Raw genomic sequence first — 132,653 nt, 5'->3', positions numbered from 1 at the left:
GAACTACAACTTCAATTGCTACTATAATGTAAGCTGTTTTGAACTCCAGAAACAAACTTTTTTGGCCAGATTTTGTCTGAAATTATGTCATTTCTTTCTTTGATTTCACTTGAAGTATATCAGGGCCTTAACAAACAAGAAGGGAATTGTGGCTTTATCTTGTTTTTTATCTCTCTGTGTATTTGCTAGTGTGTGTGTTTGTGCATTTTGCAGGAAGATTGATCTGAAAAATAAACCAGTAACTAATTAACCATGGAGCCCCGGTAGAGCAATCAGTCCCACACACACACACACACACTCAGTGTACACATTCATACACACTCACAAATATGAAGCCAGTAACACCCCCAGACAGGTGAGTGTGTACTATCTCCGTGTGTAGCTGTTTAAGGGCCAATCCCCCAAACATTCAAGCAGGGCCCCTGGCCTTTACACAGGGTTACGTAAAGAGACAGAGGCCATTGAACCCCAATGAACTTGATCTAATCTTCCATCAGCACAAACATTCTTGAGAAACAAGTCACAGTTGTCCGAATGTTCCCTGCTGTTCGACTGTAGGTTATTGAGTTTTTAGGGCTGTAATCTGCGACAAGGATTTCTACTGGTTGCAAGACCTACAAGGGTTACTATAGGGTAACAGTTGTCAAGGAAACAATGTGTTGCTAAGCACGTCAAGGCTTTCCATTTTGATGGATATGTCCATGTATCTCATTATGAAGTGAAGCGTCTGCAGAGTAAGAGGCTTTTGGGGGATTTTGTCATTGAGCAGATATTCATTCTCTTCTGCTGTTAGTCTCAAAGGATCTCTGATCTGAGGTTAGACAAAGCTTTTACCTATTGACTGCTCACAGCAATCACAACAACAGCGCATTTACTCACAATACATTTGTCTGCTTTGGCCATAGACCTATTATGACATACAAATAGCTAAAAATCATTAAATATACGGCCAGGATCACTTAGGAGCCTTTTAAGGTTTCCTGGTTGAAACGTATTCTGTTTGTTACCAGAGTGTGATGCAGAGCTTTAATGAAAATTGTGCATGTTCATTTCCTCTTTTTCTTTCTTTTGCATGTAGACTACCGTTCAAAAGTTAGGGGTCAAACATTTCTTAGCCATTTAGCCATTACATGATGCTCCAGAATCATTCTGTTGTGCTGATTAATATTTGTGTGTAAACAGGTACTTTTTTCAAGATTAATGATTTAAGTAGTGTAAATAACCTTTGCATCATCTATCTCTCACTTAAAGGGAATCTTTTAATTTAATAGCATAATGTAATCTTTAGAAAATGACATATTATACTTTATGATGCTTAAATGAATTTGTAGCCGTTAAAACAATTGTTTATTTATTTATTTTTAATTTTTTTATGTGTTTAGTCTAACAAATGAAGAATATTTGGGGGGCAAACACTTTTTCACACAGGGCCATGTGGGTTTGGATTTTGTTTTCCCTTCATAAAAAAACCCTTCATTTAAAAACAGCATGTTGTGTTTACTTGTGCTATCTTTGATTAATATTTAAATTAGTTTGATGCTCTGAAACATTAAATTGTGACAAACATGCAAAAAAAAAATCAGGACACACCACACCACTGTATATGTATATGTATGTGTGTGTGTGTATATGTATTCCTCCTTTGTATGTATCCCTCCTATTCATATGTATGTATTATTCCTAGTTGCATTTAATTAGTTATTGTTAGCACATAGCACATCAGGCACATACATGGTTAAAAACAATCACAACAAGGATATTACATATTACACACCTACAAATATAAACAGTGAGAAGTACGTTGTCCTTTGAATACAGGAAATACACATATACATATATATATATATATATAACACTGATTATAAATCAGCATATTAGAATGATTTCTGAAGGATCATGTGACACTGAAGACTAGAGTAATGGTGCTGACAATTCTGAAAATGAATAGAAAATGAATATCTTGGTTGGTTGTTTGGAACTGAGATACTGAGATATAGAGATAAACACTACTAAGATAATTAATGCACGGGTTTAAGTATAATACAGTCCATTTGCCTTAAATGTTGTTTATGGCATCTCAGTACTAGTTTTTATTAGAAGGAACCATTTCCTCCTGTCCTTCAGGCTAAATTGTTTCCTTGTGAAAACACAAATCTGTGTGTGTCTTTGAATAAGGTGTTTTTGAGGAAGGTACATGCTCACTGGAGAGTGTTGGCATGGTGGCACAGTCCCTTTCATTCATCTGATACGGATGCTTTGATCCCATCTCCTGCCGTCCTCATCGCTGTGTTTTACTGTCCTGGAAAGCCCATTTTAAAGTGTGTATGTGTGTGTGCTGAACACATAGGGTGGGGGTCATAGGAATCCATGTGAGCTTGTGTGAGTTTTGTGTGTGTGTGTGTGTGTGTGTGTGAGCGAGCAGACACGTGGGTGATAAACAGCTTGAGTAATGGCCGCTCCTGACAGCTCTGATGACTCTTGGTGAGAGAGAGCAGAGATGGGGGAGGAGAGAGGATGGCTGAGGTCTTCAATCATGATTGTACACATTGATCTTAAACAATCTACTACAGCATAATACAATTTTAAGAGTGTGATTCAAGTTTTATGTGCTTAATATGGTGGTTAAATATTAGCATACATATAAGAAATTTTTGATTTTGGGTGTAATTATATAATCAGAAATTATCATGATTTTCTTATATGCCATAATGGGTTGTTTGAAATATTCTGTTGTTTAGGAATATTCTGGAAATTATTTGCACTTTAATGAAAGGAAATGTATATTGCAAATATTGTTGGCTCTTTGACAAATCACTTTTGTAAGTCACTTTGGATGAGTGTCTGCTAAATGAAAAAATCAAAATAAGGACTGAAAATTACAGCAAAAAAGCACAATAAACATATGATTAAAGTGGTCCATATAACTTGCTGACTATATTCTAAATCTTCTGAAGTTATATGATAGCTCCACATGAGAAACAGACCAAATTTTAAGTTAACAAAAAAAATGTGACATTTGCTGTAGTTATCAGTTATAAGTTATAAGAGATGTAAGAGACGTAGTGATGACTGATCTGTTAACAAATGTTTTTTTTTTTTTTAATCAGATCTTTTAATGAATCAGTCTAAAGGTGTGGCCGGTCACATTAGCAATATTGCAGCAAAATGTTGCATGCCTAAAAAGATTCATTGTCTCTTCTCAATAGTGTAGAGATGTAAAAAGCACCACTCAGAGAGAAGACACTTATAAAAGCAAGCAAATTTTTGTTTCTCAGCCCAGCAAATTAATGTTAAACTTGAAATTGAGTGAATCTTGTGTGGGGAAGATTTCACCCTCATGCAAACTTCACAAATGTGCAGATGACTGTTGGAATGGCTGGATTTTGCACACATAATTTAGCAGAGTAACGATAAACGTAACCTCCCCTTCAATGATTTATTCAAATCAGTTTTAATGATTCATTCACAAATTGATCTGAAGGTTAAATAAGTCTGAATGATTTACAAATAAGCCTGATCCAATTTTCACTGACTCAGTGATCCATCTGCAGCATTTAACAGTTCACTGAAGTGGAAGATTATTAAAGTTTAGTCTGTTCCTCTCACAAAGCTTCTGTATAACTTCACAAGACTTGAAATGTAGTCCACAATTAATTTGGACTTTTATGATACTTTAATGGTCATTTTGGAGCTTGACAGCCCCAGTCCTAGATCTCTTTAATTATATTTATAAGACTAGTCAGGATATTCTTCAAAAATGCACCTTTTCTGCTTTAACTGATGGAAGAAAATCACACAGGAACTAATTTGGAACAAAATACAAATGACTATATAGAGTATATAAATGACTAGCCCTACAACTTGCAAGGAGTATGTGCTGCATACTGTATGTTTATTCAGTTCTACACATTTTTACAGACTTGAGGAAAAAAAAAACACATGTGTCAACCATAAACCCTGTCACCTCTGATTGAGACTCAGACAGATGGTTAGAATACAACAGGTGAGTTTTATTGCAATCGGTGGAGTCAGTGGTTTGCTGAGTAACAAGTTCAATGAACAGGTATTGTAGAACGATGAGGGTGATAATGGAATATCCTTTGCTTTCACAGGAACTCGTGGATAGGGGAGACGGAGCAGACACCTCACAATCCTGGGCAGGGGAGACACAGACAATGGAGTAGAGCTGTGAAGAACAAGCCGGAGATGAGACAGTGTGTAAGTAAGAGATCAAGGCAAGTACACAGGTTAGTAGCTGTAGTAGCATCAGTCCACTTCAAAAGGAAACAAGATCGGACAATGAGCTAGTGTGAGGTGTGTGCTTTTATGTGCAGGCTGATGAGGGAGCTGATGAAGTGCAGGTGTGTGCAATTAATACTCAGATGAAGAAGTGCGTTGTGATTGGGAGGTGAATGAGCCTGGCTGATCTGTGACAGATTGTGCGTGTGAGGATGTGTGTGCTGTCACTCATTAATGAGAGACACTCATTAATCTACTCTGCCATTATTAGGGTTGAATAGGGTCTCACTATGATTGATACCGAGAGAGCTTTTTCTAGGGGAAAGGTCCCTTTCACTGTGTTAATCACCACTGACCTCTACCCCCATGTGTGTGTGTCGGTGTGTGTCTCTGCTTGTGTGTGTCTGTGTGTTTTGCCGCTGGCCTCTAACCCCTCTGAGGAAACACAGGAGAATAGCCATCTTATGCACACTAGACTGGCCAGCAATCATTAAAGGGAAAGAGATAGAATGAATGAAAGAGAAAAACACAGAGGAGTGTGTGTGCGTGCATTTGCTGAGACACATTATGCAGGAAGAGCAGATGAGGACAGAGATGAGAAGAGTCGCTTCATATTTCTCTGTCCTTTATTCACACACTGATGTCTCTTGGGGTTGGAAAACCTTTACTGGAGAAGAACTTCACAGTCTTATAAATGTCTCTCAGAGCTCACTGCAGTTATCCATCGCCACACAGGAAATGGGATAAACAAGTGTAAAAAATAGCGTAAATGTAAATTGAATAATAAAAATAAGAATTAAAATATGTAAACTAAATAAATTACAATTCACTGAATTGACCCTTCGCCAGGTGTTTGATTGACAGGCGATCTGACCAACCATAAGGCAAAATCCTTTATACAGTTTTACTTTTTTACATATATACTGTATAAGACTGGAGTCACGATGCTGAAAATTCAGCTTTGCCATCATGGGAACATTTGACATTTTAAAATATAATTAAATAGAAAACAGTTATTTAAATTGTAAATTTCACAATATTGCTGTTTTTACTGTATTTGTGAACCAACAAATGCAGTTTTGGTGAGCATAAGTGCACAAGTTTATATCATGAAGATGGAATATAGGCAAAAGGTAAACAGGTGTGGCCTCCATACTGACTGCAATGGCATGAAAATGCCTACGGCAAAGTATTTAGTTGGGCGGATGAGGGAACCTGCCAAGATTTATGGTGGTGAATTATTCAATAGACATTCATCAAAGACAAACATGTCTTTCTCCATTTCCTTCTCTCTCTCTCTCCCTCGTCCCTCGTCCCTTGTGAGATCGAGATGACTCAGTGTATATGTAGAGGACAAAAGTGTATTCTATCAGCCTGAGACTGTACAATACTTGGCTCTGCCGTGAGCGCAGGAATGCCTGCGATCGCATTACAGCCTTCTAACAGTGACCTATCAGTTCTTTCTCTTCTACACTCTCCATTACTGATTTTCCTTCACAAAAAAGCACTGTGGCGGCCCTGAAACTTTTTATCATGTGTCAGAGATTACAGCACATGCACTCATTAGGTTTCACACTCTGAGAAAACTTGGCTCTGGATACACGTGTCCTCCCCCACACATATGTGCACGTACACTCACACACTCATCCATATTTATGGATCACTCACACTGTCACACATTATCGCATAGGTCTATGAGCTAATTGAGCCTCTCTTGATCTCGGTTTCTCTCTCTTTCTTTCCTTTCTCTGTTTTTTTTTGCTCTTGAGGCTCAATGAAGGCAACTTTATCTTGGTATTTCAGCACTTTTCGTAGCAGCTTTGCTCATGCCGCCTTTAACGGCGAGTCTGTCAAGGGGGAGGGGATGATTTTTGCTGAGACACACCAGCCGCTCTATCGGCTGTATCATCTATCACCACAGATACCAGCATGCAGAAAGCACTGACAGAAAGAAAAATATTCAGTTAACAGCAGATAACCTTGAGACTCTATATCTGGAATAGAGTGGATGCCTTCACTCCTTGTAAAATAAGCACTAATGAAAGACATATTATCATAATTGCTCTGTTCCGAAACCTTGAGCTGCCCACCTAGGCAATTGACATGCTCTCGATTTGAAGGCTGACTCAAAAAATTGTTACTTTCTAAGATACTTGGCTAAATTTTTGCAAAATGATGCAAAATTAGCTTGCTACTAGAACAGTGCTCTTAAAATGCACCCTAAAGTCTAAAGAATACTTTGGATTTTTCTGCTTGTGTATGCATACAGTGTATGTGATTTAAATGTAGTCATTAGTATATTATATAGGATGAAACTTTCTAGTGTGCACTCAATAAAATGGAGTATACTTTAAAAGGCCATACATTAAGCTGTGTCCATTAAGGCTGTGTCAGAACTTGCATACTCTCTTGAGTCGGTTCCTATTTTGAATAAGGAATTCTTTTATGGCTGCTAAAAAAGTATGTTATCCTTTACCATGTTGTCATTGTCACGTCAATAGAATGTCTTGTGAGTGGTCCTAAAAGGTTAATGCTCTATTGCATTTGAAAATAATGTGCCACCTACACTAAACTCTACCTTAAACCTAACCGATAGTGTTAACAAATGCAAACGTGAGATTTAAAAAAAAAAAAAACATTTGCTGAAGCAACCATGCCATTCTAGCTTGCTTTTACAAGTCTTCAAGCTCTTTAATCATGACTTGTGTTTCACAGGACTCATACTCAAGTGCAATGCTGTACCAGGTGCGCTACCTAGCAAGTTTACTATATCAGAAAAGCCAAACATTTGGAGCTTGCTATGTGATACAAACATATTTATGAGCCTTTATTGGAACAGGACAGTGGAGAGCTGACAGGAAAGCATTGGGGGTGGGTGGGGGTGGAGGTCAGCAAAGGACCTTGAGACGGGAATCGAACTGTATGTCAGCGCACTAACCAAGAGGCAATTGGCGCCAACACAAACATCAAAATGTATTAGTTTACAAATAATGCACTATGGTAAAAGTGATTTAAGGTTATAACGACATATTGTGCAAGGAACCACATGAAAATAAATCTATATTAATCAAAAGTCAGCCCCTGTAATCAATCCCAATTTATGTGAATAACCACTTAATATTCATGAGCTAAGATGATAAGGTTTATAATCAGTCCCTCCACTTTTCAGATTGTTCACCCCTGGTACCAATCTAATAACAATCTAATAATCTAATAACATATGTACCATGGCACTGTAGGGGTGGTCATGTCAAATGCTTGTGGCATAGACGGGGTGTCCCGGTGCTCATGGGGGGATTAAATGTCACTGGCGCTGTTTTAGAGGTTGTTCGAGGTATATCTGTCTAGCAACAGCAGAGCGTATAAACAGCTTGAGCCTGCTCTCTTTTCTCTTCCTGTCCTTTGTCCTGTACAGGGGTAATGCGTGGGTCCGCTGCACTGACTCATACAACACTCACATTAACAGAAAAACAGCCCACCCTCAGAGAAAGAAGGATGACGCTTCCTGGAGAAGAAGAAGAAAGGCATAAAAATGAACAGTAAACCATCCAAAAGATATCTCTTCATTTTTCCGCTCTCTTTCTCTCTCCGTCCCACTCTTCTCTCCAGACCTCCCACGCACGAGTCCCCACCGTTCGCTTCTTTTACACATGGAGATCCTTTGAAAGCAGTTTGAGGTGTTCTATTTTTCTCCTCTTCCCACCCCCTACCTTTTTCATCCCTCTGCCAGCTCACAGCTCTTTGTATAACCTGAACGCCACTTCATACACTTCATTCTCTGCTGTATAATTACCCACAACGTGAGCCAAGTCAAATGGAGCTGGCTTCAACCAACGCTGACCATTATTGGAAATGCTGAAGACTAATTTAGGTAAAGAGGTTGTCAAGTACCTAAGTAAGAGGCCAAGGAAAACAATTAGCAGAACTTCTCAAAATTTGGTCGTCTGTGATAATCACTTTATAGGTGACTGAAGAAAACATCTCAGAGGGATGTTAATGTATGATCTAGTATTCTTTCTTTGATCTTTCCACTAATGTTTGCTTTGCAGAGGGGTCTGCACGTTTGCTTTCAGGAAAGTGACAAAGGGCACAGCTCTCTGGAAAATATTTTGCTTTCAATTGTGCTGTGAAATATATATATATATATATATAGAGAGAGAGAGAGAGAGAGAGAGAGAGAGAGAGAGTGTCTCTTTTCTGCCTATCAAACAGGGTTGGCACAATTCAGAATATAAGAATTCCATTATAATTCATTGACTATAATTGTAATTAAAATACACAGAATTTACAACAGAACAATTATCGTGTGATTAATTGGAATATATTAGTCACAAGCAATACAACACAAATAATGACCATACATTCTGACAAATTATACATATTTATTCACTGGTATAATCAAAATAATTATCATCAAAACAATTAACACTGCTATCACCATTTTTTCCACCACTAAATAAATATTGATGAATGCATTTTAATCTGTTGATTTGATATTGATGTTGTTTTTGAAACTACAGACTTCTCTCAAATGATATACACAGGACTTCTCCAATCATATGGTGTCTCCTTATGAAGGCTGCACCCTCTGGAATCCGCATTTGTTGCAAATTACTTTTCTGAAATGAAGCATACTTGATGACGCATGCAGCTGGCAAATGTGACCTCCGGAAGCGTAGCCTTCAAAATGAAACACAGGGTGGGTCTGAAATTGCATACTCTCGACACAACGTTAATTCAAAATAAGTGCTTATTTTGAATTAATTGTAGTAATTACTTGGCAACCATTAAAAAGTATGTTCAGTATAGTGTAAATGTGTATAGTATGAAAGTAATCTGGACGTACTACATTCACCATGTTGTCATTGTCATGTGACCTACTAGCATCAGTTGCTTTAGGTGTGTCTTCATGCAGCGCCATAAAAACCGATCGGCGTCTGACATAAAGCAGTGCATGCCGGTTAGAAAATTTGTCTGACTTAAACCGACGCCACGTCACTGTCACGTGTGGCATCAAAGTACCGCTTCAGAATCAATCCAGGCACCCTTTTGTGAGTGAATTAGGACATACTTCGTCATTTAGTCTGCTTAAATTCCGCCCTTTCTTACAGTTGACTGCAAATCCCCGCCCTGCAATTTTCATCCTTTTCTTTTTGGATAATCCACTTTACTCGGCTATACGTTAAAATAAGGAAGGCAACATCTGTTGTTACTTCCATTTCATTGCAACTTTAATTGCACTTAAATTTGTATTTGAATTGCGAATCTACATTTTATTTGCTTCCACAATTTAAACTCAGGAATTAAATTTGAAATTTAAAGGCTTCATCTAAATTATTTCTAAATGGGTCTCAACCTTTTTATCAGATTATCACATCATTTGTTAGTGCTCATGCCTAACTCCATTGGAATCAGTTGTGCGTGTTGAGCCATGGTGCTCATGTGAGTGATGCAGGTTCAAGTCTGACACATTCTGATTCCATTTTAACTTTCTCCCGTTACTTACCTCTGTCAACAGCATACGCTATACCAAATCCCCAAAATGTCAACCCAGTATTAAGCAGAGAAACACTGTAATGGTTTAATAAAAGTGTATGGAGAGGAACAACTGGTGTGAACTGATTCTCCTGTTTCTTCCCTCTATAAGCTTGGTAATTATAACTGATGTGAGTCTTTGTCGAGCAGCCCGTGGGCCTGTTATTAATATCTCCTGACAACACAATCTTGCACACAGCGCAGAGAAGCAGAGCCGATAAAGATGTAACAACTGAAACAGAAGCTCTATATCACAATGTGATGTTAAGACATTCGTCTTTGCTGTGGATATGTGTGTTTGAGAAAACAAGAGAGAAGCAGAAAGAGTCTAACAAATGGATGAAACACAAGCCCACAGGAGCGCTGCTCTGGGCTGTGATGAATAATGTCGCTGCTGAGATGTGTAGATTTGGAGCTCTCTCTCTCTCTCTCTCTCTCTCACACACACACACACACACCTACCTACACACATCCATTCCAAAGAGCTCCAAATGTGCCAATATTATACACCAATCCAGTGTGTGCCGTCACTTTAGAGAAATCCTCCTGGGTTTCTGCAGTGCAACTGAGATTTTAGACTGGTACGTATTAGACAGAGAAGATGAAATACCTTGCCATGAACAGGAGACACAGGAAGCAGTTAACCCTCAATGTTCTGGCCTGGGAAAACTCTTAACAGGTACTCAGAAATAATGCGTAGAGTCAAAGTGTCTAGCCAAAAACTGACTAACCGAAGAAAAGTAAAAACGCTTCCACATTTAATTGCACACCAGATGTTAAACAGAAACCTGCTAACCGAAATCATTAAACATTCACCCGCAACTAATCGTTTGATATTTCAGTAAAGTAGTTTATAGACTTGATGACTGATTGTTCACACACAGTCAGGTTTGTGATGGTTATAATATAATTAAAACAATATGCTTTAGGTCAGAAACTCTTCTTTAAATATAAAGTATGTCAAATTCACATGTATATTTGATTTTTTGCAAAATATGAGTATAGAATTACACTGTGATGATCGGTGAAATATGTATATCTTGTACTTCTCAACCTTTTTTACTTATAGTCCCATATAGTCCAATATATAAGCCCCATATAGTCCAAGATATCATATTGCAAGATATCATAATTCCTTTTGTGATTCCAGCAGTTTCAAGAACTGTTCTTCAGCTGATTATTTAGATAATTTTTTATAAAAAACAATCATTTATTCATTTAAATACTTTAAAGTCATTCTGCCGTATCCTTGGAAGTTTGCTGAGGCCTCCTAGGGGCCTCCAAATAGATCCTTTTCACAAACTGCATTGATGCAATTCCGTCTTAATTAACATTGTAAATCTAGCAAATTAATCTAATCTATTTTAACGTAAATTTAATTTAATTTCTTTAATCTTTCTTTTTTCTGACTGCTGTAATTCATCTCTCTGTACTTTTTCCTCTTTTGGAAACGCAAAGTTTTTATTATTATTATAATTTTTTTTGCTGTTGCTATAGCAAATAATATTTAATAAAATTTACATTTACTATCATCTGGCATGTGCCTCGTAAATGTTTACTCTCCTATATCGTTTACTTGAATGTTCCAATGCGTGAAATGTGAAAAGGTTATTTTTTTAAGAGGTAAAAAAGTATCATTCCTACCTTAGAAATGTAATTTGAGTAAAAGTGCAGGCATTAAGTTTCAATGGTGCTCAAGTAAAGTACAAATTGCCCAAAATAAAACGTAATTATAGTAATGAAGCACAGTTACTGAAGTAATTTACACCCCTGGCCCTCTTCTCATGGTTGTGGGTGCTAGATATCTGCGAGCAACATGATATTAGTACCCTGGAATAGGATGTTTTTGTCTGGGGTGGGGGTGGGTGATAGGAAGAGAGGAGGAAAGAGGGAGAGAGACCGAGAGAGAGAGAGCTGGATAGATGGGTCTGCTGTGTGCTGGGACACAATCAGAATAAATCAGGCTAAAGGCATGGGCCTCAGCCATCTAAAGCACGGTCATTTCATAAGCCTTATTTATGGCCTTCCAGCCCCCCAGATGACCCTCTCTCTCCTTCCACCCCATCATCCCTCTCTCTCCTGCTCTCTCTTTCATCCTCCCACAGAATGCTGGCAAGCTCTCCTATCTTTTCTCCTCCATCCTTGAACTTGCATCTTTATCTTTTCCCATTGTGGATCTCCACCTTATTCATGGCGAGTAAACTGACAGTGGTGTAAAAAAGAAAAGAAAAAAGAATTGCACGGGAGTTATTTTATTCAGCTCGGGGAGAATGTGCAGGGTTTATGTATGAGATTCGTGAATGATGCCCTCTTGTTTTGATGCAGCGAGATAATATGTCTGTAACCACATAAATATTTATGATACGTTCAGTGGATCGTAGCTTGATAATCTCAGAAGATTTACTTCCCTGCCTGCTGCATTTTTAAGTGCCGCAGATCATCCGTTTCCCAAATGTTAACGCGGTGTCCTTATTTTTCCCTTCTGTACACCCTGATATCTCCTGATCCCTGTAGAGTTATAGGGTGCAGGAGAGCATTTTAATAGGCTCTCTTTGATGAATATGGGATTTTCCAATCTAAAAGCTGTCTGTCTTCTCTCCTTCGTGTTTTGTGCCAAGTTCCTGCTTGGAAGACAAACTGACTCAAACCTCTTTTCTCCTTGACTGTGAACTCAAAAATAGCCTGTGGAAATATCAAACAACTGTATTCTCATGTGGCACAAGGGTTGGAAATGAAAAGAAAAAGTCCATGGTGTTTGATGCCTGGGTGTTGCTAGGTGGCTGGTGAGGTGTTGTGGGCGGTTGCTTTAGTGAAGCTAAATCACTCCCAGGTCTTTGTGATATTCTAATGCCTAGATATGGATGTTATTTTGGAAAATTTGATTGCTTATAAAAGCACACTTCTCATCAAGCCACATGAATTTAGGTATCATTCATGTACAACGTTAAATATGTTTCCATACAAACTGCGAATTGAATTTATACGATAAATTACATACAAAGCCATTCAATCAGAAGTTGTAAATGTAAGTTATTGCCATTTTATACAAAGTGCATAGATAGACGATTAGGCTAGCAATATTTGGTCTTGTTCACTTGCATGAATTAATTGAATTTTACACACACAAGAGAACAAAACACACTTAAATTGGTTGTTAACACTTCAAAGTTAAAGGGGACCTATTATGCTCCTTTTTACAAGATGTAAAATAAGTCTCTGATGTCCCCAATGTGTATGTGAAGTTTTAACTCAAAATACCTGACAGATAATTTTTTATAGCTTGTTAAAATCGCCACTTTTAGGGTGTGAGCCAAAACGCTCTGTATTTGAGTATGTTGCTTTAATGCAAATGAGCTGGGGCTCCCGGAGAAGAAGGCGGAGCTTCCAGAGCTCACGCTCCAGCATTAGCAGTGCTAGCCTTTGCAAATAAACATTCCACGATTAGTACAAGCCTGTTATCTTTACAGAAAACGTACTCCGTTTTCAAAGTCAGTCATCTGATTGTACTGTGCATAATACATTTGTGTTTATGAATTACACAAACAGGGAGCACAGCGCGATAAGAATAACAACATAGCTGGTCTCATGGTGCATGGCATGCTAGCACAAACTTTATAAAATCCAAAAATCAGCATGATTACAAATGTGATATTGATTTTATGCAACAGTTCAATAAACAAGAAGTTAATATTAAGAGACTTACGTTTTAGACACCATATTTCCTGCTTTTGCTCTATTTCTACAACAAAAATAATTCCAAACACAGCCCCAGCACTGTTTTGTGTCTCTGAGCAACATGACGGTGATTCGTTCCTGAATGAATCAAACATTTATGCATTTGTAACTGCAGGTTAATTTTCTGTGTCTCTGAGCTGCATTAAACAGTGTGTAAATACATCTAAATGTTACTTCAGATGCATTGCAAAGATACATTTTGTTGATACTGATTTCATTTGCTTGGTAACAGCCCAAATGCAAGAATTTGACTCAAAAGATGATGCACACTTTTAGAAAAATATGGCTTAAAGGTAAAAATGCTCATAAAACTTGTTGGAAAAGACTAATTTCTGTCACTGCTGTGAACTGACCACACAGAATATGAAGAATATCAAAAAAATCAGGAGTCAGCTGTCCACAGTAATCTTTAAGATACCAGCACAATAACACACTCAGCAAAATATCGTCTAATTATCGTTAACGATAAAATCCCTGAAAATATCAAGATATAATTTTTTGCCAATTTCGCACACCCCTAATTCATGTTATTTAATTTATATAATAATTTATTGATAATAATTGTTAAAATCTATATTATTACTTATCCATTTTCTTAAAAATGGTTTAAAGGCTGAAATGTAAAGTTTATCATTTTATAAAACTTTTTGTTTTTGTGAAAACTTGCATCTGAATTGTAAATTATGCTTTTTACAGTAATTTTACAGGTTAATATGGTACTATAGACATTGCCCTACCCCGCTCATATGGTATTCATTTTATTTGTGCAGGTCTTAAAAAGTCTTAAATTTAAGCTTAAAAATCCTGCAGAAGCCCTGTTTATAAGTCCCACTCGTGATTATGAGCTCAACAAACTCAAATGCCCGACTCTCATTGCTTTCATATGCAACTTTTAACTACCACATTCCTATTCACGATCATTCATGAAGACAGCACCAGTGTAAACAGACAGATATGATGGTAGCTTTAGCATCATTAGTCTTACAGAGTGCCAAGAAGCTCCTTCAGAAGGGCAATTTGAAAACAAACGCGTGAAACTTACTTTGTGACGTTCGCTCACAAAGTGTTGGTATTGATCCCTACACATATTGGGGACTTTACCGATTTTTTTCAGGGGCATTTCCTTAGACCAGGGATCTCCAACCCTGCTCCTGGAGAGCTACCGTCCTGCAGACTTCAGCTCCAACCCTGCTGCAACACACCTGTCTATAATTATCAAGTAGCATTGAATACCTTGATTAGCTGGTTCAGGTGTGTTTGATTGGGGTTGGAACTGAAATCTTCAGGATGGTAGCTCTCCAGGAGCAGGGTTGGAGACCCCTGCCTTAGACAATGAAACTTAACCACAGTGTCCTCAGCGGCTCAGATGAGGGGAGATTATTGCAACTCCTATGTTTGTTAGTGCATCCCAAAGCACAACACTTGAAAAGCCTCTTTGGTGCTGACATTGTATATCTCCAGCAGCTACAGTAATCGGTAACATTAATGGCGGAAGCGGTCGCAGCTTCTCACTCAGGGCTGTGTTTATATGCTTATAGGGCAGCGTCACTAATGGGCGGGACTTTCTCTGCTCGGTGACGTGAACAGAGGGAGAATCTGAAACGGCTTGTTCTGAGAGACTGTTTATGATTTTATTAGTTTATAAATAAATGAGTGGGTGGATTTTTAACATTATAGGCTGGATGTTTTCGCACACTGCAGCCACACAACTGTGTTCAAACACCTTATAAAAGTGATTTTTGCATAATAGGTCCCCTTTAATAAATTTGGTGTTTTCTAAATGAGTGGCTGCATGCTTAAGGGTAATAATTAACATAAAAAACACCCAAACCATTACCATATAAAGGTTTCTGTAGCCTTTTTGATGCTCTCTAAAGACAGTCTCTAAAGACAGTCTCACTAGAACGTGCAGCAAGATCCTCAAACAATGCGTCAAAAGTGTGTCATCCTCAAAGCAAATGCAATGTGTGGTTTCAATTATTCCTACATTTTTTTTTTTGTAAATTTAGAATTAATTTTAGCATGAAACCTATTAATAAATCATGATCTGTTTGAACGCAGATTAGTGATTAATAAATGAGACCCATTGTCTTGTCTGAGGGAATTATTCAATCACTTGACTTTTTTTTCTATGCATGTTGATTGTCCAAGACAAATTTCCCAAAAAATGGGACAATAATACATTGTCTATTCTATTATTCTTAAACTGCGTTTCTATTATCATTTATGTCTTTTTAGCCAAAAAGAAAAAAAAATGTAATGACTAGTATTATACACCTAAAGCAAGCATACATGTTGGATGCATGTTGCATTTTGGACGTTTTCATTTGCATCCTAGTGTTACTAACATTTTAAATTAGTGTCCCAAAATTTGCATAAAATAAGTGTATGGCAGTGGCACTTAGGCTTATAGGTTTGTTCAAATCCCTAACCCAACACTAATAATCCATCACTGGTTTTCCTCATTTCTTGATTAATGCTAATAGAATGCAGATTACAGTTCTTCAGGACAAAAATAACAACTGCCTTAATGGATGCTTGCCATGATGGGCACTCTCGGGATCTATAGTACAAACATATATAAACCTGTTTCTACAGTCTTACTTACCAGCTGACATATGGTCTGTAATGGAAAGACAGGACCGGTGACTTTGCCAAATTCTGTTACAGTCCTTCAGCTATGCACGGGACAGGAAAATGTGGGTGGTTTCTATTTCTGTCTGTGTGTGTGTAACAGACGGCTGTACAGAGAGTGCTGTGATTGCAGTCTACCAGGCTGTTCTTAGTACCAAAAGACACTTTTCTGAGAATGCTGAACATAACAACTTGAGACAGAGAAAAAGGAATGGGGAAAAGAGCGCTGGCTGCAGGCCCGAGGAAGGCAGACACTGGAATGTCAAGTATGTGAGCGGTCAATAGGGCCATCTGTGTATGCCTGCTAAAGAACCAAAGAAAAAGAGAGAAAAAAGAAAGAAGGGTGATTACACTAAAGGCCCTGGACACCAGTGTGTCACTGGGTACATGTATGTATTTATTGATTTTATCTATACATTTTCACAGCTCATATCCCTAAATGTGAGCTAAATCAGAAAAATTACCTTTTATTGAATAAATCAGTTTTTTTTTCAAAGAATGTAGAAAGTTTCATTTTAGGCTTTAGGTTAGGGTCAGTCTAATAATTAGCTTTATATAAAAACAATATATGTGTATGCTATGTCTTAAGTCAGAAAACTAAACATGAGTATGTGAGTGAACTGTCCAAATGATTCAAACTGAACTGCAAATAATTTCAGACCTCATCAACTCGATTAGATCAATCAGCTTAAGTCTGACGTCACTCGTCTTGTGGTTTTCAGCAAATGCTCTATCAGATCCCAAAAGCAGGAGACTGTGGTTTACACTGCAAGTTCTTAAAGGCTTAGCATAAATGTGTGACATGAATAAACAATGCTCATAAACAGCTGCTGAGTATTATCAACTGAAATGAGTATACTATAAAAGGTCCAGTCACAATCACAGTGCTGACCAAAAGAAGGCTGCTTGGTTTGAAAGTTACTTCTGTGTGTTTTGTGCTTTATATATCACTATACCACTGACTATACAATGGACAGTTGGACAATTCATCAGCTGGACAAAATCGTTCTGAAAGTAAATCCAACAATTTCGTTGCTCTGCCATTATTGTTATATAGTTGTGGTGTTATACTTTAGAGTTACAGCTATTCTCCTTGCTGTGAATGGGCCTTTACTGTTCGTGTTTCTGCATTCCAAACAGATTTTGACCAAAATGAAAGCCACTCAATATGAACTTGTTTATTGAACCGTTGCATGAAAACAATATCACACACAATAGCAGCACCCTTTCTCATGTAATATTGCTAAATAACATATTTGTTTTTATGAATGTAACTGGTCAAAATAATTTCTCTCATTTCTACTTGATTTCATGAGATTTCAACTTTTTATTAATAATTAAATTCAAAGTGCTTATCATTGCAGGTTGTAACATTCATTTCACTTTAAGGCTGCAGTTGAACCACTCCTCTGTTTTAGTGGGTTAAAATGTTTACAGTGTATGTCTATAAGACATTCTCAGTAATATAGATTCTGAGGTCTGTGTATGTAAACCGTATTGACACTGTAAACCCTAAAGCCAAGCTCTTCTTCCTCTAGACAGAGCAAGAAACATTGAAGAGCTGATGATTTATCTCTACCATTACTCAACACACCCTACAGCCATTCTGCCAGAAATCTTCTGTGTGTGTGTGTGAGTGTGAGTGTGAGTGTGTGTGTGTGTGTGTGTGTGTGAGTGTGGTGTGCTGGAGGATATGAGATTAATTTAAAGGCCACCCTACATCCTCCCTTTTATTGATGTTGTATTTCATACAGACATATTTTCTGTTCCTTCTCTAGCCTTTTTTGAGCAAATGTCACCTGCTCTTCATATTCTCTATTGTTTTATTCTCCCTCTCTTTCTCTCTCGGCTGGGAAGGAATAATTCTCCGGAATGTTCCCCCTGTTCTCTGTTTGCTGTAATGAATACCAGCTTTGGTGCGTTAAATTTGGTCTAGACCTGAAGAGTGTACACCTCTCTCTGTCCTTCTTCTGCTGATTGATAATTTGTGATATAATTATAATGGTGCTATATATAACCCACACGCCGTTCCAAATATGCCTCCTCATTTTTATTATCTGCGCTCAAATCTTTTCCTATTACTTCTTCCTTGTAGACTAATTATGTAATGCCTAAAATGGGTTCATTTTTCACAATTTTGACAGGTGGCTTCATTTCCTCAGATGAGAAGTAACAGAAAGCGTAATGGAGAGAGCAAGTGTGTGTGTGTGTGCTTTGAGTAATCTGTGTGGTGAGAGTCTGGAATGTAGATGATCTGTTCGAGGAATCCAGCATGTGGAATTGTTATCACAGATGTGGCTGTGTGAAGTAACCATCCGTCTGAGAGTATATAAATAAAAGCGGCGTTTTCTTTTTCTATTTCTTGTCAGCCAAATTCATTTGTCACTTTTGTGCCATGGTAAGGTCTTCAGCTGTATCAACAGGGAGAGCTACTTTGAGTGCCTTCCATCATTTCCAACCCCCCTCTCTCTGCCCACTGCCTCTGTTGATGTTGCTCATCATTAATTTGAGCTAGGCTAATGGCTCTCTGCTAGATAACCACCAATTTAGAGGCTTTGAAATCAATAGCTTGTAGCTAAAGCTCTGCTTGCAGAAGAACCAGCAGGGATAAGACTTTGATGCCGGCTTAGATATGAAAGTGTGTGCGTAGCTGAGCAGATTTTTTCCCCCAAAGCCTGACAGAACAAAAGACCAGAAGAGGAAGGCATTGTGGTGAGAAGGGACTTCCACTGCTTGGCTTCCACAGAATCTTTCAACCAAAATTTTGTTTGAGTTTAATATACAGAGACAACTGAGAATGTGTTAAAGACAACATGGAATAAAAAAACGGACTGTATTTAATTTCTTAAACGAATAGTTCACCCAAAAATGAAAATTTTTTAAATTTACTTACCCTCAGGCCATCCAAGATCAGTTTGTTTTCATCAAAACAGATTTGGAGAAATTTAGCATCACTTGCTCACCAATGGATCCTCTGCAGTGAATGGGTGCTGTCAGAATGAAAGTCCAAACAGCTGATAGCACCATCACAATAATTCACATGACTCCAGTCCATCAATTATTGCATGTCTGTAAGAAACAAATCCATCACTGTCAACGGTCTACATAAGGCATCCACAGGTCTACAGTCAATTTTAAACTGTCGTTTTTGTCCATAATCTATAATACGCTTCCTCCAGTGATAAAGTCCATCCCCTGTTGTTCGCGCACATCAAAATCCACCAACATATTTGTTTAGAGCTATTTTGAACTGTTTTTACTTGTAAACGCAACTTGATCTGTGCATATTTCTCTACTGATTCAGATGAGAAGAATTTTTCACTATAGAAAGCAATATTATGGATAGAGGACTCATATTTTAAGCTAGAAGCAATGGTATAAAAGTCAAAACATTTGAATAATTAAAAATAAGATGAAAGATAAGCAAAATTAAAGACCTGTAAATATCTGGTTTAAAACTCATGTATCAAATTCTTAAAAAATGGAAATTAATCTTTTCTAAATGCATGTTGAGCTTATGTTATTGTGAATGTTTCATCCATGCATGTTGTATTTTAAAAAAAATTTTGAACTTTTATTTTTAAATCAAATAAAAACAGCCTACCAATAAATTGTTCCCTGTCCTTTTTCCCAATAATTCATTACACACTGTAAAAAAAAAAAAAAAAGTTGAGCCAACTTAAAATTTTAAGGCAACCAGCTTGAGCAGATTTTGGAGTTTTCTCAACTTGTTGTTTTAAGTTTATACAACAAAAAGTTGAGAATCTCCTACAAAAATAAGTTGAGAGAACTCAAAAATCTGCTGAAGATGAATTCGACCAATTCTAGTACAGAAAAACAGAAAGTTCTAGTTCTTCATTCATGCCATTTGGTGTCAGTGATTTAAGTTTATGAATCCAAAATGCTTCCCGTTTCAATAGTTCTTTATATTACCTCCTCGATGTGACCCAAAAACCTCTTCTATTCCTATATATTCCAATTGCTTGATGTCGTGTCCCATTTCATTAAAATGTCTCGCTACTGAAGAGGTTATATCTTGTCGTCGTATTCTCGATTTATGTTCGTTAATCCGTAATTTCAATTGACGCGATGATTTTCCTATATATATATATATATATATATATATATATATATATATATATATATATATATATCTTTTGGCAGGCACATTTTAACATATAGATCACATTACGAGTTGAACAGGTAATACAAGATGTAATTTTAAACATGAGTCCAGTAACACGGAAATGTTTTAAAATTACATCTTGTATTACCTGTTCAATTTGTAATGTGATCTATATGTCCCTGTCAAAAGGTGTATATATATATATCGAGTATACGATGATAAGATATAACCTCTTCAGTAGCGAGACATTTTAATGAAATGGGACACGACATAAAGCAACTGGAATATATAGGAATAGAAGAGGTTTTTGGGTCACGTCGAGGAGGTAATATAAAGAACTATTGAAACGGGAAGCATTTTGGATTCATAAACTTAAATCACTGACACCAAATGGCATGAATGAAGAACTAGAACTTTCTGTTTTTCTGTACTAGAATTGGTCGAATTCATCTTTAAGATGTTATATAATAAATCTGGAGTATTTACAGTGTGAAAACCATAATTTCTTATGACGATGTATTTCTGATGTTTCTAATTATTGAATTTTTCACTGTTATACTATTTAAAGTTAATTGGTGGAGTATATATTGTTGATGGTTTATTTAATCTGTAGGCTTGTATAATAGTGATAAATTAATAATCCTAGGTAATTCTTATAGTCACGGATGTGTAGTGTGTTGTACTAGTGAATATGATGTTTTATGTTGTGAGAATTGTTTAGAAGTTAAAAGGAAAATGTTTTAATGATTGTGGTGATTAAACATAGATTAATGACTCATGACGTCGACACAATTGGTGATTTGAAAAGTGGGTGGAGGGATGTAATTGCTTTACACACTGAGGAAGGCTTGGTAGTCAAAACGTTTGTGCCTTTCCCTATTGGTGATGATTGTTGAATTAAACGGAAAAAGAAGACTGTTCTTGTGAGTGCAGATAATAATTACTTGCACAAAATATTTGATATACCCCACTGGGTTTGCTTGTCTGTTAACACACACACACACACACACACATGGGCAACTGTAACTGCTTTAACTTTATCGCAGTGCTGAGTAATTGGCCATTGTAGAGATGGAGGGTGAGATAACACTGTGACACTACAGGCCCTGGGGAACTCTGATAAAATAAACAACCCTTTTTCCCCTTCAGTGGCGGGTGACCCAGGAGAGAGAGAGAACGACAGAGGAAGGGAGGGATGGTGGTGCGGCGGTATGGATGGGCGGAAAACTGGATGGGTAAAGAGAATGAAAAGACTGCGGAGCAGAAAGAAAAACAGAGCTAAAGAAAAACAAACCCTGACATCATGGAGCAACTTGGAAACTGAATGTAGGTCAAACCTGGTCTTAATGTTAGACATAAGACACTTTTCCAGGCAGATAATCAGATAAGATGGCTAAAGCATATATATATTTAACAGAAATCTGATCAAAACACCAAACAATGTGCTTTCAACACTATTCTTATTATAAAGGGATAGTCCACCCACAATCTGTCACCATTTACAAAGAGCTCAAGTTGTGCCAAACCTGTAGAGTTTCTTTCTTCTCCTGAGCACAAAAGAAGATATTTTGAAGAATACTGGTAACAAAGCAATTTCTGGTCCCCATTGACTTTCATAGTTATTTTCTAAGAAAGAAACACATACAGGTTTGGAACAATTTGAAGGTAAGAAAATGATGACAGAATTTTAATTTTTGACTGAACTATCCCTTTAATTTCTGTAGTTTGTTTGGCCTCTCCATCAAGACGAAAGGGCACTGAAACATCCAGCATTTGAGGCATGTGAAAAGCGACTGACTCACGCTTATGAATGTCAATTCAGAGATATTTTTTTTTTCGCTGGCTCTCTGAAGGTTACCCTGACACACATCCATTGTAAATGTCAACATGCAAATCCGCAGACTCACACACATGAGATTAACACCACGAGGCAACAATATGAGGTGGCTGTATGTCAGAGAATCATCCTGTGATATCACCTCCATATTGTTTTACTTTAGAAAAGCAGGAACACATGTAATGATGCTTACAGTATAAACCGCTGATTACACAAGGGCTTGAATAAAGGAGCTGCCCACACAAACAATGTGCCCCTAGCGGGTCAACATCATTTACACAGAGGTATGGAAATGAAACTCTGTTGACATATAAGACTCTTCGGGAAGATTGTGTGTGAAAGGTTGATTAATTCTGGAGCGTCACGGCTGCGTGGCTGTCGGTGCCTGATGGCTGTGGGTGGCTGAGCTGCAGAGAAAAGGATTCAGATCATTTGCAAAACCACAGGTCATTTACTGAGCCCACAGTGTGATCTCTATGACACTATTCTTCAATGTTAAAACACTGTATCCACAGCTTGTGTCTCCACGGGCATCAAATAGCCCAGATGTGGAGGGCCTGGAGAGGTGCAGCTCAGGGGGTACAACGCATTAGTGTCTGCAAGAGCCATTTGCCAAAGAGTGCATGTGTTTTCTGGAAATGCAGTGATATTTCATTTGGATGACAGAACCTTTGATATTTAGTTTGGCCATTTTAAACTATTTTAGATCATTATGTAGACAACGTTTGTGGTTTTAAATAAGTTAAGTCACACATTCATGCATCTGGTAATGCCAAACAGTTTTGGTTCCCATTGACTTCCATTGTAGTTTTTTCATAGAAAAAACAGTTAACTAAAGAAAATCAATAGGAACTGAAACAGTTTGGTTACCAACAGGCATATTCCACAGAATAAAGGAAGTTATATAGGTTTGTATCGACATAAGTGTGAGTCAGGGCTGTGCTTAGCTGACATGGGGCCTGGGAGTGAGTACTTAGTGACAGAATTTTAATTTTTGAGTGAACTATCCACCTTCTCATGTTATTTTGTATTCTTTAGATTTTAGATATTAAATGATTGACATTGTTTCCTACCAAAAAGTAAAAAAAAGGAAACAAACAAACAACAACAATAAAAAAATAAAATAAATATTACAATTAAAATGATGTATCATCCCATATGGATATTTGAGCATTTGAATCTTTTGCATTGTTTATTTTAGTGTTTTATTTAGAATTTGAGTATTGAATTATAGTTTTAATTATGACACAGTCATACTGGATTAATAATGACAATGAAATGTCAAGAAGAAATTATATTTAATTTTTGTTACAGTTTAAGTGTTTGTTTGATTTAAAATTTGAGCAGCTGTTTTGACCATTTATCATTTTTATCTATCTATCTATCTATCTATCTATCTATCTATCTATCTATCTATCTATCTATCTATCTATCTATCTATCTATCTATCTGTCTGTCTGTCTGTCTGTCTGTCTGTCTGTCTGTCTGTCTGTCTGTCTGTCTGTCAGATGGTAAAAATGAACAATGCTTGTTTAAACTCACAATCGCTGCTTGCTACTTGTAACTCCCACACATTTTGTTTTTTAAATAACATTTTATTTATTTAAAATTTCCTCTGCATGATTTCCCTAGGAAATTACTTATTTAGTAAATCTTTAGTATATTTGCATTAGTCTATGTTCATATTCTATTCATATATCTTCTGACGAGTGGTGTGATTTGTAGTGATTTACATAGCAGTGGGACCTATTTTCAAAAGCAGCGCACTGGCCCTTTAAGAGCTGAGAAACTGCACTTGACGTCCAGCGGACTCTTGCTTTGCCAGCAGCAGCAGCAGTCAGTCAGTCAGTCACACACACGGATTCAAGTCATCTCTGAAACCGCAGAGATTCTCCTTCAGTCGCTTCGTGTATTTACTGCCACTGCTGTGAAAAAAAACGATTAAACACAATGGGCACGAACTGCTCTTATCGAATCACAGCCGTTTGGAGATAAGAGGGCGGAAACGCGAGTTAAACAGACGGTGGAGAAAGAAAAACAGACGAGGAGCGCGAGAAGGCCGAACCCATCGGGGGAGCGCGAGAGCAGCCTAGTTTCTCACGCGACAGGCGCGCGGCGCTCAAGTGGATTTGCGGCTCAAACCGACGAGGACGAAAACACGCCCGTAGCAAACCGTACATGTGGATTATTCTCGGAAATTTCTTAATTTCATTCTCCTCAGAAACTAAATAAACGTCCGGTGGCGATAGACCTTCACCTTCCGCGGAGAGGTAAGTTACTACAAGACGTTTTGATCACGAGTCTGTCAGCCGTTTATCGGTTTTAGGGGTGTCGAGACTTCTCAGGGCCGTTGTCGGAGTCACGGGGTTTGTCTGTGGCTAACGGCCATTATTCCCTCACTGAACTTCTGCTACATTGAATGAGCGTCTCCGAGCAAGGCGGAAATCAACCGCTCAGTGAGACTGGCCGGCTAGTTAGCATAGCTAGCGGTGTTTATGATTTAATGTTAGACGGAATGCAGTTAAATTATGCCCGACACGTTACGTTATGTATTCGAGTAGCTTTCTAGCATTATAAAAAATGTTTTTGAAAGCACACTGTCTTCCGTTGAGCAATTTTTGTGGGATCGGCTGTTGAGCTAGCTGAGTTAGCTCGGTTTATGTGTTATATTGTAGTGAGTGCTTCGCTAGTTCTGTAGTAATGCTGCCGGGTGCAAGCAAAGGATGAGACGTATAGTTTCAGTCTGTTTTGGATGTGGTTCTTGGGTGTTAATCAGATAAGACCCGTGCTATTTGGAATTTCCTAGTAGACATCTCATTATTAAACGTTTCCAGATGAGGGAATCTTTATTCATGCTGCAACATGGTCTTGGTTTAGAAAGAATAGAGCTGCATAATGAGGCGCTCAAGGAGCTTTGATCAAAATTGTTTTGCCAGTTGGCTGTTTTTGTTGTACTAGTAAAGTAAAATAATTGCAGGTAGACTGACACAGAACTTTTAGTAAAATAAATAATAATAATAAATAAACCAATAATAATTGTGTGTATATATATATATATATATATATATATATATATATATATATATATATATACATGATTATTATTTATTAATACACAAAGTGCTGTCAAACGATTATTAAACGTGTGTATTAAACGTAAATGTGTGTACTGTGTATATTTATGTATATATTAACACACATGCATGTATATATTTATGAAAAATTTTGTTTATATATTAAATACATTTATATAATTATATATTAAATATACATTTAATATTAAAAATTATACATGTAAATACGTTCAAAATATATACTGTATATGTGTGTATTTATACATATACACAGTACACACATTATGAAAAGCTTATTTTGGAAGCGACAGCACTAATATATATATATATATATATATATTAATTACACACGCACATACATATACACCATTTGCCTCTCGGGAAACCTTTAGAGTGGGTGTCAGAGTTTAAATATTTTTCTCAGAAATTGGGACCACTCACTCACTCACTGTCCCTCCCCCAGCCTCTCAAATGAGTATGCCCCCAGTATATAGATAACATTTAAGGGTTAAAGACCAGTAGTGCATGGCAATAGCTTTCACAGACTTCAACAGTGGTTTGTGAGCCCATATTTAGTGCTAGAGCTCATGCAGTGATGTACTGAAACACAATTGTTCATGAAACACAAATCCCTACACTGCCTCACTGTTCCATTGTTTTTATGTGAATCAGAGACTCTGGTTTCCTTCATTGTACTGTAAATATCACTAGGAAAGCATTGAAATCTTGCTTAAACACAATGGGTAACGTCGTTTGTGGGCCTCCCGCCCCCTTCACAAAACTCTCTAACACCTTCAGAGCTTGCTGACGACGAGGCTGGAACTACACTCCATCTCGGATGTTGTTATTAAGGGTCAATAAATCATAGTGGATACCAAATGCTTGTCAACAGCTGTTGATTTGCACATGAAAGGCAGTGGAATGTGAAAAATTGAGGCCACACAGCTTAAGTGTATTAGTGTAATTGGACATGGGCCAGCAGAGGGGCTTTTTTTCTCTTGAGCAGCATTCTTTCCCACTGTACATTAGAAGAGAACAAAGCACAGTGTCATAAGTGTACCAGCGAGATGCCTGAACCCAAAACAGAACTGGCCTCAGACAACCTCTTTGCTCTGCATGGCTGCCAGGACTCATGGCCAGAAAACAACAGATTTGTTTTGGACTCGCATCAACTCCAGTTCCACCCCTCTGTGTTGTGTATTGAGTAATGATATTCTTTCTCGCTCTCCTCACTGCTCCATGCAGATTGTTGATAAGCACTGAGAAGAAACGAGTTGCCTTTTATGCATTGTCTGCTGAAATGTGGAGCTAGTTTACCACTTTATCTCTGTCTGTTTTCAAAATGCTTTGCACAGAGTCTAATACATGGTGCACAGCAGTTTTGCAGCTGCAAGCTTTATTGCAGCCGGCCTTTTCGTTAATTCATGTCAGATGCCTTGTTTCTGCTTATACGAACTGCGGAACATGCTCGAGTACTATTCAGGGACAAGATAAGGAGTTGATAGCTTACAAAGTGTTTGTCCTTGACCGTTCTTCATTTTGATAAATGAGCAGCTATAGTGGAACAGCGAAGGAAATTAACTGTATGCAAAATACTTTCTGTGTAAGCAGACTTCTTGGTCATCATGCTGTCAGTCTTTGAATCGACTGTGGTGGACTGCTTTGCTGAGTTGGCTGTGTTGCATTGGTTGGGTTTTGCCCCTGCTGCAGTGCTGCCTCTATAAGGCTCCAGAAGAACTGCTCCTCCTGCAATCACAGTGTATTGAAAAATGTTGTTCTTTCATAATTGGAAGTGCAATTTGTTTTGTGCTATTATAGGTGTTAATTGCTATCAGCGTTGTTCATATAGATAGTATTTATATATTTTTCATGTTTATATATTAAACCCTATTCAAAAATGTACGTACTGCTTAAAAGTTGTACTGCTTAATATTTGTGTGAAAACCATGGTACTTTTCCTGCAGTCTTTGAGGAATTGAAAGTTCAAAAGAACAGCATTTGTATGAAATCGAAATTGTTTGTTATAACGTTATAAGTGACTTTACTGTCACTTTTGATCAATTTAATGCGTCTTTGCTGGACAAAAGTTTTAATTAAAAGAATATTAATTTCTCACAGGACTGTTTTGAAAACCACTGGCTTAGACTTACAAATCACACGTAACACATTATAGATAATTAGCATCAGTTTGCAAAGAGCACTTTACTATTACCATATTTTAATTTTTCTTTTTTTTTTTAAAAACGAATTTCATGGAGTATTTTTACAGGCCTTTTGGATCGGAGAATATCCCTGTTAGAAAGTTGGCAGTTGTGCCATATCAGACGCACTTAGATAAGGCCAAATTGCTGGAGTTTCCCCAGTGGTGGAGTGATATCAGCAGGACGTAAACACTACCATCATATGTGTAATGTTGACACTGGTGTGTTTGTTAGCTCAGTGAGGCAATAATACCCCATATCTGCCGTTGATGGCACCATTGTTCAATTTAGAATTTTGACAGATTAAGAGAGAGAAATGTGTTGTTATGCTATGTAGATATAGAAGTAAAAAATCAGCTTATGGTTTAAGTGAATGAGTGTTAGAGGCTAAAATGGACAAGCTATGTGACAATGCTATGTGTAATGGACTACACAGTAACAATAACAGAACTGTGTCAAGTTTCTTTTATTCAAAATGCACTATTGCAAAATGTTACGTTAAATAATCCTGATCAGAATTGAGCCTGACTGATCCCATTAGTTAAGGCAGAGTTTTAGATTAACTCCCATGGCATCTGTCCTGCACTAGTGGTGGTCAGTGTGTGTGTTGTAAACATGTGCCCATGGCCAAGTGTTTGATTGCTAAAAAAGGCCAGAGTAAATAGGCTGCAAATACCAGTTAGACTATTAGACTAACGGCCACATACTGAAGGTCAGGGAGCCTTTGTTTTTACTTCAAGAGATATATATGTTAATGTCCATGTTAGTAGGTAGTGTTTTGAACCATTTGAATGCATTATAAGAAGGTAATTTTAACTGTCTGGTGGACTGTGGAGTGCAGAGCACAGTGCCCTTCTGGGTGCTTTAGAAAAAGTCCTTGATCTGACATCAATTTTGTATATGGTCAGAATTGAGTACCAGTGCTGAGTGCCCTGTTAATGTTTACTATGCACTGTCTGGAGGTTCTGACTGTCGACCCCTCCCTGTAGCCCTTTACAGGGATTGGGCAAACAGCCACTACTCACCTCTCCTCTACTCTCAGACGCCTCCCGTTTTATCTTTTCAATCAGTTCCTCTTTCGTTGTTACACAATAGTGACTTACACAGAACCACAGCTTAAAATAACACTGAAGTATTTTAGAGTTTTTTTTTTTTACTGCTTATAAAACAGGTAAACATCTGCAACAGCAAATGTATGCATACTTATTCTGTCGATTTGAGAATTTTGTTCAAGCCCTGTCAGCAGGCTTACCCTGTTTGATTTGATTATAGAAGGTGGTTATCGCATGAATCCATCATATTCACATCAGCAGCATTTTGCGAGTATTTCCTGCTAAGCAAAATAGAACTATTACAACTTCCTTTTTGCCTACTGCTTTATTTGCTTATGATATGATTATGTATAGTGCACACTCTTAGTATACACATCCTTTCCTTCTTAGTATACATTCTTAATCAAAGCAGATTCCCTAAGGAAGTAGGGCTGTCAAATTTGCTGAAAAAATAAATTTGAATTTTGTGCTAAAATATTATCAATATTCAAATTTAAAAGGCATAATTTCTGTTAGGGGCAAAAAAGCTTTTGGCTTCTCTCCTGAAGGCACAAGAGGGTGCATTGAGCAAAATATTACTAATACACGTTTCTTCAAAGCAATAAAATAACACGACTATCTTTGAAAAAAGTGCATAATGTTTAAATTAATGTTTCTAAAACATATGTAGTTAATTACACTGCTTGAACAATTAGAAACAAAACAGCATCATGTATGTATAGTTTAATACTAAGGACCGAAAATTAAGAGCACTTTTTTTCATTTAAAAACATGAGATGTAGTGGGAAGCAGAAAAACCGCCATAAAGACGAGACATGTTAAAAGTTGAACTTACATTAATTTTACATGGCTTTCGAAACATGCAGCTCTCTCGTGCGAGATGCGAGTACAACGGTGATAAAAGTCACTTGAGAACTGTGGTTCTCAAGCTTTTTACAGCGGCGTACCCCCTGGGGCATTTAAGATTCTTCTGCATACATCCTCTCTTCCACTTAGACCGCAGTTACACCTTTTCTATTAAAGGACAATATTTGCCCACATAAATTTTTACCGGGGCATTTTTTACCTTTTAAAGAGGCAAAGATTTTCTATCCTTATTAATTGTATGTCATAAAATAAAAATTAATAAATTAAATTAATTTAAATTAATAAAACTCAGAATTTTGTTTGCGTACCCCCTCTGTCACCTCACGTACCCCCAGGGTACCCTCCATCATTTACTATACAGTGCCGTAGTTCTCTGACAAGCTATGCAAAAAAATCATACGATTATGAAATCGTTCACGATAATGACAGCTGTTTGCGTAGCTTCTCAGTAAACTACAGCTCTGTGTAGTAAATGCTGCTCCATCTGAAAGCACGTGAAAATACTACATTTAATAACATGTTTTTACTCCAAACTCACTTCATAACGTCAGCCGAGTGTTTGAAATAAATCTTTCTGTAAGATGATGTGGCTTCTTACACAGAATAAGACACGCAACATATTTCATAGCCTTTATCACTACTTAGAATGTCAATTAGCATTGCATTATAGATATACTTTATTATAAAGAAAATTATAATGAGAATATATTAAAGGGAGAAGTGGTGTGTGGCCAAGTATGGTGACCCATACTCGGAATTTGTGCTCTGCATTTAACCCATCCAAGTGTACACATACACCCGGAGCAGTGGGCAGCCAATGCAGCGGCGCCCGGGGAGCAGTTGGGGATTTGGTGCCTTGCTCAAGGGTCTCACCTCAGTCGTGGTATTGAGGGTGGAGAGAGTGTTGGTTATTATAAGGCGGCCTGACGTAAACCTAAAATTCGAATGCAACATTTTTGCATTTGAATGTGGATTTTTATTTTAAATTCGACGAATATTCGAATTTTATTTTTTTTTATTGACAGCCCTATAAGGAAGTGAGCATACATAGTGCAGCTGTAATGTATCGATGCATTAAACTAACTGCATGCACTCCTGTTTGGGTGCGCACTCAGCATTTGTGCTCTTTGTAAGAGTTCTGTAATTGTCAGCAGTGGTGTCAAGTGGTCTTGCAGTAGTGGCGGTCTGTTGAGAAAGTCAATGTCTGCAAAAGTCAATGCACCGCCACATCAATAGCAGCTGCTACCTCTCTGACATTTTTAGTAATCTGGAGAGCAGCCAGCGAGAGGGACTAAAAATGTAGGTGTGCGTGTCTGTATGCGTTCATGTGACACTGGGTGTCAAGTACAGCATGTATTCAGATGGTGATTGTGGTGTGGAGTGCTGAGGGACAGACTATATTGAGTGATAGAATTTATTTGTGTGTTCTGCTGAGCCCCGTGAGCCCTGTGTGTTCCTGGCATTGAGTAAGTCTATTGCAGGCACTTATGAATGCAGGCTCTGCCTTTTGAGGAAAAACTGAACTGTTAGTTTAACTGATTAGTAAAATTGAAGGTTTTGCTGAAAATATCTGGCTTGTGATATCACATTCTTGTAGAGATCAGTCCTGTACTAAAGGCCGTTATCAGTTACCTAACGTTAGTAGTCCCACAAGATATTTTTATTCATTTTTGGATTGTTGGAAAAACTGGGCTTGCTCAAATAAAGCCCTTGAATATATATAAAGTATAATCCAAACAGGTTTGTAGAGGAAAAGTTGTTTTAGTTTGAGATGTTTACTAATTTAATTGAGATGTATATTAATTTAATTCTGATAATAAACATACAATAATTCAGTACAAATATTTTGTAACAAAGTTGTCAAGACTGTTGTTTGATGTTGAACCTGAAGCAAATGGAGTTCGATAATGCCAGTAATCTCAAAATGACCAATTTTTTTTTATTAATCACTAATTATTTACCATTTTGAAAAAAGGAAATCATTAAATGCCCTAATGTATGAAGTTCTGACTGAAGACGGAAAGATTCGATCATTGAAATCCATTAGGGCCGGGATGATAAATCAATGGAGTATCGATTCATGGATCGATTCGGAGATTTTCCGAGTGCATCGCGATTCCTCTGGAATCGATTCTGAGCTTAGATTTTAACAGCAGATGGCCCTCTACTCTAGTTTTTATCCGTGTATTCAAATGCTCGTGAAGAAGAGCAGTGAAGAGTGCTTGTGTGTTCGGCCGAGTGATGTAATTTCACCTCAGCTCAGAATGCTTTTATGATGTGAGATTAATGTAAACACATCCCACTGTGAACATCTTTGTAATTTGCTTCAACCTTTTCGAATTTTATGAATGATTATTTTAGGTTCAAGTGTGTGTAAGGATTTGGAAACAAGCAGAGTACGGCTGTTTCTAAAACATGCAGTGCAATCTGCTGTTAAAATCTAAGCTCAGAATCGATTCCAGAGGATTCGCGACACATTCGGAAAATCTCAGAATGATCCATGAATAGAGTCTGCATCGATTTATCATCCCAGCCCTAAAATCTATTGAATGCTTTCTGAAGTTTACAAGCAAGGTTTTGTTTGATAAATCGTACACCAATTACAAGTAGGCCATCTTTTTGTGTCTAATTGTATTATTTTGTTGTTTATTACCTCAGGTTTCAAACTATACCTTTTCCAAGTTCTATATTTTGAGCAACTTGGTTATTTTATAGCTTGCCCTAGATTTACTTCTCCTTGTATTGACTATTTCAGACAGTGTTAGAATTCTGTTTTATCACCCATTCTGTTTGAGTGGAGTTTGCTTTTGTTGCCAGTCTCTGTATCTAATATGTGTGTTTTGAGTTTAACTCAGCTGTTCTCTGGATTCTCAGTGCTCATGGCAGCCCTTTGCACTGCGACCTGAATATCAGGGTAGAGTTAAGGCTGTGTGTGGGCTGACTGTCATTCATCTGATGTGTTTTGTTCATTATCCTCCCCTGTTTTCTCTGCTGCAGCAGTTGTGAGGGTGTAGTGTATTGTTTGTAACACTCTCTGCCTCAGGGTTTTGTACTCGCTGGCCCATTATGAAACAAGCAACTGCTTATGAAACAATATGAGGGGTGGACAATTTTGCATAGCAGAGCCTATAGCAGCTGTGTGTATAAGAGCTGGTGAAATTGACAGATGCGTGTGAAGATGGAATAGAAACAGGCTTCACCTTCCTGCTATTAGCCACTTACTGTAGATCTCACTGGATTTTTCTCCACTTAAGTCACTCTGAATGTGAATGCCAGCTTAAAGGATTAGTTCACTTTTAAAAAAACTTTTGCTGATAATTTACTCACCCCCATGTCATCCAAGATGTCCATGTCTTTCTTTCTTCAGTCGAAAAGAAATTAAGGTTTTTGATGAAAACATTTCTCCATAAAATGGACTTCATTGGGACCCAAACGATTCAAGGTCCAAATGACAGTTTCAGTGCAGCTTCAAAGGGCTTTAAACGATACCAGACGATGAATAAGGGTCTTATCTAGTGAAACGATCGGTAATTTCAAAAATAAATAAAAAAGTTTGTTTTATAAGCACAAATGCTCGCCTTGCTCTGTACTGTGATGCGCGTTCGCGACGTCACATAATACGCAATAACGTTGAAAAGGTCACGGTTGACTTAGGCGGAAGTACCGAGTCAGTAGGCTTTTTAATATTAAAACACCCAGGATACGCACAAATGGGCATTTTAAACGATAAACTGACGCAAAGACATTTGAATATGTGTATATGGTCCTCCTTCCGCACATTTGTAAACACTGACTCGGTACTTCCGCCTAAGTCAACCGTGACCTTTTCAACGTCATTGCGTATTACGTGACGTCATGAACGCGCATCACAGAACAGAGCAAGGCGAGCATTTGTGCTTATAAAACTTAAACTTTTTTATTTATTTTTGAAATGACCGATCGTTTCACTAGATAAGACCCTTATTCATCGTCTGGTATCGTTTAAAGCCCTTTGAAGCTGCACTGAAACTGTCATTTGGACCTTGAACCGTTTGGGTCCCAATGAAGTCCATTTTATGGAGAAATGTTTTCATCAAAAACCTTAATTTCTTTTCGACTGAAGAAAGAAAGACATGGACATCTTGGATGACATGGGGGTGAGTAAATGATCAGCAAAATTTTTTTTTAAAAGTGAACTAATCCTTTAAGGATTTCTTTGCATAACATGATCTAGGAAATATTGAGTGTGTTGAATGAGGCCAGTGATGTTACATCCTATCCATGAAAAAGCTTGTTTTCCTGATGTAAACCAAAACTACTGTTTCCTTATAAAAACAAAAGTAGTTTATACAAAAGTAGTAAAAAATCATACGGGTCAGTTAAATATTAAAAGAGGGAGGAATAGTAATCAAGTCGAGATGGAGAACTAAGTAAGGCCAGGAAAAATCCCTCTGGCACTTCCTATGTCCCTTTATTTTGTTTACAAGCCTGTAGGATGTCCAGAGTGGCCCATTTAGAGAGATAATCTGGCTGCAGCTCTCCATTTGGGATTTAAATATGTCTTTACCATCATCCTTTTAAATCTCCTAGTGCTTGTTCCTAAACTGTAATAAATTCTTCATTCCCCATGTCATTTTGTATGAATACTACACAGGTTTCTGTTCTTTGCCTGATGTTATGTAAGAGGTCTGTAGCATGTGGATTTTTATATGGTAGTTGGTAGTTGGTCCCAGGATGAGTTTGCTTTGTGTGTGTGTGAGAGTTTCTGGTGGCATAATAAAGTATTGACTCATGTGGAAGAGTGCCCAAGACTTTACTGGAAGAGGAGCTGTGCTTTCTATCAGTGTCTGTTGATCTCATATCAGCAGCAGTCTACAGTAAGCAGAGGTTTACTGATTTATCTATGGTAATCAGTAGGGATGAGCGAGTACAGCATTATCTGTATCTGTATCTGTATCTGTTAACCATATGAATTATCTGTATCTGTACTTGGACTGGGCGGGGCCTAACTCGGAAGTGGGTGGGATTTAACCTTGAAGTGGGTCGGGTTGTCTTGGAATGGGCGGGGCTTTAACCGGTATGTAAAAAAAAAAAAAAAAAATCTCCGACAGAGACGCGAGTCGCATTCTACCAAGCACCACGTCTGAACAAACCCCACGTTTACCAAAACTCTACTGGTTAATAAGTAAGTACTACAAACCAAAGTAAAAAACAAACCTGAAGCTGAAGAAACCCTAAACTTTAACGGAAAAAACCCGCGAACCTGAGTGACTGAGGGAGAGAGCGCGCGTGCTGTTCTCTTCTCAAGTGTTCTGTGTGTGAGTGAGCAGAGCGGGACACAGCAACACAATAAATCTGTATGTGTGTAGGGGAGGGGCGCTGTGACTAGCCTATCACAGAACGCAGACACAGTCAGCTACCCAATGATAATTTTTATTCAATCCGAACACAGATATTGACTCGTATTACTCGTATGATACTCGTACTCGGCAAAAGTGCTTTATCCGTACCGGATACTCGTTTCAGCCGAGTATCCGGCTCAACTCTAATGACTCGTATTACTCGTATGATACTCGTACTCGGCAAAAGTGCTTTATCCGTACCGGATACTCGTTTCAGCCGAGTATCCGGCTCAAATCTAGTAATCAGCACCAATAACAGCATTCAGATATCTGCAAATATGAACACCGATAATAAACATTATTTCTAGTGATCGACCGATATTGATTTTTTTTATTACCGATACCAATTATATGCATGTTTATGTGCCCGATAACCGATATGCAGAACCAATATTTATTTACTGTTATAAAGTAAATAAATGACTGCGTGAAGCAAGTCCATACTTCACTTTGGTTTTTCCTCCTTTCAGTCATCTTAACAAAATTTTTTTTGAGAATTAGCAGTCATTCATGCAGGGCTCTAGACTCATTCTTCCCACTGATCTCACTTTTGCGACTAACTTTCTCAGTTGGTCGCACGAGCACATAATTTGGTTGCAATTTGTTTTTTGTTGGTTTGTTTTTGTAGCCTCCATGTTTTTTGGTTGTTTTTTGTAGCCTCCATAGCATAACATGAGGTAAACAGCAAAGATAACAAGCTTCTCAAAACGAAAGCAAAAAGAAAAGTAAAACTAAACTGGCTGTCGCTGACAGGACTTGCATGTTTTTTCTACAAGAATACCACCATGTTCACCTTCTCTGCTTTAAGAAGCGGTCTTTTACTTTAGTTTGAAAACAAAATCCTCCATTGCGCTCCTTCCGCGACGCGCACCTTCGTGCTCGTGCTGACGCGCCGAGTATAAACCAGGCTCTACCCAAGAAGCGTTCGCGCTGAAAGCACCTCTCTTCACGTGATCAGTGAAATCTGACTCCTGATATAATGTGCAGCAGCTCTGCAGCGCGCGCTGTATGAAGGATGATTCTCAAAACGTCCACAAGATGGCAGTGTTTATCGGAGAATGCGATATTACAAAACCGATATCCGATTATGGAAAAATGCTTAAATAGTGGGAAAAATATCGGTAAATCTATATATCGGTCGATCTCTAATTATTTCCCCACAATATAACACATTTGTGACCCTGGACCACAAAACCAGTCATAAGTAGCATGGGTATATTTGTAGCGATAGCCAACAATACATTGTATCAAAATTATCGATTTTTCCTTTATGCCAAAAATCATTAGTAAATATATTAAGTAAAGATCATGTTCCATGAAGATATTTTGTAAATTTCCTACTTTAAATATATCAAAACTTTGATTAGTAATGTGCTTTGCTAAGAACTTCATTTGGATTTTCTGAATATTTAGATTTTTTTATTTGACACTCTCACATTCCAGATTTTCAAATAGTTGTCCTATCCTAACAAACAATACATCAATGGAAAGCTTATTTATTTCAGATGGTGTATAAATCTCAATTTAAAAAAAATTTACCCTTATGACTGGTTTTGTGGTCCAGGGTCACATTTGAGTGCATTCTGCACAGAGTTATTTGCTAACAAAATAATGTTGTTAACAATGATCAACACAGAGAATCTAAGGTGTGTGTATATATTACATGTTATTATTATTATTATCACTGGACAATGGACAATGTGTGACATAATTGTAATACTTGCATGATGACCAAATGGGACCTTAGGGATTTGCGTTTTTTTGCACATTGTAGATAAGTTAATTTACTATAGACAAAGAGAGAATGAGAAATTGGGTCAGTGAGTTCACACACACTCCACAAGCGTCAAGCAGAGGTGGAGTAAGAGATTTAGGGGGAGTGGAGTGGAGACTGTGAGCTGTTGAGAGTTACCCTCAGCAACCATGACCCTTGGTTTCATTTATGCACAAAAGAAGACAGCCTTGGAGACAAAAGAAGTTTGAGAATTGAAACTTTCCTAATTCCAAAGGCCCCTCTTCCCAGTCTCTCTGTAACATCCATTCATAGCGTTACTGTAAAGTCGTCATCTGTGATGTCTTTCTCTAGACTGTGGAGGATGTGAGCGCTTGGCTCAGGAGGAAATTCCAGACTGCTAAGAAGAGGCTTGCAGGTTATTGATGGTGGAATCTCATTTTCTGCTCGGCCGCTGCTGAAAAATGGCTGTCTGAAGCAGCTTTGGCAGACAAAGGGTAGCTTTACCGACAGCCAGCGGGAGTGTGTTTGGGGTTTGAAAAGCTAGGAGAGAGACTACTGGTGTTCCCCTGCTAACTGTGTGTGTGTTTTGTTTTGGTGAGAGGAAATGGGTGGAGATGTTTATCAGCTGCACACACACACCTGATGCAACTCTCATTCTTCCTGTGGGAGGAATCGAGATGTATGCATGGCTGTATTTGTTTGTTGACTAACTGGCTTTTAATCTGCATCTAGACTATTGATGTATATGTTATATTTCTCAGTGTATGTGTGTGTGTGTATATAAAAGTAAACAAATATTGATTTCTCAATTTTAATTGATTCTCATTTTTATGAAACGATAATGATTCTTAAATCCCAAGAATCGATTAGTCTAGCCCAGTGTTTCTCAAACTTTTTCAGCCCAAGGACCACTTTATCTTCCAATTTTTTCTGAGGACCACCTAACAGAATCCCACTCTAACACGCCCCCAAAAAAACAACAAAATAGGAAGGATCAGCTAAATTGGTTTAATATGCAACTGTTAAGTCAAAAACTAATTATTCAAACACAAATGCAATGATATGATCAGAAATTATTATATGAATTATTTCATTTGAAAAAGTAAATGTGAAATGAGCTGCCGCTTCATATGAACAACAAACTGCACATGTGAAAAAAAAAAAAACTGCAATTAAACATACTGTAACAGCCTAGGTCCCACTTAATGTCATTCCAAAGAGCCATTAGTTTAAAACTGAGGTGGAGGGTAAAGGAAGTCTATGGTTGTAACTATGGTAACAATAAAATGCTGAAAAATTTTTTCCCCTTAATGCCCAATATCACTGAAATTTCTTGGATTTTACACATGAAACAAAAACTAGTACATTACAAAACTAATAGATCTGTGCAGGGGTAGACAATAAGGGAAATTTGCCACTGGCACTCTGGGCCAGTGTCTTTTGAAGTTCACTGGCCCAGGTCAACGCGTCGGGTATTGATCCCAATAATCACGAAAAAGAACAGTTTGCTTGAACAACATGAATAACATTTATTTTTTTAAGGTAGGTTTAGTGCAAAGTGCAGCAAAACTGTGCAAAAACATGAAACAAGTGCAAATAAACCTATTGCATTGGATTCATTCTCCGTAATCACACAGCAATTCATTATATTATGTTCATACCATAGGTTTCATACACGTTAACTTTTCTCTAACTTACTTGTCTGCATATGTGGGCATTGATCTGCAGAGCTCACAGTAAACCTCTTTTTTTTTTCTTGATCGTAGCCCAGCTAGGGGTGGGCGACATGGGGAAAAATATCATATCATATCACGTGATATTTTTTTTTTCATTATTTTTACTGGCCCCACCGGGCTAGTGGTTGGAGCGATCTGGTGGCCCTGACGGTTTTAAAAGTGCGTCCGGGCCACCGGGCCATTTATATTGTCGACCCCAGCTGTGGATTTTATATTTTGAGATTTCCATCTAAAACTTAACGTGAATGTTAATGAGACGAGTGGTGCTGCTTATCACACATCAGTTTCTGAATGTCTGGCTCCAAAGAGGAGAGTTTCAGTCTGATACTTCAGATTATATTTGTAAGGACCATTATTGTTGCTTCCATAGACATCAGCGCTTTAAATGTATGGTTTTGCTAGCACTTAAGTGTATTTAAATGTCTGAAACCTAAAATAAGCATTATATGGTTGAAAACACTGAATATTTGTGATAATATGAGAAGTCAGCACGTCCGATCTGGCTCCGCGCCAGCCAACTCGAGAAAGCAGATTTGAATTCAGCAGTTGATGACGTGACGCACTGAACGTTCTAATCACACCGGTGTGATCGTACGTGCGAAAGGGTTAAAACAGAATGGCAAGAACTGTTATCACAGTTTCACAAGTGCATTAAAAATCTACTTAAGTGACGATTTTATAAACACTTGCCTAGTTTAGGTTATCTTTTCGTGGACCACTAGGGGGCGATGGCGGACCACTGACAAGCTAGGCAATTTCGTGTTCATAATCGAAGGCGATTCGTCTGGAATTAAATAATTTCTCATCCGTGCAATGCGCCACTTCCGGTATTTTGCCGGTTAGTCGTTGTGAGCAAAATGAAGTCGACGATTTTTAAAAATCGACTAGTCGACTAAAATCGACGAATCGCGACAGCCCTAACTAACATATTCATTATAATAACATATAATTTTTCTTCAATGTTTAATTAGTTTGAGTAAATCCATTTGATATATTTATCCATTTGATATATTTATCCGTTTGATATATTTGATATAAATCAACCCTAATCCTAACCCTAACCTTATAGTATATTACTCCATATTGATTTGTATAATTACACTGTAAAAAGGGCACCTTAAAGTGTAGCCAAAAAATCTGTAAACTAGTTTTGTCAAAAGACCCAGTACTTCAGTACCAAGTCGGTGCTAAAAAATTAAAACGTCACGGTACCAGGTGTTTTCAAGTACCGGTGGTACAGAGTATCCGGTCAACCCTGTTCTTGACGTGTACGGCCCTATGATTTCCGCGATGCAGAAAACGCGGACGGAGTCTCGGAATCTTATGAAAACGGAATTTACAGTTTACAGGGCTTGACAGTGCGAGCATTTCACTCGCATTTGCGACTAAAAATAGATGTGTGCGAACTGGAAAATGTATTTAGGAGCACAAGTGCGAATACAGAAACAAAATACAAAACAGCCTTTAACTTATACAGTAGCCTATAACAAACGTATTAATTTATTCTGTTTATTTATGGAAGAATTGCGATGCAGCCTCATATGATTACTTTAGAACTTTAAAAAGGCAACGGTTTAATTTAAATGAGCACAGATGAGAAGAAAAGCGGAGCGAGTTAAAGTGAAGACACGCTGAATGACGCACATTCGCCACTAGAGGGCGCTGCCGCTGCCGTTACCCCCGGTAACCCAGTAAACAAATCAGCTGCGCTACTTTCCTAAAACTGTGTAAATAATGTTTCACACTCACAGTCTTTTAGATATTTATATTCGCTTTAGTCTTCACAATAGCATCAAATAATTCTTACTTAAAGACTTAATGAGCTATTTATTTTCAAACATTTTTTCTAAGCTAAAACATGGCCCATCCACTGATCTATAATAGAGAACAGTGGGCCTATCTATATATCAACGACTGATTCGTTATTATTGTTCAGTAACACAAGTTCCATTAGTTAACATGAAAAAAACAATGACTGCATTTATTAATAATGCTATCTTAATTTCAACTTTTAATAATACATTATAAAATCAAAAGTTGTCTTAATATAATTCAATGGAGCTAACGTTAACTAACATAGTTGTATTTTTTATTAATCAACATTAACAAAGAATATTAACTACTGCAACAACGGTCAGACGAGACCGATCCAAATCCGATGTTGTGCGTATACTATCCTGTGTAATTGTTAAGCTCCATGAAAGCACAAAAACATTATAAAGCACCATAAAGTCCACGTTAGGGGTGACCCCGAATAGTCAACGCTTCGATAGGAGAAGCTTGATTTGACTTCCAATCTCACAGTCGAATATTCGCAGAGGCGTTATGATCGTGCCATTTTGGCTATGTGGGGATGATCAAATGTCTGATTTCACATAGAACTACCGGTTTTCTTCCAATAAGTTAATATACACCCTATTATGATAATGCTGTAAATAATAATCTGAAAAGAAAGAAGCTTTAAATAAATATTTTAACGTGCGTGAATAAATCCAACCACCCCCAATCGATTTAAGTTTCACTTTCCATAATCCGTGACCGACAGAGGAGCATCTTGGCGGCAGGGATTTAAATCTTTAACAAGACTCAAACTGACACAGGCAAGTGAAAGACTGGATTTTTTTCGATCTGATAGGGTACAAGTGATTTCAAAACATTTTGGCCGGTTTATATATATTGTGTATATATTCTTTATCTTGTATAAGATGCATTTGGATGAGTTTCGCTGCTGTAAAGCGCTTCATTGTAGTACTACAGTGATTTCTTCAGTGCCCAGCGCACACAGGACAAACAACAATATTAATGACTATGACTGCAACAGTCATAACATTTATAATGCGAACACTATAATAAAACGCTGTGAATTTTTAGTTTAGTTGCCGTGTTTCTGCATGTTGCGTGAAGAACGTCCACAAAAGGAGTTCATTCAGAGCCGCGCACGTCCATGTGCATTCGGGGCATTTTGTGCAGATAGCCTATAAGTCGTAATATTAACATTGTGTTGTATAAATAACAAAGCGTATTCTATATGAGATTGAGTTAAATCCCACTGATTTAAAAAATTCCTATAAAATTATAGTTAATTTTGCCCCGCCCCCAAACATATGATTAGACTATCGGCAAGATTCGAAGGTTCCGATTCGACTAAGAAAATCCTTAGTCGAGGACACCCCTAGTCCACGTGTTCTGAAGCCGTTCCATAGTTTAATGTGAGTTACAGATGAATAAGTCAATAAATTCAAGTTCCCGTAAACTCTTCTCTATGCTGTGGCTGTCTGTCATCCTCCATTCAGCATTCAAACTGTGTCATGTTTGGTTACGACAGTAAAGGCGATGAAACCCTTTCCAAGAGCGCACAGTAACTGAAATTAAAAACTGTTAAAAGAAATGCTCAATAAACTATCGCACAGATTTAATAAACTACGCATCAATGTCTCTTTCCTTTTGTGCTTTGAACTTTTCTATGCAGAACGCAGCACGCTGTGACTCTGTGTTGCTTCAAGCGCATCATTCTGCGCACGGGATGCGCATAAGTGCTTTGTGCCGCTCTGTATTGGAGCTTTTCGTATTCGAATACTTTTACACACTGAAAGATTATTTTTAGTGTTTCTTGTTCTGTCCTATGATAGGACAGAACAAGAAAGGCTATTAGTAATCTAATGTGTAGCACAGTAATGGAGGTAGCAACATATGATAGATAGGAGTATCTATATCATATCTATCATATGTTGCTCATTTTATTACTGTGCTATACATTTAAACAAAATATATTTTAATTTTATAGTTTATATTTATATATAAATACATTTACTTGTTTTCATTCATTTTAACAATACAGGGAGCACTGTGTAACATTTTAGCAGATTTAGTCCTACACTTATTCACTTTTATTTGTTCCCCACTAAATGTTATTTCACTAAATGTTTAGATTTTATAAAATTGTGCACTCATGGTTTTTCTAGGATAACTTTTGCTGCTAAATGATCCACTAACCTAGTTTATAATAGTATTTTTGTCATCGATTATGATTATATAGTTTTAATTTGTTATTTTTCATTAAAATTAAATTGTCCATATTTAGTAGATTGTGTTTAACACACAAAAGACTGACGATCACGTCAACACACTGAAATAGAAATTCTACACTGAATTCTACATCGGATCGGAATCGGCCAATACTCAGATTTTTTTTTGATCGGATCTGAAAAATTGTATTGTTGCATCCCTTCTAAAAATTCCCCAAAGCTGTTCTAAAATCACTGTAAACTATGACGTCTGTATTGCTTTATTGGATGTCATCAATGTCTTTTGGAATAAGCACACTACATCTAGGTACATAATTTAGAGGTCTGCAAGCCTGTCGGACTCGGGCTCATTTAGCTTCTCTCCTTTTATTGTGCCCATATACGCGCAGAGCACACATGGCTACTGTATGAAATACTGATTATATTATAAATATTATACATCACCTACGCAATACGCAACGCGTATACGCACGTATTAGCATACAGGTGACAGTTGACCATGCATAGCCTAAGGGAGAAGTTGGAGCATGGGGAGTTACTAAAAGTTCCCATTGCTTCGGGAAAAGCGGCATTTTGGATCATCCGTGCATCTGATGATGATCCTGACTCACCATCTCCTCATTGGATGCGGCTTTAGAGAGAAATGCATCTTTAGGGATTTTATAATGAAAGAGTTTTTGTTTTTGATTTGAATTATTTCGTTTTAAAGTAGTAATTTAAAGCTTTCTATAGATACTCTCTTTATCAAGTCAGTGAGGCAAGTATTCACTGTGTTTCGGTTTTTCAGAAGCGCTCCGTTTGCTCAAAACCGAAACTGCTTTTTTTTCTTTATTTTAGAAAAGCACATTTTGTTGATATTGTGAGTGCACACAAATAAAAGTAGACCCTTTACAGTTCCGAACAATGTAGCCTTTTACCTTTTATGAGCAAAAATGACATCGTATTTTGAAATGTTTCCAATGCAAGTGATCGCTCTGGCACGTCCTGTAAAGCACGCTTCAGCTTCCACTCTGCACAAACGACTGGATATGCGTTAGTGCACATTTTATATAGGTCAAGGCAAGCGTTTAAACTAACATTGTGGAGCTGTTTTATAATTATAGATTTAATTTTAGAGAAGTCGTGGTGATTTGAGACAGCTAAATTGATCAAACATAGGCTATGATCAACTCGCTGTCTGCAGCTTGGTCATTACTTTAAAAAACTAAAACTTACATTTAACGAATAAAATAATGCTCCAAACGTTTTTAACTTAAGTAACAAAACAAAATGCAGTCGCTTTGCCATTTCATACAAAACTAAACTATTTTAATAGCTGAAACAGTAGTATAAGCTGTTTTGGGAGAAGGGGAAAAAAAAAGACATGTTTGGGTCGGACTCGGGCCAGTAATTCTGATGAGCTGTTGGACACGGGCCAGGGCTGGGCTAGGGCCTAAATTTTAATATAATTGGGTCAATACCCGACTACTGATAAGTTTCAGGACTAAGAGTACTGTTATCGATACTTGTGTTGTCTTATCTCCGTATACTTCAATGTTAATGGCAGATTAGGAGCGAGCTGCTGCTTGTCTTTTTCTTCACTAAATGATGTGGCCAACATTTGCTTGACGTGTGTGTGAAATCCATGCGCATGTGTGGTGTGTGTTTGTATGCAATCAGATGCGGTGAAACATTCGTAAGTGTGGGCTCACGTTACAAAACTAAGCGACACTATTGTCAGTAGTGTAATAGTGAACAAAGGAGGCAACACTAGTAATACAATGAAACGTTTACTTACAAAGCACATCTACCTCAAGCAATGGGCTGTATTTACTATGTCTCCTGGGTCCGGGTCCAGCTCCATCTCGCGCGACACATTCCAACGCTATCTCACGACCAATTTGTACGTATTTTACGAGGTGGCTAATTCGTACGACCTCACTCGTACAATTTTGTACAATTTGTCTAAACCCCAGTGATGGGTAGGTTTAGGGGCGGGGTTATGTGTAGGTCATTCGTACAAATTCATACGAATTGGCAACTTGTAAAATACATACGATTTAGCAAAAATCTTATGAATTTGTACAGTGAGGTCGTACGAATTTGTATGAATTAGCCACCTCGTAAAATATGTACAAATTGCTCTGAGATCACATCAAATGTTAATTCAGTGGTAGAGTTACACTCACGAGACACTGCATTTATTCGCAATCACAAAAGTACATTATTTTTAGGGCTGTGTAATGGCAAGAATCTGGCGATACGATACATATCACGATACAGGGGTTACGATGGTACATTGCGATACTGTAAGCAAGGTGATATATTGGGATATTTCTTATTTTAGGAATATGATATATTTTTTAGGAAAGCTGTCATTAAGAGCACACCACCATATGCAAACCTTAGCAATAAATAAATAAAAATTGTTTAACCAGAACACACTGGGATCTGCATTTGCAAGCGGCGGAACCGAGGTGGACGTTACCACAAAAGCCCAAATGACGCCACACTTCAGCTTTGTACACCAAAACGGGAATTGGAACAATTCTTTTATCCTCCATTACTGGCAGCGATCTATATTAACGCTAAAATTAGTGGCGTGCCCTAATGCTAGTATTTCCTGTCACTGTTTAGGTTCAGAGATGAAGACTGCTATCTAGCGGTTGGGATATGAACTCAAAACGAAACAACTGCCATGAATCCTGTATGATTTTTTTTTTATATATTTTTTTTTTATATCGATATTCCATTTCTGAGAATCGATACAGTATCGCCAAATAAAATATCGTGATACGTGTATCGATATTTTCTTATACCCCTAATTATTTGTGTGTGCTTTTAAACCTTGTCGGTTAAACGTTTCATTCGTGTGCTGTTCTGACATTATTCAGAGCGCTTACACCTGAAGCATGTGTATACTAAAAGGCCAGTCAAACTGCACCTGATTACTTAATTATCTTAGTTAGCGACTGATTGCGCTAAAACTCTCAAAAACACACAAGGTTTACATATACACACAGTTAGTTAACTTGGGTCTAAAATGAAATAAACAGAGAAAAACAGATGTGTGCAGCTCTTAAAGCAACAGTACTAAACCTGCTGCCGATTGTTCTTAAAGGGATAGTTAACCCAAAAATTACAATTGTCATTATTTACTCACTGTCATTTTGTACCAAACCTGTATTCATTTCTTTCTTGTGCTGAACACAAAAGGAGATATTTTGAAGAATGTGGGTAACCAAACAGTTGCTGGTCCCCACTGACTTTGATAGTACGAAAAAGAAATATGGAAGTCACTGTTTGGTTTCCCACATTCTTCAAAATAATTTTTATGTTCAATAGAAGAAACTCATTCAGGTTTAACCCCTTAACTGTCACCCCCCCCCCCCCCCTTTTTGAAAGTGCACTATTTAAAGTTAAATTGTTATAATTCATGAATGCTTTTGAATACAGACCTAAGGTTGGTCTCTTTTTAAAGAAGACAATCAGAAGATTATTGCAGAAGTGAAATCATTTAAAAAAATTAAAGTAAAAAAGTTATAAGAGTTTAAATTTACTGTAAATAAAATGTACGGTACAATTATTATTGTATATTATATCAAATAAATATTTTACACAGTATGTTTTAATCCAAATTTGGCATAAAATTAAAGCCATATGTGTAAATAAATTGTGTTCCAAATTTGAAGTTGATCTAAAAATTGAGGTTACTATGCAATTTTGTTTAGGCGTTATACCACAAACAGCCACCGGGTGCCATTCAAACCCCACTGAATCTTTTTTTATGCACTTTTCAGTCACAAATGTATCAATTTCTCTCTCACTATTACTCCTATCACAAAATAATATGGACTCTTGAGACTCAGACCTTTGCGATGATATGTATTTTGTCAAGATTATAAAATTTTGATTCTATAAGACCGTAATACATTTGGAATATGACACCTCCCTCTAAGGGGGAGGAGCCTGCTAAAATATTTTAAAGTACCATGTCTATGGTAATGCAATATCCTGTTTCAAAACGGTTTTCACAGGATGAATTTTGAGACTTTAAGCTTTCAAATGATATATAATATGATGATTACTAAATCATGTGATAGGAAAAAAAGGAAATGAATAGATTTTTGTGTCAAATATCAGAGCTCCTGTTATGGTGTATATGTTTTGAGGTGCGCTCTTGTCATAAATTAATGTATTACTGCTCCTACAAAATTTTTAACAACAAACAGTGGTAAAATCTATATTTAGGAGTCTTGGACCTTTTCAACGATATATAGTTTGTCATGATTAGATTAGGATTTAATGGTAATATATTGAAGTAAAGTTAGGCGTCCCGTATACGGGACGGTGACAGTTAAGGCTAACTACATCAAGGTCAATTGAAGCCCAATAAGTGTGAATGCATTGTTGGAAAAAGCCAAGCTACCATCACATTATCTTGGTCAATTTAAGTAAAAATAAACTAGTGTGATTTCAGTTGGTCTAAAGTCTAAACAATGAGTTATTGTTTTAATCAGGCTGAACTCAAAGTTTTAAAGTCCTTGTAAACATAACATAAGCTAAATGGACTGACTTGGCCACTGCGTCTTGCTGTTTTTGTTTATTAATGTCTTAGTTTAAAGCGATTCTGTTTCATACTAGCATGTCAGATGAGCATTATTAAATGTCTAAAATATATTGCTTAAACAACTGTACAAAACAACAATTGTTTTATTTTCCTTTGATTGGTTTGCTTCTATCAATTTAAAAGTGAAGCATTCCCAGTTACTGGCGTTTGTACCACTGTGTCTCTGTGTGCATACATATACAGAAATCTAGCATCACTCTGTGTACAGGCTGTCACAGGCTGTACGTCCTGTTACCTCTGTAGCTAGTTTTGTATGCTCTGCCCAGCCATCACAGATGTGTGGAAGCACCTTGTGGTTCACTATGTGACCTTGATCAAAACAGTTGTGGTATTGCTCTCTCACACAGAAAGACGCTAATTGTCAGTGATGCAGGCAGAGAGGATTAGTGTAGATTATCCTGCACATTATTGGTAAGTCATTCACTCTGCTCTTATGCAACACAAATGCTTCTCCTCTGTGTGTGTGCTTGTTAAAGACCAGGCTGTATGCGTGCTTCTATATGTATTCAGTGTATGAGTGTTTTGTAGGCCTGTTTTAGATTTGTTTGTTTACACTCAGGTTGGGTTCACACTTGCTGTTTGGGGATCTTTTGTGTGGTCATGTTGGTTTTTGTCAAAACATGAGTGCTGAATACAGTCAAGGAATTGATGTGAGTGGGGGTTGGCCTGTGCTCATGTGTTTTGAGAGATGGGGGTAAGAGATCTGTGTTTTTGAAAGCAGAGTGGAAATACTACGTCAGGATGTCGGGTTGTAAGCCAGTGTGCTGTGAATGTGCGGTTATTGTTACTGGACACTGAAAAAGTAGGGAATGGTGGTATTTCCTGTGGTTTGGGCTGTAGCTTTAAAATCCAGACTGAATGTTAGCATGTCTCAGAGCATTTGTCTTTTAATAATTGTAAGACATTTGTCTTTTAATAATAATAATTAGGGATGCACCAAAATGAAAATGCTTTTTAATAATCTTCTATTTAATAATATAAAATAAGATTTTTTTTTTAAATTTAACTCAATTTTAATGATACTGAATTTGAAAAATACAAGCCAATAACATAACCACACTTTTATTGAAAGTAAAACAATAAAATTGTAAAAAATTAAATTATCAATACTATTTTATTCAGTTCTATGCAACAGAATAAAATTTAACGGATTATTTTTTTTTTAATTTCTTTGTTTATATTTTTAAATTACTCAAACAATGTGTAGTCCTACAAAGCTAGTATTATCAGAGCATGCACATACCATATTTTCGGACGTTTTTTGTGCCAAAATGCCATTTTTGTCTGCTAATATTTCAGTGCATCTCTATGATAATATAATAATAATAAAAAAAAAAGAATTTAAGGAAGAAGTTTCATTTGTAATTGTAAAATTACAAAACTAATATTTATGGCTGCTTTAATTCAGCTTTAAAATGTTTTTAAATATTTTGATGGAAATTCTTGAAACTTATTTTGTTGATAAACTTTTTTTTTTTTTTTTTTCCTGAATAAGTATGGGAAGATGTTTGGTGTATGTTATGTTCCCAAAGGAATGTTAAAGCAACCCAAAGCCAGAGCAGATGCAGAAATGGAGTTTGCATGGTCAGCATTTACTAAGAACCGTGATGCTGCACACCAGCGGATAATGAGCTGCTTGGATGCAAGAACACAGTGCATCGTTTCAGTCTGAGACACTCCGCACATATATTTATTTATAAAATCTAAGCCTTTGCAATTTGATTATCGCACTAAGCCATATTGCAGTTTCAGTTTTATTTCGATTAATCACACAGCCCTAATCAGCATACTGTTTATTGGCCTTTTCCCATTTGGCATCTATTCACAAACTCCTAAATATGAATTATGATGTGGTTTCTCAGCAGTGTTGAAAGGCAGATGGCTGATGACCTGATTTGAAGGTGGATATACGCATTCATTCCTCTGAATGTTATTTTGTGCAGAGCTGTAGGCATTTGACTCGAGTCCAGGGATTAAAGTGATGCGGGAATGTAGACGGCATAGAGAGCTTTAACTGAGTTTTAGGAGGGGGAGGGTGTTTTTATTCACAGCCCGTCGCAGAGGTCAGACAGCTGCCCTGCATGGTGACCCCAAATAACCTACAGGGGCCACTGACTGAAAGAACAATGGAAAGGTCAGATGAGACGGGAAAGAGGGAGGAAAGGAAGAGAGAATAGGGGGTGGTACAGAGGAGAGAACAGAAAGAGGCACTGAAAAAGGGAAATACAGTCTGTCTTCACACACACACACACACACAGGGAAGATCTTTAAAATCAGGCCCACTGTAGGCACAATAACCTCATCTGCTCGCAATCACTGTGTATGTGAGCAGCAGTGATATGAAAAACTTTGTTTATGAGCATGGATGCAGGTGAAGGTGCATTCCCAACAGCTGTCGTATGCCATTTCTCTGCTCAATGAATGTGTGTGTGTGTGAGCACTATAAATACTGCTCCCAGTTGGCTTATTCCACAAAATTCATACACCAAATACTTGCTGATACAAAAGCTTACATCTTGCTAGTTGATCTGAATAAAAGATGAGCTTGCTTGAGGAGTAAAATTACTTTGCTGCTTGCTTTGTTTGGATTGTATCATCCTTGTAAATGGCAAGGATGGAGATTTTTTTTTTAACACCTTTTCCACTGTCATAAATGTGTTAATATACTAACACTCAAAAGTTTTGCATTAGAAATCAATATATTCAGCAAGGATGCATTCATTTGATCAAAAGTAAAGACAAAAGTAGACTTATTTTGAACTTTAGATTCATCGTAGAATCCTGAAAAAATGTAACACAATTTCCACAACAAAATATTAAGGGACTACAACAAGAACAAGATGTTTCTTGAGCACAAAATCAGCATATTAGAATGATTTCTGAAGGATCATGTGACACTGAAGCCTGCAGTAATGGCTGCAAATTGCAATTGTAATAATATTCGACACTATAACTGTTTTTACTTTGATCAAATAAATGCAGCCTTCGTGAGCAAAAGAGACTTCCTTCAAAAACATGAAAAAATATTTTCAAAGCCCAGACTTTTGAAATTAATATTATAGATTTGTAAATGCTGTAAATTTGTTCATTGATAAATAGTACATTAATACAATATTAGCAATGTTCAATCTTTTTTTTTTTTTTTTATAGATGCAGAAAATAAATTGGCTGGAGCAGTTGTGTAGTAAACCTATGCTATATTGAGTGCTTTCATTTAGACAGCTTCAGAAATGATACTATTAGTGATTTTAGTTTTGATCTGAATTTTAACAGCCCTTTTTTCGATCCCGGAACCGGAAGGTCCATTTGAGAAGGAAGAGCAGTGCATCTCAGTATATATTCATGCCGCTAGACATTCCTTTTCCACCAGAGGATGATATACAGCCTGTCTTCAGAGGATAGAAATTAGATTGACAACATTTCTACAGTCTAAATATGGTGCGCTAATTAATTAGGGGTGTGCTCAAAATATCGATTCTTAGATACATACCGATATAATAAAAAAAGATACAGTATCGATATTCTAGCCCTTAGTATCGATACTCCGCCCAGCCATTAGGGGGCGCAGCGGCGCCCGCGAGTTTCAAAAAAACTCATGGAAAATGTTAAAGCAAGATGTAGCATTTAAAGGTGCCATAGAATGAAAAACTGTCTTTACCCTGGCATATTTAAATAATAACAGTTCTGTACATGGAAATGACATACAGTGAGCCTCAAACACCATAGTTTTCTCCTTTATATGTAAATCTCGTGATTAAAAAAGACCACTGAAAAACAGGCGAATCAGATCATAACACCGACTGTGACGCAACAGTCGGGATCACTACGCCCCCAACATTTGCATAAACCCGCCCTTGTTCTAAGCCGGCCGAACCATCAGAAGCTCTGCAGGTATTGTAAATAAACAAGCGCGGACAACAGCGAAAATAACAAAATAAATGTTATGTTCCAGGCCGTGCAGGGGGTGTGAAGTGCAGGGATGGGTTGGTGTCTGTATTCAGAAAGGCACAGAAAGCAAATAACGCGAGCCACTAAAGGGACATGGTTAGCTCCTTGCTAGCGGTAGCCTGTTACAGTACATACGATTTCACTCTCAGTAAGGAGAGATTAGGATGATGGCGAATGACTTACAGATCCTGAGCACCACTGACAAGCATCTGATCTTGTGAAATGTGTGGTAAGTACTGTTGCTCCATAATGTAAACATAGTTTGTGTGACCGCGTCTCTTGAAAGTGAACTATAACGCGATCGATGGATCGTTCAAAAGCAGTTTCAATGCCTCGCATATTAATAACGGCTCCCTGATGCCTGCGTTTTATATACAGTATAATTACCCGACGATATAACTGCGAGAGAAAGTATTTAAATATATATTTTCCTCCCTGTGCTTCCTTCTTGCTGATGAGCCGTACTGTGAAACAGCCAATCAGAGCAGAGCTCATTATTATTCATGACCCTGCCAAATAAGCCAATAACAGACCGTTTCATTCTAGGGAGAAATCCTAGGGTTGTAAATGGACATGTAAAATCGTTTCTGGAGATTTTTTGCCCTTACCTAAGCCACATACCTTCTGTGTAGATATCAGAGAACAATTTAAAATACTGTAATACTAATGCATTCTATGGCACCTTTAAGTGATTTCATAGTGAAATATGTTATGGCAGTACATGGTGTCACAAAAAAGAATTATAAGAAGATTTAATAAGAAGTTAAGAATAATAAGAAGAAGATTTTGTGCTTGTGTGAGCTCAGACTGTACCCTTGGAAAGTTAAATGTTGACTTGTGGTAATTTCCAGATTAATACAATTTGTGTACAATTAATCAGAGCACTTAAAGTTGCAAATATTTAAGCAAAATGCACTTTGTTATAATGCACTTTTGTCTTCATTAAATTGAAGAAAAATGCAGAGTTCTGTTTGTTGAGTAAATGTGTTCAGCATTAACTAATTGGCTCTGGCCCATGTATTTTTATTGAATCGTATCGAATCGTGTCACATTGTATCAAATCGTAGACAGCTCTGTATCGAGGTACGTATCGAATCGTGACCTGTGTATCGAGGTATGTATCGTATCGCCAGGTTCTCCAAGGTATACAGCCCTATAATTAATACATAACATGCTTCACAGAGAGTGTCAGATTCAAACTAAAACCCAGGCTGAACATTCGAGCTTAAATGCTGAAGGTGGGAAATTAGAGGTGATAATGACATTTTGTGCTGTGGGATTATGGGAGATGTTGTGGCGTAGATGTCGATGATGCAGATGGATGGAACGCAGAATCGGCCGCCCCACCTCATGCTGTCTCTGACATTACTGGGCCAGCAGGAGGGACCTGATCGCAGCTCATCAGCTAATGCCTTTCTTCCAGCACTAACGCAAACTGCCAGGCCTCTCATTTATTACATCCATCATGACAGACAGAAGAACTCGGCTCAGCTTTTGTGAGCGTCAATAAAAGATGTCAACACACAAAATGTGTGAGATAGAAATACACAGTTGTTAATGGTAAGGCAGTTAGCGCTGGTTCTTTCCAGTTCTTTCAAGCTGCCCATGTGTGTTTATCAGCAGAATGAGAGGCGGAAAAAGCTAGGAAGAGAGATGTAACGCAAGAGCGAGGTGGAGAGAAAAAAGGGAGAGAGAGATCATACAAAAGCCAGCCACTCCTAGAAAGGGAGAAAAAAGAGTTGGGAATGAGTGAGCACTGTGATTGAAAGAGAGAGAATGAGAGAAAAGAGAGGGAGCAAGGGGTAAGTGAGTTCATTCGTGCTGTTGGCAGGCAGCCATGAGCTTGCCTGTGGGTGTCTGTATCCGTGCCAGGGCATGTGTTTCCCCTTCTGTCTGAGGGCCTTCTCTCTCTCTCATAGAGCGATATCTCCTTTTTTCTTTCTCATTTCACTCTCACAAGTCTTTCACTGTTCCTACTTTCCTTTCTCTCTTCCTCTTTTCTTATCATCTTTTACTTTCTCACCCAGTCTCTCTTTATGTCTGTCATAGCAGTTGTGGATTTTCGTTCACAAAGCTTGACGATGCCAGAAAACAGTGGTAAGTGTGTTTCCAGATTTCCACAGTTCATACTGTGCCAGTAGATCAGCCAAACCGGACACGTGTGCGTCATACCCAATGTCTTCCTTTTGAAATAAATCTTCATTCTCTGGGAGTCATCTTTGTGTAATGATTGTGAAGCCTGTCATTTGGCATGTGATTTATACCCAAAATGCAAAGGCTAATTGTAATAACCACTTGATTTTATTGAACGTTCATTCTGATGTATGAGAGTTTGCATTTCATGTAGTGGCCAGCTAAATACTGTAAACTACTATCCACAGGAATCTGTGGTAGTTATACAGAAGCTCCTTCACCTGGAGAAGTCCTAACTGCAAAGGGCAATGGCAAAAAAAAAAAAAAAAAGTTTAGAAGAATACAAGTGTGAAACTACAAGCTTCACAGTTCTAAAATGATCGAAAGTGACAGTTGTCATTTATACATTTACCAAAGATTTCTACTTCAAATAAACCCTGTTCTTTTGAAAGTTTTATTTAAAGCAAAAACAAGGAACAGACATCAGACTTGTGTTTTCTGTGATTGATTTGATCCTGCATGTGTGTTCATGTGTATGTGAGAGTCTACAAAATGCCTTCAGGATGACAAAGACTTTCTGTTCCTCCTCAGAGCTCCAAACATTCTTGCACTATTGAATCTCCTCCCCCAGCACAGTAAAACACTCTGCTCTCTCCGTGTAAATCATTCAGTGACAGACAGGAAGGGAGAAGGACGGTAGCGTGCCCCTCTTTTTGTTGTAGAAGAGCTACAGGGCTTTAGAGCAGAGGACCTGACTCCTTGTTTTAATGTCAAAGTATTTGACAACACTCAGTGACCTTGGTTTAAATAATGTACACACACAGCTGTTCATCTATAGAGACAGACTTCTCTCACATGGTAATTTTTGTGTGTCTCTGAGACCGAAGCTGTGGGCCCACTTGAGATGGCAGTGATTTGTATGTCTGTATTGAGCAGGAGGGCTAGTGACACACAGCAGCCACAGGGGGAAAAGCACATTCAGAGAAGCATGTCTGTTTGCATTTGTGTTTATTAGTGTGATAGTGCTACTTCCCATTCAGGTGTTTCCCCTATAAATTTTTCCAGCAGCGGTGCTGTTACGTGCCGGAAGTTGTTACCAAGCCGCTCGCGGGGGGTCCGAGGGCATGCACCCCCGGAAGATTTTTTATTTTTTTTTAATAACCCCTTAAACCATGACTTCTGGCAAGTTTTGTGGATAGAAATGCACATTTTGAGACATACAAACTTGACATACCATCAACAGAAGGCATGATTATTGCAGCACGTACCTTGAACTGGTCACAAACAAGATTAGGACAGGATTATTCATGTTTTTCTTTTGTGTTAATTTTCAGCTGTAAGGTAGAAATAAATAGTGGAAAAATGAAACGGCACAACCCAGAAAAAGATTATTTACAATTTATTGAAAATTTTATCCTAATGGCAAGGGCCACACCCAATCTGTGAGCACTTAATTTTTCTGGGCTTTTCATAGAAGACTCATGTCATGTAGGGTGTCATATCAGGTGAGTTTTTATTGATCGGATGTTGGGTTATTTTTTAGTTGGTGCTCTCAACACCTGGTGCTTTGCTCTTTCTGTCTCCAGTTGATGGTGTGGTGGAAACCACCACCTCTGACTGACACTATCAAAACTTTTACAACTGCAGTTCTTTCTTGGCTTTCCAGTCTCTCTTGTCTTGACTGTTCAGTGATGCTTTGAGAACCCAAAGAAGTGGGGTGGATTAAATGCATTTTAACATAAGGTAAATGTGAAGTATGGCAAAGTACTTTTATTCTGCAGTTTCATTCTAGTTCTGCTGACATTTTATATCATTTTAAATATCGATATTTTAATTAATATATAATAAGGTGCTCTAAATAGATTTCCCTGTTCACAGCGTCTAAAAATGCGTGGAAATCGCGGCCGCGTCATTTCCAGCTTCTATCCAAACGCGCTATGAGCAACCATGGTCCGCGTTCCCTAGGAAGCACGAGGAACCAAAGGATAAACAGATTTCCAGCCACTGTACTAGCTTTACTGCTATATATATGTTTATGTAGATGAAAACTAGCTGCCCCAGAACAGCTATCAGCGTGGACCATAGGCACCAATCACGTTATTGCAGCGTTCATATTCAGTCCGTGAGTAGCCTCTCCGCTCGGATCGCAGGTGCGAGAGAGCGCGCCGCCGGTGCGTCTAGTTTTATGTGAACAACACTGGATGCTCTCCCTCTCTCTCAGATATTACAAGTGTGCGTTTGTTTATACACAGAGAAAAAGAAAAGTGTAAGCTTTTAAAAAGTCCAAGAATAAAATGATTAATTTAGCCTACTCAACATGTTAAAATTGATTTACAGAACTTTTTTTCTTTTTTCTGTTTTCTAACAGTTTGGACTTGAATAAGGAAAGAAAACTTGCACTTAACCTTTTCACAGGCATTTTGTGTAGAGATATCATGATGTATCCTTAGGATTTTCTAGAAATATATCGATTATCGTAGAATCGTGATATTATCGTTATCTTGAGCCATGTATCGTGATTATATCGTATCGTGAGCTACTCTGCGATTCCCACCTCTAGTATTTACCTTGGCATAGTTGAATAATAGTTCTGTACATGGAAATGACATACCGCGAGCCTCAAACACCATTGTTTCCTCCTTATGTAAACCTCCTGAATAAAAAAGACCACTGAAAAACAGGCGAATCAGAACATAACACCGACTGTTACGTAACAGTCGGGATCACTAATAGTTACGCCCCCAACATTTGTGTATACCCGCCCATGTTCTAGGCCAGCTGCCAGCCGTGAAGAAGCAAGCGAGGACAACAGCGAAAATGGCAAATCATGGAAATAAATGTTATGTTCCAGGCTGTGCAGGGGATGTGCAGTGCAGGGATGGGTTGGTGTCTTTATTCAGAGAGGCATGGAAAGCAAATAACACGTTCTAATAAAATAACGCGAGCCGCTAAAGGGACATGGTTAGCTCGTTGCTAGCTGTAGCCTGTTACAGTACATAAGATTTTAATAAATGAAGCCAATAACAGACCGTTTCATTCTGGGGAGAAATCCTAGGGTTGTAAATGGACATGTAAAACTGTTTCTGGAGAATTTTTGCCCATACCTAAGCCACATACTTTCTATTTAGATATCAGAGAAAAATTTAAAATATTGTATCAATGCATTCTATGGCACCTTTATTTAAGTAGATATGAGCTGTACTTGCATGCCTATGGTCTACATAGAGCTGTTACCATGATAGTTGCTGAGTGAACAGACTTGCCTTAAAGAAACTTTCCACATTAACTTTGTTTAGCCATACTGCGTGTTTTTGCTGTACCTGTGAAATAGAGAGTATCATCGTGCAGCAGAGCACACCAGCTGCCATAATGAGCATAGAAAGAGAGAGAGCGAAGAAGAGGAGGATATAGAGCGGGATACAGAGTGATCCATTCATTCACACAGTGTGCGGACATGTATCCGGCCAGCAGCAGGTGGTGGCTAGGACTTATCTCTTGGTCGCTTTCTCTCTCACTTGTCATCAAACTCATAGTTGCTTATCCTGGCTTTCCGAAGTTTGGTGCACACTGTATGATTTTGTCCACAATTTTGTTAGACTCCATATTTTATAAACACATTTTATTGGATTGTACTGTTTTTAATGTAAATAGACAATGGTTTTATTCAGAAGTGTGTCGAACTGATTTATTTAAAAATGTATCTCCAGAATGTATTTTAGAACTTTTAGAACCTATTTTAGAACCCTTTGTTAATTGTATACCTTTTAGAATTTATTCAGAGATCGCCATGAAAATAGCCTTTATGCTGGCATGTCATCAAAAAGTGAATAAATAAATAAATAAATAAATAAATAAATAAATAAATAGATTCCACAGATTGATTGTTAACAAATATTTATTATTAACAATTAATCAGCAATGTTTTCTCTCTTGTTCCTTTCAGGTCGGTGACTGCCAGGACTCAACGCCCCATGATGCACAGCGTTTGTGACAAGACCACACCCACTTTCAGTGTGTAGAGGAAGTTGCATCATCAGCATGTCCTCGCACCCTCAGTCAGTGCCTCAGGGTCGGAGGGCTCTGGACGCTCGTCACCTTCCTAATCCTGCCACCCTTCCTCTGCAGCTGAGAGCCCATACGGTACGGTACTGCACTGACTATAATACAAAATCTTTCCAAAAATGCATTTTATTTATCATTAATCTGCAACTTTGGACTTCCTGACCTGTGAGCTAAGAATAAAAGTTACAATGTATGTTGCAATAATCTGTATCTTCTATTATACACCTTATCAAACATGCACACACTATTGTGATGCACATATAGATCTGATCATTGACCAGAAATTAGTAACAAAGGACTATCTTGCGTTACTGAAGATTATCACGTAAGATTTGACCCTCAGCCATCATCTTTATCCAGCAGAGATTACTGTCTGGACTTATTAACCACACAGAAAATCTAAATCAGTGGCACTCAAGCCTAGCCAGCTCAGAAGCCAAGTGGAACAACACTGCATCCTCCAAACCTTTGTTCATGTTGGAATATGTCCTTTGTCTGACACAAAGCAGATGTTCATGTTTTCCTGTACCATTTGATGCCAAAAATTTGGTAATCCTTAATATTGGTGTTAAAAGAATTTAGCCTAAACTGGCAATATAACTAGTAACTGTGTAACACTTCAAAGTTGAAACTCTTGATCAAAGTTCATTTTCGTGGATGGATTACTTTCCAGAGTAGGTGCATGACTGATGACGTGAACAGTTTCGTGCAAAAAGTAAGACTTTAAGCTGCAACTAAAGGGCTGTATAATATCTGAAAGTTTTGGTTTGAGTACCAAAGATTTAGGCTAATTGATCTCAGCATTAGCACTGATCTGGGATCTTTTTCTGGTTTTCATGTCATTAAAAGCATGATTAAATCTGGAAACATCTGCATTTTATCTGGGATAGTATAATTTATCTTATATTTCAGTAGTCACATTCTTGATACAATTTCATTATGTGAGTATGTGAAATGTCATGCGTTTATTTCAGGATGTTGGTGGATTAGTGGACTACCATCCTCACGCTCGGGACTATGGTTCCCATCTGCCCCATGGATCCCTGACTCAGCTTCACCGCCGCAGACCATCCCTTCTGTCTGAATTTCAGCCAGGCAGTGAAAGGTACAAAACATGGACATGAACAGACAATATATTGTGGCTGCCAGAGCTGGCTTGCACTGAAATCTTGGCTATTCAATCCTGTCCATTTATGTCCTTCAGGCTAGTTTCCCATTTTGCCCACAATCTATTGTTGAGCCTTTCAAAATTGTGTCAGAAGGCTGTGACAGCAATGGCCAACACTGAAGGAAACTATCACTCTCATTCAAAATACTGCTTTAGGGAAGCATTTATTAGGCCTGGACATAAAGTCCTGTTCTGTCACAGTCCTTGTCAGTTTTACTCTGCTTACTTGACTGCTGCTTTTATGTAATGCTTATGCAATGATGCTCTAGAATGTCACTTTCAATATGAGAGGATAAATTTCCTTCCAGCCTTATCTGAAGTGGTACTCCAGTGGGAATTTGTGTCGTTCTTCATTGTTTGCACAGGTATGAAAATTTTGGCCGATATGATAATTCTTTATAATGTATAACCAATAGGGATGTGCGCGAGTACTCGATTAATCGATTATTCGAACGCATCAGCGACGATAGAGCATGAAAACGATGATCAATTGGCTCTAAAAATGCATTTTTTTTTTATTATTGAACTACTTTCATTCTTTCTGATTGGTTATGCTGGTATTTGGGCGGTAGTCTGATATTTGATTGGTTATGGCTGCGAGAAGTTGTGGTCTAGAGACAAGACCGGAGCACAGAGCGAATATGGCTTCTAAAGCGCGCAGCGATGTCTGGCAACACTTTGAAAAACTTGACGTTAAAACAGTCAAATGCAGCGCCACACTCGTCTATAACTCCACAACGAGTTCGATGCGTAACCATCATGCACATAAACACAAAAAAGCAGATGCTTTTGATGCCGATGCCACTACCAGCAGTCAGACGAGCATAAGAGATTTCACCATCAGACAGAAATGCGACACAGGCAGGGCAGAGAAGATGACGCAGCTAATAGCAGAAATGACAGCAGAAGACTTGCTGCCTATTAGTTTTGTTGAAGGTGAAGGTTTTAAACGTTTAATGAATTACGTTGAGCCCCACTATACTGTCCCATCGTGCAAAACGGTCACTGCAAGGATTGATGCTCTATACGAAAAACGCGCTTGTTCACAAAAAATTTTATTTAATTAATTTCTGAATCCTGTCATAGTTTTATCAACAACATTAACAATGCCCCGCCCCTTGCTTAAGCTCCTCCCCCGATTAATCGAGTACTCGCTTCTCAAACCTGTGGATTACTCGAAATGAAATATGATCAGAAATGCCCATCCCTAATAACCAATATGTTGGCTGATAAATCTAAATCCTAATTTTTATATAATTTTTGAGAGCCTGATTACAAAAAAATCTCATTAAAAGCCATGTCCGAAACAGTTTCTAAATAAATCAAATATATAGTACAGCAGCGTAGTTTGCACCAGTGTAAGCTTTAAAGGACCCCAACTATGGGTTATGAAAGGTTCATATTTTTGTTTTGGGAGTCCCCAACAACAACACTTTCATTGTCTAATAATATGCATTTATTTTTACCTTATTTGCTCATTTGACTCCCAAATGATTCGCTCAACGATCATTGCATGACGCTAATCTGCGTTGATTGGTCCGATTGGTCCATTTCATTTTCAATCCATCATGCTTGTAATGCCTGATAAAGCAGCATTTGTGAGGGCAGTGCTGCTTTGTGTACAATTACTGGGAAATGGCTATTTTTACTGCTCCAAAAGCAGCACCTAGTGGCAAAGAATGAATTTGCATTTTCATTCAGACCAATGCGAAAATCAAGTTTTCCCAGGTCTGCATGTATAACAAGTGGGTGGGCAATATGCTAATTTTTCATGTTGACTCAACATGAAATGTCTTGGGATTAGTTTTAAAAATGACTTGTTTAAATGAATCAGTCAACTTTTTTTCTTTTTTTTGAGACACAATAACTTTGTACACGGTGCACTTTCCGATTTAAAACTTTTAATTTTGAATTCAGTTTTCAACAGTTAAAACAGTATTACACTCCGCATGATTTTATTTTCAAAAATCCGTAATAGGGTCACTTTAAAACTAATTTTTGTACTCCTACTCCTAATTTTATACTCCAACCAACTTTCTTTTATCCCCCCCCAAAAAATGCCTTACAAATAAATAAAACAATGTGTAATTAATGCAAACAAGTCATTGGACAACATTACTTGTGTAAATAATCAAATGGCATGTGCCATGGATAAAACGGAATGGCCTCCGTACTGACAATAATGAAATTATTTTAATTAAAACATATTGTTGATGAAAATAATAAGATAAAAATAAAAGTGGTGGTTATTATGGAAAATAAGTATCTTAAATTAATAACACTGTTTAAATAGCAGCATTACTGTTTTAGCTGCGTGCTCTGTAGCTGAGGAGCTGAATGAGCACCAGTAAACTGAAGCCATTTGTTAGCGTTTTAATTGGCTATATGAGAATCAGATATTTCTACAACATCGCATGCGATTCTCATGCGCATCTCGTCAGTAAAGCCGGTTCCATGATTGGCGGTAAATCTCCGTCACCCGCTTTCAAATGGAGCGGCAGTTAATACACAGAGCCGTAGTTCACTGACAAGCTACGTGATATCGTGTTCATAATCGAATGCGATTCATCTGATATTATGAACGTGATATAGTCTAGCTTGTCAGTGAACTACGGCTTAATACACACACACTGATACACTGCCGATTTGTTTTTTTTCCCACTTATGAAAGATTGGAGAGATCTGTAATTATCATCGTAGGTACACCTCAACTGTGAGAGACAGAATATATAAAAAAATCCAGAATCACATTGTATGATTTTTGAATAATTAATTTCCATTTTATTGCATGAAATAAGTATTTGATACAATAGAAAAATAGTACTTAATATTTGGTACAGAAAACTTTGTTTACAATTACAGAGGTCAGACGTTTCTGTAGTTCTTGACCAGGTTTGCACACACTGCAGCAGGGATTTTGGCCCACTCCTCCATACAGTTCTTCTCTAGATCTTTGAGGTGTTGGGGCTGTCGCTGGGCAACACGGAGTTTCAGCTCCCTCCATAGATTTTCTATTGGGTTCAGGTCTGGAGACTGGCTAGGCCACTCCAGGACCTTGAAATGCTTCTTACGGAGCCACTCCTTTGTTGCACTTGCTGTGTGTTTGGGGTCATTGTCATGCTGGAAGACCCAGCCACGATCCATATTCAATGATCTTACTGAGGGAAGGAGGTTGTTGCCCAAAATCTCACGATACATGGCCCCATCCATCCTCCCCTCAATACAGTGCAGTCGTCCTGCCCCCTTTGCAGAAAAGCACCCTCAAAGCATGATGTTTCCACCCCCATGCTTCACGGTTGGGATGGTGCTCTTGGGATTGTACTCATCCTTCTTCCTCCAAACACGGCAAGTGGAGTTTATACCAAAAAGTTATATTTTGGTCTCATCTGACCACATGACCTTCTCCCATGCCTCCTCTGGATCATCCAGATGATCTTTGACAAACTTCAGACGGGCCTGGACATGTGCTGGTTTGAGCAGGGGGACCTTTTAATCTCAGAATGCAGGATTTTAATCCATGACTGTGTAGAGTGTTACTAATGGTAACCGTTGAGACTGTGGTCCCAGCTCTCTTCAGGTCATTGACCAGGTCCTCCCGTGTAGTTCTAGGCTGATCCCTCACCTTCCTCAGGATCATTGATACTCCACGAGGTGAGATCTTGCATGGAGCCCCAGTCCGAGGGAGATTGACAGTCATCTCGAATTTCTTCCATTTTCTAATAATTCCGCCAACAGTTGTTGCCTTCTCACCAAGATGTTTGCCTATTGTCCTGTAGCACATCCCAGCCTTGTGCAGGTCTACAATTTTGTCCCTAGTGTCCTTAGACAGCTCTTTGGTCTTGCCCATAGTGGAGAGTTTGGAGTCTGATTTGATTGAGAGTGTGAACAGGTGTCTTTTATACAGGTAACAAGTTCAAACTGGTGCAATTAATACAGGTAATGAGTGGAGGATAGGAGGGCTTCTTAAAGACAAGCTAACAGGTCTATATATATATATACACACACACTAATTGCAAAAACTGAATAATCAAAGTCTACTGCTTAATCAGTGAAATAATCGTTCTAATAATCGTTAGATTAATCATTTATCAAAATAATCGTTGCAGCCCTACTCGGATGTACATCACAATACGGAAGAAAAGATCTGTTGCTACTTCCAAGTGTACAAATAAATCCAAGTATACAAATCATTTTGATTGACTTTGGATATGTCATAACTTTAATCCGTTAGCAAGAGTATTTGTTTAGGAGATTTCAACAACTTCCTCTTCATTTACCTTTGTGTTCCATAATCCAATATGTGATTCTCTCATCCATTCCATTGTTGCTTTAATGCATTGATGCTTGTATGTTTGTATGTGTGTGCACACTAGGTTAAAAATATCATGTTTTTCCTTTTCTCCATGCTGTGATTCTTTTTGCCATATAAGAAGCACAGTGTTGAATATGTGCGTGGGTGTATTGGGAATGGCTCAGTCTGAATGCTGAATGTGGTGTGTGTGTGTGTGAGCTGAGGTGTATAATCAGAGCCTGGTACAGTAGAGCTGGCTGTTCTCACAGGAGATGGACTAACACCCCTTGAGATACTGAGAGCTGCTGGTAGGATGGATTAACTTGAATACTAAAGTGTTTGTGTGTGGTTAAGGTGTGTATGTGTGCTCTTCCACATCCTTTCCTTCCCCACTGTGGAACTGTCATCTTGCTTTTTTGATGGGCATCCAAGTAAGATGAAAAACCACTAGAGCTATTATAATTTCCTCACATACATAATCAAATGTTCTGCAATTGAAAATGCAGCCCTACTTCTTAAAATTCAAAGAATCAAATGCACCTGAGCCAGTTGAAGTCTGTAGTTTTGTGTTTTGGTCTAGTGCTGGCTGTGTAAATTATGGTCTGTTTTTGGTCTTTTAAAGACACAAGCCATTTGTGTTGTTTTGTGATGACCTAAATGATAGGGGTTGAAAAGATGTATTGTGGTCTTATCACCTTTTATCCTCTACAGAAAGAGAGAGATAATAAGGGATAGAGGGAGATTAAAGCAAGATGGATGGAAAGGAAGAGGGTTGGTAATTGTGCGAGTGAAAGACTGATGGTGAGATGGAATGATGGCAGAAGAGGAGAGACGGAGAGCAATACAGCAGTACTGAAGCAAAGTTCCTCTACAATAGCTCAGACATTCAGCACGCATGATCTGTCCTCAATTCAGAATGAGGTCAGGGGCCAGTTAAACCTCTCTCTGTTGCTCTCTGTGTGTGTCTCTCTCTCGTTGTGTGTGTGACTCTGTGTATGACAAATCCTGCCTGCAGATTAGATTATTTTGCCCACTCACAGAAGGAGAGTGAGCATGGATGAAAGCTGCAGTGTGATGTGATTATGTAAGTGCCAAGTGCCTATTGAAATTGGGGGATTTTGGTTAAAGTGTGTGTTTTCAAGCATTTCGGTATGTTATCACAATGTGTTTTGCAAATGTACATGTTACCTTTGCTGTGGTTTAGATTAGTTCCTCCAGTGAACACGTCAGTGCAAAGTAGGGGTGTGCTATATTATTATTCCTCTTGTGTGCCTGCTTCAGTCATTTCATGTGACATTAAATTGGATCTGTTCTTTCAATAAATCAGCATTCTAAAATTCTGTAGTTTGGCAGCTAAAACATTTGTCTCTTAAATATTTTGTTTTAGGATTGTGTTGTTCTCAAATACTTAGTTGCAGTCACATTAGTGAAATTTTGTGGGGAAAAGGTCCATTGTCATGAATCACCACTCACGGAGAAGTCACTTTCAAACCAAGCAGCATTCTGTTGAATCCATGTGACCAACCCATTTCAGAATCTCTTAAAAATGACTGGATTTTGTGAAAATTCTCTGAACAATGATGAACGTGACCGCACCTTTGGCCTAATGAATAGGCCTGGCACGATAATAAATGTTACTACTGTCACTAACAATTATTTTGGTAATCAAGTAATCAGTCAATTATTCTGACAATTAATCAAGTAATTATATAATTATAATGAATTTTTTTGTGGTAATAGAGCTATGCGAAGAATAGCCTTTTAAATTACTTTAAATAGGCTACATATATAATAGGAATGAGGCACTTAATCCAATTAATCTTTAAAGGGGTCATATGATGCTTTTTTAAAGATCATTATTTTGTGTATTTGGTGTAACAGAATATGTTGACACGATTTAATGTACAAAAAACACATTATTTTTAAAATACTGTACATTATTGTAAGTCCTCTATGCCCCGCCTCTCTCAAATGCTTCGTTTTCTATAAAGTCCCTCCTTCTGACAAGCACAGTCTGATTGGCCAACTGGCACAGTGCATTGTGATTGGCCGAACACCACAAGCACGAGTCGTTAATGTAAAGCTCCTTTCCATAATTGAGAGCTTTAGCTTTCAAAATGAATATAAAGACAGTTAATAATGTCCTTAGTTTTACCATCGGTTCAAGCCCGAGAGGGGAACAGAGTCGCGTGACAGACACATGACTGAGCATTTGTGTGCGATTGTATAGTAAGTAACATTGTCTGATGGCTTTTCCTCTCCTTGCGTCAAATGCTTTGAAGGCGTCTTTTGTCTGTGGCATTCACATATCATGCTACATTTCCTGCTCTCTGATCCATTGTCTGTGTGGTGTGGATTGGCTCACATGCATGTACGTCAGCATTTGTTTGTATTAATCACAGTCAGTGCTGGAGTCTGTCTGTACTGTTTATTTAAGCTGGGCAGATTGTGTAATTAATATGAGGGATACACCCATTTATGTTTTCAACAGTACAACCCACACGTTTAGACACACCCACACACTTTTATTGCCTTCATAGCATGTACACTCAAGGTCTATAGTTTTAAATCTCGGCAAACATTGTCTGGTTTGTCTTGAGAATCTTTATGACCTGATTTCACCTCTGGTTATGTCTTACTGTGTTTAAATGCAAAATATGTGCAGGATATTGTTGATGTATGTTTTCTAAATGTGTTCACATGTGTCTAATCTCTGGCTTTGGCACAGGAAGGGAAGTCTTTTGAAACAGGGTGTGTGTGTGTGTGTGCACATATGGTTTTAGTGTGATGTGTACTGTTGCTGTTCGGGGTTATTGAGTTCATGTGTGTGTAAATGTGTTTGGTCTTGATCAGTCTGAGCTACAGGAAGACCTGTGAACCACCTGATCATACAAAGTACAGCAAATTGCCCTATTTGGGCCTTAATCAAAACATGTACAAGTGGAACGGGACGATTATTCAAAATAAAACCAATGTTTGGGACACTGATAGCATGCATTTGGGAACACAATATGCACCATGAAAAATTATATTTTTTCTTACACACTAAATAATTCTTTAAAATAATATTAATAATAATAACAGCAACAGATATCTTCTTCTTGTTCTTGTTCTTGTTCTTGTTCTTGTTCTTGTTCTTGTTCTTGTTCTTGTTCTTGTTCTTGTTCATGTTCTTGTTCTTGTTCATGTTCTTCTTCTTCTTCATGTTCTTCTTCTTCTTCATGTTCTTCTTCTTCTTCATGTTCTTCTTCTTCTTCATGTTCTTCTTCATGTTGTGGCGTTTCAGAGTCAATGATTGGATAGCAGCGCTTTATCTCAGACTATATTGCAGCTATAGGCCCTATATGTGTGTGTATATAACAGAAAGGACAGGTGTTTGGTGGCAAGCGAGAACAAGAGATGATGTGTATGTGTGATTGATGTCAATAATGTATTCGTGTGAGGGTCAAGCACCTCTCTCTTCCTCTTATATCTCACACTCTGTACACCAGCATCAAGGTTAGTTTACTCTTAGCACTCTCGTGTGAAAAGGCTCACTCCTGTACCAAGCACGACATTGCACTGTTGCCTCCACAGCACTCAAAAATTGCCATGGTTACGATCATCTTTAGTCTGAGTGGCCTGTACTTATCAGATTATTTGGGAAATAATTGCAAATATCCTGACCTGTCCTGACTGCTCTTGTATTACTGGGTGTTTCATTGGACCCATCCTTAATGGATGTATAGCACTGGTGTTATGTTAGTTATGTCTATGTGGTTTCTCAGTCATTCAGGTCATTGTATTGTATCTTGTAGATTTTATTAGACAAGTTTATTTTCTCATTTGTTTAAATAAATGCATCATATGTGAACTGTTTAGGTATGTACAGCATTTCTAAAATCTTGTCAATAGTTAGGCCTATTAGGCCAATAGTTGATCCAATTAATTCCTAGTGGATAAAATCAAATCTTGACCTCGTTATGAATTTAAAACATTTTGTATTACTGGAATCTTATACACCCATCGGAGGTCTGTTCTGGTCTTCTATTGTAACTGCTGTTAAATGTCAGTGTGTGTAAAAAGACAAAACTGCTTTGTTAACCTTTTAATCCTGACATTCTTTTTGATTAGACTAATGTCTGTCTCACCCATAATTCACTTCTGTTCTTGCTCTTTTCTCCCTCTACAGAGGTCAAGAGTCCCACATCCGATATGAACACATTTACCTACAGGACCCCAGCAGCCAGTCAGAAGTGGAATACTCCGAGATGAAGCGTCCTCGCTTGGAAATCGGGACAGAGTCTCTTATTCGTCACTCAGCTCATCGCCAGCCCCTCACCGTGGGTGGAGCTGAGGAAATGGCAAAGGTTTGCAATTTCAAATTTTTTTTTTCATCATAGATGTTAATACCCAGATGTCATATTTGTAACTATTGACAGTGTGAAATGTTCTCCTTCTAGTTGAATAAAGATGCAAGTGAATTGCCAATTACAGTCTGCAACTAATGGCATTCACACATTATTACCTTTAATCTCAAATTTAAACTACCATTTATGAGTGAGTGGTATACTGGTAGACACGATTAACCGGTAGAGCTTTTCTGCTGTCATCTCTATCGCAGTGCTGTGCTATGTGGTCATGAAACCTTAACATTTGCATGTGTTTTTAAGCAATGCGGTTTAAAAACAAGTGACTAAGCAATTCGTTGAAATGCAATCAGAAGCAAAAGAGAACTCATTTCGCTGTATGACAGAGAGGCCCGTGAACGTGAAGACGACGCTCATAGAATGGCATTATTTTTGTCGCTTTATAGGCTTGAACAGTTAAATACACATTTGTATGTTTCAAAATGCCCATTTTTGCAAGAATCCCTGTAAATGCAGTAATTTAGGTATTAAGTGAAAGCAAAAAGCTGAGAAAGAAAACACGTGTAACAGAATATTGGATCTGGGCAGCTCTTAAAGTGAGAGCAGTCTAATATTCCTGCAGTCTGTCATTCATGTTAATCAAACAACAAAAGAGAGAAAATCTCACACTGCTCTTGACTAAATCACTTTTGTAGCTTTAATAAGAAGAAATAAATATTTAATTTACACAGTGACGAATACGCAGTGTTTTTACACATTTACAATGTATGTAGCATATCTTATTTATCTGTTCTACTGTAGTTTTTTTTGTCCTATTGCTTATAATTAGTTTCTTATTCTTATTTAATCACTGACTGTTTACTTAAGTTCCTTATAAGAACCTTAAGTTCGTATACTTATTCAATGGTTTTGTGTGTAATTGGCAGCAAAAAGAATGACTGTCTCTAGTGTACAAATGAAGGAAAAAAAGAGTTAGCCTAAAGGCTGTTTCACACTGGACGCGATGCGAAAAAGCTAGGCGAATTGCGACGAACGGTGCTTTCACACTGAGCACGAAACGAATGTTCGACTTCTGCTAATTCACGGCTGCACGCTAGGTGGCGCCGACCAACAATGCATTTTTCCTCAGATATGCATCTCATATATGGATTTAACATCGTCTGCTGCTCAATATATAGCATTAAATTAATATAGCTAAATAAAGTTAGGTTCTACGCCAGAAACACACATGCTTTACAAGAAAACATCTTGAAATATACATAGAAGTACAATTAACATTGAGCCACATTTTAAATTGTGTGAGATTATTGATGTTTTTGCTTAAATCCCACCTTAAACCATCATGGAGTGCTTGTAATAAATTCTGATTGTGATCTATAGTTGATTTTGATTCTATAATAGGCAGACATACAGTCTTTGTATGTTTAATAACGCCACACAGCTTATAGTCATAAACATCCTTTATTGTAGTGTTGTCAAAAATATCGATATTTATCGAAATATTAACTGAAATATCTGAACGGTACCAATATTAATTTCCCGAAGTATCGATACACCGATACTAGCCGAGGTGTCTCTTTCACTTCTCTCCAAAGGCGCGTGGACAAGCACCACACGTGACCGCACTCGTCTCCTTCGCTCTGGTTAAATAGCAAAAGTGAAGTGAATAGAAAGATGACTGCTCTGGTTGTTGTTGAACACAGCAGGAGCGCTATCTGTAGGGATCTATGATCTCCACGATGCAGAGAACGCGCACAGAATCGCCGAATCCAGTCATAAAAACGGAATTTACAGTTTAACGCGGAATGTCACGGAATTTGTCAAAGTTTGGATGAATTAATCAAAAGTAGGTCATTACACTTAAATCAAATCGCGATATAGACTAGTATCTGTAAATATTAAGCTGCAAAAGTCGATTTAAATATGAATCCTGCATGTTCTGCGCGTTTCTGTGTGAATGTGCTGCACGTGCGGTTTTGTTTATGTGGCGCTCGCGGTGATTTCAGCGTCTGCCGTCTCAATGAGGACATAAATACATCCACAATATCTCCAGAACTGATCTGAAAGGCACTTTACGAGTATTTTACCATTTAATTTGAGTAAAACTAGCGTCATATCATACACAGAACTTTAAAAGTATTCACGGCAACCCGTCAAAATAAAAGTTCGGTTTAACTTAGCCTATTAAAGACCGTGTGCCAGAAATAGGCTATATTACTATTATTTAGTAGAATGTACATAATACTACTACTTACTACTACTGTTCATTTTTTAAAAAGAAATAATCACAAAATATTTTAATTTTAATAGTAAATCCCCTTCATTTGCCAAAAATGTAAATGTTTAATTTTCATTAATTCAAATATAAATTAATTAAAATAGTTTTATGCCTTCATCTGATATCCAGTAAAATTTAAATACACAACACAGAATTTCTGAGGGGGAAAACACATTTCATAAGGCTACTGTAAGAATAAATAAAAATAGTTTGTATGCATTCAAATAATAGACATGCTAAAACACAGTAACAATAAAACATAAGGTGAGAAAAAAATAAAACACTTCATACGGCCTTAAACGTGTCATTTTTGTTACACTTTAAATAAAATGTTAAATTGTATAATTTTCATGATTTTAATGAATTAGACATGCTTTTAGATTAATAGCATTTAATTTGACCATTAAAAAAAAAAAAAAAAGAGTCCACAAAAATTCAAATGGAAAAAAACGGAATCCAGAAAAATTAAAATGGAAAAAATTTAATGTAGAAAAAAAATAAAACGGAATTTGGGGAAAAATAAAAGGGATTTCATAGGGCCCTATATCTGGAAATATTTTGGTTATGAAGCAAATGAGAATATCAACAAATAGAACTTTGGATTTGAATTAGTACATGTATTAGTAAACGTTAGTTTCAATTAACATTTAACTAAGATTAATAAAAGATTAATAAATCAACAAATGCAGTACCTCAAGACATTTTTTTGTTCATGTAAAATATACCGCATGTTCTCGACTTGTTACATTTATCTTTAAATGTAAAAAATTACCCCCTTAATATTGTGGCAGTTTTTTTCTCCATGGTATCGAAAATGGTATCGAATATCGATATTTTTCAAGGTATCGTATCGAAGTTAGAAATTCCATTATCGTGACAACACTACTTTATTGTTATAAAAATACCACGAGCTGCATACAAAACATACAGAAAATATAGCGTCATAAAAATGTCTATTTGCGTTCATATTTCATGTGTAGAAAAATGTTTCACTCGTTTTTTGTTTTTTAAATACGGAAGATCTAACATTAGAGAGTAAACGCACTCTAACTCATAACATTTGCACACGTGGGAGAAAACGGACACTCCAGATCACATAATTCAGTGGAGAATTAATAGAAATGATATTAAGAACATGTGAGAATAAATAAGTTCTCAGAAACCAAAGATAACAAGAACTCGGCATCCACTCTCTTCTCTCTCAGAATACTCTTCTTCTGTGTTTGTTTACACTGGTTTTCGAAACAGCACCACCATTCCTGCCTTTTTGTGCAGCATCAGCTGCTCCAGGCACATGATCTTAGCTCAAATCTGATTGGATGGCCCGTTTCTTCACGGAGCGACGTGGGAAAAAATAGACACACAGGACGAAAAAAAATCCTCGCTTTTTTGCGCCACGAATGATCACGCCTGGTGTGAATAGCTCAATAGGGATCTATTGTTTTGATTTAAAAGCATCATCGCGCCGAACATTTGCCCCAAATTTTCTCATTCAGTGTGTAAAGCCCTTAAGATGTTTCCAGGATCGATTCATAAGAGAGAATCACACTGCAGCTGAGATTTTTTTTTTGTTTTGTTTTTGGTCCTCCCACACCTATTAAGTATCTTTTAAATTTAACATTTGTTGTGGCAAACAGAGAGCTTTAACTGACTCTGAATCAATCCTCAGGCTTGTGCATTGTGATTATTGTGGGATTTGGCTAGAAAGCATATTAATCCGACTGTTGAGTCTGTTCAGCAGATTATCACTTAGTCCATATTTATTGGCCTCGTAAATCAGCCTGTCTGTTTCCGTTGGCCTGCGTTTTTATCATCCAGGCCAGCACTGCCATTTACCACCACACAGGCCTGCTGGGAGCTGGCATGTGTGTGTAGATACTGTTTGGGTTGTGAGTGTCTGAAAGATTGCATCTTAAAGAGTTATGTCAGTAATACCAGAACCTCTGACTTTGCAGCTGTGGTTTTATATGTTAGGTTGTGAGGGAATGAACGTGTATGTGGTGTAACGGAAAATGGCACAGGCAGATGTTTGGAATAACTCTGCAACTTCTTAGGAACTCTCTTTTCTAGGTCAGGGGCTCTGTTAAGGGTGTGAGTGTAGGTGGAATATATGCAGCCTCTCTATAACAATATACTGCTGCCTCACACCATGTGAGATCCAGTTCTGGTGCTTTACAACTGTTGGTGTCATCAGACTGTATCAGGTTTTGCCAAGTGTGCATCACATAGCCAACACGGAGTGTGTTTATTGACTGCTTAAGAGACGCGCACTATTCTTTTCCTCACAGGAACAACGAGACCCAGTTGATGAGTCAAACTGTGCAGGAAGAGTCACAATGTTGCTGGCAAAATTTTTAAAGCATTTGCGGTAAAATCTTGGCTTTAGTAAGGGTCTCATCTTGTGGACAGAACAGCCTGACAGGAGAGCACTTGAAAATATCTCTGTATCCTATTGTAACTCTGTGCTTTATTGACCACCACAGCAGTTCAGCCCCGGAAGTGAAAATCACATTAAAATTTCCAAAGAGAAATTGATTCTTAGCAATATAGCATATCATGAAGTTCCAGGGTCCTAAATGATAAAATGCTTTTGTAAAAGATCAGCTGATAAAGAGAAAAAATTAACCAAAAATACTGAAGACTAATTTTCTATGCAGTATGCATATATATTTATTTTATTATGTATGTATGTATGTGTGTGTGTATGTGTATGTGTATGTATGTATGTATGTATATGTATGTATATATATGTATATGTATATATATATGTATATGTATGTATGTATGTGTATATATATGTATATATTAGTGTTGTCACGATACTGGAATTTCTAACTTCGATACGATACCTTGAAAAATATCGATACTCGATACCATTTTCGATACCACGGTGAAAAAAACTGCCACAATATTAAGGGGGTAATTTTTTTTAATTTAAAGATAAATGTAACAAGTCGAGAACATGCGGTATATTTTACATGAACAAAAAAATGTCTTGAGGTACTGCATTTGTTGATTTATTTATTAATCTTTTATTAATCTTAGTTAAATGTTAATTGAAACTAACGTTTACTAATACATGTACTAATTAAAATCCAAAGTTCTATTTGTTGATATTCTCATTTGCTTCATAAGCAAAATATTTCCAGATATAGGGCCCTATGAAATCAGTTTTATTTTTCCCCAAATTCCGTTTTATTTTTTTCTACATTAAATTTTTTCCATTTTAATTTTTCTGGATTCCATTTTTTTTAAAGTTTGAATTTTTCTGGACTCTTTTTTTTTTTTTTTTTAATGGTCAAATTAAATGCTATTAATCTAAAAGCATGTCTAATTCATTAAAATCATGAAAATTATATAATTTAACATTTAATTTATTAAAAGTGTAACAAAAATTACATGTTTAGGGCCGTATGAAATGTTTTATTTTTTTCTCACCTTATGTTTTATTGTTACCAAATTCTGTGTTTTAGCATGTCTATTATTTGAATGCATACAAACAATTTTTATTTATTCTTACAGTAGCCTTATGAAATGTGTTTTCCCCCTCAGAAATTGTGTTGTGTATTTAAATTTTACTGGATATCAGATGAAGGCATAAAACTATTTTAATTAATTTATATTTGAATTAATGAAAATTAAACATTTACATTTTTGGCAAATGAAGGGGATTTACTATTAAAATTAAAACATTTTGTGATTATTTCTTTAAAAAAATGAACAGTAGTAGTAAGTAGTAGTATTATGTACATTCTACTAAATAATAGTAATATAGCCTATTTCTGGCACACGGTCTTTAATAGGCTGTTAAACCGAACTTTTATTTTGACGGGTTGCCGTGAATACTTCTAAAGTTCTGTGTGTGTATGATATGACGCTAGTTTTACTCAAATGAAATGGTAAAATGCTCGTAAAGTGCCTTTCAGATCAGTTCTGGAGATATTGTTGATGTATTTATGTCCTCATTGAGACGGCAGACGCTGAAATCACCGCGAGCGCCACATTAGTAAACACAACTGCAGGTGCAGCACATTCACACAGAAACGCGCAGAACATGCAGGATTCATATTTAAATCCACTTTTGCAGCTTAATATTTACAGATACTAGTCTATAGCGCAATTTGATTTAAGTGTAATGACCTACTTTTGATTAATTCATCCAAACTTTGACAAATTCCGTGACATTCCGCGTTAAACTGTAAATTCCGTGTTTATGACTGGATACTGTGCGCGTTCTCTGCATCGCGGAGATCATAGATCCCTACAGATAGCGCTCCTGCTGTGTTCTTTAACAACCAGAGCAGTCATCTTTCTATTCACTTCACTTTTGCTATTTAACCAGAGCGAAGGAGACGAGTGCGGTCACGTGTGGTGCTTATCCACGCGCCTTTGGAGAGAAGTGAAAGAGACACCTCGGCTAGTATCGGTGTATCGATACTTCGGGAAATTAATATTGGTACCGTTCAGATATTTCAGTATCGATATTTTTGACAACACTAGTATATATATATATATATATATATATATATACTAGTGTTGTCAAAAATATCGATACTGAAATATCTGAACGGTACCAATATTAATTTCCCGAAGTATCGATACACCGATACTAGCCGAGGTGTCTCTTTCACTTCTCTCCAAAGGCGCGTGGATAAGCACCACACGTGACCGCACTCGTCTCCTTCGTCTATATGCATACATACATACACATACATACACATACATATATATACATATGTATGTATGTATGTGTATATGTATGTATATATGTATGTATGTGTATATATGTGTGTATATATATATATATATATATATATATATATATATATATATATATATATATATATATATATATATATATATATATATATATATATATATATATATATGCATATATGCATGTGTGTATATATACAATAATATATAATTGTATATATATATACACACATATGCATATATATATATATATATATATATATATATATATATATATATATATATATATATATATATATATATATATATATATATATATATATATATATATATACATACACACACAATTATATATATATATATATATATATACAATTATATATTATTGTATGTTGTAATTATAACAACAAAAGAGGTCCTTTATTTGAGTCATTTTTAATGTAATCAATTGTTAACGAATTTACTAAATGATGTGCTTAACATTTGAAGATTTCTGTGATTTAAATGGGAGTTTAAAGAGGTTATTTACATTTTTTTTACAGGAATACTAATTCTTCTGAAGTGTTGTCTTTGGGAAAAGTCATATGAAATGTTGTTGGCAATGCAAATTATTCTTAACTTCATTCTTAAGTTAAGTAAATAGCAGTTAAGATTTTTTTTTTTGTAAATCCCAATCCTGATTTTAGTTTTTATTTATTTTATTTTTGTGCAGCATGAATACCCTGGGGTTATTGTTCAAGTCTTGAAAGGAGTAAATAAGCTGTATAACATGTTTGTGTGTTTGTTGGTACTGGGTTTTGACACATTTCACAATTCGATTCAATTCTCATTTACGAGCTTTCGATTCGATGCAATATCGATTATTTTGGATATATATCAGGTACATGCTAAATTTTCTCAAGGAAAGAAAATCTCTCAACTAATGCTGTAAAATATACACGAGTCAGTTGGTACTACATTACTATAATATTGAAGGTTAAAATAAACAGATTTGTATACAAACACTTAAGTTACACTCAATGAAGTTCTTATAATAATAGTTACAATTACATAATATTTCTATGCCAGTTAGATTTTTATTTTATTTTATTTTTTTAAATATAAACATTTAAATGGTGGCTGTCAGAAAAACTTGACAGATTTTACACCCAGCCCTAGTGTTTGTTAAAGTATGCTAAGGAAGAACAGCTGAGTTACACCTCTTAATGTGCATATCTGGGTTTGTGAGTGTGTGCAGCAGGATTAAGGTCATTGTGATCACACCTCCTGCTTGTGGCATGATGTAGAGGGCAGAATGATTACACCCTTAGAGCAAGCGCTGAGGTCAGTGTGATCACACTCCCTATCCAGAGATGTTGTGCTGAGTTGTTATGACTTCCCCCTAAAGCTTTTGTGTATTTTTAGCAGCCATGACAATATGGGGCTTGGAGGCAGAACTGTGTGTGTGTGTAAGTGGAAGCCATTGTGCAATAGTAATTAATTAGTAATGAATCTGACCTAGATGTGACGGTTGAGGATATTTACATGAGGATTTGAGCGCGTTTGGGTGAGAGACAGACAGCAGGACATTTGAAAGGACACTCAAGTCAAAGTGGACAGAGGAAATCTCTCATCCTCTTTATGTAAGAGCTGTCACACTCGATGACACTCATGCAACTGAGCGAGTGGAACTCAAAGGAGAAGAGTCTCTCTCTCTCTCTCTCTCTCTCTCTCTCACACACACACACACACACACACACACACACACACACACACACACACACACAAGTGTGTGTTGTGTGCCGTTTTCAGCATACCTGCAGCACTCTGACAGGTGTGAACCAGCACGTCTGTGTCTAATGGCTTGTTACAGCTCAGGGTGTCAGATGACTCGTGTTACCCTGACATCCCATGATTGATGTTTTATTGAGTCAGAGCTCAGAACTGGATTTTACATGTTCACATACTCTTGAAAGTTCGTCAGACTAATGCATGTCTATTCTGGGATAAACAATGGATTCTGAAGAAATTACGAATGGCATTTACTCCTAGGGTGTTTTGTGTGGTTGTTTGGGAGTTTCTTATTAGGCTTGGCAAAGGCTTTAGGTCTTTAGATGTGCCTCGAATCCAGTGTAAAATGGGATTTTTCACCTAGCCAAAATCAGATCTCTAAAACCCCATTTGCACTGCCAGTGGCTTTGTAGCTGCGTGTTGGCAGTTGTTTGGTCGCTAGTAGTCATTCCTAGTTCTGGGTGCCCTAGTAATGCTTTTTACTGTAATCTTTTGAGATATCATTCATGTCTGTAACATGAAACGGTGTGTGAAAGGAGTCTGCAACAGATATGCGAATACACTCGCATACGTGCTTGTATGTCCACAGTGGAGAGATGTTTAACCACAGCTGTTGTCATGGTAGCTGACAGCTTTCATGTAGAAAGAAGTGGTGGAAATGTCACCAGAACGCACTGTACAGTCATTCCGTAATCACACAGTTAAAATATCACTCCATTTAAGTAGTTCAGCAGAAATGTTTCGCATCATGTGATCTGAATTTTTTTCTTGAGGATTTTGTAATGTCATAAGGTTATTTCATGTCTTGAATGTTTGTTTTGAAAATTAGTTTGTACTGTCGAGGTGGATTTCATTAAGGTTTTTGAAAGTCATCTCTTACTATCACTCTATGAAATGTATTTTGTCTATTTATTTTAATTTATTTGTTTCGGAATATTTTCTGGGTTCAGTTGTAATGGTTTGTTTACATTAAAGAAGGATGTCTAAACAATTGAATACACAAAAATCCAGCAGTAATAGTGTGCTATGAAATGTTTAATTTAAATGTTTCATATTTGGTAAGCAAAGTGCTGCCCAACAGAGGTTTACAGTTTAAATTAAAACTTAGATGAAAAAGTGTGACCAAAAAAGGTTTTAATAAACTGAAATTTTGAAATCAACTCACATGCTCATTTTGCATTTTAATATTCACAGTCATTTATTCCTGTGATGCAAAGCTGAATTTTCAGCATGATTTTTCCAGTCTTCAGTGTCACATGATTCTTCAGAAATCATCGATATGCTGATTTACTGCTCAAGAAACATTTATTATTATTATTATCAGTGTTGAAAACAGTTGTGCTGCTTGGTATTTATGTGGAAACTGTAATGTGTACTTGTTTTTAGGATTCAATGAATAGAACGTTAAAAAGAACAGCACTTGACTAATTTAATGCATCTTTGCTGAAATTAAAATTTCTTAATCTCACTAATCTTAAACTTTTGAACTGTACACTTACTGCTGAGTCTCTTTCAGCCTCAATGACTTGGTTGATTGATTAATGAATAAGTTATAGGTGTTAAATGCATGTGTGTCTGTTTGAACAGCACTTCATAGAGAAATAAATGGGGATAAGCACTCAACACACCTTTAGTTCACATACACACACCACACCTTTGTCTCTGCCCCACTTTAACCCTGCAAAAGGAGTTTCAATCAGTCTGTGTGTGTGTTGGCACTTGTATCTGTTTGTGTAAAGGTTACTGCAGTGCATATCCATGTCTTAGCACTCAGGTTTGTGTTTATGTAAAGCTGCTTGGGGTTTTAATTCTCATACACACATTTCTGATTCTTGGTTGGTTTTTGTTACTGAGACTTGGCAGGATTATAGTGCTTGTCATTGAAAGTAATTGTGTGGGGTTAACAAAACACTTTTCATTCTACACCGTGTGTGATAGAGAGAGTGAGTGTGTGTGTATACAGCTTTGAGTCCTAAAGTGACTCCTCTATCAAATCCTTTTCAAGTGTTAAATCCCGCCTGAAGTTTGGAATGCCTCTAGGAATGTGTTTTGAAAATTAGCCGAGCTCTCAGGCTGTCCTTGGACATTGGGGCTTTGTCTCCCTCTTTCCATGGACAATCTGGAATTGGGTCAACGCATTTGAATTGTCAGGGGTTTCATAAAGATGGGATTAATTATGAAAGATTATTTTGTCTATTGTGCCATAAATTATAGCCTAAATCTATTTAAATGTAATTTCATGTTTAAAACTGGTTATTATTATTATTTTATTTATTTATTTGTTTTATTATATTTTATATTTAGTCTTGTTCTTTTGTGTTGTTGTTGTGTGATTGTGTCCAGTCCATGCATCTGCCTGAGTGATCTTTAAGGGGTGGTGAGAGGGAGAATAGCAGACACCCTCCCTGAACACTACTCTTATGTAACATTCTTTTCATGTGAGAGAATGAAGCCAAAGGCTCTTTACCACACTTTAAACTAGCTGAATATTCAATAGCCTTAAACACTGATCTGCTGTGTGTATTCACCAGTTTATTATAAGAGGTGAGGCTTTTACAGCAAAACAGTCACTAAGCGGTACTGTGTTGTAACCATGTTTTTCATAGATCTGAACGAGGGCATTGTATCTATTTCCAGGAACCCGAAATGCCAAAACTTTGAAATGCTGTATAGCAGTAATTAGTGGTGCTTGCCAAGGCATGCATCACTATTGCTATTGCTCATGCGTGTGGTTAGGGGCTTGTTCAAATCCCCAACCTAAGCATGAAACCTTGAAATGTGTTTATGCTGTAGTTACAACAAGTTGTGTTTATGCTTGTTGTAGTGTGACTTATTTTTACCTGACTGTGGTAAAACTAGTAATTTAAGATCTGATAATGAAAACTTTTTCATTTTAATGATTTATTGAACTACCATTCAAAAGTTTATTCAGCAAGAACGCATTAAATTGATCATTAAATTGATGAAAAGTGACCATAAACATTTATGATGTTACAACAGATTTCTGTTTCAAATAAATGCGGTTCTTTTAAAGTTTCTATAAGCACAGTTTCACAAAAATATTAAGCAGCACAACTGTTTTCAACATGATCTATGTTAATATTATGAAATAATATTTTTAATCTGTACTAATATTACGAAGCACACGTGCTTCGAATAGCAGAAACTTACTTATAATATATAATATACAATTTGTAAATGCACCAGTGTGCAGGCATATTTAATGTTTTTTTATACATTAAATAAAATACAGTAAGAACATAAACCAGGAAACAAAGTTATATTTAAAGTAAAGTAGAATTTACAAGATAATATCTATATAACAATAATAAATGTATGTGTATTTTCTTAATTTCTCCAGCACTGATAGCAGAACCGTTAGTGTCAGAGCTTATAATTTAGCACTGGGGCCAATTTAATACCGGGTCTCAGTACCCATCCGTAGAAGTAAGTGTTTTGTATGGTAAATGTTCATTAGAGTAAAAACCATTTGAAACCACAACTTTTACAAACAAAATAAAGCATCTACCAGGTCTAAATGAGTACAATGTTGTGTGTGTTTATATAGGAGCACAGCAGCAGCAGCAGTTCCATTGGAAAGATTGAGCCCATCTCTCCCGTGAGCCCAGTGCCCATGGAGCCCGAACTGGACCTGGTTCCCTCTCGCCTTTCCAAAGAGGAGCTAATCCAGAACATGGACCGAGTGGATCGGGAGATCACCATGGTGGAGCAGCAGATCTGTAAACTGCGTAAAAAACAGGTAACCTTCACCCCAGCTATCTTAAATCGAAGATATCTCAAATGATTGTCCCTGCTTTTGAACCCAAGCATAAAGGATCCTAGAATGCATTTTCGTTTTATTTCAGAAAAGTTAGCCTTCTAAAATAAGCACCAGGACAGTTTGCAAAGCATTTTATTTAATGAAGACAAGGATTTCTTTCTAAGTACAGCTTTCAGAGCTGCAATAAGTAGATGCTTTTCATCCACAGAGCAGTTAGTGTTATGTAATCTGGACACTAGTGTAGTAGCAATAGTAGATGAGTGTGTGCGGAGTGGAGTTGTGATGATTGTGTGGTTATTGCCTCAGCAGGCCACAAGGCTACAAACACTTCCTCTCTTTCCTCTTGGTCTCCTTCCCTCTCTCGATTTCCTCTCCCTCTCTCTTTTTTCTTGGCAGTGCCATTAGTCAGTGGTCTACTTCAAGCGTTAATGCAGCAGTATAATTTTAGGTCACTTATTTCAGTGGAATAATTGCATCAAGTATATTCGCCTATTTTATGTCTTTTAATTTGCACAAGAATAACTGTATGCATTACAAGGATATTTTTTTTAAGGTTGTATTAGAATGTATTCTCAGATATTTTGAGTCATGCTTATCAGGGCATTGCAGAAAATACATAAGCAGACCCGTCGTCTTGTAAAACAGACCCCCTCATTCACTTGAGGTTTTGGACCGTGTCCAAACCTCTGCTCAATAAATCGAAGCCACCTGCACTCCATGGGCTAGTCCATTGAGGGGGTGATGGAGGATTGGAGAGGGAGTGAAACGGCTTCGAGTCTGAGTGGCTGTATAAGTACAGTCACGCTACCAAGAAAAATGAACCTCTCCTCAACTGCCCCTCAACCCCATACTGTTTTCTTCTGAAAGATTTGGCATCTTTTTTCAGTGAGGTAACAGACCCCATCCATTGCTCTCCTCTCCCCTTAGGTTTCCTCCAAGCATTAAAACATCTGGGGCAATTAAATGGTACGGTAAACTTTAATGTAAAGCGAGGGAGTGATGGAGAGAAGTGAGAATATCAGATTACCGTGTGTTTGACTGTCTGCGAGGGCGGCGGGACAGCTCGTTTATTTTCTTTAACTCTGCGCGCACACACACAGCGTCTTGATCCTGCGCTAGAGCTGATCCATATGAGTTTGGGCTCATGTTTGCAAGACAGGGGCCCCTTTCAGGATTTCATTGGAGCCAGAGCTTCTGCGTTTCTGTGTGCATCTGTGTATAAGCTGTGAAATTACTGTTGATCATCAATCTTTGACTATTAAGTTGTCTCGCTGACTCTCTTAGCTATAGCATTAGTGCTCCTCAGCCAATCAGAGAGCTTGTCTGATATTAGCAGTGCTTCTGATGTGGGGATAGCGTTAATCTTAGCATACGTAATATTGCATTCTTGTTGTGTCTGGCTTCTTATTCTTGCAGGGTTGCATTAGTCCTCTTTTATCAGTATAAATAAGTTTCAATATAGTTCTTATTTTATTTTTTAACCTTTATCACTGTTGATTTATAGCAGTCAGGATTATTAGGAAGATCTTTCATACTCTGCTTTTGTTTTTTGGTTTTTAGCAACAGCTGGAGGAAGAAGCTGCAAAACCCCAGGAGCCAGAGCGCACCATCTCACCTCCACCCAGTGAAGCCAAACACCGCAGCCTTGTCCAGATCATCTATGATGAAAACAGGGTGAGAACTAAAAAACCGCTGAATCTGAATACATATATGCACATATATATTGCATTAGACAAGTACACATAAATGTTAAACGAACATTGGTGTTCAGAGAAGCTCATCTGTGAACAGAAGCAGGCAAGTCGAACAGCTGTGACAGATCTTAATGAGAGAAACGAGCTGTTAAATGTGTAATGAGGTGCTGCAATCGATTGATGGTGAACTGCATATGACTCAAACACACAGTCCATTGTGTTGAATCACACCACTTCTCCATCTCTGTAGACTTTCTCAAACAGAACCCCTGGATACATTTTAATTCTCATACTGTGCACTACAAATATTGTTAATGTTTTCAATGGAAAAGTACATAGTTCTTAATTTTTCTAAAGACAGTACACCAGAATTGGTGTTTTACCATCTCTGTTGCATAGTGTAAGCAGTAAAAGATTTGACATTATTCCTTGTCTACAGTATATTACATTACAAGCTTACATACTATATACTATGGATTGTGTGTAATTTGGTATGCAGCCATGGAGAGTGGCTCAGCATGCTGCATACTGCAGCATCGATGTGTCTGTGGTGCTAGAGGTCCCTCTAGTGGGGAGAGACTAGAGGATTACAGCAAAGGGTCTTAAACTGGGGCTATTGTGTAGCCTATATGTCTCATGTATGTGTATATATATATATGATGTGAAATATTTATTTGTATATTTTTCTAATGGAACATTGACTTTATATATATTACTTTATATAGCAGATATGTTTAGGTTTGTTTGTGATAATCTGCCAAAATCTTTATATAACGGCACACAAAACATGATGACAGGTATTGAATAATTGGGCCATCTGAGAGTCCACTGCCTTTGTAGCACATTTTTTGTTATTGTGGTGGTTGATTTTCTATTTTATTTTTTCTTGCCATGTCACATCTTGTATGCATCTGAAACCACCTCCTGAGGTTTGAGTGATCAGATTACTGGCTATCCTTTTTGAATGTGTCTTGGAGGGCGTTTTTAGCACTAAATTTTAACACGCCCTTTGGAAAGCTTCATGTATCTCCATCATAATTTTATATGGCTTTTACTGTTCTCTGCCTTAAGTATATCCAGGTCTGTTCGTTCATTTCCTCTGTCAGGTGGTTCTGGCTTCTGTCCTGCTGTGATCTTTTAATCACACCCACCATCTCTTAATCCATTAAGGTCTCTCATGCTGCGATACTGCCAAAGAGCACTCACGCCTTCCTGTTCTCTTCCAGGAAGTGCTCAATTCTCTCTGAAGTCCATGGGATAGAATAGAGAAGGTAGTTTTGTTAAAGTGCTGATATCACGCTGATTTATTGTGGGAGAGGAAATTGTCATATTAAAGGTGCCATGTTATTTTCCTTTGAAATTCACTTTATAATGTTAGTCAAGATTCCAGCAGCAAAAAAGGGTTTTGTATGGAAATAGAGATGGTTTCCATCTCCCATGGAAATAAAAGCACTAATTTGGTTAATATGTGTAAATAACCTCTGTTATGATTGGCTTTTATGCATTGGGCTAATCAATAAAACAGCTGATCAATAAAACTGATACTAGTTTGCCCTAACATCAATCTAGTGTGTGTGTGTGTTAAGCTACAAAAAGAAAGAGCAGGTGTGTGTACTTGCGTCAGTCAAATGTCGAAAAACACATTAAGGGAGAGCATTGATTTTGAATGGAAATATGCATTTTGACAATATACATTTGTTTAAATGATTTAATAACTGATTGCTTATTAGTCATTTAAAAATTCCAATCAAATATTGTAACTTAAATCTGCTATTCAAATCACAACCCTCAAATATGAAAAATAAATTGACAAAATAATCAGCTGATTAATCACTTATCAGCGCAACTGCTATTTGCAGCCCTTCTTATGTGAAATCTACTGATGTAGTTCGTATGTCAGGGTGGCTCACGTTGCTGTGTTCTGAATAGATGTTATGTGGGCGGTCATATTTGTTTGTGCTCATCATAATGATTTTTGAGTGACTCAGTTTATTTTCTATAATGAATTTGGTATAGTGAAAGAGCTGGCTTTGCATTGTGAGGGGAAAAAAATTCCCCTTTAAAATGATGGTGGGCTGATTATTGTTTGCCTATTATAGATGAGATTGACAGTTAAAAATTAACATTTCATCTGGTGATCAGATCTGCTCACTGAAAAAGATGATTTCAGAGTGTGAGCTGCTTGTACTCAGGGCATAATAATATTTCACATACACTGTTTGGATGATTGCGGGAAAATGACTAGTAGATGAATGACTAGTAGAAAGTGCCCTATTTATCCCACCTCAGAATAATGGAATAAAGCCCATCACTGCTCTTAAAGCATTGAGTTTTGTTTGCGAGAGAGAAAGGAAATGTAGTTTTAGGGCTTTCATTTTGTATGTTTATGTGGAAGAGACACACGAAATAGCCAGCCATAAGGTCTCCATTGTTTTTGTTTTTGTTTCTCTTTCTGTTACTTTCTCGCTCTCTCTGCATTTGAGCACAGAATGTAATAGATTCTTCTTTCTTTATTGCATCTAATTGGATTACCTCCCCAGCCTTCTTTCTCTCTCCCTCTCCCTCTCCCCCTTTCTCTTTCTCTCTCCTCTTTCACAAAGAGAGAGGGGAGAGAGGTAGATGGCAGAGGGCAGCGAGTGTCTTCTGTATAGAGCTCTATTAATAGTACATCCCTTATACACTAGCTTGTTTGTGTGTGTGCACTAGAGAGAGTGTAAGGTGTGTTGCTGTGGTGATGTGCCGCTGACATGTGCGCTGTGTGTTTTTTGAACAGAAAAAGGCAGAGGAGGCTCATCGCATCCTGGAGGGACTCGGACCCCGAGTAGAGCTGGTGAGTCCACATTTCTCCTCGTATTATCCTTCTTTCACATATTGTCCCTCTTTTTTTCAACTTCTCTATTCAAAAGAGCTAATGATGCTAATAGAGTAAATATATTTTGTATCAGTTCAGCTCATGTTCTTGCACAGTGTCGTTTTCAAAGAGTAATGGGGTCAGGTGACACATCAGCCGATTGTTGATGGTCTTCAGTTTATGTCATCATATCCTGTGACAACATATCTCACAATCATGTTTCTAATGTTGCTGTTTTTCTTTGCAGTGTTACTCAGATTTTTCACAGTGTTTAACAGGTTTTTCTGAAAGGAATGAACTGATTTCTTAATTCATCTTTTTTTTTTTTATATGTATTGTTTTTTTATGTGATTTGTGTTATTTGAGGTGTATGAAAACCTACAGCTGTAACATGACCTCCACAGTCTGAAATATGAACTTCAGCCTGTGTGTGTGACTACATGCACTGCTGCCTATTTGTTTACAACATGGCTTTGACCTCGTGCAGAGACTTTTGGTGCAACACCACTCAGAATCCATTAGATTAAAAACAGGAAGTGACCACCAATGCCTTGATAATGGAGGTGATAGAACAGCCCCTCCGGTGCCACCTCTTTTATCATACGCTTTGTGAAAGAAGAGACACTGCCACATGTCCGTTTTCCCCATGGAAAAATCCTTCGCTTGGTATCTCAAACCAGTGTGAGATGATGATACCTGAAGGTTTCAGATGTGGTGTTGGAGAGGACACTCTCCTCTGTGTTTCTGGGCTTGGCTGAAAAATGGGACGGTAGAAAGAGAGAAGTTCTCCCAGAGCTGGGATGAATTGATGTGACCGCGGTGTATGTGTGTGTGAAACTGAACTCCACTGCTTTCATCTGTCTCCCCTACAGCCTTTGTATAACCAGCCGTCTGATACCAAGCAGTACCATGAGAACATCAAGATGTGAGTATACTTCTCTGTATCTCTAGATATCTCTACCAAGCATCTCTACCAAGAGACTGAGATCTGTAGCTTAAACAATTACAATCATGCTTATTTGCCACCTTCGTTACTGTAGCGTTTATAATGATTACGTGACATTCCTGTACTACCATTGAAATGCAATCAGCAGCGATAGGAAACTCGTTTCACTATATGCGAGCACTGTTTGAGTGCTGTGCTGTCTGAGAGCCGTGCACACGTGAAGAATGTGCTCATGGAGCATGGGAGCATTGAATGGATCTTTTTGATGCTTTATAGGCCTTGAACAGTTAAATACACTTGTGTGTCAAAATGCTTGTCTTTGCAAGTATCCTCATAAACACAAACAAATGTGTAAGAGTATATTGCAGTTGGGCAGCTCTTAAAGTGACAGCAGTCTAATATTCCTGCTGTCTGTCATTCATGTTAAACAATAAAAGAGAAAATCTCTCACTGCTCTTGACTAAATCACTTAATGTAACATTAATAAGAAGAAACATATATTTAATTTACACAGTGAAGAATATGCAGTGTTTTTATACATTTGATTACTTTATACATTGCATGTAATATTTCTTATTTATTTGTTCTACTGTAGTTTTTGTCTTGTAATTAATTCTTGTCCGTTTACTTGTCTTGAGTTTTTTTTAATTAAAAAAAAAAAGTTTTTTAATTTAGGCTAGTATTAGCTTTTGGTGATACTGGCACTGATGACAAGAATTATGAAATTTCTATGGAAACTAAAGTTTTTGATAAACACTTAATGATTTAAAGCAAAAATAACTATATGGTTTATTTATATATATATTAATTACCCATATTGTGATATAAGATTTTGTTCATTTTTGGCTAACCCCTAATAGAGCTCAATAAATATTCTAATATTACAGTCTCTTAAATGTTTAGTCCCACACTTTTAGAATTAGTTTTATCATCTTTTATGTTACATTTTGGTTCTCAGCACTGTGCAGCTGAAGACCATTTTAACCTTTTTTGAACTGTTGCACAGAGAAACAAAAATGATTAAAATTATTTCTCAAACCTGGGTTCAAGTTGGTCAAATGTTCTGCAATGACCATCAGAAAGCTGCTTAGTTTGAAAACAACTTCACTGTACTTCATTGACCGTGAATCTGCATTTGCAGGTGTGATCATGCCTTTAATAAATCCCTTACTTCCAATCTCTCTGGTCTTTTGGTTTTGGGTTATTTGACTTCATAATTTACAGACAGGCAAAAATGTGTTTAAGAAAGATAGAATATGTATTTCAGCTGTTCTTTGATCACACACAATAGAGGGTTTTGTTCTCAAGAGTCCTTTATCAACCTGAGCAGCACCAGTGGGAAATGTTTGTGTAATAGTTGATGTGTGGGTAGATCATGGGCGTTGAGCTGCATTCTAGGTTCCAGTGTGTCTCGCACAGCAGCTGCAGGCCATCTGCTGTGTAATGCAGTGCCACCTCTGCACCTACACACTTAATCTCACTCGCACAAGTACAAACACAAACCAGTGACTCTTAAGAGATCCTGCCAAGTGAACCAGTGTCTCATCAAATGCACATTATGCCAGCCCTCGACATTTAGGCATAAATATGCTCCGTGCAAAGTGCTGGAAGATAAACAAACCCTTGTGTAGGATTTATTAATGCAAGAAGTGAGTAGATTAATGGTCATGACGGGCATTGTCTGACCGGCATTGCTGGCTAACTAGCTAGCTAACCTACTCGTAAATGCACAAATAAATAAACATTTAACTTTTTGCTATATTGTCTTAAATATGTTACATTTTTAGTGGTCCTTAGGTATGTTGCTAGTGCTTTTTGTGCTGTTCCTTTTTCAAGTGATCAGACTTTTTCTTTGTGGAAAATAATATAAGCCCAAAAAAGTCTTTGCGTTGAAGGAGGGACCCAAGCCATATCTAGGGTCCTAGACCTATGCAAAATATGATTGCCTTTGCTTTCTGTCTCACAAAGCTCACTGATGCTTACACTTGGACTCTGTTTTATAAGCAAATATTGATGAGATGCATCACAGCTGAAGTTTAGAGGTAGCATTTTATGTTGTTTAATGATTATGTATTCCCTTTTTGCAGAAATCAGGCAATGAGGAAGAAGCTCATTCTGTATTTCAAAAGAAGAAATCATGCTCGCAAACAGTGGGTAAGTGATAGCACTCAAATGCACGCATAGAGAAACACAGCAGGATGACCCTGTACATTTATTTATTCAGTTCCAGGACAACAAGAATAGCTTTCCATAGGATCCCAGTGAGGACATAAATGTTAGGAAAGAGTGGTTAGATTGTAGAGGTTAAAAACTAGATTGGAACTGTTAGCTTTGAGTAATTACTTTCATTCTAATATTTCCTCTCTTGATGAGTCTACTGCAGCGTACGCTGTCTAGACTTTGATATTCACCCTTTTGGCTCGTTTCCACTGAGCGGTACGGTTCGGTACAGTACAGTAATTATTTCCGTTTCCACTGTCAGAAGTTGTGAATGGTACCAAAATGGCAAACTGTACCGTAACACTTTTTTGGTTCCCTTCCGTTGGGGTACCTAGCACAGCAAAGGGTACCAAAAGGGTGGAGCTAAACTCACTGCAGAAGTTGATTGGTTGAAGGGGATAAAGCTTCTCCTTCACTTGTTCTGTCCGTGTTGGGCTTATTTACAGCAGAGTGCGCAAACACAAAAAAAAAATAACAGTGTCATTTTATGATTTTATATTTTCACACAGGCAATAGCCATTTCTCAATATACGTTCTTGTCTGTTCTTGTGGACTTGTGAAACGTTATTGCCCTAAAACCCACGTAATTTTCAAAATATTACTGTTATCGTATCATGAAATGTAGTTTTAAGAGTTTTCAGGTGAGAATGTATTTGTTTAAAACTCAAATATGCGGTTTATTTATAAAGAGAGCACCTATTTGGAGAATTTGGTATGCCGATTTTGGCGCTCCAGGTGATCACCGGGCGCTCAGTGCTCATGTATCCGCCTCGTGCAGCCTTACGCACGACTAGTCCTTCCGACATTTGCCGCTGGCTCTGATGTCTCTGTAGTGATTAAACATGAGATGCAATTCGTTTTGGGTATATTTAACAGGCATTCATGGTCTCATGAATCTATTATTTATTCCTGGTCATATTGTTTTGGCTGAGCACAAAAGTTATGTTTAACTTTATATATTTTGAACTTTATGGTAGTACAGCGCTAACTTTGTAGCATACTTTCGACTGAATTGTTTGCTTTTGTCTTTATTTCCTTTTATATAAGCCTCTTATACTTTTATATTGGCTATTATTGTTCATTAAAACTGACATTTAACAAAAAGAGGCAGAGTTGTGCTTATTGTCGCACTTTATTGTCGATCACTACTTTCCGGCATACACCACGCCTATGTAAGGGTAATGTTGGCAGTGGAAACGCAAGCTGGATCAGGGTGTTCCGTCCTGAATCGTACCGTACCGTACTGACCCATACCGCTCGGTGAAAATGAGCCATTTATGTTTTGACTTGTGTGTTCAGGAGCAGAAATTCTGTCAGCGCTACGACCAGCTAATGGAGGCCTGGGAGAAGAAAGTTGAGCGCATCGAGAATAACCCACGCCGCAGAGCCAAAGAGAGCAAAGTGCGGGAGTATTACGAAAAACAGTTTCCTGAGATCCGCAAACAGAGGGAGCTGCAGGAGCGCATGCAGAAGTGAGTGGTCCTATGTTGTTGTGAGCTTTGGAGACATTTGCATGGTCATGTGTGGTTTCATAAGTGTATTTATATCTATATTTATATGTGTTTCTCTACAGCAGAGTGGCTCAGCGAGGTGGGGGTTTGGCCTCAGCAGCCCGCAGCGAACATGAGGTTTCTGAGATCATCGATGGCATCTCAGAGCAAGAGGTAGGGGTGCCACTGGCATAAATGCATTGTTTCCTGCACTGCTTTTCAGTGCCAAATCTACAGAACCATAGAAGAATACATTTTACCATAGCTGTGAGCTTGCAGTTTGAATTTGAGGAGATAAAAGACACTGTACCGTGAATTAATGTCAAGACACATCTCTTCATATTGTGTTGTGCATTCAAAACAGTAATCTAATTCATGAACGATTAACTCACATACAGTAAACTTTTAATGAATCAGCTTGCCATATCAAGTTAGCCATATGAAATAATCTAAATCATTCACTGAATGAACTTTGTGAGAATTTGGTGAATGAAGCAAAAACTGTTTGTTCATATGACAACAAATAGTATACCTTTGCAACTTTTTTTGGCTAATAATATGTTAATCAAATCATATATAATACACTACCTTTTAAATATTTAGAGTTAGTAAGATTTTTTTTTTTAAGAAATAATTTTATTTAGCATTGGAAATTAAGTGACAGCAAAAAATTATATTACAAAATACTTCTATCAAATAAAAAAATCAAACAAATGCATCCTTGCTGAGCATAAGAGACTTCGTAAATGTCTCACCAAACATGGACAGTAGTGTATATGTTACCAAAACTGCAGTAACAATTTGGAGAAAATGTTGCTAGACTCAATAGACAAGCATACTCATGATGTAAAAGGATTGTTTATGTCTGTCTGGAAAAAGTGCACAAATATCAAAGTGGCTTCACAACTAAAGGTCTCTTACGCAACAAGTAGGGTTTTGTGGCTGATGCACTTCCTAAACACAGACATAAGATTCAGTGGCCACATATTTGCTGACTGTCTTAGCCTTGCTTTTGGCATTACTGTTTCTCGGTTTGTTGTCGCATATTTATTTTCATTTCATTTTTGTGACTGCATCTTCCTCTCTCTCTCTCTCTCTCTCTCTCTCTCCCTTTCACTGCAGAACTCAGAGAAGCAGATGCGTCAGTTAGCTGTGATTCCTCCCATGCTGTTTGATGCTGAGCAGCAGAGGATAAAGTTCATCAACATGAACGGGCTGATAAATGATCCCATGAAGGTCTACAAAGACAGACAGGTCATGAACATGTGGAGCGAACAAGAGAAGGACACTTTTCGTGAGAAGTACGTTCTGTCGTCTTTGCATTGACGTGTATGTTGATTTTGCTTGAAGGAATGAGGAGTTATGAAATCGGTACTGAAATGTATCAGCGTGTGGTTTAGCAACTCTCTCCTGGTTTTCGAGAGCTCAGCAGTTTGTGTGGATTGGTTATGTTTGATAGTTGGCTAGTGGTGCAGCACTAGGTGAAATGCGAACAGCTGAAATCTACATCTCTGTGCTGATGCTGATGTAAGCACGGCTGCTTGAGCAGATGTCTCCAGTCCTCTGCAGGCAAACTAAAAAGATCATTCAACTGAAATAAACATGCTGTACAGTTTTAGAACCACAGGCTTTTAAGCTTAAACTGCTATGAGGCAAACATTTTGGACTCTGGATTATAATAAATGATCCTGAGCACAAAATTTAAGATGAAAAGAACAAAATGTAATGCATTTTCGCAGACAAAAAAGGTGCAGCGATGTATGAAGCACATCTCACACAAAAGTCACTTTTAAACCAAGCAGCTTTCTATTGGTCAACGTGGCAAATGAACTCATGAAAATCCCAACTGCATAGATTCCTGGATTTTGCCTGCAAATACATTAGAGGGTTGAAATTATTAATTAGCACTTTTCTGATGACACATTTTGATTGTCAGCATTGATTTTGTACACATAATGTGGATAAGTCGCAACAGGCAACTCTGTCAGCTGTGTGAACGCACTTAAGGATGCTAGAGAAAATTTGTTCAGCTGGCTTGTTGCCAAAGAAATTGACTATGACTGGTTTTCCACCTGTAAACACAACACCCTGAATAGCATACAGAGTTCAATTACCCAATTACTGAAATTTAATTACCAAACCTTTATTTTTGTTTTAGGTTAAATAAAAGCTGCTTTGGTGTTTTGCTAAAAAAGAAATACATTTCAGTGCAGCACTACCAATCTGTGTCATATTTGGTTTGAGAGTGGCAAAGGCTCTGTAAAGTTCTGGATCATGACACAGAGGTCAGCAGCAAAGGGAAGTGAGAGAGAGATCTTGTCTAGTCTAGTTCTTAAGCATAAGCCAATGAGGAACCTTACCAGAGGAATCAATGCACTCATCACCTTCACAAAAGTCACCTAAAGATGATCACACAGCATTTGAAGGTTGTGTTTGCTCTGTATCACAGCTCTTCCTCTCCCTCACTGCAGGTTTATCCAGCACCCAAAAAACTTTGCCCTGATAGCCTCCTTTCTGGAGAGAAAGGTACACCTGCGTCTTTATTAATACCATCCTCTTCATTTCATTGTTTGCATTGCAGGCAGTGTGCATGAATATGATCAGAGTGTATGAGCAGAATGAGTAAGTTTTGAAGTGCTCTCTCTGTGTGTGTGTGTGTGTGTGTGTGTGTGTGTCCGCTCACAGACGGTGGCTGAGTGTGTCCTGTTCTACTACCTGACTAAAAAGAATGAGAACTACAAGAACATTGTTCGCAGGAGCTACCGTCGCCGAGGCAGGAGCCAGGTCAGCGTGAGTCTCCCAACATGCCTTTTGACACTTTAATGCTCCGTTTCATTCAAAATTAGGTGCAAAATATTCCTACTTGGAAAATGATGGAAAATGATGTATAAAGAAATGCTAGAATTAGTTTTTGGGGTGTGTGATTTATCAACAGAAAAGATAATTTAAGATGTGTTATGCATTGTAAACAGGTTTCTTATTGTGTAATGTTGCACAATGAAACACTGATGTGTTTTTTTGTTTAAAGTCCTGCCATTTTGCATGATGTCACAAACCTCTCTGCAAAACCAGTTGTAGACTTCTGTGAGAGTGTTGAAATTGAAAGTCCTGCATCAAGTGGTGTCCTATAATATTGCACTTTCCAATTTGAAAGCTGGAATTATGACTTTCCGAGTTGAATGGAACACAGCATAAGCCATGAAAACTTCAAGCATGTTGACTGGCATTATGCTACTGTATATTAAATAATATAAAGCTTGTGGATTTGTCACCTCATTTACAGCACGTACCTCATGATTATAGTGTTTATAGTAGCGGTGTGAATTCGGCTTGTCTTTTTAATGAGAGTGTGTTATTAAAAATAAATCCGCATGATTCTGAGTATCACAGGTGCACACCTCAAAGTGAGCTCAAACCATATGAAGTAATTATCTAGCTCTGTGCCCTGTTGGAGTCCGCAGTGATTCTGTCCTGATCTCACACACTCATTAATTTCTGAATGTGTGTGAGAAGGCGGTCACGCACAGAGATAGAGACAGGTAACTGTTGCATCGTGAATGTATGAAATGTTTGTGTTTTGTTTTAAAGCAGGAGAGCACGAGGTGAACTTGTTAGAAAGAGAGCTCTGTGTGTGCGTGTGTGTGCTGCCTGCAATAATAGCAGGCTCAATAAAAGCTGATAGAATAATGAGCCCACAGCCCAAACACATTTGTTTTACTGGTCTTCTGCTGCTGGAGCGGTTCTGCTCAGGTCATTAAATATCGCCTGATCTTAATGGGCTTGCATTAAAACGTTCTCAGCCAGTGCCACAAACACAGAAAGCGAGGGATACGGTGGGATGAGCCTGATGGGTGAAAGAAAGCATGAACAAAAGGGAGACAGAAAAACAGAAAGCAAGTTACTGTTTGGATGAGTGAGTCTGTATATGTGTGTTTAACTGTGCATGAATAACTGAGTGTGTGTGCTTGCAGCGCTGTAATGAGGGATGTGGGCAGCTGACATGTCTAATTTTACCGTTTTCAGAGAAGAAAAAAAAATTTTTGTCTTATTTTGGAATCAATTGGTTAGCATGGAAGAATAATTTTGCTGGAATGTATTTGTTCAAATTTAAAGTGAATTGCAACTGTCCTCATATGTGTGTGCCTAAGGTGGTACGAGGTGTCGTCTGTCAAACTGAAATTTCTGAGCCAGAATGGGAGTATGGAGATGTTGAGATTCCTGCACTCTTTCACGTCATTGATCTGTCCGTCTTCAGTCCCCTCAGATTTTGTCTCTGTCCCCTCCCACTTCATCCTTCTGTCATCCATTTATCCCTGTTGTAGTAGCTGTAGTGGAGCATACTCGCTCTTTCCTGACAAAAATAGATGATTTATGGTGCATCATAATTCAAAATGGAACTCTTATGTGAAGGAAAACCCAGATACATAGAAGTGGGGCTTGGGTGTTAAGACCACCACCTGTGTTTGCTTTTCTTACAATCATCAGTTCATCATAGATTAACTTGAGCTTGCGGGTGCATTTTTTTTTTACCATTTAATCAGGATGTCCATTTATTCTAGCAGAAAGGTGGGGTGTGTTTTTTGTGGGTGTAAGTAATTTTTTAGATGATTTGAATTATATTTTTGATGTTTTAATTTGCTATTTTTTGATTGGCTGTATTAATAACCAGCAGGCACAGCAACAGGTGAACCGCAACAATCAGGAAGAGAAAGACGACAAGGAGAAAGAGAAAGAGGTAGACCATGAGGAGGAAAAAGCAGAGGGAGATGAGAAAGAGGACGGCATGAAGTGAGTATTTTTCTCTCTTCTCTTTTCACCTTCTCTCCCTCTCCTCTCACACCCATCCATTGGATATTTTTTCCTTGCATTTTCTCTCATCAAATCCTTTGAACCTGTGGCCTTACAGCTTGTTTTTCTCTGTGATTCAGCTTAAACAGCAAAGGCACAGTTATATAACCGGCAGGTGGAAAAAGCATTCTGCTGACTTGCCACTCAATGCTAGTGCTAAAGTCCTCTGATTCAGAGCTTTTTTAAGCATTTTAGGTTTTACAGACTATAGGATAGAACTGTGGTCATGATACCAAAATTGTAGTTGTCAATACCAGATTTTCTTTTTTTTGCCACATCACTAATTTCATTTAATTTCAACAGTTAAAGTAATCAATAAAGTAAACAGTAATACAAAAAAAATATACTGAATATAATAATGTGTGTGTATGTGTATGTGTATGTGTATATATATATATATATATATATATATATATATATATATATATATATATATATATATATATATATATATATATATATATATATATGTATGTGTGTATATATATATATATATATATATATATATATATATATATATATATATATATATATATATATGTATGTGTGTATATATGTATGTATATGTATGTGTATATATAGTGTATGCATGTATACAATTCTAAATACCAAAAAAGACTGGGTTTCTCTTTTTCTAATTTGATTAATATTAACAGCATAATAGACTGGTCCATGTAGAAACACAGCATTCTAGTTTTCACTGAACAATGGCTATGCACAAATGCTGGTTCTGTGTCATTTCAGCCTAATTTAGTGAGTTGTTAGTTTCTGAACACTAGTTCACTCGCAGGTGCACACTATATTAAAATACTCTAGGGAAGTACAGGTAACAGTGTATTAATCTAAACTAAACCTGTGCAGTCAGCAGTACTGCAGGGTGTGATTAGAGCACATTAGCACTGGCCCGAATACACAGGCCTCAGTATACGCCCCAGCATGCCAGCTATACATTAAATGAGTGCATTAAGCCGAGTCTGTGCATTTCTCCGACCTCTCCCCCATGATTCTCACAACCTGCGGGCACAGCTGCTGCTCCTATATTTAGTACTGTGTCTGCAAGATGGATAATGTGCAGGTAAGATAAATGGAGGTCTGATCATCCCACAGCCACTTCCTGACACTGTGCCGTACAGCTGAAGGAGAATACACTAGCTAGTGAGCAAGCATTTGCATAGTGTGTTCACATTCATGTTGGGCTTTCTTGGGTTGTGTGTGTTATCTGTTAACAGTTCAGAATGTTATTCTATTATATCTTAAAAATGTTTTTTCTTAAAAAATGCTCTGATTTTAGAAACGATACGCTCTATCTCTCTAACTGTCTGTCTGTCTCTCTATCTGATAATCAAACATGATGTATGAGTAATTTTGCTGCGATAAGAGCATGATTCGACTATGGTAATGATATATATTTTTTGTTCTCGCAGAGATGACACCTCTGGTGAGGACGGGGAGGAGAAAGAGCCTCCTGTAACCGCTAAAGGCCGGCGCACCGCAAACAGCCGCGGTCACCGGAAAGGACGAGTCACTCGCTCTATGACCAACGAGCAGGAAGAGAACACTTCACCGCTAAGCAGTGAGCTGGGTTAGTACACACTTGCATACCATTGACTTTTTCTGTGGGTCTCTGAGGTTGCATATGTTCAAATGAGTTCTTTGTTTTGCTCTGCAAATTAACCGTGCACAACCTTTTATTGTATAACATTGTCCCACTTGTAGTTTTATAACTTGCCTTTTCTGTTTTCCCTAAATGTGAGGACATTTTAACAACAATATCAACAGATCGAGAATGATCCTAATAATGAAATGCTCTACAAATACTTTGATGGTTGTGTAGAAACCATCTGTGTCACACATGTGAGTGTCACCAGTGTTCCCTGGTTTTCGGATAAGAAGGCATTTAAATTTCTGAAATGCACTTTTTCATGATTTTTAGGGCTCGTCAAGCTTAGCTAAGAGTGTTCTTGAACTTTCGTTGATTGTGCTCCAGTTAAAAACGTCCCCTATACTTCAGCATGAGGGTCAAAACAGCACCTGTGGCAGCTCTTGGACTTTTACTAATGTCACGAGCTTGAGTCATTTTCATAAGTCACTTCACCTTGAGTTTCTGCCTTTGCCTGTTTGTGCTTTTAGTTTGGTTTTGTTTTAAGTAATTTACAGTATGGATATGAATTTGCAACATTTATTTTGAGTCGACTTCCTCTTGCATTTTACTTATTGATTGGTTGATTTGATTGCATGATTTGTTAAAGAAAAAAAAAAAATTATACCAGTCAGATGTGTCACATTTAATTGCTTATTGAAATAGTTTATTGAAACAGTTTTGGAGATTTTGATCTCTCCACATTCATGTAGATAGAAGCTGCACAAACAGCAACCTGGGTTGTTGACCAAGATGGTCGCTGAATTGCATTATAGAGACTTCTGTGTTATTTCACATTACATGACATTCTTCTTTTCTGTACATTTTAGCAAATCTGGAGATGAATGAAAGTTCTCGCTGGACTGAAGAGGAGATGGAGACCGCAAAGAAAGGTCAGAACCCATGTTTGGTGTTTTGTGTCTGCTGCATTTATTGAATAGACAATATTCTCACAGTATAGAGACATTGGCGCACGCACAATTAAGTTAGAAAACCTTACAAAACACATTAGTAAGTGTATTATTTTGGTGGCCTGGATCAAAATATAGTTTCAAAGACAATAATGTTTTCAGAAAAGGTCATAATGGGCTGTTTGTTTGTCTTGATGGATGATGACAGATAGGATTTCCCTGTGTTCAGTTAACTAGATGTAACTCTGCCTGATAAGACCTGTAACACTTAGCTTAGCAACTCCACAAACATTTACATGAGTACTAGATCACACACTGTGCCCTTGGCCTCATTTCACATACACCCATGCACTTAGTGATACACATAATAATGTGTCTATATGTGGGAGCCGCATTTTTATATGACAGCTGGACGTTTGGACGTGTCATTTACTCATGGTTTGATAACAAGAGCTTCAATAATGGACCTTCAAAACTTCATGTGGGATTATATTTGTAGAAAACAGAAAGTTTGAGTAAAGAGCAAAGGTCTAATCTTCTTTCTTGTACGTGTCAGTGTTTGGTCTGTAATGTAGACTGGTAGTGTGTTAAACGGACGCTCTGCTGACCTACTTCAGATGAGCTGCTTCCACGCCGCTCTGTTAACAGCTCTCTGTCTCTCTGGCACCGGCACATCACATCTGATCCATCAGGCCGCCTGCTCCACACCACTCACAGGATCTGCAACTTCATAACATTTCATTAATGATAAAGTCCCCTGGGCTTAATCAAGTTTGTTGTTTACAATCACAAGAAATTGTCCTTGACTCCATGCCAACAAGTATCAGTTTATATAATGTTTTAGATTTTATAGATCTTCACATTTATTTTGAAGAGCGCTCTTTTGAAATGAGGATTTGGTGTTAATGCAAAAAAGACAGCTCATTCAGAAGTCACAATATTGCAACGCAGTCCACTACAACGCTGGGCAAGTTAACGCATGATTTTTTACATTTCTTGCCAATTTTCTGTTCAGTAACTTGAAAGCAGTTAGTGATTTCTCATGCAGTCTTAAAGGTCATATGCATAGAAATCTGTTTAATTTTGAGGGTCAGAGGTGGTGTAAAAAACACTTAAAATATTATTATACACACGCGCACACACACACGCATTTTCATTCATCAATGTATACATTTAAATAAACTATTGTGATGCTAGAACACTATTTATTTATCTATCTATTAATTCATTCATTACATTCTGCAAGAACCTTATTTATTTATTTATTATTATTTTATTATTATTGGGGGCAGTCGTGGCCTAATGGATAGAGAGTCGGACTTGTAACCCGAAGGTTGTGGGTTTGAGTCTCAGGTCCGGCAGTAATTGTCAGTGGAGGGAGTGAATAATCAGTGCTCTCTCCTCCTTCAATACCACGACTGAGGTGAGACCCTTGAGCAAGGCACCAAACCCCTGCCCACTGCTCTGGGTGTGTGTTCTGTGTGTGTATGTGTACACTTGGATGGGTTAAATGCAGAGCACAAATTCCGAGTATGGGTCACCAATAGGGATGTGCATCTCCATAACTGAGGCCAATGTGATACGCATCTCGATGCATAGCTAACAATACGATATACTGAAGATACATATGAAGCAGCTAGCGATGCGATACGATTCACCCCATAACGATGCAGTTCGATTCAACACAATTCGATTCAATGCAATGGAAAAAATATGATCGCTTTTATTTCTTTGGTTCAGACAGACAGCAAATCATAAATTAAATTCTGTGTCTTCTAACTTCTAACGTCTCTAGGCCTGTTTCATAAAACAAGTTTACCAAATAGGCCAGGCTTATTTCAGCCTGACTCACTGTCAAATGATTTGGTTCCATAAAGCAAATTTAACAAAGATCAACCTCAGTCACTGTGGCTACCTATGCTGGAAAGCTAACCTGGTTCAGGGCAGGCAAACTGTCAGGCTAAGCTGAGCTCCTCTAACACTGACCGATAGGAACACAATGAAATTACCACTGACTCTCTCACATACTATCATAGCCATGCAGCCTTTCTCTCTGGTTTTATAACAGCTGTACCTTTTATAGTTAGAACAGATAGCATTAGAACATTACAATCTAACATTAACAATCACTAAACTAAAAGTTAAAATCACAAAATTAAAACTACATTTTAACTGCTATAAGCACACATTAACTCATCTGATTTTAGTAATTAGGACTGTATTGGCTTACATTTTATTTACCCATTACAATAGTTCCTTTACATTTACTGCTATCATAAATGCGCTCCGTCTTAGCGCGCATGCGTGCAGCAGCGCTCGTCCACTCGCGTAAACCCACTCCTGACATCAAAATGGATATATTTGCATGCCTTTCTAACATTTACAGATTAAAAATATACTCGTGACTGGCAGTTATGCACTGAGGAAAACAATGTCTCAAATGCATTAAACGGCACAAATATATTAGCTGTTTGCCATGGTGGATCGATTTGATCCACGATCGACATTAAGGGCTGCTTAAGAATAAGCATGGACAAATTAGTTAGATTGTGTGAATTTACATTGACGCTTATAACCGCTTTAGCCCTGATTGATTTTTTTAGGTTATTTCAAGTCAGATTTTGGACTTTAATCCCCGCTTTTCCTCAGGTCTCCATAGTGTTGTTGTGATTCGTCATATTCACATGCAGCGGTGATGAGAGAACATGCTTGAGAAACAGTTTCGAGAGGAGAAATAAATCTACATATAAAATATTGGCCACATTATTGGTCACTTTCTTAACAATAAAAGTGTAACGCATCCACTAGTAATTATATATAAACAAATAGTTTTATTTATATATCGTATCGTTAACTTTTTTTCCCGATGCACCGAGCGAATCTGAGAATCTTCCCATCCCTAGTCACCATACTTGGCCTCACTTCACTTCACTTCACGTCACTTAATCTTTTTCATTTATAGATTTAAACTTTTATTTAACTTAGTCATTTATTAATATTTATTAATTAATTCATTCATATAATTTCCCCAACTTGCATTACACAATGCAAGTTTTTATTTGATGTGTCTGGGTAACATAGTGTACCATAAAAGCCAAGCCTAGACTGCAATCATTCCCAACGCTGCTGTTATTAACCTTAGTGTGCCTGTTTTGTCTGTCTTACTATTACTCTGTTCCAAAATATACTGCCACCCCTCACCCCATGACCCTCTTAACACCAGCCAGTTACCTCGCCTGTGCTTTTTAAATCCGCTTACTGCTCTCTATGCTAATGTGTTTATCTGTGATCATATTTAAAGCGGGAGAGAGAGACAACAGTAATATAATTATGTTAATGGCACCTGGCTGTCTCGCTGCATTCCTACACACAGAGAGAGAGAGAGCAACTCTGCTCTGTGACTAATGCACGCTGGCCCAGTCTTTTAAAGGCAGGGTGGCCTCGCTTGTGTTCACGTCTCCGAGTAAATGAAGGGAAGTCAGTGTGTATGTGGCCATGGGGGCACTTGATGGCAGGATAAAGGCCTGTGTAACATATAACTCAGAGCTACTGCACACAGCTCTCCTCCAGTGTTCTTTTTAGATGCTTTTCTTTAGAGGCAGGCGCTACAGACCGATGTGTGTGCATATGAACATTTTCTTAGCTCTAGTAAATGCTGGTAAATGTGTGACATTGTACTAATTTTTTGTGTGTTTAAACACCACACTCAAAAACACACCCTGCCACATACACACTGCAGTTTTGAGAGTAACAGCTGTATTTAAGTAGATATGAGCAAGTCGCTTCATTTGTCACTCCTGTGAATATGTGAAGTCAGTGTGAACAGAATAAGATTCAGCTCTCTGAAGAGGAGTACAACCGAATTTAGCTGCAGTGTTTTTTTTTTTTCTTTGTCTCGCATTGTTTTTCTGTCTGTTTCTTTCGTTCTCTCTCTCTCTGTTTATTCCTGTCCCTGTATTATGTTAAGGTTGTTTTTCTTTTTTATCTTTTTCTGTTGTTTGTTCTTTCTTTATTTCTCTTTCTTTCATTTTTTTATTTGTCTTCCATTCTGTCTATATCTTTGTTTTTGTCTCCCTTTTTTTGTCTTTCTGTTTTTCTTTTATTTCTGTCTCTGTCTTCTGCTAGATTTGTCTTTTTATCGATCTGTTTTTATTTGTCGTTCTTTCTTTTTTTTATTTCTCTCTTTCCTTCTGTTTTTCTTTTTATCTGTCTTAGAATTTGTCTTTCTGTTTTTCTAGCTGTCTTTTTTCTTTCGGTCTCCCTGTCTTTCAGTTTCTTTCTTTCTGTAACATTGAGTGAGTGGTTAGATTCAGTTGTTGGAGTGCAGAGAGAAAGGAAGTGGCTGAATTGTGGGTTGGCACGAATTAGAGCATTTGGCAAGCCTCCCCGCTTCTCCCTCTCTCACACTGTTGTTAAGGACTGTGTGTAGAGGTCACACCAAAGAAGAAAAGCAGGTCAGTTAGGAGAAATTGCTTTCTCTCTGCTTTCTCATGATATCAACATCAAACCTCTCAAATCTCTCTCTTTCTCTTTATTTCTGCCACAATCTCTTGCTCTCATTGTCTGTTTGTTTTTGTGTGTTTGAGCGTAGATGTGTTTTGGCACAGATAATATGCATTAGAGAATGCAAAAGAGAGAGAATGATAGAAGAGATCAGATGAGGTTGTGAAGGGAGGGAGGGAGGATGGGCATTAGGGAGGTGGAGTCACTGCATCTCAGCTTCACTTTGCTGTTAAAGTCCAGCCAAGCGGCAGCCAGTGAAGAGGAGTGGAAAAAAACTGTGGCCTTGAGACAGAAAGAGAGAGAGGGCTAACGAGAGAAAGTGTGTGAGTTTGATAAATAGAGAGAGGAGGAGAAGAAGAAAAAGAGAAGGGCTGCTCTGTTTAGAGAGAGTCAGAGAAACGGCAGTGCAACTATCAGAGGAAGAATGGGGAGCTCATTTCCCTCTCAAACACCACTCCCTTTTTCTCTCTTCTACTTTCTTGCTCTTCCTCATGCTGTTCTGGAGCTCCAAGAGCCTCTGCTGTGCATTTCCATGGAAATCATGTGAGCGAAGAAGAAAAGACTGATGGAGTAATAGAGAAGAGAGGAAGAGTATTATTGCTTCATGCAACTCCCTGATTGGATGATCCACAGTGGGCCAATGCTGATGATTTCAATTGGATGTAACATTGGTACATGCTCTTGAATTACCAAAGCTGATTGGACAGCATTGTCTTATTGGAGTACTCTTAACATTTGGAGGTACTGGACAAAATGCAATCTTTTGAAATTGAAGATGAATGAAACCTGCATTTCAGGAAGTTTATGACAGCGTTTGACCCTTCACTGGATTTAACCGCTACTTTGCCGTTTGTTGGATTGGCCTTGACTTTTGACCTGTTATATAGAAGTACTTCTGGGTAATTGTGTGTGTGTACATTGCTTTTATTTAAGCAGCCTTTGCACTGCAGTGTCTGTGTGTGTTTGCCATGTTACATAGATTAGGATGTGCGTGCGTTTCTGACAAACAACTGGAAGTTTGAAGAATAAACAGAGACAGAAACAAGGATCAGAGATGGTGAGGATAAGCATACAAATCAGACTTCAAATGATTTCTTGCTTTGCTTGTTTGTATGTCACTAAAGGCATTTTTTTTGCACTTACACTCTTCATTTTATCTTTCCATCTCATTCTCTCCATCCCTGTGCAGTCTACACTGACTGTCATGTAGCTTTGATGTGGTGGGCAGCGGTGCTTTATTGTGGTCACTAGCGATATAAATCAAAGCAGTTATTTAGACTGGACAAGATAGGTTCCTAATGTGAAGCTAAGCAGCACAGAATGACTTGGCTGATGTCTGCTGTGCGTTAGCTTGGTGTTAAATGATTGAGAACAGTTCATCTCAGGCTGTTGCCCCACTTTCCTCCTTCAGACGGCAAGCGGCAGCACATGATCTTTGACCTTTTATTTAGATTTTTCTTAATGACGACGCGAGGCTGGGCAAAAGGGAACGCTCGAGGCTTCCGTTATCCAGCACAAGGATTTTGTGTGCTAGTGTTGAAAGACATTGTCTGTTAGGCAGTGTGTAATATAAATCTTATATAAACTGTAACAGCCTTGGTGCTGCCCTATTTTGAGTGCATGTGACTTAGTGGGACACCAGGTAGGGGGAAAAAAAAATTAGACCTACACATACACTACTGTGAAAAAGTTTGGGACCAAGGATGCATTGATTTAATTTCAAATACTTGTTTTCTATTTGAATCTATTTAAAAATGCAGTTGCAATTAATCGGTCTGGCCATTATAGTGGTCTCCTCGTCATTTCCCATTCGTCGTATCAATAAAGGGACATTTTAGTTGTGTCATGAAGACGATGACGCTGTCTCTTGTGCGTTGAAATAACTATGACGATAGTTACGCTACCACTCATAGTTCTGTTCCTGTTTCTAGATTAGTAAAGTGAGAATGTTCCTTCTCTTACTTTCATAGGTCTGCTCCAGTATGGCAGAAATTGGTCCGCTATTGCCAAGATGGTGGGCTCCAAAACAGTCTCCCAGTGCAAGAACTTCTACTTTAACTACAAGAAGAGACAGAAACTGGATGAGATTCTGCAACAGCATAAAATAAAATCGGTCAGTTCTTAGAGAGTGCGGCTTGAATTATTTATAATTGTCAGTAGTATTGGTTTCATGTTGTTGTTTTTGTGCTTGTGTTCATTGTAGGAGAAAGAGCGTAAGGCCAGACGTAAAGGTAAAGCTCTTCAGAACGAGGAGGCCAGCGCTCCATCTGCTGCAGAGGAAGAGGAGATGGAGGGATCGGGAGTCAGCGGCAATGAGGAGGAGGCTCAGGAGGACGGAGAGGGTATGAACGCAAAGATTTGATTCTTGCACCCTCAAACAGCCACATTATCATGCAGTAATTATTACACAAAGACTAATGTCCATTTAAACACAGTCATTTGTTGCACATTACTCAATGACTTTGTTTAATGGAAGTAATGAAGCTCAGAGTTAAGATCTGAGAAACAAATGAGCAGTTTGGTAATTGTTATCAGCCATAGCTATGAAACAATTCGCACTGAAACCAAACACCTCTGAGGTTTTGTGGTTGCCAGGAAGTCCCACAGCAGCTCCAATCAAACGGCAGAGTGCTTTTCTCAGAATATCAGGAACACGTGGCTTAGACTCACCTATGACCTCACCCGTGATACAACCCTGACCTACTTTTGTCAAGTTCTCAGAAAGAGGCGACGCTCTCTGTGCAAGCAATGAATTGCTTTTCCAGGAGAGCTGTGTTTTGTGAAGTGGTTGTGTTATAGGGGAGCGATCAAACTGTCTAGGTGTCAAAGTGTGTGTCATGCTGTGGACGTCGTACTTCCACAAGTTCGCCAGGCAGCTATGAAACAAACGCTTTGTGCTCTGTGTTTGGCAATCAGGTGTGGCTTGCCGATAAATGGCTTTCGTAAGCTTTCATAAAGCCACATTTATCAGGTCAAAGCTTGTGAAAGAAAGCCAGCAAGGGAAGTGCTTATTATGTTATGGTTATTGTGTAATTACATCCAGCTGGGAGAGCACACTCAACGGCTAGGGTTTGTTATGCCAGTGGGAAAATGAGGCTTATCATAATCCCCTGCTGTGTATTTACTAGTTACGTTTACTTTTTGATTTGACAAAGGATATGTTAGATTTACATAAGAGTGATTCTTCGTTGAGGAGCTTTTCTGTGCCCCTTTATGATTTTAAAATGAAACAGTTTTGAAAATGTTTTTCAAAGCAATCGTTCAATTTTAAATACTTTTGCTGTTTATGGTATCTGTTTGATGGCTTTTTTCAACTTTATAAAGAGTGAAGAAATGTTACATTTGTCAGAATTTCACCATTTTGGGATTTTAACTTCCTCTTCATAATTTATTAGGTGAATAAATTAGGTGAATCTTTTGTACTTTCATTTGCCTAAAAATCATAGTGTTATTGAAAGTGGTCTTTGGTTCTTATAAGTGTAATTTATAGTTTTTCTTAATATATCGAATATTCTTAATATTGGGAACATTATGCATTTTGAAAGGTTGTGTTTTAAATTGATCAAAAGTGAGTGTAAGACATTTATAATGTTACAAAAAATCTATTTCAAATACTTTCTAATAATCGAAGAATCCTTAAATGCATCATGGTTTCCACAAGAATATTAATTAGCACGCTTGTTTCAGCATTGATAATAAGAAACATTTCATGAGCAGCAAATCATATTATAATTGATTTCTGAAGGATGTGACACTGAAGACTGGATGCTGCTGAAAATTCAACTTCACAGGATTAAACAACATTTTAAATTGATACAAATCTATCTATAATCTGTATTTTTTTTCACAAATTAATGCACCTTTGGTGAGCATAAGAGATTTCTTTCAAAAACATTAAAATAAGCTTACCACCCCCTAATTTTTTAACAGTAGTGTACTTTACCAAAATTTAAATTATGATGTCCATAATCAGATTTATATTCCAGAACATGGAAGAAATGTTTTAACGTGGATGGATAAATGAAGTGCCCAAAACAAACAGCTTTTCAATCAAACCACACTTAACAGATCAGCTGATATTCATGTCCTGCCCTCTTACGATGTTTACGATGTTCTTTTTTTTTCAGGTGGAACCAATAACAGCTCAGACACCGAAAGCCTCCCTTCCCCACGCTCCTCGGATGACAGCAAGATCAAAGAAGAGGGCTCGGCACGGCCCAAAACTGCTCCCAACGCCACTTCATCCACGTCCTCCATGGACAAGGACATGGCAGCTACAGAGATGGGGCCGGATGAAAAGCCAAAAATGGAGATAGGAGAAATGGAACAGGGAGGAGTAAAGCAGGAGGTAAAGACCGAACCAGGGGAGTATGGTAAGGAGGCAGCAGGAGAAGATAAGAAGCCTCCTGCCCTGGAGGTGGAGGAGGGCAAGAAAGAGGTCAAAAAGAAAGAGCATGGTGGAAAGAGCGGAGCTCAAGACAGTGACTCCAGTGCCACATGCAGCGCTGATGAGGTAGAGGAGACGGAAAGCTCAGACAAGAACAGGTGAGAGTGTGCATGTGTGTGTATGAGAGTGAGGGCTGATTGGTTGCTTGGGTGGGGTCTGATGTGTTTTGTGGTTAAGGAGGCTGGGATTGTTGATTTGTCCTGTAGGACTGTATTTTTTCCATGACAGCAAACACTGTATATGTTGGCCGAGTCAGGGGAAACATTAGCCTGTGAGCTTGCCAAACATAACAGAGCGAGAAGTGTGTGTGTCTGTCTGGCTGTCTTTTGTGTATTTTGCATTTTACATTTCCATAAGACTGCATGCGGAAAGTCTATATTTGTTTGTGTGTTGCGATGATGATTAAGTGTGTGTGTTTGTGGTTTTGTGGCATTAATGGGCTGTTTATAAAGACCGTAAATAAGAGAGAATGAGGCTCTGACCATATTAAGCAATAACTCTTCTCTGCTCTTCTCACTCTCAACAGAATGACGTCTGCTAGGCCGAGTTTGTTGAATTTCACCCATGATGGAGTGATCGCTTCTCCAGTTCAGAAACCGCTGGACCTCAAACGGCTCAAGCAGAGAGCAGCCGCTATACCTCCCATAGTACGTACCTACCCATACTGACATTCGTTTTTGTTTTCAGTCACTTGTGGTCTGAAATTCATGAGGTTTTCATGTTAACAACTGGCATATCTGGCCAGATTACGCAGATTAGCATCTCTCTCCATGTTGCCATGGTTACTAAGGCTGTTTTTAGTCCCATGAGATGCTAGTTTTCCACCTCTGCTCTTAGCTATTCAGACACTCATGATGAGCTAACAGCCAGAACGTCAGAGCTCTGGCAAGAGGAGAGGTGTGGATACTGATATGCGCTGTTTTAAAAGGAGCTTGCATGGTGTTAGTCTCAACAAAACAGTCGTAATTGTTTTAAATGACTCAAACAGGTTGTTTTTGTTGTTTAAGAATGTATGTAAATGACCTCTGTTATGATTGATTAGCCTTTTGTGAACACCACCCTGTTTAAAGACAATGATTTGGATGTGGGCGGTCATTAGGGGTGTGCAATATTTATTTTATATGATAACACCGTATTTGTTGTTTTAACGATGTGTGAGCTGACATTATCAAGTATGTTCCTCACTCAAAACATGTCTGTGATGTAGCCTAGTATAATGTAGGTAAAATACCCATTTGAGTTTGTGGTTTATATATATATCTCTATCTCTCAGTGATGGTAAGCGATTCAAATTTTTAATCTAATAATTACATGATGTGGTGATTAATTAATATAATTAATACGTTAATCGCACATCACATTTGGCTGAGAAATTACTCCCAAAAGATCATTTAAAGTCATTGTAATGTAAAGCATCAAACAGACATTACAAAAAGTAGCTTCAGCAAGAAATATTTTGTTTGATAAAATTTATTACATATACTCTTTTGGACCATGAGGGTGAGTAAATGATGACAGAATTGTCATTTTTGGGTGTGTGAACTATACCTTTAATAATTAATTTTATTAATTTCAATATTATTACTGTGGAAATATGAAATTATTTCTTTAATGAAATGATACTCTAAATAATAAACTAAAACTGCCAGTAGGTGGTGGTAAATGTCTTAAAGGATTAGTTCACTTTCAAATTAAAATTTCCTTTATAATTTACTCACCCCCATGTCATCCAAGATGTTTATGTATTTCTTTCTTCAGTCGAAAAGAAATTAAAGTTTTTGATGAAAACATTCCAGGATTGGAGGTCAACATTGAAGGTCAAAATTGCAGTTTCAGTGCAGCTTCAAAGGGCTATAAACGATACCAGACGATGAATAAGGGTCTTACCTAGTGAAACGATCAGTCATTAAAAAAAAAAAAAAATGCATATGCTTTATAAACACAAATGCTCGCCTGTTCTGCGATGGCCATTCGTGATGTCACGTACGGTCACGCTTGACATAGGCTCCATCTCATCTTCTCTTCCAAGTTCAAAATCGTCCAACATCGTTGTTTTACCTTGTAAACTGAGTTGTAACTCCCTTTTTTTGTAAACAGCGTTTGACTTAGTAGTATTTACACGTTCAACTTGTAAACACTGACTCCATACTGTGACCTTTTCAATGTCATTACGTCATGACGGCATATCGCAGAACAGGCGAGCATTTGTGTTTATAAAGCATATACATTTTTAATAATTGTTTTCAAATGACCGATCGTTTCACTACATAAGCCCCTTACTCATCGCCTGGTATCGTTTATAGCCCTTTGAAGCTAATTTTGACCTTCAACCTTTTGGAGACTATTCCTGGAATGTTTTCATCAAAAACCTTAATTTCTTTTCGACTGAAGAAAGAAATACATAAACATCTTGGATGACATGGGGGTGAGTAAATTATCTGGAAATTTTACTAACTAATCCTTTAATGGTTAAGTCATCGAGTCATTTATTCATTCGATTCGTTCAAATGGCTAATTCATTCAGGAGTGAAGTCAATGGTTGTTTATGAATGGTCCATTGAATCATTAGTCTTGTTCTACTTGAAGCGGACCATTACCATCAGATCGATCGGTGTGTGACATCAAAGACTGCTCCTCATGCTTTTGAAGTGCTCTTGCGGTCCTTTGATGTCGTACACAATTCTAACTTATGATGATGATCCGCTTCAATTCCAACGTGCCTATGGCCAATTCGTTCAAAAAGTGCATTAAGAAATTAAATGCTGCTGTGTATTGCTCAGAGATGAACAGTTCTGCTTTGTCTTTTAATTTTTCGTTGGCAAAATTGAGCAAAATAGACAATATTGTGTCTAAAACAACACAATATTAACTTCTTACTTACGGAACTGTTGTATAAGTTCAGTATCATATTTGCACTCGTGTGATACTGCACTTAGCCTATTCCTCGTGTGATATTGCTTAACTATATGATGAAAATATGAGACAAACTCAAACGGGCATTTTTGCCCCATATCTTGAATTTTAGGGACATTCTAACTACGTTCTCTTGGCTCCATCACGCAGTGAGTTGTTGCCTGCCTCATATTTGTCATCAATCAACTGTATGAAATGTCAGATGACCCACGTAGGTCTGGGGCAGGGCAAGTGTGTTAAATGCGTTAATTTTAACTTTTTTTTTTTCACCGTAATTAATCTAATTACCGTGTTAAATTACCAGCCCTAATATATATGTGTATGTGTGTCTGTATGTATGTGTTAAGCAATATTACACCAGCCAGAGTGCAGTTTTCCCGCAAATAGCAGCATGATTTCAAACTTGATATTTTTGTACAGTTTACTGATTTTATACCGAGTTAATATTGCAAGTTATGTTTAGAATATTGTCTGTTTTTGCTGTATTTCCACAAAGAAAATAGCCATACACAACAATGTTTCGTTTCATCAAAATGTCAACGAGACTTTTTTTTTAATCGGGTGAGTTAATGATTCAGTGACCCATTCATGAAGACAGTCACTTGTTGCTTTCCTGAATTAATCAGCCATTTCAACAGATCTGGTTAATAAATGACTCATTCACTAAGACATTGACTTGCCGCCACCAGTTGGTGTTTTTAGCTCCATAGATGATGCATACATCTATAAAGGTTGGAAAATATTGCTCTTATATAATCCTGGGAAAAAAACTATTGCCCTCTTAAATGTGATTGTTGTCACTGCTTTGAACTAACTGCTACACAGAATGTAGTCAAAACCTTTTTTTTATTATTTTTAGTAGAAAATATCAAGATAGATAGATATAATATGATATTATAATATAACTGCAAGGGGTGTGCGATATTGGGCAAAAACCCAATTTTTCAAACATGTTGTGCCTCTGCTTGTAGATGTCAGAGTTGTCGGTAGCAGGACGCGATAACCGGCCCGGGTTGCTGGGGAAGCAGCAGGCTATGCCCCATGCTCTTGCATTGTACCAGCAGCAGATTACCATGGCACATGAATCTTCCCAGGAGGCCAAACAGCAACAACCACAGCCAACCAAATCTCAGCATAACACAGGGGGTGGAGACTCAAGCAGCCCACGGGTCAGGACTCGCAGCCCTGGTGTCTCTGACAGAGAGAGAGAAGGTAAGCTGGTCTTTATCCCTCTGTTCTTTATCTTTTCATCTATTCTTTCAGTTCATTTTCCTCTCCAGCTTTCTCAACCACCATTGTTTTCCTCGGTTGTGTCTACTACACCAATTAAGCAAGTTCTGATGTGTGTGTCTGTACACATGTGGAGTGAGCAGTAGGGTTGCTACCTTTTTGAGTGCAGTGAAGAGTGTTGGTTGTAAATATAGTAAAAAAGACCCGACCACCATGATGGACAGCTAGTGAACCAACTTTTTTACTTGACATTTGCAATTATGAAATTGATGCTGTTTTAGTAACAGCCTGATGTGTGGTGACAGGCTTTACAGGCAAAGGGTGCATCACATTTACTGTTGTCTGGCAAATTTTCTGTGGCAAAATAATTTCAAATGATCATGAATTTCACAATAGGGTGAAAAATTTCCTCATACAGATTCAAGGGTTCAAGTTGGTCTCAGGTTCTCCAAGGTGACCATCAGAAAGCTGCTTGGTTTGAAAGTGTGAGCTGTGCTTCCTACTACACTATTGACCATAGATTAATCTATGTTCCTGCAAAATAGTGCTTTGCCGTGATCCACCTAAACACAGAAAAAGTAAAATCTTGAGTTTGTTAAATATTAAAACCAACTGAAACTATACTGATATTGAAAACCAAAATACAGCAAAAAATAAAGTCTTTTTAAAATGTTCAGAACTGTAATAACCTTGTCAGTCTTTACTCTCTGAACACACATTAGGTAGCACAATAGATTTGTGAATATATTGGAATGAGCTGAGATAAGTGATTCTTATTTTGTGTAATGTCCATCAGACATGATTTCATATTTATTACACTGCTCTTTGGCAAACTTGATTCTGAAAGGCCAGTTGCAAAATTCTGCCAGCAAATGTGTTTTGTATAATGACCACTAAAGTGTATAATTGACTTGTAGCCCCTGGCAGTTAATTTCCTACATGGCTGTGCTAGTCTGTATATCTCTCGCACCACTCTGTGGCCTCTTTCCTCTTTCAAAGTAAAACAATTTCAACCCAAATCAATATTTCATGTTCTATTTTTATTTATTTGGGCAAACGTGCAGACACGTGATAACTGGGGAAGTTTTTATTTATTTATTTTATTATTATCGACCATAACATGATTATCATATAATCTCGGTTTTATTATGTGTTATTTATGGAGAAGGGAGTCCTCAACAGGGAAATTTCACTTTATTAAAAATAGACTGTTATGGTGTTATTTAATTTGGGCACTCAGAACTAAGTTAAGTCACAAAACTGCTCCTTTCGAGAACTTGGAGAGAGAAAGAGAGTCTTGGGTCATGGCCATGTGATGAGCTGCAGTGTGTCTGTCCCTGCAGAGCTGGAGGGGAACGAGAGATGGCTTCAGGCTCTGCTACATGGATTACGTAGGTTTACACACCACACGCATACTCAATGTTGGAGCAGACTCTAATCAAGCGTGTTGATTTCTGGGAGTGTGAATGATTTGCAGATGTGTTTGCATGCCGCTAAGCTCGCAGATTCCAGTTTACAGTGTGTTGATGAGCCTGATGATCTGTGAATGTGTGCGAGGAAGAGTCTGAATAACTGCTGTCTGTGTGTTTTCACACTGGAGATTGCTGCTTTTGATGCAGGGGTTGTGATTATTTGAGCTTTGACATTTTCACCTTCGGTAAAAAAAAAAAGAGTGTCATAGAATGCTGTCCTGTAATTATCTGTTTGACAGTCACATTCGTATGTTTTTTTCCATGTGTGCAGATAAATCTCGGTCATTCTCTCCTCTTGCGGATGGTAAAAAGATTCCCGGGGCTGATGACGTTCGGGCTGTAGGTCTAGGCCGGCCAGTGATGTCACCGTACCAGCTCTCCCCCAGAGACATGGCCAAACTCAGCCATGAACAGCTGCTACACTACAATCCCTGTAAGACAACATAGCCTTGTTAATTAGGTCAATAATAATAATAATTATCAGAAAATATCATGTGTGTATGCATACACACACACACACACAAAGAGAAAACATTAGCTAAAAATATAAAATGTTAGTTTAAAATAATTTTATATTTGATAAAAAAGTCAAAATGGTAATAGTTTTAGGAATTATCATGGCAGATTAAAACAACTTATTTTTTAATTTTTTTAATATTTAAAAAATGTAATTTATTCTTTTGAGTGCAAAGTAGGGTTGTGCTGATAGAAGATAGTATAGTGCAGCGGTTCTCAGTGCCAGTCCTCACGTACCCCCGCTCTGCACATTTTGTATGTTTCTCTTATCGCTTCAGACATTTGTTCTATTCGACTGTATGTGCCCTGCAAAGTGGACATCACAGGATATTCCACCACGATTCCAGTTCGAAGCAAATATATATGTTCCATTTAAAGGGGATTGAAGTGTGCGAAACGTGAATTTAAATTATATTTATTTATAAAGGTATGTTATGTCACACTTCACGCTTCTCTAGTAAGTTTTGTCTGTGTGTGAAGATGCTGCAGGCTGTGGTCAAGCGCAAATCCGTGAATGAATGTTCCGAAGTGAAGTAAACTTCAACGGATTTCCCGTGCTCAGGGAGTAGGGAGCAATGGACACTGTGTAGGGACCATGTCAGTTGGAACACAGTTCATGTACAGAGCTCACTTCTAATGAGCTGATGATCTGAATCAGGTGTGTTAACAAAGATAGACATGCAAAATATGCAGAGCGGGGGTACGCGAGGACTGGAATTGAGAACCGCTGGTATAGTGTATTGACAGTTGTCAGAGATTATTGTCTGAGGCTGATGCCTTCGACGATCGCAAGACTATTATTATCTAATTGTAGTAATTTCTAATTAGTATTAGGGCTTATTTGTTCAATCATATTTCTTTTTTTGCGTTTCTATGGTGCTGCGCGTTATAACCAATCTCACACGATTCCGTTGAGTTTAAGAATGCAACGGCCAATCAGTCATTCAGATTAGTCATCGCCGAAACACCGGAGTTTTATTGTTCAATGTGCGCTCGCTGTCTGAATTCTGCTCTGTCGCGAATTCTCTCATCATACACAACAAAGTGCAGATTTACATGTGATGTTAGTATAAGAGATTGATTAAAAAGGTATAATGTGTTGTTAATAGATTACGTTAGGTTGCTTTTAGCCGTACCCTGGAGTTGGTTCACTCTCCGGCTATTAATCTAAGTAAATAATTTAAGAAATTAGCAAGATAATATTGTGTATTGGCGATCTCACAGGCGAATGATGGGACATCACCCAACACTAGTGCAAAGTTGAATTTACAGAAGCCATTACTCCAGTTTTCATCAAACCATAATACATTCCCGTGTAAAAGTTTGGAGCAGTTACGAAACAAAAGGAAAAAAGAACAACAACAAAATACTTTGTTGCAGAAGAGTTCTTTTGAACTTTCTATTCCTCCAAAAATTCAGAAAAAAATCACAGCTTATGCAAAAATATAAAGCAGCAAAAATGTTCTACATTGACAGTTATAAGAACCATTTTTAAGAATTTAGCACCAGTGATTATTGATATTAGAGCACCCAATCAGCATATTAGATTGGTAAAATAGAAAACAGTTCATTTAAACTGTGATTATTTGTCACACTTACTGTTTTTACTATATGTTTGATCAAATAAATGCAGGCTTGTTGAGCATAAAAGATTTCTTTAAAAAAAATAAATCTTATTTATTCCCAACTTCCCAATTTATTTTACTCAGATTATATGTATTTTTTTAATTTCCCTCTTTCAGCATTGGCTCCCACTCTACAGCTACAGGATAGAATGGCTGCAGTGCGGCCTCTCCACATCCCAGAACCCCCTCCTCTCATCTCCTCTGCCAAACCTGGTGGTTCCATCACGCAGGTAAAAGCAGCACATAATCTCTCACAGTACCAATGTTCTTTGGAAGTCATATAACTTGGAACTATCATATTATGTATAATACATTCAGAGAGTTTTAATGGATTGTTAATGCTAACATGCATAATTACACTGGTGTACATGATGTTTTGTATTGCAGGGTACTCCGGTGCAATTGCACAACCCTTCTCATGGCTCAGACCATGGGAAAATCCCAGCACCAGGATCCCTGACTCTCTCCTGGATGGACCAGAGGAAAATGGGTGAGTTTGAGTCGTGATTGTGAGAGATCACACATCAACTGTCCATTTTCCGTATCCAACATCTCTTTCTGTCTCCTCAGGAGGGTTTCCAGTGGTTAAACAGGAGCAGTTGTCTCCACGCGGAGCCGCCTCCTCTCAGACTGAGAATCTCTCCTCACAGGACAGCGCTACGTCACGGGGTGAGTTTGGGACAAATCATTATCCCTCATCTCAATTCAGTTTTAATTCAAAGAGATTAAAATGCAGAAATAAGGCTCATATCATGAAGAGATTGAAAACGTTAACTCGCTCTCACAGGCCCCATGCCAGCTGTTCAGGGTGGCAGCATCACGAAGGGTATCCCTGGCACACGTGTGCACCAAGAACCTTCCATATCATATCGAGGAGGTTCAATCACTCAGGTAAGAAGCTTCTGTCTGCCCAGCACACATTTAAAAATAGAAAATGCACAGTGAACTTGGTTCATCTTTGTGGTTACAACTGTGTCAGTGCATTTTTCCATTACTTGATGTTCTCATTCTTGGAATCCTCACATTACAATGAGCAGTCAGCTCATATAAAAGCCCCTTCAAAAAGCGAATGGAACGGGCAGTTTGTGTCACAGCCATATCACGTCATATGACATAACTGGTAATCATTTGCCATAGCAACAGGTACACAGCGTCCAATCCTGTTCTCTCCTTTTATTAATCTGTTTGTACGCCTACGCAGTCTGATGCTACTGATCACTCAAGCACGCACTCAGTGTGCCAACTGACCTACTGTGACACATTACACGCTCAAGCAAATCAGAATAGGTTAGGGCGAGCATTTAATCAGACCAGAGATAAGCTCTGTGTTTAACTCTGTGACATTATTGGCAGATTTATTGGGAGATAAGGAGTCATTGTCGGTAAGAGTTCACCTGAGATACGGTTATATGCAGCTGTATGACATGCGGTGTTATTAATGCTGAAACATTATCCAGTCCGCCATTTAAAGTTCAAACTTTTAAAAATTAATTCGTCCTGCTGATTTCTTGCAACAGTTTGAACAGTTGTCTGCCTTTTTTGTAGCACAAAATAAACACGACCATATTCTTCATTACTGTAACCTTAAAATATAATTATGAAATACCAGTGGCAGTGAGACAAAGTGCTTACTTCCTCTTTTCTCACAACACAAGGGTCAAACCAGGTCAGGCCCCAGGAAGTCTTATCCTCCTTGATGTACATTGTAGTCTAACCAAAATTACAAAGGTTTTGTTTTAGTTTTTGTGCGGCATTATTTAATTGTTTTTTTTTATATATATCTTTTACTCATAGTTGCCTTTACACACTAGAATTGGAAAAAGTATTTCAACAAGTATTTTTACTTATTACACGCATTACCTTTAAAGACAAAATCACATCAAAATTGACCAGTGACTATCTTTGTAAATTTGCCTCATTTTATAGTTTACATTTTATTTTGGCATGCTATTCTAATGTAAATGATTTCATATTTTGTTTATACTCTTATGTGTGCATTAAAGTCATGTTAACATGCTATCAGAGGTGGGTAGTAACGAGTTACATTTACTTCGTTACATTTACTTGAGTATATTTTTTGGGTAACTAATACTTTTAGAGTATATTTTAAAAATGGGTACTTTTACTGTTACTCAAGTATATTTTTAGAGAAAAAACGGTACTTTTACTTCGTTACTGTGGGCGACTCTCCTCTCGTTACTGTATCTTAATGCAATACAAGTTAAAAATGCTTCGGTTTATTCCAAACGCGCCGTCTACTTTTCTCTGGGCAATGAACGATGCCCATTCGCGAATGATTCATTCTTTTGAGTCGATTCTGTTTAAAGGCTTTATCAAACCAGTTGGCAAACCAGTGAATCGGTTCGCGAATCAGTTTGAATGATTTGTTCAGTTCCCTCAGTTCCCAGTCTCTGAAGCGGTTCTCACTCAGATAACAGAGAGTTTAAGAACATCAAGAGCGATGAAGACGTGGCTTTGGATCTACAGTCAGTTGAAAGCAAATATGCAAAGGCTTGTTTTCTAGAGCTATATGAAGATCTTTTATTAGATGAACACCGCGTGTGCTGTCTACTGTTCCACAGGTACAGGCCACGATACCACTATGACATTACCAGTGTGTTGTACATGTACCTTACATTAAATACAATGTATAATTCATACATTAAATAAGCTGTCACAGAGTATGAAATGAACACCCGCGGAACCCGCGTTAGCTCTGCGCAGCGGCGCGCGGCCTGTTCTAGACACAATTAATATTCATATTTTTACAATATTTACGCTTGCAAAAATATAGGCTACATTTGTTTACATTTTGCAGAAAAGAAGATCCGTCAATATGCATTTGCTTCGTTATGTTCAGAGCAGTCATGTGAGGAGTTTTCAGAGGTTTAAGTGTCAGAGGTTATAGGATAATACATAATTAATTTACTTTAAAATATAATTTACTTCAGTGATGCAAATCAGAATTTTCATCAGCTGTTACTCCAGTTTTTGGAGTCATATGATCCTTCAGAAATCATTATAATATATTGATTTATTACCAGTGTTGGAAACAGTTTTGCTGCTTAATATTTTTTGGAACCTGTGACATTTTGTTCAATATTCTTTGATGAATAGAAAGCTAAAAAGAGCAGCACTGATAATGATAATAAATCAACATGATTTCTGAAGAATTATGTGACTCTGAAGACTGGGGTGAAGGCTGATGAAAATTCTGATTTGCATCACTGAAATAAATTACATTAATATATATATATATATATATATATATATATATATATATATATATATATATATATATATATATATATATATTTTGAACGGCAGTGTTTGTGTGTGTGTGTACACATACACATAACATAAATGTAATCTATATATCTAAATAAAAATAGACTATATTCAGTACCTATATGATCCAAAGTAACTAGTAACTAACTACTTGAGTAGTTTTTTTATCCGATACTTTTTTACTCTTACTCAAGTAACTATTCAGACTGTTACTTTTACTTGAGTAAATATTTCTAGAAGTACTTTTACTTTTACTTGAGTACAGTTTTTGGGTACTCTACCCACCTCTGCATGCTATTTCCTCCCTACCCTGTTCCCTTGGAAGAAGGTTCAAAGGTGCGCGCGCGCGGTGAGAGGGGTGGGGTTGTGAAGGAATGGAGTGTAGAAGGGTGAGCTGATGGGAAGGAAGAGGCAATGGATGGAATAAAGTGTGTTAGCTGAATAAACGTTGTGTTTTATTTGAATTAACATGGTAGCAGAGGATGGTTGAAGGATGGCATCTAGTTATAAAGTTCCGCCGAAGTTTGATGAAGCCAGGCCATATGAGTGTTGTAGAAATGAAGTTAATATCTGGACGCGGGTTACCGAACTTGACAAAAGGAAACAAGCCCTCGCTGTCGATGGAAACAAGCACTGAAACGTCGATGGAAATACCTGCGGAGAATTTAGACAGTGATAATGGTATGGCAACGCTGATGGCTAAGCTGGATGATGTGTTCCTAAAAGAGGAAAAGGATCGCACGTATGAAACCTATTCTTATTTTGATGGAATAACGAAGTTCGGTTTCCATGGCCGACTACATAATTGATTTCGAACAGTGATACAACTGGATGAAAAAGTATAATATGACGCTTCCTGACGCTGTGCTGGCTTTTAAGCTACTGGACACGGCTTGCCTCAACGAAAAAAACAGACAGCTAGCACTGATGGCCTGCACAGTGTTGAAGTTTTCATCCATGAAGTTGGCTCTAAAACGGCTTTTCGGAGGAAAATCGACAGGCTCGTCAAGCGGAATACAAGTGAACCAGGATGTGGCATTTTTCACAGAACAAAGATCACAAGGTAGAGGAAAATGGAACATAACGTTTCAAAGTGGACAACTAAAGCAGCCATTACCAGGGACTAATCCACTGGATAAAAACGGTAAAAGATCCAGATGTGCTATTTGCCAGTGCACATTTCACTGGGCGTGCTAAAGTAGGAGAACACATTTCTGCTTTACATGCTTCTAGGAAAGCATTCACAGAAGCAGTCTTCTGAGCGGATAAGAAGGGCACTTTGTTGGCAGCTTAGGCCCACAGATGACATGTATGTGACCGGTGACAAGGTATATTACAAAAGAGCAGACTGTCCTGAGTGGAAGGTACTGGGGGTAGTTATTGGTCAAGATGGAGCTGTTGTTTTTGTAAGACATGGGGGTACTCTTGTTAGAGTACATCAATCCAGGCTCTGCAAGACAAACACACAGGATCAGGAGTCTCAAGATAAGCAAAAAGTAACAGTCAAAAAGTAAGTGAAAAAGGTAGCTTAAACAATGTAGCTCAGATAGTGAAGAAAACACAGACAGCGACCAAGAAAACTTCAGTGACAGGGAGTTAAATACAGGAGAAGTGGTTTATCCTAGAATGACACAAACTGAAACCGGTCATGATGTGTGTGGTAATCCTGTCTCTTCTGCTGGTGTAAAGTTAAAAACAGGACAGACTGTAACATTTATGAAATAGGACGGTGGTGTACAGAGAGCCAAGGTTTTAGGAAGAGCAGGCAAAGCCTCTGGAAAATATAAAAACTGGTTTAACCTGCAACATATTGAACATGATGGTAGTGATGGGCAAAAAGAGCCAGTGGATATGTCATGTGTTGATAATCTTCACATTGAATCAACTGATAGAGAGAATGATGTACTCATAACAAAATACATTTCATTTGATGCAGCTAAACAGGATGAAATTGTGAATTGGTACAAAAACGATGTTTTTGAAGAAGTTGATGATGCAGGTCAAAAGTGTCTCTCTACCAGATGGGTCTGTAGTCTCAAAGAAACTCCGAATGGTATTATGCCCAAAGTGTGACTCGTAGCCAGAGGTTTTGAAGAGCTTAATATTCACGAGCTGCAGAAAGATTTCCCAACCTGTGCTTCTGACTCTCTTAGGCTATTATTAGCTGTAATCTGCCAAAATAAGTGGCAAGTCCATTCCATGGACATCAAATCTGCTTTCTTGCAGGGCATGCAGTTGTCCAAAGAAATCTATATCCGGCCCCCTCCTGAAGCAGGAAAAGAAAATGTTCTATGGAAAGTAAACAAGTGTGTTTACGGCCTCGCAGATGCATCACTGTATTGGTACAACAAAGTGAAAGAAATGATGCTGAGTACAGGTGGTAAAATGTCTAAAGTAGATCCAGCTGTATTCTATTGGCTGGATGAACAGTGCAAGGTTACTGGAGTACTCGCATGTCATGTTGATGATTTTCTTTGGGCAGGCTCACAAAACTTTTCAAAAGATGTGATACCTACACTACAGTCTGCATTACATGTTGGACGTGAGGAACATGACAATTTCTGCCATGTGGGAATGGACTTTGTTACTATTAATGGTGTGGTTCATGTACATCAGCATAGTTACATTGAAAACCTACAGCCTATTCGGCTGCAAGCAGCATGTGCAGTACAGAGGGATGCCTCTCTTAATGAGACCGAAAAGTGAAAATATAATTATAATGTATAACAGCTACATTCGTTTTGCGTTTGCCAGGACAGCTATAAAGCCACAATAAGCCAGCGGAGCAAACTTGTCAATCCATCTTGATGAATGACGCAGAGGAACGTAAACAAGTGAACTCTGACCAATAAGAGGACAGCTTTACATGTGACTTGCATAAACACAGTTTGGTACACTTTGCAATGTTGCAGTGTGAAAGCGAATCGAACCAAGAAAAAAATGTAACAAATTAATCCCTGTTTCGGAACAAAGCAAACGATCTACAGGTCTGAAAGCACCCTAAGAAAATTAGACGAGTGGTGAGGAGTACTCTGGCAGGGGAAAATCTGGCCCTGTCAGATGGAATAGGTAATGCCATTTTTCTGACTACTCTCTTTTCTGAACTTACTACTGGAAATGCTGAGCTGAATACACCCCTGTTGATCTGTGTGACAGACAACCACTCTCTGTTTGATGCCCTTAAGTCAACTAAACAGGTCTCTGAGAAACGTCTTCGACTGGAAATAAGCTGCATTAAGGTGCTCATACAGAGTAAAAGAATTAAGAAGGTACTCTGGTCGGACACAAAAACTCAACTCGCTGACTGTCTTACAAAAAAGAGCGTCGGCCCTGATGTCATTGAAAGTACTCTATGAAGGACTATGGTGCTATTGAAAGCACTAAGTTAAGGACTAAAAAAAAAATATTTTTTTAAAAGTTCATTTGAAAAGACTCTATACTTGCAATCGGATATACATAAATTTTCTTTTGGCAACTGTAATCTGTTTTGAATTTTTTTTTTTTTTATTTATATTTTCTTAGTTTTTTTTATTGTTTAAAGTATAGGGAGATTGTTAACATGTTATTTCCTCCCTACCCTGTTCCCTTGGAAGATGGTTCTTCCAGGTTAAAAATTAGGTTAGCGCATGCGCTGGTTCAAAGGTGAGCGCGCGCGGTGAGAGGGGTGGGGTTGATGAGAAGGAAGAGGCAATGGATGGAATAAAGTGTGTTAGCTGAATAAACATCGTATTTTATTTGAATTAACAAACCCCCCCCCCCCCCCCCCCCTCAAAATGACATCTCTTCCTTGATGATGATTACTTGCAGCAATTGGCAAACAGCAACTGATTCTAAATTAAGTTACATCCTACATTTATTTTTTCCATTAAACAAAGTATCACTTAGGTATACGTCAAACGAGAAGAAAAAATTATCATTCTGTTTCAAGCCTTTCCTATCATTTCTTTCAGGGCACTCCTGCAGATGTCTTGTATAAGGGCACAATAACCCGTCTGATCACTGAAGACAGCCCCAACAGAGAGAGAAGCAGAGAAGACACTCCTTCTAAGGGGCACGTAGTCTACGAGGGCATCAGTGGACACATCCTTTCCTTTGACCGTAAGTGTACACAAACATGCAAATGCTCAAAACATCATAAAGCGAGAAGTTGTCTCTGAATACTGTTTGTGTTTGAACACACAGGGGGTCCAAATTCTAAGGAAGAGGGCCGTGGAGACATGGCTGGGCTGAAGAGGACCTATGACATGATGGAGGTTGGCATGTCTCGTGTGCCACCCATCAGAGACTCACTATCTGCTACTGAAGGTGAGCATAAGACGCCCTTCTTTAACAAGCATGGACAACAGAGTTCCACTGTTTATCCATTTTCCAGTTAACGTTCCTTCACCTGCCGTTTCCCTCTTTTGCAGGCTTGATCAGTCGAGCAATGCCTCACGAGCGTGATAGTCCTCATCTACACATGCGTGGATCTATATCCCAAGGTCAGCATGATCTCAGAAACTCAACCTGAACTGATCACTTTTAGCTCTTGCTCTAATTTCCTTTCTTACATCTCTTTTTTTTTCTCTCCCAGGAATCCCGCGGGATGACTGTCAGCGCCGGGAGGTTAAACCAATGAAAAGAGAGGGATCCCCATCACCCCGTGGCCCTGGTCATCCCACTGACACTCTTAAATCACGTTCTCACGAGAGTATGGTGACCACCGTCAAAGAGGGAGGACGCTCCATCCACCTGATCCCTCCTGAGGGGGTTGTGATAGGCAAGCCTAAAGAGGGCTCAATCACCCAGGTGACTGGCTTTGATTGGCGTTTTCTTGGTATGGTAGGATATCTGACAAATTAATTTTAATACTGTTAAAATGCTGAAAGTAAAACACTTTTCTTACCATGGTCTTATTTCATATTTTGAAGTTTTGCCTGAAACTGTTGAAAATACACTAAGGCTATAAATACTTAAATTTCCAAAATTATGAGGACTAGGGTACATTTTTTGTACCTCTACAAAAAAAAGGTGCCTGACAGAACAAATAACTCTTCCCATTTCTTCTGTATCAAAATCCTTACATTTGTCATGCTATAAATTCTTTAATAGGTTGTCCTATTAAAAATCTAAAAGTAACACGACTTGATAAGATTAAAATGTTGCCTTTACAGTGTACATTAAACATCAATATCAATGTCAAATTAACTGAATATTCATTAAATGTGTGTTCTACAGGGCACCCCTCTGAAACAAGAGCCTGTTGGCTTATCCAAGCGCCATGATGTGCGGTCCATCATCGCTAGCTCTCCTCATCCTTACTCTGGACTGTCCTCTCATCTAGAGCTCAGGCCCGAGCACAGAGGGTCTGACAGGGCCCGCTATGAGGAGGTAGGGAGCAAATCACGACCCAGCGCTGTAGTCAGCACTCCCGGGTCTCTGTCCCGTACTTCTCCATTGGCACTTAGTGGAGAGCAGAGCAGCAGACCCCACCACAGTCCAGTGGGCTATGAAGATCACAAAAGATCCGGCTACCCTCCGGCCTCACACAGAGCCTCTCCGCTGTCCGGCAGAGAATCCTCACAGCGTGCACACGAAGGTATCATGTTCTAGCAATCACTGGCTTTCAGGAGCTGGTGGTAGTTTGTATGGTGTTTAAATGTTATTTCACTGTGTGTGACTTAGGCTCTAGTAAGGCCCAGCAGCAGGAGAGAAAAGCCACTCCCACCCCTCGAGAGGTGAGCTCCACTAAGTCTCCACTGGCTGTTGGTGAGCACACTGCGTCTTTGGCCTACGAGAGGATCCTGCAGGGGCTGGGAACGGATATGTACCGTGGCCAGATACCGCTATCATTTGACCCCACAACTCTGCCCAGGGGAATCCAAATTGAGCCAGGTATTTGCAGTTTAGCAGAACAAATATTAGGGTGCAAATTGCCGTGATTATGGAATACTTTGAAATATCAGGGAATGTGTGATTTCCATACCAGTAAAATGTTTTAATTTTTTTTTATTAATGTATAATGATATCAGGGTATTTCCTATGTTATTTATTTATTAAATGTGTTTTAAATTACATATATGCTACCTTTCAAAAGTTTGGGGTCAGTAAAAAAAAAAAAAAGTTTCTAATTAGCACACTTACTTGCCAGGGATTCTTTAAATTGATCAAAAGTGACAGTAAAGATATTTATAATGCCAGAAAAGATTTCTACTTTAAATAAACACTGTTCTTTTCAACTTCATATTTAAAGAATCCTGGAAAAATTCAGCAGCACATCTGTTTTCAACTCTGATAATGGCACGTTTCTTAAGCACCGAATCATACTGAAATGATTTCAGAAATATCATGTGACACTGAAGACTGGAGTATTGATTGCTGAAAATTAAGCTTTGAGTCACAGGAATACACCACATTTAAAATATATTCAAATAGAAGATGTTTTAAATTGTATTATTTCACAACTTTTTACTGTATTTTTAAACAAAAAAATGCAGCCTGGGTGAACAAAATAGACTTGAACAAACTGGCCCCAAACTTATATTTGAAAATAATTGCAGTATATCATGCATTATGTAATGTATTTGCCAGCTGGCTTTGACTTTGTCTTGTCTCCCCACACCAGCATATTACCTGCCCCGTCACCTGCCCCCTGGCCCTGGCTATCCTCACCACTACCCACCCTACCTGATTAGAGGTTTCCCTGAAACAGCAGCCCTGGAGAACAGACAAACGCTCTTCAACGACTACATTACCTCCCAGCAGATGCACCAGTGGCCAGCCGCTGCTGCCATGGCTGCCCAGAGACCCGACCTGCTAAGAGGCCTAACACCTCGAGAGCAGTCTCTTAACTTAGCGTACTCACCCACACCCAGAGGTGAGGGGTCCTTAAGGGGGCTTTACTCCTTCACATATTTTAAACCTTCTAAAGAAATAGAGCACAATTTAAGTCATTATTCACTGACAATTGCATGATAGTTAGTAAACAATGGTATTTCTAATTTTTTTGGAAAGCTAGTCCAAATAACCTGGTCATGTAGCTGAATACAAAAATAAAAACATGTTACATACTTATGATCATCAGAGGCACGTTAATTTTTTCCATCCATTTGGAAAAACAGGAACATCTGCATCTCCCATGGATCGTATCACATACATCCCAGGAACCTCTCCAGCTTTCCCCAGCGGAGCCTACAACACATCTCCCATCTCACCAGGTACAAAGCCAACTCACTCACTCAAACAAACAACATGGTGATTTAAAACTGATTTTTTTTTTGAGTGCCATTCACTTTATACCTCTATCTCTCAACAGTGGGAGCCTCTCACATGAGCAAGATCCAAGGCAGTTCGACGTCCTCCGAGAGAGAAAGGGAGAGGGAGAGAGAGAGAGAGAGGGAGAGAGAGCGGGAAAGAGAGCGGGATCGTGAGCGAGACCGAGAGCGGGATCGAGAGAGGGACAGGGAACGAGACCGAGAGAGAGAGCGTGAGAAAGATCGGGACAGAGAAAGAGACAAGTCCCTCGGTCATGGTAACGTGGAACATGCCCCTATATGGAGACCAGGTGAGAGCCCTCACTGCCTTTTTATTTTTAATGTGTACAGCCACTTTATTGTAATGTCTTTATATCGTTGTCTTTGGGTGCTTTTCTCAGCAAATATTTATAGGATTAATTGTAATTAATTTAGCTCATTGACAGATTTTACAATTATCTTGATAAATCATTAACTGTTTTTGTTATTTTAGAACCATTTATATAGTATTTATCAAAGTTTAATTGACTTATTTTTATATTTTCAGTTTTATTTTTAATTTTAGTTTACTTTAGTAATGTACTTTTGTCGTTTTTATTAGATTTTGAGGTTTTCAATTTTTATATAGCTTTATATATGTAGCTGTAATTATAATTGGATTAAAATTGAATTATTCGATATCAGTGTACTTTAGCCAATAATCAATATGCAGGTCAGCATTGCTAAATGTCTGAACACTGTGTCCAAACAGGAGCACCAGAACAGATGGGTGGCAGCAGCAGCAGTTCTCGTCCCCCGTCTCATCCATACAGTCACCAATCGTCTCCGCTCTCCCCTCGTCCCCAGGACAGCCTGCAGCAGAGACCCAGCGTTCTGCACAACACCAGCTCAAAGAGCCTGCCCAATTCTGAGCACAACAGTCCCTCTGTGCTGCGGTGAGTCTCCACTGCTCAAACTGCTGCCTGATGGTCAGTCCAGTGAGATAAACAACATAATTTGTTTACCTTTACCTTTCCTCAGGCCACCAGGATCTGCTCGCTACCAGGGCTTCAGTGGGCACCTTCGGTCTGGTCTAGCCAATGAGGGTTACCCATCCGGTACAGACTCAAACGCTAAAGATTCAAACAGAGATGGGGGCAAAAGCCATGGGCGTGGAGGTCTGCCCAAACATCAGGACCTTTCATCCTCTTCCAAGTCTGACCCCAAGCTGGCCAGCCCTGGTGCCGGTGGGTCATACCCCTCTCCGTACAGCCAGGCCCCTGGTGCCCACCTCGGTCTGCCAACAAGTCGAGGGCACCCCTTGCTGGCTTCCGAAAGCAACAGCGGCAGCAGTTCCATCCCGTCCCGTGGTGGGGATGGCATCAGCAGCGCGTCAAGTAGGGAAAAGACTCAAAACAAAGTGATGTCCATACAGGAACACGAACTTCGAGCACTCGGTAAGACCACCATGACAGCGGCCAACTTCATAAACGCGATAATAATGCATCAAATTTCTTGTGATGCGGCGATGCCAGAGACTGGTGCGCTCGCGACCAACGGCACCTGTGATGGTAAGACGCTCTGGGACCTTTGGGCTGTTAACGTCACCTTCCCTCCTCTCCCTTCCCCTCCCTGTCCTTCCTGTTCTCTACCAATCCACCCAACACCTTTCCATCCCTCCACCCTTCCTCTACCCCTCCTGCGCCCCTGCCCCATCCCCACCCCCTTACGACTGTGGCCTAGTGCACGCTTGTGGTTGTTGGCATTGATCAGAATCAACCCGGTTTCATATTCTTTCGGTTTGGTTATTTTAATTTTTTTATTTGTATATGCTTCTGCCTATTGCTTTTTTTTTTTTTTTTTTGGCATCTGAAGCATTGCTTAAAGACCACCAAAGGTTTACCTCCCTTTTTGAATCACCTAAGCCTATTTGACTGTTTGCCAAATCCAAATTTTGTGGGGAGATTCTGCACGTTTCAGTCCAAACTTCCACAAATTAAAGTATTGAAGCTCATTAAATGATTTGAGCTTCTGCTCTGTAACGGCCACAGGCGTATATCTTAGTGGACTGATAATTCACTCTACGCCCTAACGGTCCAGAATGACGTGTCTGGAGATGAGCTTTTCTAGACCAGAGAGACATCCTGAGGTGAACTTTAAGAGCTCAGTCATTCAATAAGTCATGTGGTTGCTCATCGTTTCATAAAGTCTTTTATCGGCTTGTGTTCCCCTTTTCCTCTTTTTTTTTTTTTTTTTTTTTTTTTTTTTAATTTGGGGAACATTCCATAGCTCTACATGTTTGCTTCCTGTTTCATTTCCTTTTTTTGAGGGAGGGCACTCTGGCACTTTGATAGCTGCATGAAGCAAACAAATTTAACAAGTTATAGAGAAAGAGGGTCAAGATGGATCTGGAGCTGAATGATTTTCAAGGTGTTTGGTTCTTAATAGTTGTTGAATATCTGCATTCTTCCACCATCTTATTGAATCTACAGCCAAAAGACTAAAATCTCACTAGTATCAAACACCATGAGTCTTGCTTTTAGTACACTACTGTTCAAAAGTTTAAGGTGAGTGAGTTTGAGAAGTGAGAAGTCATTTAATGTTACTGCATATTTCTGTTTCAAATATATTCATTTCTTCTGAACTGTCTGTTCATCAAAGAAAAAAAGCAAACACTGTATCCACAAAATATTAATCGTATATTAGTGTATATTGTTAGGACCATATTTATAGGGCGGGGGGGCTTCTTCAAAAATACTGAAACTTGTCAAGTGTCTGGAACCATTGTGGTTTTATAATCAATAATTCCTCATGATTCACATCTCTGCATTTTACCAATGTTGTTCTTGGATGTGTTAGAAGTCTATTAAGATTTTTCAATCCATTTGAGTTGAATCCATGAGTTGTCAATGTAAATATTATTGCTTTTGTTTATTTTTTTATATATATATATATATATATATATATATATATATGCGTGCGTGCAGTTTAGACCATTTATATGTGGGAGGCTTTATCAAAACTACCAAAAGAATGAATAGAATTAAGTTGAATGGGAATCATACAATAGCCCTTAATTAGGTGTTACCACATTTGTCACTCAGCCTCATTTTATGTCATGTCAACATATACTTTATTCAGTTGGAAAGCTAATAATGGCTAGTGTGAAAACTGGGGAAAATCCAAATGTGCAGCTGCAGAAAAAGGAAAATATCCATGGTTCTTAGGCCTGGTAATAAAGCAGATATATCCACCTCTCCTACCTTCACAGCTCATTTTAAACACGCATTTTGCTTCTGTTTTATTGTTGTGTTTTTGTTCAAAGCATTTCTGCTAATCAGCACAGTGCTTACACTTCGCTACAATGAGATGCCTCCATAATGTTGGCTTGATCTCTGAACACACGTGTGAGCAAGTCATTGAGTACTATAATCCCAGAGCCTGTATGTGACCGCACCGCTTACACACCCGTCACTGCTCTTACCCTCAGAGTAATCCAGAGCCTTCTGCCACACCATACTCAACCGCTCATGTCTTCTTCTCTTCCTGTCTATGTGTGCTTCCCTGTCCTCTCTGCAGCTCACCAAAAGGCACTAGAACAGCTGTACGGGTCTGAGGACAGACTTTCTCCAGGTCAGCAGCCACCTTCTGCTGTCAAAGGCTCTCAGAGAGTGGTCACCCTCGCCCAGCACATCAGTGTAAGTCCCACAAAAATGCCCCGCAAATTCTAGACAATTAAATGAAACAATCTGTTATGGCTGTCACGGTTAAAATCAATTTGAAAAGATTTGATAAATTTTACATTTTACAAAGATAAAAAAAAATATTCTAAATTGATGTATACTTGTCTCCTGCTTGCACATCATCAAATGGATGTTTTCTCTTTACAGGAGGTGATTACTAAAGACTACACGCGCCAGTCGCAGCAAGGCCAGATTGGGGGTCAGTCATCTCTACAGCCTGTGTTTGGCTATCACAACTCCCCTGTGCTGGATCTCACTCGTCCTCCCAGCGCCCCCCAAGTCCAGACCCCCACAGACCCCAACGCCCGCTACACCCCAGAAGGTGCTGCTGCTGAGAGGGAGAGAGGGAGAGACAGGTCTTCTCCTCAGAGTAAGGCCTCTCCAGTGAGTCTGGCTGCCGATGGGATTGAACCTGTTTCACCACCAGGGGCCGTTTCAGAGCCGGAGATGCCAGGAGCTGCCTACCCTAATGAACAGGCAGAGCAGGGGTATATAACATACAATCAAATTCACACAGTAGTGATGGGAGTCGGACTCAGAGTGAATTGGTTCAAACAACGATTCAGACTGATTCTATCCAATGGACCCTTTTCACGTTTCCTTGGTTCTCAGAGGTGGAAGTCGTCATGATTGGGTGAACTTCCATAGTGGTGGACAGAAAACTACAATTATAATTTTTGCATTTCAATTTTGATTGTTAATAGCTCTGGAAGCACATCATCAAAGTCTGTGAAAAGGGTCCATTCTTTAACACATCAATAAAACTATTTGACTCAATAAAAGGATTCATTCACTAATTGGACATCATCTTTCATCCTGTATTTTCATTACTCGTTCTCTGCTTTTGTGTCTCAGTATGGGATCTCGTTCACCGGCCAGTAGCTCTCAACCACCAGCCTTCTTCAGTAAACTGACTGAGAGCAACTCTGCTATTGTCAAGAGCAAGAAGGAAATGATTAAGAAGATGGTTGTCGGCACAGAGGCTGAATTCAGTGAGTTAATGGGACTGAATCTGTTGGGTTTTAACTGACATTAATAAGTATGTTATTGTTGCTGGCTAAAAGGGCTCAAACTTATCTCTTCCTGTCTCTCTTTTAGACCAGGGCCAACCTGGGACAGAAATCTTTAACATGCCCGCCTCAACAAATGCAGGTGAGCAGCTCCTCCAGTTGTGGTCTTTTCTCTACAGCAGCAGTTAATTTTATACCACTGTCCTGTGTCTTAAGGAAAGCTTGCCAAATAACACTTCACACACTCCTGTACCTTTAACACAACCACTGTAACATCTGTTTTAGGACCCGTGAGCGTGCGCAGTCACCCGGCACCAGAGGCCAGCGGTAATACTATAGGTCTGGAGGCTATCATCAGGAAAGCCCTCATGGGCAAGTATGATGAACAGATGGATGATCGCTCGCCGTGCAACTCTGTCAACTCGATGAGTGTTGGCGTGCCAGCTGCTGTCGGGCCGCCAGCTTCAGCGGATGGGCGTTCTGAGGACCCCTACTCCCTGCCAGGTGCGCCAAATAAACCCTTGATAATTCAGCTACCTTCATGGCAGCATGTGTCTGGTTTTGGCTGTATTTTTTGGACCAAATGTGCTCACATGTAAATTATTAACAGAATGTGATAGTAAATTTTTACACGCTGAGCCTGTATTTAATGCATTGTGTTTTCTTATCTTGCATACTTTTATTTTTTGAGGACTCAAATTTTGGCACCACTCCATTTGTTTTCTAATTTTTACCAAGTGACTGGTAAATTAGCACCGTTTCGTTCCTTTCATGTCTACAACAAAAGAAGCATAGCCTCTCCTATGTATTAGTTGCATTTGCATAGATATTTCCCTGGTCAGAACAGACCTATGACCTGTTTTTGAGTTATGTTCCACCAGCTGAGAGTTATTTTGGAAACGCATTTAGATATCTTTGAATTTGTTTGTCCAACTCTCTCTGATTTGTATCCTGTGTTTGGATTCAGTTAAATCCAAAGGAGGGCGCTCTAATGGTCGCAAGACTAAGTCTCCTGGTCCTGGTCTGTCTGGAGGAGAGAGACCTTCATCTGTGTCCTCTGTCCACTCTGAGGGAGACTGTAACCGTCATACCCCACTCACCAACAGAGTGTGGGAGGACAGACCCTCATCTACAGGTACACATGTGCACACACAATCACAATATGGGTGAGAAACTTATTAAATGTTACCAACATCTGGCAACTAAAACAACTGAATCAATTTCAGAAAGGTTGCAGTAAATTATATTTGTCTATTCATTAAAGAATCCTGAAAATACATTTATCAGGGTTTTCTACAAAAGTATCAAGCAGCTCAACAGTTTTGTTGGGCAGAAATGTTTCCTGAGCATCAAATCAGCATATTACAATGATTTGTGAAGGATCATGTAAATTCAGCTTTGTCATCAAACGAAAAAATTATATTTAAAACATTTAAATAGAAAAGCTATTTTAAATTGCAGTATTTCGAAAGGACTTTTCAAATAAATGCAGCCTTGGTGAGCATAAGAGACTTCTTTTAGAAACATTACAAAATCCTACCGAATGCTACTGTACATTTTATATTTCTATATATTCTGACATTTGTTTCTGGTTCCTCCTCTCAGGCCCCACTCCATTCCCCTGTAACCCCCTGACCATGCAGATGCGTCTCCCCAGCGGGATGATGTCGGGACCCTCACCTTCCCCAACGCAGCAGGGCACATCTGCGCCTCCACAGGGCCAGACTCAACCCCGCACCTGGGAGGAAGAACCCAAACCTCTGCTGTGCTCTCAATACGAGACCCTGTCAGACAGCGAGTGAACACACACCGCACACACTAGGACTGAACGTTTGCTGCTTATGAACAGAAACTTGTTACTGTAAACAGGGATGTTCATGATCACACACATACTCATGTCCATACTGACATACGGGAACACACATGTCCATCTGCGCTCATGCCCTCTGATACCTCTACACACACATTCATACATATAGAGACACATCCTATAACCCACCCCAAGCGCATGCAGGCACGCACTCACGCCATCAGTGGAAGTGCATTAAATGGCTGCAGACATGTTGATGTGTCAGTATGTTTGTGAATGCGCACACATGTATTAGCGTGTGCGTCACTCCAGGACTACTTGTAGGATAAATCACTTTTTAGTTTTTTTTTATATATACTTCTATTTGTGTCGTCTTGCAGGCCTTATCAGAGTTGACTCATGTTTTGGAGCATTCCTCATTAGACTGCTCAGGACACACTCTTATACTGTAATACAACTGCAAATTGTTTGTTTTGTGTGTGTGTGGTGTAATGCAAAGGCTGGATGAATCCTCTGCAGAAATAAGCACCCACACACGCATGCGCATACTCCTGTGCATCTGTAGTCCTTCATGATGGTTCATGTGTTGCCAAGATGACCCTGTTATTTTTTTTTTTATGGATCTGATGCTGTTGGGCCATCCCGAGTATGTGTGTGATGAAACAAGATCTTCAGAGAAGCAGGTTAGCTGATCCCTGCACTAAACTGAACTGGTTTTGAAGCAGATTTCATTTTATCCTGTAACATTCTGTTCTTACCTTGCTACTTCTGAGAGTTTACATGGGCGGCCAAATCATTGGTTTACAGGGTACACGTAATGTTCATTTGTTAACATCAAACCTTCATTTTTTAACTTCATTCTTTAGTTTTGACACTCAGAAGTGACTCTAGCTGACCAATAATACATTTTCTTTTCCGTCATCTCTCTTTGATAGTGGATGTGCGAGATGTTTTAGTTTCAAACTTTTTTTATGTACATGAACCTTTGCATGTTTATTTGTAATGAGTTAAGCACTTAGTCAGCAAACGGTTCCTGTCGGTGTACTTCAACAGACGCCGATCTGAATGCAACTTTTAACACAGCATTTATTTTACACAGTGTTTTGTTGATTTATTTCGTCACTCACTTTGTCAAGTGTTCCACTCTCTTGCGACAATCACTGGCAGAGAGTTGAGCGAGTGGACGCGTCTTTAGGGGAAGCTGCTTTATCAGGTCTGAACGTCCCAGCAGACATCTATTTTTCACGTCATCTATTTGTTGAAGAGTTAAAGCCATGCTGTCTGGCCAGTCCTTTGACATGACACTCACTGAGAGCTGCTTTACTTTTGCTCTTTGTGCTTGAACGAAGGGTTCGGGATGGTTTTGGGGAGTGGGGGGTTGTCTGTGGGCTCTTTTGAGGAAATATATCCTGCGTAATAAAATAAAATGGAGGTGAGCAGATGCCACACCTCATATAACCTGTAGTCCTTCACGCTGTACAGTTTTAAAGGTAATTCTAGTGTTAAGTGCCATGTATTTGACCTATACATTTCTGAAGTTCAAACTACCAAGTGACTACGCACAATTGTTTTTTTTTATTTCTTTTCTCCTTGTTATGCCTGGGTTGTACAATTTGGCACTGGCACAATTTAAAACCGTGAAGGAGACATTTACCGTGCCAGTCTCCTCTCCAAAACGCCTCTTTTTCGGACCACCTCAGCGGTGGGGTTACTAATTGCTTTGCATGCATATTAGATATAATGAAATGTTTTAATTTGTATTGTTTGACTTTTATTATGAAAGGTATCTTTAACAGTTCAAACTGCAATGCTCATTGTAATCTCCAGACTTGGGGGATATTTTTGGAAGCTAATTAAAAGATGAAACGTGAAAGTTCAGCAGTGGGTTTTATCCGGTGGGGGCTTTTGTTGTTGCTTTGGTGTTCGGGGACAGTTTTAGTGCACTACCTAGTGTGGTTTTGTATAATGGGGCTTTATCTTCAGTCACTTCAATCCCAAATACACTCTCATCAAGATCCCTGAATGGGGTGTGCAAACAGTAGCTATACTTTTTTTTTAAACCACGACATCTACATAGACATCCCAGAATGCTCTGCTCTGATTTTGAGATTCATTCTCTGACATATCACTCCAGACAGTATTGTATTTAGTGGACAAGTCACTCTAAATTTCAGTGTTTTCTTGTATAGCGAGCCCTCTTTCCTCTATATTGACTGTTTGTTTGACCTTTTTACTAAGGACAGTATTGCACTTTCCTTAGATGAGGAGGTGTTCTCATTTGTAACTGATAAACGTAAATGAAGCTGAGAGATTAAAACAAATGAAGAGGAGAGAGATGGGAAAACCATGGTAAACGTCGCCCCTCTTAAGATTGGAAAGGTTAAGTGGGTATTTGGGTGGCATCTTTTTTTGTACAACCATTTTGTGCATATTGCTTTTTTTTTTGTATTAAGACCCACTGTATTATAGCAAGGAGTGTAAATAGACCTAAAAGGATGTACATATTTATGTGATTTGCTGCAAGATTGATATTCACACTGTTGTATTTCAACATGGCCACCAGCAAGCTTTGTGGATAGCAGTGTAAAAATTAAATGGGGGAAAAAAAAAAGACACTGCCTTAATGTTTAAATAAAAAGCTTATTGCCATTGATTTGTCTTTTTTTGATTGTGCCATTGTTGTGTTTTACATTATGGTTGTTCTGTTGTTGGTAGTATTTATTTATTTGTCAATCTATAATATTTCTTAATCCTGGTCCTTGGAAACCTCAGCACTGCACGAGTGGTGGTTCTGCTCATAAGGCCTGTACTAATGAGCTGATAAACCGAATCAGGTGTATGATGATGTCTAAAATCTAAAATTCAGGGGTGAGATTTATGCTGTGTACTTCAAAAAGCTATGATTTCATGAAATAAACATGAGCGCGACACCTGCTGGCAGAGAATGAATCCGTTAACAGGTTAAACTAGTGCTCGCAGGTGTTTCACTGCACGATTCAGTCTA

The 132,653-nt window shown here is 38.2% G+C and overlaps 1 protein-coding gene across 2 annotated transcripts; it reads left to right on the top strand.

The window, feature by feature from the left end:
- The first annotated feature begins 23,889 nt into the window (after positions 1–23,889).
- On the top strand, positions 23,890–132,301 carry ncor2 (nuclear receptor corepressor 2). Of its 2 annotated transcripts, XM_079381863.1 has the most exons (46): positions 23,890–24,376; positions 56,811–57,007; positions 57,904–58,034; positions 66,560–66,737; positions 79,070–79,261; positions 80,843–80,956; positions 83,750–83,806; positions 84,700–84,752; positions 86,861–86,927; positions 88,293–88,465; positions 88,567–88,657; positions 89,606–89,784; positions 90,955–91,009; positions 91,169–91,273; positions 93,153–93,271; positions 94,756–94,913; positions 95,801–95,863; positions 102,355–102,497; positions 102,588–102,726; positions 104,512–104,929; positions 105,358–105,478; positions 108,716–108,956; positions 110,318–110,365; positions 110,718–110,879; positions 112,705–112,817; positions 112,975–113,077; positions 113,158–113,256; positions 113,375–113,478; positions 119,826–119,973; positions 120,058–120,180; positions 120,285–120,356; positions 120,449–120,663; positions 121,093–121,453; positions 121,540–121,749; positions 122,480–122,731; positions 122,976–123,071; positions 123,170–123,418; positions 123,859–124,042; positions 124,128–124,543; positions 126,666–126,784; positions 126,977–127,317; positions 127,685–127,821; positions 127,928–127,981; positions 128,125–128,343; positions 128,807–128,974; positions 129,445–132,301. In XM_079381863.1, the coding sequence occupies exons 2-46, from the start codon at positions 56,906–56,908 to the stop codon at positions 129,639–129,641; spliced, it is 7,089 nt and encodes a 2,362-aa protein (XP_079237989.1). In that variant the 5' UTR covers positions 23,890–24,376; positions 56,811–56,905; the 3' UTR covers positions 129,642–132,301. The 2 variants fall into 2 exon arrangements, with proteins under 2 accessions (XP_079237989.1, XP_079237990.1); XM_079381864.1 differs by lacking the exon at positions 110,318–110,365.
- Positions 132,302–132,653: the final 352 nt, after the last annotated feature.

Source organism: Barbus barbus (assembly GCF_936440315.1).
Source record: "Barbus barbus genome assembly, chromosome: 28".
NCBI classification, from domain to species: domain Eukaryota; kingdom Metazoa; phylum Chordata; class Actinopteri; order Cypriniformes; family Cyprinidae; genus Barbus; species Barbus barbus.
Note: the sequence above shows the minus strand (reverse complement) of the source record. Positions and strands in the feature narration are given on the sequence as shown.

What these genes read in the sequence shown, in the direction of transcription:
- ncor2 (XM_079381863.1), top strand. Translation starts at nt 56,906, where the DNA reads ATGTCCTCGCACCCTCAGTCAGTGCCTCAGGGTCGGAGGGCTCTGGAC. An exon ending in GAAAGCTCAGACAAGAACAG is followed by an intron (nt 104,930 to 105,357) that starts GTGAGAGTGTGC and finishes CACTCTCAACAG; the next exon opens with AATGACGTCTGCTAGGCCGA. An exon ending in AACAGTCCCTCTGTGCTGCG is followed by an intron (nt 124,043 to 124,127) that starts GTGAGTCTCCAC and finishes ACCTTTCCTCAG; the next exon opens with GCCACCAGGATCTGCTCGCT.